The following is a 144,179-nucleotide window of genomic DNA, read 5'->3' as shown; positions in this document are numbered from 1 at the left end:
CTTGAGGAGGACATTTCTGCCTCACTGCTGTGTGTATTCCTCGTTGCTGAAGGCAAAATGAGGTTTTCCTTGAAGATCAAAGGATTTCCTGTAGGGTGATCGGTATCTAAAAAAGATTTCATATGCATGATGAGCTTGCACCTTTCTGATTCATTCCTGCAGCTGGGGAGCTGCACTGCTCACTGCCATATAAACAACATGTGCCACCACTCATTAACTGTTCCACTCTAATTAATGCAAACCTCCCCACCAGCCACAACAGGGCTTGCCTCAAACCTCGAGGGCATCTCATCTTCCTTGCTCCCAGAGTGGTGCTTCCCTCTGGATGCAGTCCCACCATCCTCATCCTCATCAGCAGCCTCTGGCACCTTTGGATCAGCTCAGGAACTGGCTTTTCTGTCTCTGCAAGCCCAGGAGCAGAGTGGAGAAGGAGGAGCACCCGTGCATCCTTGGTTTTGACTTTACAGGCAGGGGAAGGATGCTTCCCCTTGCTCCTCCTCCAAAACCCTGCTTCTGGTCTCACCTAGCAAGGCCATGCTGTGGCACAAAAAGCAGCCTGTTGCACTCCATTGCTAGGCTTTTTTTTTTTTTTTTTTTTTTTCCCCATCTTCAGATGGTCCTTTTCAAAAGATTAGCCTCTTTCTGCCATGCATCTAAACAGAGGGAAAAATAAGTTTCCATCTAGATGTACTTGCACTTTGCTCTTTTATGGAAGAATCGGTCAGTGCATCAGCTCAGAAAGGATTTTAAGGAGGGGAACAATATCCCACGGGGCCTCAGTCAGCTTTCCCTTTGTTTTCCAAGGTAGCAAGTGCCCTTCATGGCTGCAGAGCACAGTGGATCCCCACCCTGCACAGAGCAGAGCATCTTGTCAAGGCTTGTGGCCACGCTAGGAAACGGCCTTATACAGAAAACTGCAAACTACAGCACTGCTTAAAAAGGAAATTGGGCTCATTTGAGATTGCCCTGGCTCATGCAAACACACAAGCATGTGTGTGTGTGAAGGCTGCATGCGTGGGAGCACAGAGAGCTGTGTGAGCAGGGTACCTGCGAGCCCAAACAACCTGTTGGAAAAGGGCAGGAGAGCCACAGGAGCACCACAGACCTCAGCTGGCTTGCTCAGCCCCCACTGGAGATGCTCAGAGACCCAGGTGATGCCCATAACACCAACCCCAAGCAGAGAAGAACAGAAAGCTTCTTCAGCCAGTCAAAGGGAGTTGATTTTGGCTGAGCTACTGTAGAACATTTGATAAAGTCAAAGTTTTGGCAAGCTCCAGGCTCCTCAATCCAGGCTCAATATAGTGAGGATTGTTCTACAGAAATGAAGGGATTGCCTGTTCTATTTTGGCCAAATAGTTTGCAGGGCTGAGTATTAGTAGCGCTGTGACTGTCATCCCCATGATGTTAACTCCCCCAGAGGCCCTCAGATTCCTCTGTGTTTGGAGCTCCCAGGCAGCAGCCTGGTGGATTTTCCTCCTCTTGTTTAGGTGTGTGCTCCATTCCGTTCCCAATTAAACCTGTTTTGGAGGAGGGTTTGTGGAGGTGGTGGCGTCCACGCCTAGCCAGAGGTGAAGATCTGAGCTGAATTAAAAGTGGAAGCCTTGACAAGGTGCTGCTCTCTGACACCCCTTCCAAAATTTTCGGTTTCCAAGCTCTGTTCTGGGGTGCAGCACATCAGGTGTTTTTTGGTGCAGTTACTGGCCCTGTGAGCCAGCTGCTGATCAAGCTATGAGATTGGATTAGAAGCCCCTTCTGGACATGCATGGCACTAAGCACAGGGGCAATTACACAACCAAATTCTCACAGCATGCAGTAATACATCCAGTTCTGCAGAGGCTTACCTTATTATTATTATTATTTTTTTTTTTCAGAAAGTGGAGGGGTATACCAGGAAAAGATCTCTCTGTGGCTGTTCTGACCTTGTACTCCTTCCTCAAGCACCTGCTGTTGGTCATTGTCAGAGATGGGATCAATCTGACCTAACATGACAAACTCTGCATACCTCAGGTAATTGCATATTTTCTTTTTTCTTCTGCTTGACAATGCTGGTGAATAGTCGAGTAGGATGGAGCCTTGATTTTGCCTGATGCTGTTAAATAAATAATATTAGTGAAGAAGAAGGGAATGGATTAAATTCAAGAGTCTTGACACTACAACATCTCTGCAGCATCATTTTCTGCATTAGGAGAACAACAGACAAGCAAAAAAAAATTATGTATATATTAAGGTATACCAGAGTAGGCCTCAATTTTCCACAGAAGTTGCACAGGCTTTCTGATGCCTTACTTTTTATTTAATCAGGAGTGTTTATTTTATTTTATTTTATTTTATTTTATTTTATTTTATTTTATTTTATTTTATTTTATTTTATTTTATTTTAATTATTTTATTTTATTTTTTATTTTATTTTTAATTTTATTTTATTTTTAGCAGTCAGCTAACGAGCCTTTCAGAGGAAGAATCTGATGGAAACACAAACCCACCTGAGCTGGTTGTGGGCACACTGGCAGTGCTGTGGGGAGCAAAAATCTCCATTTTTGTCCCCAAAATCCTTGACCAGGAGGTAACAGTGTGGTGATAATGGTTTCAGTGGAGCTGGGTTGACTTTACCCTGAAGGATTCCAGATGTGTGCAGGCACTCATGCCAGCAATATACAATAATTTGTAATTCCGGAAAATTCCATGTGGTGAAGGCTGTATTTGCATGTCTTCCCTATACATTGGGTGTGGAACTCTGGATGTAAAGGACTGAAGGCTTAACTGCTTTGCTTTCACAAAAAAGTCATGTAATGGACATTTTTCTGGTCCTTCTTCAGTTGATGAATTTATAGCATGAGATATTAACTACTGGACTGCCATTTTCATTTGTGACTTTTTAATAAAAAATGGAAATTCTAAAAGATTAAATTGTTTGCATGAAGTGACCACTGGAGTCTGAACTTGTCAATCTTTGTTTGCTATATTACAAATTTTCTCTATTTTTCATTAAAAGTTACCCTTTTCTGAAAGAAAAGTGGATTACATTGTGTGTGATTTTTTTAATTAGTTAAAATAAAAAAATATTAACAGTTATATTATAGACACATTTAAGATTTGAAATATAAATATTCAGGAAAAAAATAGGCTTCATCTTTTCATTCATGAATACCAGAGAGCTAAACAAGACTATCCACATGCTTTGTTTAATCTCATATTACCCAATTTGACAGTGGGGCATGAAAATGTGAAGCATATATTTTGCATATCTTGTATTAACAGAGGCATCTCGTGTATCATGAAGAAGTTCTGCATGTCTTTAAAAGAACAAATCCTGTGGAGAGGTAGCTGGGTGAGAGGTGTAGTAGAAAAACAAAAAAAAAAATGAAGTGCCAAGGCTGTAAGTGGAGAAATGCTTGGATGGAGTGGTAAAAGTGTATGAGAACAGAAGCCTGAACCAGAGAAAAAGGATTTAAGGCTCCCTTATGCCCTCAAGATAACTCTCTTAATGAAGAAAAAGTCCTCCATGAGTGGCAGAAATAATGAATTTTGGTGTTCAGCATCTCTTTCTTATGTGCTTTTTCCCATCTCTAATAAAGGGTGAGGTTATTAGCCACTCTCAGGGAAAGAAAAAGGAAACATCATACGCTCAATTATACGAGTGGTTTCTCACTGGGAAAAAAAAAAAAAGGGGCTGAAGCTGCTGCCCAAGGAGAACACCCAGGAACCAAATAAAACATCCCAGGTAAAATTGTGCCCTGCTGGTGTGGGTGGCAGAGCTTTCCTTGACTTCACAGTGCTGGGCTTTCACCCCCTGTTTTTAATTGTCTGCTCAAGGTAAACAGGTCTTTTCCTCCTCTGTCAAGGTGAGATAGGAAATTTTTACTAACCCCTTGGTTTTACGTTAGCCAAGATTTCCTGGCTTGCTGGGGATGATAAAATAAACCTAAATTTAAAAAGTGCCCCAGCTCTGAGGCTAGGCGAGGACACCAGCTGTATCTGAGGGTGAAATATCAGAAGACTGCAGTGCTGGAGGAGAGGCTTAGCACATCGACTTTTCTGTTTAAAAAAAAATGAAAAAAAAGAAAAAAAAAATAGTACTTCTGATGATGCAGTGATAAAGCTAACATGGTTATGAAGGCAAGTGACTGCAGACTTTCCAAGCTTAAGGATTAAGGTTTTAGGTTAAGCAGTCCTTCTGGACAGAAAGGGGGAAGGATTAAAAATCAGAAGGAAGATCAGCTGTCTCTGTTCATAATATGGGCGATAGGTAAATTGCAAAAAGCAACGTTGAAATATTTTGCCTTTGGAACTTGAGGGTGGAATGGACATGCAAGGCCACACAGCAAAGGGTGAGTCCTCACAGGTTAAATCCCAGCTGTGTGATAAGGAGTTTTCACATGGCATGGGGCTAATCTGTTCACAGCAGTGATGCAGATGATCCCATGGCCTGTTTGTTTTCTCTTTTGTTTTCCTTTTTTTTTTTCCTTTCCCCTTTGGGATAGTAACTAGCATAATCCACAGATATGAATCTGCAAAACGAAAATTAAAGATCTCCTTCTGCTTCTCAATCAGTCAGGAGTAGTCAGAGTTCCTCTCTGAGCTTCCAGCAAGGAAGGAATGTTCCTTCAGAAGAGAAAGTGGAGGAAATCAGCCTGATTATTTCTGCCACCACATTTTTCAATGGTCAGAAGAGGACAAGTCAGGAATCTCTGTGGTGTGGGTGATTAACCATTCTTCTTTATTCTTCTACACACACAAAGACAGCACCCACCTGTTTTCTCTTAAACTTGGTTTGCAGAAACTTGAAATTTTTACAGAAACTGACTGTGTTTCCTTCCTAGAACTTTAAAAGCACCTGAGGTATGTTTATGTTTCACATGCCTCCTCTGTACAGAAGGTGTTACAGAATGGGTTAGGGGCAAGCTGGGGTGTGTGGGACATCTTTCCTGTCATCTCAAATATTTGCAGGGCTAGAAAAATCTATGTCATTTGCACAGTGTTATAGAGAAAAAAAAAAAGAACAAAAACCTAAAACCGGGACCATTTAAATTTCTCTGTTACAAGGCACAGTGAGCAAACTATGACTTTTGGGAAAAAAAAAACAGAATGCCACAAAAGGCTGAGTTATAATCAGCTCAGCAGAGGTCATAGCAGGTTGATCCAACAGCCATCCTCACCGAGGTCCCAGTTCCACACAGCATTTAAATGCATGCTTAATTTTAATCACAGACATAAGTCCTGCATGACCTTAATGTTAAGCACGTGCTCGAGTGAATTGCTGAAGTGCAGGTGGAGACGTGGTATGGTGAGGGCTGGCAGCAAGAAGAAGAAGAAAGAGCCCCTTGCTGTAGGTTCTCATTTGTGGGACTCGGGCAGGATCAAAGGCTGCAGTGTCAGTTCTGAAGCAGGAAACGTCCTCACAACGCTGTGAAGCAGGCAACAGGGGTAAGCAATTTGTAAGGAAGGTGTGGTGGCAGCTGGGAAACGTGGCCCACAGGTCAGCTGTGCAGCCTCCTTCTCTCTGGGCTGCATCCCTGCGGCCCTTGTGTTCCACAAGGAATTTAGGAAATTATTGTGGTCAGTGTCTGATGACTTCAGTGGGAGAAATTCAACTCATGCTCTGCTTATTTTGCATAATACAAGTCTACACACACTGTTTGTTGATACAAGGTTGAATTTACAAGTCTGGTCCCTTTGCTGTGGTTCTTTTGATTTTAAAGATGTTGTTCTCCTGATGCAAATTCTTCTAATTCATGATAAATGGGGGAGAGAATTTTTCTTTTGAGAACATCAGACCAATACCCCAATGGTTAGGTTCCTCAGTATATTCACTTGCCAGTAGTACTAAACTATCAAAAGTGTCTTGATATTTATGCCTGGATTTTGCAGCTCTGCTGCTTCAAGAAAAACACTGGAATGGTCACGGCCCCTTATTTACTTCTGGAGTTTTGTCAAATAAACTGAACTCAGATGAGGAAGCATCTTAGATGGGATCTAAACATCAGAATTGTACTCACTGGGCCAAATTCTTTTATACTTGTTCATTGCCCTGTCAGGAACACTCTGGTAGATGCATTGATTTAAATGGGCCAACAAATGCATCAAACAGCCCAAGACATCAGTGTATGAGAACAACCATAAACAAAAATGTGGATTCTCCTAGTGCAGTGTCCAGACTGGCAAGTTTGGCCTCTCTGGACTCCTGGATGACTCTCCTGGGCAAACAACTCTGCACCTCCACCCATACCTGGGGGGAAAAAAAGACTCTCTGTGCCTTATTTGTGAAAGCCAGCATGGTAAAGGTTATGGTGAGCCCCATAAAGCAAATATTTTTGCTTGAGGATGAAGGAGGACCAGCATGGTTCACAGCTCACCACTGTTTTGCTGTGATTCTGGCCAATGTGGCTGGCAGCACAGGGACTTCTTTATCAGTCCTGCTGCTTGGCCTCAGACAGAAAGTGTGTTCATGACTTGAGCAGATGTTTCTGCTTTTAGGAATCAGCCGTTTCCTCTTTTCCAGAAGCACATGCCAGCACAGTCAATATCTGGAAACCTGCTGCTTCACAGTAGGTCCAGAGTCTAAACTGGTACTTTACTAGAAAATGGTAATAAAGCAGTTTGAATTGCTTTTCATCCTTCATGCTCTTAATGGCTTTCAGGTTCATATGAGACCAATCAATTAATCCTGGTTCAGACCTAGAGGAATGGGATGTTTCCTATGCTCTGAACAGGAAAGAAACCCATAACAGAGATTACCAATCCACTTATTAAGACTTATGTTAACAGTGTAGTCCAACAGAGCCTCCAGCTGGGGTTGGGACTACAGATTTGCAATCTTGTAAATGCCTAATGTTCACTAGTCATATGCTAATTAATTGCTAAATCACAAAAGGCAAATCATAATTATTGTTTCAGGTTAGCAATTCTCCCTGACCTGATTGCATGCTTGCTGTTTGGAAGAATTAATGAATGAGGCTCATTTAGGAACACTCACCTGTATAACCCACAGTTTTAGCTCTGTTAGTTTTTGTTTTCAGGTGATGAAAAACTCTTTTTGATCTGTATTTAGATCTGAACTGCTCTTGGATGGATTCTCCTACACTTCATCATTCTGCAAAGTCAATCAAGTAGTAAGAGCTCACAGAGTGGAAGTGATAATTGCTCTGGTCTTGCAAACATTTTCATTGGACTAAATGTGTCACACCGTGGCCAACCACACTTGCCTAGATTTGTGCAGTCTGGGGCACTTGAAGTTTCCCATTTCAGGACTTCTTTCTGGAGGCAGCTGGGCCGCTTGTGTATCAAGCCCAAAGTTTTCTAAGTTCTCTTCTTATTTGCCCCATGCAGTGCCAGCACTTGGTAAAAACATTCCTACTGAAGTCGCTGGTGAACAGTGGCACAGGAATTGCTAAGCGCCCTTCCAAAAATCCCATTAAGATGAGAAGCAGAACTCGTGTTGATCTCAGGCACACAGAGTCAAACTTTTATATGCAAAAAAAAAAAGAAAAATAATGTTAATGGCATATTTGAAAACTGATCAAAGAAGGCTTCTCCTGTTCTTTTGTCACATGGTCCTGTGCACCCAAAACTCCCAGAGAAGGGAGTCAAGGGGTTATCAGGAAGCTTTCTGGCTGACAGTCAGGCATATTCACATGTGAGGGCTGGCTGACGTGGCTGAAGTCATGAGGATGCAGAGGATACTGCCTTGGCTCTGAAAGCTCTTACTCAGCTTGCTATCTAAAACTGTCCCAAGCCATCAAGCCTGATGTGTTTAGATACCTTCCAGTCGTTATCTGTTTGTTGTGTGGTGAGAAGGTTGACTTGGCAGCTCTGAAATGACAGTCTAGAAATTGGAGTAATTTCCTTGCTGGGATAAGGTAGTTCTGGCTGTCCTGAGAGCAGCTGTGCAGGAGGGATGAGGCTGCTGCATAAATCCCCAGTCTGAGGTTATCTCACCAACAACCAGGTGCTGATCTGCCCACAGTTTCTAGTCGTATCTGAAAGATTTTGTTGGTTGCCCTGGTAGCCAAAATCCCAGGGCTGTTTCTCCCTGCTGCCCTGTGTTTTCTGGTTCAAACTGGGGCTGCAGGGGAGCAACCCTGGGCAAGGGCAGCTGCACAGGTTCCTGGTGGAAAGAAAGAAAAGCAAGAGGAAAAGAGGGCTATGGCGCTGGGGCAGTACATGACTCAGGAGGGCTGGGAGACTTTTCTAGCAAGCAAGAAGCTGCTGCAGATGGAGAGGCATTCCCTCCACCCTGCTGTAACTCTAGCCAGCCGGCCAAAGAGCACAGCAGACACTGAGTGGCAGTGGCCCCAGCCCAAGTCCCTGTGCCAGGCTCCTGGCACACCTGTTGAACAGATTCCTTTCTCCCAGCTTTCAGCTAATGTTTCAGAGGGGGCTGGTGAGATATGCTTTGGCCTGGGCCAGAGCTGCAGACCTCACTCCTCACACCTCAGTGCCCACCAGGGCACTGGGGTATCCCAGCCAGGCAGAAAGCGCTGTGACCCCAAAATACACGGGGTGATCCAAATATCTGGTGTGACAGAAAAAGCTCAGTTGCCTTGGGTTGGCCAACACTGATGAAAGGAGATAAGAAGATGCCCAGCATGCTGGAATGCAATTTCTTTACACGTCCTGCCTTCTATACGTCGTGCTCCACATATCCATGCATCCATCACCCATCCATCCACCCATCACCCATCCATCCACCCATCATCCATCCATCCATCCATCCATCTGTAGCTATGATATTTTATGAAAAATCATTTCCAAGGATTTTTTCCCTCCTGAGAGCTGAGGGCCTTAGGAAAAAAAAGTAAAAAATAAGTATCTGCTGCTGGGGAATTCCTGAGAGCTGAGGGCCTCAGGAAAAAAAAAGTAAAAAATAACTATCTGCTGCTGGGGAATGCAACAGGTGCATATTCCATTGGTCCATGTGCATTGTTTTCAATGATTGTGCCAAGGCTGTGAGCAGTCAGAGGATTTTGTTATGCGTTCTATTCTATTCTGTTCTTGTTCTTTGTAGCCTTCTAATCACTTTTCTCTATCTGTTCTTTTATTATAGTTTTAAAGTAGCATTTCAATATAATATATAATATAATAAATCAGCCTTCTGAGAAAAATGGAGTCAAGCCTCGTGTCCCCACACTTGGATCATACACTGCAACATCCATCTGTCTCTCCATTCATACAACATCATCCATCCATCCATCCATCCATGCACCCATCATCCCTTCATCGATCCATCCTTTCGTCCATCCATCCATTATCCATCCATCCATCCATCCATGCACCATCCGTCCATCCATCCACTCATTGTTCATCCATCCATCCATCCATCCATCCATCCATCCATGCACCCATCATCCATCCACCCATCAATGCACCATCATCCCTTCATCGAGCCATCCTTTCGTCCATCCATTATCCATCCATGCATCCATGCATCCATCCATCCACTCATTGTTGATCCATCCATCTATCCATCATCCATTATCCATCCATTATATCCACATTCCATCTGTCTCTCCATCAATCCATCATCCATCCATCCATCCATCCATCCATCCATCCATCCCTCCATCTGTCATCCATGCATTACTCATAGATCATCAATTCATCCATCATCTATTCAGCCCATCCATCCATCCATCCATCCATCCATCCATCCATCCATCCATCCTTCCATCCTTTCCTCCTTCCATGCATATATCATCCATTCATCCATCTATCCATCCGTCCAGCCATCATCCATAGTTCCTTCCATGCATCATCCATGTCCCGATTCATTCATCTACCCATCATCCATGTATCCATCATCCTTCTAGCATCCATTCCTCCATCAATTTTCCATTTATCATCCATGCATTACCCATAGATCATCAATCCATCCATCATCCATTCATCCATCCATCCATCATCCCTCCATCCATCCATCCATCCCTCATCCATCATCCATCCATCCATCATCCCTCCATCCATCCATCCATCCCTCATCCATCATCCATCCATCCATCATCCCTCCATCCATCCATCCATCCCTCATCCATCATCCATCCATCCATCATCCCTCCATCCATCCATCCATCCCTCATCCATCATCCATCCATCCATCATCCCTCCATCCATCCATCCATCCCTCATCCATCATCCATCCATCCATCATCCCTCCATCCATCCATCCATCCCTCATCCATCATCCATCCATCCTTTCATCTATTTCCTTCCATGTATATGTCATCCATCCATCCATCCATCCATCTATCCATCCGTCCAGCCATCATCCATAGTTGGTTCTATATATCATCCATCCATTCATCCATCCATCTATGCATCCATCCATCTATGCATCCATCCGTCTATGCATCCATCCATCATCCATCCATCCATCCATCCATCCATCCATCCATCCATCCATCATCCATCCTTCCATCCTTTCCTCCTTCCATCATCCATCCATCCCTCCATCCATCCCTCCATCCATCCATCCACATCTATCCATCCGTTCAACCATCATCCATAGTTCCTTCCATGCATCATCCATGTATTCATCCATCCATGCCCCGATCCATCCATCTACCCATCATCCATGTATCCATTATCCTTCTATCATCCATTCATCCATCAATTTTCCATCCATCCATCTATCCATCCATCCATCCATCCACCCATCCATCCTTCCATGCATCCATCTATCCTTCCATCCATCATCCATTCTTCCTTCCATGTATCATCCACCCATTCATCCATCCATCTATCCTTCCATCCATCATCCATTCTTCCTTCCATGTATCATCCACCCATCCATCCATCCATCCATCTATCCATCCATCCATCCATCCATCATCCCTCCATCCACATCCTTCCTTCCTTCCTTCCTTCCTTCCTTCCATGCATCGTCCATCCATTCATCTATCCATCTATTCATCCATCCATGTATCCGTCTCTCCATCCATCCATCCATCCATCCATCCATCCCTCCATCCATCCATCCATCCATCCATCCATCCATCCATCATCCATCCATCATCCATCCTTCCATCCTTTCCTCCTTCCATCATCCATGCATCCCTCATCCATCCATCTATGCATCCATCCATCCATCCATCCATCCATCCATCCATCCATCCATCCATCCATCCACTGACAGCTCTCTGCCTAATCCCCATGTCCTGCTGTCTGTCCGTCCTGCCTGATGTTGGCACGAGCCCCGTGGCCTGGCTGGGAGCAGCAGGCACGGGTCCTGCTCTTCCCTCCAGGAGGATCGGCAGGGGCACAGTGCTGTCTGCTCTCCTAATGTGCTGCCATGAACTTTTACATTTCCATCCCTCAGAGATGTGAGGGTGGGGAAACGGAGGATGAGGGGCAAGGTTTCCCTGTGAAAGTGCAGCTTGCCTGCCCTCCCTGCTTCTCCTCCCTTAAACTTTGACTCCCTTGAATTTAGTGTCTGGAAATTGGAGTTGGGGTTTATCTTGTGATGAATTTCTTTAAAAAGGAGGGACAAGAAGCTGCAGGGAAAACAGCAGGAGATGTTTGAAACTACAAGCTACAGCTGTCTTTTAGGCCAGGTGTCACATCTCTACAAACATGTTTTGTCACATGATGCGAGATTAAGATTAAGAAAATGATATGCTACTCTTCCCCCTGTTCTTTAACTTGTCTGTTTTTCATATTTATAAATAAATATGGATAGTATGTGCCTTAGTTTTTCATCAGAAATTTTCAGATTTGCCCCATTTAGTTTTAGTCCAATGTAGATGATTAAATTGTCTTCTCAAATAATCTCTGAATAACCTCATCTGGTTGGTTTGCGCAGTTGTAGTGGAAAGTGCTCACAGCAACTAACATTTGCATGTGAACTTCTGGTTGAGAATCAGGTCTTTTGAAAAACCTCAAGAAAAAGTGTAGACAGGGAGGACTCCATATACAAAGGTTGGTTTATTCCACCCCAATATGCAGATAAAACTGTTCCAAGTGCTGTTTTTTGCAGCCAAAGTTGGAGTTGGTTTCTACAAACCCAGAGATAAAGCCACAATTCTTGCAATATGAGACAACTCACACATAGTGATTGGGTGAGGCTCAGCGCTGCTTCACTTCAGGCATCCCCATCTGACAACACACCAGGAGCAGAGAGAGTTTTGGAGGTTCAATCTCTCCCCAAGAACTTTTAGAGTAGTTAAGAAACAGCCTTAAACTTCTCTCCTGATTGAGATCCAGCTGAGTCCTTGGTCCTAAGCCAAGTTAACAGGGGTGGAACTGGCTCTAAAGCATTTGGGTTGACTGTTGTTTTATTGCATCAGGACCCTTTATCTCCTTGTTCAGAGGAGTGGCTGTTCTTTCACGCAGAGAACGCACTGTCTGTGTAGGCTTGGCTGTGGTGGAGCACAGGTCTCACTCTTTTCGTTAGCAAAGTCATGTGTGAGATGTTTACTCTTAGCAGAGCTCAAGGGCAGCACTAATTTATTTTTGTAGCAGTCCTGTTTGGACAGAGGAGTTGGTGACAGCCATAATTTATTCATGGTGCTTTGCAGCCCTGCATAGTATGTCGCACAGGCCAGCAGCAACTGGAAGTAGTTATTTTCTTAGGAAAGTGCAGAGACCAAAACTGATAGCACACAGCCACATGCAGGAATCTGCTTATGCTTAAAGGAAGATAATGCACATCAGCAAGTTGGAGCTGCAGATGGAAGAGACTTCTTGTTTTCCTCGTGGCTTGTCCTCTCTCTCAGCTCTCCTCACGTGGGCGTGTGCTCAGCTTCATGAGATGATGTTTACAGCAGGCAGAAATTATTTTCACCCATCCATGCTGGTGCTCACAGCTAATGCACTCACAGAGAGCTGCATTTAAGTTGCATTTAAGTCTCCACGACTCCTAGGAAAAGATGTGGAGATATAACCAGGTCTGCTCCTCGGGCACCAGAGCTCCACGTCACATCTGCTCTCATTAGGTTCAAATTTGGCTATGCTGAGCACATGCCATCCTCACTGTCATTGCCATGGCAACCCGTGGCAGCATCAGACTATCCCAGCCATGTGGCAGGAGGTCAGGCTGAAAGGAAACCTGGGCTGGGAGAAACGCGGCGCTCGCATCCTGGCTGGAATTAACCAACAAAACAGCCACCAGCAAAGTAAATTTGCTTTTGTGCAGATATTCCCTTCCTCAAGCTTGCCTGAATGGAAAAGCTGCTCTCCAGGGATTTGTCTGCTGCTTTGGTCTGGCCAGGGCTTTAGGCTGCCCATTCTCCAACCTAAGGCTGGAGTGCTGGTTCCCACAGGGTTTTTTTGGGAGGGATCTTCCACCAAATTAAAAAAAAAAAAAAAAAGGAAATCTTTGGGAACCAGGCACCCAGCTTCATGTAATTTGTGAGAGTTATCCTCTCTGTTCTGGTGATGGAATGCCATAAATTGTGTACTTTAATTTTTTTATAAAGTTGCCTGTTCTATTCAAAGTGGGGGGGGGAACAAAGCTTTAATATTGAGGGGACTTATGGATAATTTGAGACCATGTTAACTTTTAAGAACATCTGGATTAAACAAAGGTTAAACAGGAGCATAAGAAATTCAAAATTAGGATTGTAGTTCTTGCTCATGCAGTCTTGAAGTCCTTAAATGTTCTTCCTCTGACTTCAAAGTGTTTTATCAAGACCTCCAACAACCACAATGTCATTATTCTTCCCCATTAGAGACAAGAAAAGCAACAAGATTATCACCATTTGTTACATCCAAAAAATTTCTCAGAGCATGCAAGCCAGGGGTTCATTATGCCACAATCTGCAACAAGTTTTAGAAAACTTACCTAGCAACATTTTCTTATTAGCTTCACCATGAAAGTCCAAAAATATGATTTAATGTTTTGTCATCATAAATACGGGGAGAATCACTTTCAAAGACAATGCTGGGTCAGTTTCTGTTTCAAGAATTAAAGCAGAAGTTAATTAATTAGCATATTTCACATATTTGTAGTATAGGTTACACTAAAATTAACCAGAGACAGCAAAATCAGCAATGACATAAATGAGGAGTTAAGATGGCAAACACATGTTCGGGGTCTTTAAAATCCTGTCATTTATTGGGCAGCCCTTCACTTCTGCTACCATGTCCCACTGAATTGAGAATGCATGAAAAATTATGGAAGAAACAGTAATTACTGTGGCCATATCCACTCTGTATGCATTTTTTTAAAAGCCAAGCAGAAAACCACAAAGATGCCCAACAGTCACTGAGAAAAAACACCAAACATGATTTGATTTGCAAACCACAGATACCAACAAAACGAGTTCCCTTTGATTCTTTCTGCATTTGTAATTGGAAAGAAAAAAAAATAATAAGAAACTGCTGCAGAAGATCTTTCTGATGTACATTTCTCCAAAAGCCACACTTATTCTTTATCAGCCTGCACTTTTTGTAAAATAGAATTAGTGTTGTTCAGCTTTAGATAAAATTTCATTAACGCCAAGGCAGGAGGAAAGTGTGTTTATTTACTCATTAGTGCAGTCTGTTGTCAAAATTTTAATATTGTTGTGTTCTCTAAAAGCCCAGTAGCCTAAATATGTAAGATAATGAGTAGATATAGATTAACAGAATAATTTGGGTTGGAAGGCAGCTCTGGAGGCCATCTGATGGTTCAACATCTTACTCAGTTAGGTCAGTTTGCTCCACATCTTGACAAGTTGGGTTTTAAAACCAAGAGGAAAGGTCCTGTGAGAACACAAGGTCTCCATTCCAGGGTTTAACTACCCACCCTGTGGGGTTTTCTTTTCCTACATGGGTAGGCAAAACTCAGCTTGCTGCTTTGCCTTTCAGGTGTTGCTGTGCAGCTCTAAGAGGAGTCTGGCTCCATCCTCCCTCTGCTTGCTGAAGGGCTGAAATCTGCAATTTCAGATTGCAGATTTCTTCAGTCAGTCCTCTCATACCAAGACTCGAAAAAAGGTAAAACTGAGCCACAGGAGAGCTCTGGCAGAAAAAAAATTTATGCAAAAGACATCTTCTCATCGGAAGTGTTTGCATGTGAGGAGATCCCAGAATCACCAGTTGGAACTGGCCTCTGTGCTGGGCTCTGGGGAGGAACTGCAGCTGTGGGCACAGAAATGTTCTGCAGGGATGGATGGACAATAAATAGAGCAGAGGGGGAAATGAGGAGCTGGGGAGTGGAGCTGTGACCCCATAGCTCATAAAGGAGCAAGAGGGTCCAGGTGATCATGAAAGTAATTTGAGTTTTCCTCCTGGAATGCTGAATTGAGCTGCCAGGGTTATAAATTCCGTATTCAAGGAAAAGGTATATGGGTCCTGCACACACACGAATGTCAGATGACCCTCCCCTCCTGTCTTTATGACAAAGGTATTACTCAAAATGTTTATTGGCATTAATAATATGTCCAATAATATTAATGGCATTAATATGTCTTGGCCTAAGTGTGATTGAACAGCTCTGGGCAATTCTGATCTCAGAGCACTTGTGAGCAAGTCTAGAAGCCTTCTATTGGACTTGGCTGTCTACAGTAAGGAGTCTTGTAATGATCTGCCAGTGCCACTGGAATTAATAAATACCTCTGCTGGGTGGGCACTTTATTTTATTTTTTTTTAATGTTTTTAAGGTATTTAGGGATTTTTTTATTCTCTCAGCTAAGGAAGAGTCGAAGAGAATTTTTGCCCTGTGTCCACAATCAGACCCATCAGTTAAACCTGTGTGGGACGTGGAGGGCAGTGCCTTGAGCTGAGACCAGGAGGGGACAGCCTGTGTCAGACCTTGGGTCCTGCTTGCTGTGACAGCCTTTGCCTCGGTGCAGGAAACATCTCCTGGAGCATCCAAGGAGAACTGCTGTCTGCAGTGCCATGCCTTCAGCAGATATGTGCCTCACTGCTGAGCTACAGAGAGGAATCTGTTTGTTGCTGCCAAATCAGGAGACCTCTGTTTGAACGTTGCAGTTTCTCCCTGCGTGCAAATTTGGTTTCTTTGAAGCAGAGTCCAAATGGTCCAGTAGCTCAAATATATGCATCTAAATAGCAAAATCCTGTTAGCTGAAGGGCAGCCAGTAGGTGAGGAGATGTTCTGTTTCCTCTGGATATGTTTGCACATATTTTTTGCAGCATTAAATGCTAATAGAAGTGCTGAGCCTAAATCCTAATAATCTCTTGCAGGGGTTGTTTTAGTTTTTATATTTATCATCTTCATGGAATTAAGAAAAAGAAAATAAAAGCAGACCTTGCTCTCCTGCCTTCCTTCATCCCCATCCAAAAACATTTTTCCTTTTAGCTCAACTTTTTCTGCAGAACCCATTTGCAATTTATATTTACCTCAGCATTTTGGAGGAATTTTTTTAGAGAATATTTGCTGGAGTGGAGACATTATTTCTCTGTGCACGGAGTTTGCTTCTGCCTACTACAAGGAAAAAAAGTTTCCAAATATACCAAAAGTAGATTATTTCCTGTTTGGTCCTGTTTCTAAACACTGCAAGTGCAAGAAAACCAATCTGCTGGTAGAGCCAGGGCCAGAGTCTACTGAGGTAAGAGACTTCAGAATGAGTGAATAACTTTTTAAATGGGTGGAGGAACAAACAGTGTAAGGCACTGCATGAGTCGAAGCTCACTATGGTGATGCTAATCACAAATGATACAGAGAGAGTATTTAACTGATCAGATGCAGGTGAGTTTATTTCATTATTAAAGATAAAAGTTAAATTTCTGGTCCTTGAAGACACTGATCAATGAAATCCCGTTGCAGTTCCCAGGGCAGGACGCTTCATTAAGCTGCTTGATTAAGATTTAGATATAATTGGTAACGGGACCAACAGGACTTGGGTGTAATTGGAGTTTTGGTTTCATAAAATCACGGTGGCCTAAGTCACACCGTTCTCCTTTGGCCCTCCTTGCTTGGCAGAATGCTCGGAGATCTCCATAAAAATGGGAATTTGACCCAGGCAGCTCAGAGCCCCGGGGCGATGCTGCCCATGCCGACTTCCCAGCGTGGGGCATTGCTCAGAACCGGAGATAAATGCAGGCAGAGAGGTACAGCTCCTTTCTGGGAGCTCTGTGCCACCCTTCCAGCACTTTATCTCCTGGAAGCAAAACAGCTTCAGACCAAATCAAACACTGCTCTTTCTGCCCGGTTGCCTCAGCCTTATTGTTCCTTTCTGGCCTGAGGCATCCACTAAGGAGCTCAGGATGTTCCTTTCCCCACAAAAGCCCTGCTCTGAACCCTGCAGCAGCTCCTCTGCAGCCCAGCCCAGTTTCCTTCTAGCTTGGCTGATCCTGCGAGTAAACAAAAGCCACCTGCCAAGTAAGCACATCCTGCTCGGGGGTCCTCCTCATCCTGGAGCTTTGTCTCCTGAATCTCGTCCCTTGTGCTTCTTTAGATGCCTGCATTGATACCTGGCTCCTTTTGTTCTGGCTCCAGGAAAATTCCACAGCCTGGAGCCTGCCCTCAGCGCGGACCTCATCCTTCCCGTCGAATTACCGATGCTTCCACACCAATGGAAGATGTTTAAGTTAATGATCTCCTATTGTTAACCATGTGTCACCGCCCCTGCGCAATCTCGGTTTAAAACTGTGGCAAAAACACGGCCGAGAGGGATGACTGCCTGCTTTCAGAGCTGGGCTTCCAGTCTGTCAAAGAAAGTCCTGCATTTTCAAACAGAATTAATAAAAACCTCAAGCCACTTCCAGATATGCAACCATGCCAGTAGGCTCTGGTTTACATTTGACTTCAGAGGTTTTCTGATTCGACTAAAGGTCACGCAATTAAGTTAATAGCTAATAATCCATACATGTAGTTTAAAAGAGGCTTTTAACAAATACCCAGATGAAGATGATAAAGCATCTTCAAGAAAGTTAATTAGGTCTCTGTCTTCAAAGCTGATTTTCTAGTATATTGGTGTATCATAGCTGGAAAGTGTCTTGGAAACCCCTTCATATCTTCCATGGTTAAATAAATATTACGGCTTTCAAAAAGCTATTTGAGGCTGAGATAACCAAGATGAATTTGGAGAGCACCTTGGAATTTACTTATTAAATCCCATCAAGTTGCTTCTCTCCACTGAGCTCAGTTCCTTCCTTCATGTCTTTCAAATGTTTAAAATGTTTTCCTTTTTTTCCCCTTTTTTTTTTTTTTTTTTTCTTTCCCCTAAATTAATCTTTTGGACAAACTTTTAGAGAGCAAATGACTCAAACTCCCCACCGTGAGTTTTTCAAAACTGCACGGCGTTGCCCAAATGATGCTTTCATTGAAGTAAGTGGTAAAAAACGTCAAGCAGTTTCAAGAGAAGCCAGCACAAGAGTCCTTACGAAAAATGCCACCTTTATTACTCTAAAAAAGGAGGGGAAGTTTGAAAGGACTAACTGAGGAAATTCAATGCCCAAATCCCATTGTAATTCAATAGGAATGGGGCGCCAAATTCCCTTGGGCTGCTTTGCAAATTCCCTCCCGACAATGGACGGCAATTACGAGCCGCTCAATTCTGCAGTCCCAGAGGGTCAAGGTGATCTTCTGGGTGGTGCTACCTGGCCCACGGCTGAAATAATGTCGTGGAACTTTGGTGCTTTCACCGCTGGAGCAGAGTCATCCGGATGAGGCCAGACCCAGCTGGAGGCTGCAGATGGGTGGCTGAGGTTTGGAGGGTCATCAGGTGTCTCCGGCAGGATTCAGCCTCTCCCTCCAGCATCCTCTGAGCCCTGGAGAAATGGAACACGCAGGCAAGGTCGCAAAGACTTGTTTAAGAGATCACCCCAAAGACCAAGTCCTGTTTTTTATGGTTGTCGTTCCGGATGGAGGAGAGGCAGCGCTGCAGCTCCCTCTGTGCCACCCATCCCTGGGGTACCTGGGCCAAGAGGTGTCAGATCCTCCTCTCCGCTTGCCACGGGCTGGAAAAAGCATTTCTGCAGCAGCAGAGGATTGGGGAGCAGCATCCAGGCGTGGCAGAGCCTCCAGCCCATGCTGAGACCTCCCACACCAGGCAGAGCCCAGCTCTTGGCCCGGGGTGCCTGCAGGGAATCCTCCATCCACAGCCTGGTGCGCCAGCTCCCTCTAATGCTCTGTCTGCAAGTGGGAATACTCACCTGCAATACCAGAGGGGGTAAACAAGTCCTTTGGGCCAAGCGATTTCACCTGGCTTTGAGAATTCTGACACTAAAGTTTTAATTTCTCCAAAGGAAAAGTGCCAACAATGGTTCCCGCACCAGATAAGAAATGCATTTTTGCTCAGGTTTATTAATTCCTCTTTCCTCTTCAAAAGGAGAGCCGTGAAAATTAAAATAAAAACACGCTCTGCCCTTTCAACCATTGTTAATATTGGTCATGGGCTGGACCAAGAGGTTTACAGTGTTTCTTTCATTGTGTGGATTTATTCCATATATTAGACTCTCAGAGGTTTGGGTTTTTTTTAATATACAAGACAGAAGGAGTATTTTGTTTTGATAACTCAACTTTTTAACCAGTTACATAAATTTTTATACTTAGATGAACTCCCTTCTTTTAAGCTCAAAGCTACCTACCAGAGACCAGGGAAAACAACCCAAGAGTGCTGTGAGAGAACATTTATTTCAAGTGGACTCATCCAGTTCCCTTCAGAGCTGTGTTCCTCATGCCTAAATTATATCTTGTGGTGCTGTTTTTAGCAGGCAGGTTCCTAGATTGTGTAGGATTTGGGTTTATTGACGGAGCCAGGCAGTCTGCAGGCAGTTTCTTAAACAGTTTTCAGAGGGGGAAAAAAGAGATTTCCAGTCTGTTGGTATTATCTAGAGCAAAGCAGGCTGCTGTGACATGTGAGGGGTGCACTGTGTGTCACAGGGCTACGGCTTCCCTTAGCAGTGAGAGCTCAGGGGAGGCCCCAGAGAGCACCCAGGAAAACCCACAGAGTTAACAACACCTTGATTGAGGGCACATTTTTGGTTTATGTTTCAATTTTTCTCAGTTCAGGTTTTAGGTTTTTTATTGAAAGTAAATATGCAAGCTCTTATGACACCACAATCATCTCCTCTTCATATATATATGTATAAAAATATATATATGTATTAAAAAAAATATATATATACATGTGTGTGTATGTATATGTGTATATGTGTGTGTACATAAATAAATAAAATATAACAATAACAATAACAAATAATTACAATAACAATAAATAAATATATTTATTTATAAATAAATACATAAGTTTATTTTTATTAATAAATATAACTTATTAATTAATTTATTTTATAAATTTTATATATTTTATAATTTATTGATATATATTTATTATTTAATAAATATATAATTTATTAATATTATGTTATAAATAAATAAATAAATAAAGTACTCATGCTGCACTTGCTGTGGTAACTCTGATGGGGAGCCACTTCTGAAGTCTTAGTCAGGATAAAGTCAATGATGTGTGAAAGATGTGGTGGGTTAGGCTGGGCTTGCTTCTGAGGACAGGCTGTAATTCTGAACACTACAGGTTTTTAGGTGGGCACATCAGAGCTCAGAGAGGATCCCGTGTCTGAGCTAATTTAATGTCACACAAAAGCAGAATCAAGGACAGCCATATGGGGTTTTTTCAGTAAAAACTGCTTGCAAGCAAATATTTGAGGTTCATTCTTCCTTGAGGTGGTGAGGGCTAGCAGTTAGGAGGTGGGCAGAAGTCTTAATTCTTCTCTTTGCTTTTTGTTGCTGAAGGAATATTTTTTCAGAGTGAATAAGACCACCTCCCAGTAGCTGCTTTCCTTTTTGTCCTCAGGCTATTAAGAGCTTCTGTTCGTGCAGCTATTCCAAATCAACTCCGCGCAGGAATGTTTTTCTTAAGAATAAGCACTCATTTTCGTAGGTTACTTTAACCCACTTGGAGACCAGCAAGGCATTCCCGACAGTGAAATCCAGGAAATCAGTGCCTGAGAGGCCAATCCCTCACCCTCTAAACACGGAGAGCAGAGAGTGACTGCCACTGAGCTGCTCATCTTCTAGAGATTCCTTCTGTCCACAACACAGAAGGCCCCAGGTGGTCAAAAAAATAAATAAATAAACAAAAGGGAAAAAAAAAAGAAAAAGAAACAAAAAACCTCAACATATCCCCAACAAAAACCCCTAAAAAACTCCCCAAAACCCCCAAAAACCAAAACCAAAAAGTAAACCAAAACAAAAACCCAACCAAAACAAAACCAAAAACAAACAGAACCCACAAGACCCTCCACCAGAAAAACAAAACAAAAACTGAAACAAACAAACAAACAAGCAAAAACAAAAAAAAAAGCCAACACCACAAGACCCAAACCAGACCAAACAAAAAAAAAAGTCCCTAAACCACTCAAAATTCCCAATCTGGCAATTGTTGTGCATCAAGACCTTGACAAATTACGCCGAGCAACTTTTTCCCCTTTAGGTGGCTAGTAAGGGGTGCATTCTTCTCCAAAGGTGGAGCCACAAGGAGCCACAAAGGAAAGAGGTCTCTCAGTGGGTGAGTGTGGCTTCTCCCACATTTTTATTTGCCAGCTGTCCTGGAAAATCCGTGGTCATTCCTAAAGAGTGGAACAGGCAGGTGTTTAAACAAAATAACCCACATGAACAGGCCTTGCAGTTGGGCTGTCCTTCTACCTGTGCATCCTGCCAGCTCCCACAGAGATGCTGTGGGCATCTTTTATTAACTCCCTCAGTGCTTTGCAGTTAGTGAGCCACAGAGACTTGCTGACATGAGCATGTCAGTGATTAATTAGTGGTAGTCATAAACCATTTTATCCGACATTTTTGATTTTGCCTTACACTGCCAGCTGTATATTGTGCTTTGTATTTATGTTATTCACCAGTAATGCCAAAGAGAATATGAAAATATGCTTCAAGTAATTCAAAACTGAATCTAGGGCTCTCAATTCATCTATTTATGTCATTTGAGGACAAGCAAGCAAACTCCTAGACAAGAGTGAAGTGTAGATTTGTTGATGTATTTTTTTTTTTGTGGGGGGGGATGCAGTTCTTCATAAATGAATCCCTGGTGATGCATAAAGGCAGTTCCTTTTCTTTGTTTTTCCTTTTTAATGCCAAGTAGATTCTAAAAACATTATCCTAGTAAGGCTGCATTCTGGACAAGGACCACTAAAGCTTCCAATCAGCAGCATCACCAGACATTTCCTATCAGCAGGATCACCAGGCTTATTGGAAGTGTCATATGTTTTAAAATATTACTCGCCCACACTGGCCTTGACTTGTTCTGTTTTCTAGTATCAGTAATCTCTGAAGGTCTTTTCAGGGTGCTGCAGTCTGTTAAGTACATACACCAAGCATTTCTCCTCTGAACAGACTGGGTAATTAACCTTTCACAAGTGTCCTCCCAGAAGGCTTCCTTGTCCTTCTCCATGGCCACTCCAAACATCCAGACAAAACAAAAATTCCCTGCTTTCTGAGGGTTCAGCAATATGGTTTTCTGCAGGGTGGCTGAGAGGAGGAGCTGGAGTGCATATGGAAACCTGGATGCCCAAATATCTTGGGTGTAAGCTTGCCTGGGAGTTTCCACTGCCACCATCAAGCAGAAAACCCCTGTGATCAGAGCTTTCAGTGAGAGCATTGGCAGGGCTGGAAGATCCTCTTAATCATCCTCTGTCCTTGGCAATTTGTTTATTTGTGCTTCGCATGGGTATTGCAGCACACAAGGCCAGGCACTGCCACTTGTTTTGTTTCTTTCACCTCAGGTGATTCCAGGAGTCTATCCCAGCAAGTTCTCCTTTAAATCCATAACCCGAATTGCACATTACCTGCTCAGACAGAAGAAACTAGCAAATTGCCTAACCAGTCATTTCACTGATATCCTCCCCCATATTTCTCCTCTAATTTTGTCATGCTTCACATCCCTGACACTCAGTTTTGCTTTTTGCCTGCTCTGTCAAGTAGAAGAAAGTATCAGAAACTGGTGGAAGGTGACAGACTTGCAGGCCTGCCTACCTGCTTTTGCAGCATGATGCCTCTGTGCCCCCTGCTTTCCTTAATACATTTATTTTGCTGCTCATGGCAAATTTCCACCTTCTTTGGGCACAGGGAAGAGGGGAAGGAATCCCAGAGGTTATTCCTTTCCTTCCTCAGAAACAGGAGGCTTCGTTCAAGGGCTGCTTTGCTGCTTTGCCAAGTAAAGCCTTAAATGCACCTCTTTTCTTCTCCTGCTCACCAGCCTGCAAAGTCCTTCCCTCTCTTTTTTTGTCCCCATATGCTGGGAGCTACTTGAAAAAAAACTTAACAGCTCCAACAGGGGGAAAAAAAATAAGAATCAAGGCTGTGATTTGATGTACACTGTCTTCTTCCAAAAAGGACAACTTGTTCATAGTTCGTCCTTTACCTCTCACTCCTGCCCACTCAGCCAAGTTTGTTGCAGCTGAACTGAAAGAGGAAAATTATCTCATTTAAAAACGCCCTTCTTTTGGTTTGGTTTTGGAGGGTGCTTTTGTGTGTTTTGTTTTGTTTGTTTTACCCTTAAGCCTGCAAGCAGTTGTAATAACACAACTGGGCAGGCAGCGAGGAGGGAGAAGAGAGCAGCAGAAAGATGGGTGAGAGTCATGCCAGAGTTGCAAATGAACAAAAAGTCCACTGAACTGTGGCTCTAGACAGCCCCATCTCAAATGGTTCTGGGGAGAGACAACTGTCTCAAAGATTCACAGAAGAAAGTAAAGGCATTAATTAACACATTAATTCCTCCTGAGTCTAAGCCCCCCCACTAAAAAAAACGCCAAATGCTCGAAGTGAAAACAAACTAACAACAACAATCCTTTCTTAGCTTGGTAAAAATATGACAGAAACTCTGAAGTTTCAGATAGCACGTTTTGGATTGAATAGAAAGTTCTGTGCAATCTGGAGAAGTCTATTTTTTTTTTTCTTTCTATTTTTTTTCTCCCCCCTCTGGAGTTTTTGAAAGGCAGCTATGTTATCAAACAGATATGCTACTCTGTGCTCAGCAAGCCTGCATGCCCTGAACTGCTCCAGGTCCCGTCAAATGGAGTGCAGAAGCAGAGTGGAAATTATTGGCTCAATGAACATCACTCGGGTCAGATCTGACATCCACCTGTGTCAGAGAAGTCTAACATTACAAAGCTGGAGCAGAATCCTGGCAGTCTGGGGCTTTGAATTAACCAAAATGCATCCAGAACGACCAGCCCACAGTGCTGACACACAAACATAGCAAAAAAATTTTTTTTTTTTGCCTTCCAAAGGAACACAGCTGTGATTAGAAGGAAATGTCATTTCACGAGCTATTCACTTGAATCAGTGGGCATTCCCTGCACTGCTTCCCAAAGCAGGAACACCCCCCTAGCAGGATCAATGCTTTGTAGTTTTATCCCAAATTCTGACAGTCAGTAAGGAAACTGTCCTTTCACTAGATGTGCAAAAAGGTGTTTTGGTCGTGTTGGGTCATTCCTTACTTCTTGTAGAGTTGTTTAGCTCAGAAGTGGTTTTTTGTGGTTTTTTAATTTGTTTTGTTTGCATTTGGTTTTGGCTTGGCTTTTTTTTTTGTTGTTGTTGTTTTGGTTGTTTGGGTTCGGTTTTTATTTGTTTCAGTTTTTTTTAATCACCAAAGAGATGATCCTTAGTAATCCGGAATCCTCCCTGTTTTTCTCTACAAAAACCCTAAATCACATACCCCAAGCACCGCTCTGTTCCAGGCTTTCCAAGGACTTTGCAAACACCTTATCTGCAGAAGCCTTTGGCACCGTGCCCGAATGGGAGGCAGAGTGGAGTTTTTAACACAGTTTTGGCTCCTCAGTGAAAACAGGATACTGCTTCTCTCCGTCAGTGTTTTCAACGTCTTTCCTGGTGCTGCTGGCAGTGTGAAGTACAGGTCATTCCCTTTCTCCCTGCCCGGTGGATTCCAGGGACAAAGAGCCCTGCTGCCCTCTACCAAGTGGGCTGCAAAAGCCTCGATCTGGCTTTTGAATAAATGAGTCTGTAGGGGCCACATTCAGACACTAGGCAAGTTTTTATTTTCTTTTTATTTTCTTTTTATTTATTTTCTTTTTATTTATTTTATTTTTATTTTCTTTTTTATTTTATTTTATTTTTCTTTTATCTTTTTTTTTTCTTTTTTCTTTTTTTTTTTTTTTTTTTTCTTTTTCTTTCCCCCCCTTCTTTTGGTGGTTAAGAAATATGTTGCTGGCTGTCTTTCCACTGTGAATTAAGAAACAGTTTAAGGTACTTTGCTCTGTGACACAGGGCACTTGGCAGGGATGATGCCTAGGAAAGAGAAGTGATGGTATAGATCAACATATCAACAGATATATGAATATCTGCTATTACACGTAATAAAATCCCAGGTGATTGGTTGCCTGCTCCCTCTGTGCTATCAGTAGTGCTGGAACACGATCATTAATCATTGCAGAATTGGTGAAATCAAGATGCAAATCCAGGTGAAAACGGAATTTGCCAAGGAGCAGCTTCCCTGATGTGAACTGCTCAGATATTTTTACACAGGGACATCCCAAGCCCAACCATTTGTCTCTCGGCAGATGCTTCCCACATCAAAAGGATCCAGCTCATGTTAGAGGCAGTGAAACCTCCCACCAGCACCCCTCCAAGCTGGCTCAGAGCCCATCATGAGACATTCCTCCTCTTCCACTTGGTTCTTTAATTCAGACTTGACAACCTAGGATGCAGATTTAAATCCAACTACAGGAAAACTATTAATAAGCCCTTCAAATGCTGAGGATGAGAATTCTCAGCGAATTTAAAGCTGAGGGATGATTGCCAAGAAAACTTGGCTTTCACTCCCCTGTTGCTTTGATGCCCCTCGCTTTCAATTCTCACAGCCTAAGAAAACACTTTTTCCTTCCTCTCTGCTTTATCCCTAATCTCCCCAGGTATAAGCAGTGGAAGAGATGAAGCCCTCTTTCAACAGCTGCCCAAGACTGCCTCTCCTCACTTGTCAGCCAATTCTTCCTGCCTTTTAATGATTTTGGCAGCATCTTACTCTCCACAGCTTGCTTCCCACCGCTGCTGCCAGCCTGGAGAGCAGGCTGGACCCGGGCTGGGGACAGGGCTGGCAGGGCAGAGCTGGTCCCAAGGCTGGCAGCCCCGTGGCACAAGCACTGCTGGTGGCTAGCAAGGCAAGGGCAGCCCCCTTCCAAAGGCCACCTCTCCCTGTTGTCCACCCTCCCCAAAAAATCCACACGGCAGGCACAAGGAAAGTGACAGAGGGAAGTGCAGGGTGGAGAGGAGAGCTCTGATCCAGTTGCACATTTGCCCAGGAAATTTCAGGTGTCCACAGATATTTACATCTTGGGTCACAGGAACATAAATTCAATTAATAATTTTGGCCTGGGGAAGGGGATGAAGGAGGATTTGATTTTTTTGGAGTGTTTTGTGTTGGAATATTATGTTCCAGCAATTTGATTACATTTTGTGTGTGTGCATGTGTATATACACACCTATAGTTTTTTTGTTTATTTGTTTTTGTTTTGGTGTCCCCCCCCCATACCAAAAGGCTGAAATAATTTGTTTTGACAGTTTAGGATGGATAAGATGGTGGATATTTTGTTTTGACTACCATTCACAACATTTATCATCAATAACAAGAAGAAGGCAACCAGCCTAAAGATTTCTGAAATCAAAAAAGTTAAGCTAAAGCTTTCCTTCAAATCAAATATTCTGGATCGAAGCAGACTGAAATTTGTTTTTACATTTACTGTCTAGTAGGAAAAAAACAACCTCTCAGAAAAAGCTACTGGATTTGAATCAGAGATTTCCCCCTCCAGTTTTTCACCCATTATATGAAAAGCTTTAGCAGCCAGTGGGGTTCTCCAGTTTGGACATCCTGCTGTGAGCTCGAGACTTTCCAAATTCCTGTGTCTGTACAACCAAGGGTTCAGGGGATGGCAACCACTCTTTTTTTACAGCAGCCAGCCACCATGTAAACACCAGCCCTGGGGTAGCAGGAGGCTCTGCATCTAGAGGACTCTTCCACAAAACTAAATTATGGCTATGTCTTTTCCTATGAAGAGATCATTATCTTCTCCCCCCCATGCCTATGGCAAAACTTTCCTCATTCTCAATGGGAACAGGATCACCCTGCCAACACTTCAGTAATCAACAGGGCCAGCTTGAAGTCGATTTTCTGGCACTGGTGGGGCAGTTTCATAACCCTGGGTTGCTGTGAGCTGCACTGAGGAGTGTCCTCCTCCCTGCCTTCCTCTCTGTCTGTTTCCTCAAGCAACAGAGCTGCTGACGGGCACACCAGGGACAGGGCTGGCAAACGGTGGGAGATGCTGTTTCACTGGCAATTAGTGCCTAGACGAGTGTGTATTTGTTTCTGCCTGCTTCCCATGAAACACCATGGATCCAAGTGTGCCATCGGAGTTGGAACCGTCAGCTGCGAAATCAGAAAACACGCTGCAGGAATTGCAGGGCCACTGGAAGGATTCTCCTTCTCTGTCCCCGTGAAATGGGACACCGGGCCAGTTGTGCAGCAGGACGGATCCGTCCTCCCTCACTCCGAGGGAGGCTGGCTCCTTGGCAGGAGTTCTGCTGGCACTGCTGGAAGCTTCAGCTTGACTGGGGCAAGCCTTCCCGTCTGCTGCTCTCCTGCAGCTGATCCCTGATCCTGCTGAATCTCCCTCTGCTTCCCGCTGGAGAGTAATTCCTTCAGACACCTCCCTCTGCACGGACCAGACTGCTTTTTTGAGCTGAGGAGATAACAATACTTAGCTCGCCTGGAAAAGTTCAGGGCTAACCTGCTCCTGCACTAAAAACACGTCCTACCATCTTCAGGATCCAGCTATCCTATTATGTGCAAAGATCCTGCTCCAGCAAAGCACTTTAGCTCCTGAGTACTTGCCTCCTCCCAAGCTTTGAGTCATTTACCATGTCTTAAGAGTGCTTCTGGATCAGGGCCTGCTTTTCCTTAGCTAGCCCCTATCTCAGAGCCTTTACTTATTTATTAGATATTAGACATTAGATGAGTTTCCTTTGTAGTATCTTTTTTTTTTCCCTGCCTTGACTTCTTCATTACTTAATTCCAACTGTTTCTTTAGGCCTTAATTGCTTCCAGGGCAGGTGGTGGGGTGGCTGTGCACATCCATTTCACCAGGTGCTGCATCTGCTGGTGCTGAAGGACAGAGTGGAGCAATGCCTGCAATGTCCCTTTTCTGACTGGTCTGAGATTATTTCTGAAAGGTCATTTGACACCTTGTGCCAGATGCCTGTGCATAAAAGGAGAATGTGGGATGCTTCTTGGCCTTAGCCTTCCCTTCCTCCCTCTCTTTTCTCTTCTGACCTCTCACAGAATCACTTCTTGGTTCTGGTTACCCACCAACTACTTTTCTGTTCCTTTTTTACTCCTCTTCTTATTTGTGCTTCACAACCATTGCAAAGCACAGGAAGGCCACAAATCCCATGATGTGGAGCACAAAGAAATGAGATTTCATTCAACACTACTCATGACAGCCAAATGCTGCTCTTGATCTGCTCCAGAGGGTGTTTGTGGCCAGTGAGGAGGCCTGGATGACAATCTGAGGGACTTAAAACATACAAAAGAGGGGAAAAATAGAGGGCGGGGGGGAAAGAAAAAGAAAGGTAAAGTCCTTGTCTGGTTTTTGTCCCAAGTCAATCTTTGTTTTCTTGCTCTGGTAGCTCAGCTTTACAGTAGAGCCCTGGAACTTGTAATTGTGGAACTTGCATTTGTTGGATCAAAATGTCACCAACACATTCACTATAAATAAAACCTAGGAAGGAAAATACACCAAAACATTAAAAAAAAAAAGTTAAATGTCCATATCTCTTTATATTTGGAAGCCCTGAATACATCCTACTATTGTACAGCTCTATGAATTATCACACATACCTTATCATCTCACAGAGGAAATATATTCAGCTTTATGACTTTCCTCGCACCATATCTATGGTTATACTAACAACTTGAAAGCAGATTCAAATTGTCATTTGTTTCCTATTTTTTTCCCTCTAAGTTTGGAAAGTCCTCTGAAAGTAGCTCTCAATCAATTTGAATATTTCTCAGGATCCAACACAAGGCCAGTAATGCTTTAAATATGAGAGCATGCACAGTACAGTTCTACATATATTCAAACTCTAAAATTATGCTCTTTTTTTATGACATCGTGTTTTTTGCATATATAGAGGCTGAGAGTTGTGAATGTTATAAACCAGTAATGCTTTAAATATGAGAGCATGCACAGTACAGTTCTACATATATTTAAACTTTAAAATTATGCTCTTTTTTCATGACATGGTGTTTTTTGCATAGAGGCTGAGAGTTGTGAATGTTATAAGCTTGTTATTCATTCAATTGTGGTCCCCAAATAGGCTTAGAATTTTCTGAAAAGAATCTTTCTGAAAATATTCTTTGAGATTCTTTCCAAATTCCTTAAGATTTCCACTTTTTCTTTCTAAACCATGATGACAATATTAAAAAATATTAATTTAAAATTTATTTTTCATTTTTATGGAAGCACCATAATTTGAAACTTAAGCATTAAAAACTTCATAAAAATGTGGTCTTTGGAATTATTTTAAAAGAAAATTTTAAGGAAGCTCTTTATTCACTGAGAATGATCTTTAAAATTATATATGACACCATTCCAACTACCTGCACAAAAACCCGAGGAAATACATCTCTGCAAATTTTGGGGTTTTTTTGCTGATTATTTCCTGATCTGCTTTTACTTTTATGTGATGAAGCATTTCATAATTAGGAGTTGGGACTTTTGTGCATGGATGGTGCAGGAAAGTTCCCAGGATCACATTCCAGCTGTTTTGGAAGGAACCTTGAAATTGGTGTCATCTTCTAATAGAATTAATTAATACCCTTTATTGTGGCCTGATATCATTAACAGCACAGCAGCACACAACCCTACAGCTGATGCCAATTTTCACCACAAGGGAGATCATTTATGTAACACAGTGCCTCTCCCATTACACTTCTGTTTAGGAGCAATACGTCCAATTTTAGGAACAAAATTTCCAATATTTGCTTTCACCTGTGGTCCCCATTCCCAGTGAGGCAATCCAAATGCCTGATTAGATACAAAGGAACAAGCAGGAGTGGGGTTGTCCTTTTCACATCCTGTCCCTGGTGGAAAATAAAGCTGGCTGAAAAGGATGCTAAGGGATCATTCAAGACTTTTTCCAACATGATACTGTATCAGTAATGTATTCGGGGCTTTTTTTGTTATTTTATATGTTCATCTTGAGGGTTGAGATGATATTTTAAAAACATGAAAGTGTAGCAAATATAATATTCTACCATGCTTGCATTCCTTCCTAGCCTTAGGTCCTCCACGAAAATGAGCTGTGACATTTCATGATACATGTCTTAATTTTAGCTTGGGAAAGGAAAAAATGTTTCTGAACAAATAAGTAAATAAATACAAAATCATCTCATAAATATTTTTCGAGGCCTGATGGAAAGTCATATCCTTCTGCTGGAGTAATGTTGCCTTTTCAGAGGTTTTTCTGGGAACTGTTTGAAGTATTACAGTGTTCAGAGGGAAATATTTAGGGGGGGAAAAAAAGGGAACTAGTAACCCACAACTTCAGGTGCTGTCTTTAGGATGGTCAGATCCTTGGCTGATAGAGATTTCATCAGTCAGTGGCCCTTGCTGAGGATTTCTGGGGTGAAGATTTTTATGTGCATTATTGTGGGTTTCTCCATATGAAGGGAAGGACCTGAGAAAACTATTCCAATTTATCTCTGCTCCAGTAAAAGGGGCCAATTATCAGCTGCAATACTTTGGAGAATTTCCTGTCTGGTAGTTCAGAAACTGCCAAAAGCAGGGCACAGAAGCCAGAAAGTACGCTCTTGTCATTGGCCCAAACAAACAAACAAAGATCCCCAACAGAAAATAACTCTCCCCGAAATAAAAATAGTTCTAAAAGATCAACAGAAACAAAAACGGACCAGATTTTAAATGAGAGCCTGTGTTTTGCATATCATGTGGCTAGACATAGTTTCTGGAAGCTGTCCAGCTCAACCCACTTTTCCCCACCATCTGTCAGCAGTGGGTTTGCTGACTGCAAGAGCTTGGAGGCAACGGCGCGAGAGGCGAGTGTTAGACAATCGAGTTTAAACATGACAAGAGCAGGGAGATTCAAAGGCTTGATGATGTAATGTGCTAACACTTGGCTGTTGTGAGAAAAGGAGGAGGAGCAGGATAGCACAGAGAAATTGGTCAACCTTTAGCCTGGATTCTCTGGCTCTCATCGGCGTGCGCTGGGACCCCGGCGTGATTAAACTTGCAGTGGGGAAGTGTTTAATTTACGTGGGCCAAGGAGATTTGGGGTGGTGGTTTAGATGTTGTGGTGCCAGCTTTGGGCCTGCTGACAAAACAAGTGGCATTCTAGAGGAACTGGAAACTTCTGGGCTCATGAGGTGAGTCACAAAAGCGAGGGACCACCAGAAGGTGAGCTGGCAGTGAGTTTTATACCCTTTGTCCTTTGCAAGAGGAGCTGAGACCTCCAGCACCCTTCCACTGGTCCTATTTGTAGACAAGAATCTCTACCAAATGCCTTTTCCTCCCACTTTTGCTGTGGGTCTACAGCAAAGTAACAAACCACTTGCCACGGTCTTAAAGGGTTTTGAAATGATGAGGAAAGGACGTTCACTGTGGCGTCAGACCCATTTCCCATGAATGTAACCCAAAATATGGGGTGTGCCAGCACGCTGCTGAGGCTGGACAATGAGCAGCAGTGAGTCTGGATCAGGTTGGAGTGGGGTGGAAGTGGGGTGGATGGATCTGCCTGCCCCAGGCTGGGCTACAGCCACAATAATCTGCTCACCTCTAGATTCCCTTGACTTGAGTGGGTGTGCCAGCTCACCAGGACAAAGCTGGGGACAGTCTGGGACACAGGGGGATGTTCTCAGACATTTAATTTTAAACCAAGACTGAGCAGTGCTCAGAAGATTCTGGTGTACTCCAAACAGGCCTTGAGGAAACAGATCCACTCTCCAGGCAAAACAGGATTATGGTGCAATAAATTGACCCTTGCAAAGTGGGAAAATATGTGTATCCCATAGTCCAGCCTTGGATGAAATCGTATTTATTTCCCAAAAATTCCCTCCTGAAAGGAACGTGATCAGAACAGAAGTTAAAACTGCTGTATGGATGATATAAGAGCGTATTCGGATACAACAGACTGTGAGGTGGGGAAAATTCATGCCACCAACAGAAGGATACACGCAGTGCTTGAGGTGGTAATTGCAGTATTGGGTCTCATTTTTGTCACTGTAAAAGCTTCCTTGAGAAATGTGCTTCTCATCTGGCCTTGGGCAGGCAAAGGGATTTCTCCAGCTTTCTTTGAACAGGGCTGTGTTGGAAAAAGCTCAGTCCAGCCTAGTTAAACTGCCTGCTAAAATTACAGCCAGTTGGGGAGCTGGCTATAAAAAAACTCTTGAATGAGCTGCGTTTCCTCCTGATGCTCATTGCCTGTCTGCTGGGAGAGCCTGTGCTTGGTCCAGCAGGCAGCTCTCCATTTCCCCCCCTCTCTCACCCAGGCTGCTCTGGCTCCATCCCAAACTTGCCAGTGCCTCACATGCATCTGATGCTCATCTCTGGATCCATCACATCTGCCAGCTTCACTTCTGGCTCTCAGTGGGTGAAAGCCCTGCTTTCAAAGGCTGTTTTCTGTCTTTTACGGGGAAGAGATGCAGCACATGGGGCTCCCTGTGTCCCACAGTGCCACCAGAGCCCAACCCACTGAGGGACAGCATCTGAGGGCAAGCAGGGATGGCGGCTTGGGGTGGTTTTGTTTCTTGGCAGAAGAATCCATCTGTAGGTTTTAATTGAACTGTCTGTGGATTTGCACCATTGGGCACGACAGCAGAGTCCAGCCCTGGAAGCCACAGACTACCAGTGGTCTTCTGAGTGAAGTATGAGTAAGGGAATGGATCAGCACCTGTGGACTGATTATAGATTTTGATGTGGTGCCACGGCTAGGATCCATGCCAGTAAAAATCCTTATAAAATGTGTGGACAAAATTTACTGCATACCTGCCGTAATCAGTTTTAAAATCACAACGTTTTTCTCGGTTTTCATTGATTTTTTCCCCTCTTTTTTTGTCTTAAGAAAATGGTAGGAGGGCAATTTAATTTTTAGATCAAAGTTATAAACCCTCAAGAATCCATCTGAAACTTATAAACGCTGAGTTTTGTTTTACATTCAGATAATTAAAAAATACCAAACTATATATGTATTTTAATTGGGATTTGAAGAATGACTCCCAGTCATATACCTTGTAAACTAAGTTTCATTGAGCAATAAAGCTTGGGTAAAACAACTTTTGAAAAAGGTTTTTTTTATTAAATGAAATACTTACAAACTGGTGAATATTGTAATCAGGTAGAAATTGCTGCCTGAGGAGGAAAAAAACCCCTATATTTGAGAAAAGAGTGAAAGTTCTTTGTTTCCATTAATATATGTTCCTATTTTGTCATAACCTACAAAAGTCACCATGACAAGTGACTAAAACAGAGAAAAGTGGTTTCACTGTTGAATTCTAACAGTTCTAAATCCCAAAATAACTGCGCTGGGTTGCCTCTAGGCATGTTCATACAGCAGGTAGGATGGCTCTTCTGAGGAAACCTTGTTCTGGAAGCCTCCCTCAGCATTTTGAGGGACTCGTAATCACTCTGTCTCTGCTGTCACCCAGCAGCAAACCACTTGCCACGGTCTTAAAGGGTTTTGAAATGATGAGGAAAGGACGTTCACTGTGGCGTCAGACCCATTTCCCATGAATGTAACCCAAAATATGGGGTGTGCCAGCATGCTGCTGAGGTTGGACAATGAGCAGCAGTGAGTGTGGATAGGGTTGGAGTGGGGTGGAAGTGGGGTGGATGGATCTGCCTGCCCCAGGCTGGGCTACAGCCACACCTGAGCAGCACCCGAGCCTCCCCCTGCAGAGCTGGAGCTGCGCAGAACTGACCCTGGACACAGCTCCTGCTGCCCACTGCAGATTCCCCAGGGCTCTCAGCCTTTTTCGTGGTGCAGTTCCTCCCAGTGAACAATTCCCTTTGACAAAGCACCCCATAAATTCAGTCAGCTGGCTGGGACAAAGTTGTGCTCCTCTACCCCGGCGTTGCGTACATCTGCGCTGTGCTTTACAATTCAAGAGAGGCTCAAACAACTGTTGCCTCCTCTCCTATGGAGCTTCCAGCCTCCACCAAATTTCCCTTAACTTGACATGTCCTGCACAAAACTGCTGAGCTCCCCGAGACCTGGAATATGGCCAAGTATCATTTCATTGTAAAGCCAAAGACAGGGACGTGGAAGATTCATGTGCAGATTTCTAAACTGTGCCCTGCTTAAGTGGCAGAAGGAAAACCTTGGTGCTTGCTGTAAGTCAAGCCAGAACACTCATCATTTTTACTATTTATTTCCAGGATTTTCAACATTTTGAATTTTAATTCCTTCCATTTATTTTTTAAAAGCATAATCACAGCTTGCGTATATGATCATAAAACCCAATAAATCTGGGGAAATGCCCAAGAAGCCAACTGAGGAATATCAGCTTGTATCTCTCAGGAATCCTTAATTGCAAGTCTTATGAGGTTTGCAAGGCCTGCTGTTTCATTGTAATCATTATGAGGCCAGCTGAGGCTTGCTTAAACTACCTTGAGTGGTGGATTAATCTAGACTAATAAAGAGTTTTCACAGAATCACTAATGTCTGTTGTGAAAAAAATAATCTTTTTTTCCCTGGTTGTGAAAAACTAAGTACATAAAAAGGCTTATATTTTGCTCCAAAAGAGTGGGCAAAAGGGCAGTAAGGTACAAGGGTTAGCAAATATTAAAAAATAAAGAAAGGATTGCTCAAAAATTAATGCAAATTCTGTTGTAGTGAAGGATAAAAGTAAGTTGGTCCTTCTAGAACCTTCAGATGTTCTAGAGTGGTGAGCCAGTGACAAACAAAGAGGAACTTCACCAGTCATCACCATAAAGACAAATGTTTCTGATGGGTGTTATATGTGTAATTTAGAAATGCTGCTAACTGGACACTCTGTGCCTTTTCCCAGCTGGATGTTTGGAGCTCTAGCCCAACTCTGACCACAGGGATTTGATTCACTGAGAATTCCTTGAGGCTACAGATCCTGTTGTCACTTCTGAGCACAGACAGCAAGAGGAAGAGTTATCCTGTTAGTCTGGTTAAATCACACCTTCAAAGGATGAGGGGTAAACCAAAAAAAGCTGTTCAGTGTCAGCATGGCTGTATCCATTTGGGAGTTTTTCTGGGGCAGTGGTAGGAATGAAAGAGAGTAACTTTATCTGCTGGAGCACTGCAGAGGAGATGAGGTGTTGGTAGAGAAGTGGTGAAAGAGAATAAGGCAGGTTAGGGGCAAGCTTCAGATGAAAGAGGTTAAATGAGAATTGTTGGGTCGCTTTTACACAACTTGCACCAGAAGTTTGGAATCCTGAGCAATGTTCCAGTCTCTCTCTACGTCAAGAAAATTTATAGTAATCTGCACATCCCTTACTTTCTTCACTAGCAGTATCCTCAGTAAAATGTTGACCTCAGTTGAGTCACTGCACTTCTTCCAGTGCATCTTCTGGAATCAGAACTCACTCGTGCTCTCTGGATCTGGCTGGGGAAAGACCAAATGAACACCTTGCAAACCAGCCACTGAACTGTGTCATATTCCCTTTCAGATTACTGCATCCCAAGATTTTTTTATTTTGCTGCTGGTAGATACAGAAGGCCCTGCTCCAGTTGCTCTGCACTGTTTTAATCCCAGAACTTGCTGTGCTTTGGGGAAGTGCTCCTGTGGCTGCATTAATTAGTGACTTAAAAATCTTCTCAGAAGGCTCAGAGAGACTGAGATGAAGCAAGACAGCTGCTCCAGCACACACACAAAAAAAAAACCCAACAAAACAACAACAAAAAAACCCCCAACAAACAAAAAAACCCAAACAACAAAACAAACAAACAAACAAACAAACAAAAACCCACAAAAAACCAAACCAAACAAAAAAATGATGGAAATTAAAGGTCCAAGGAAAACACTTAGAAATGGAAAGCTCTGTCACCTCAATGCTCAGGAGGAGGTCTGTGGCCAGCATTAAATGCAGAGCCAGGCACATCTCTGCAGCTTTCCCATCTCTGTCCTTAGACGAAGGCCTTGGTGCTGGATTGTCTCATGATAAATCCAGGGATGAACTCAGTGGGAATCAGCTGTGGTTGGGGTCTGCTGGTGATGCTGCTGATATAAATAACATCAAAAAGATGCATTGGCAGGCCACAGCACATGTCAAGAGATTTAGGCAATTGTGAGTGTCTTTTAAAACACCAGAGGTTGAAATTTTCACTGATCCCTACTCTCCTGGCTGCATAAACACACACAAATGCCACAGTGGCTGGTATTTACTATGAGCAAACATGACAAATGCTGGGGAAAAGTTGCAAATAATTTAGGGCCAATCCAAAAACACTTGCAGATCCGTGCTGTTGACCTACCTGTTCTTCCAGGTGTGGTGGTTTCGTGTGTTTCCCTGGCTTCCTGTGCAGTGCAAACTCAAACTCAGCTGCATGAACACCTCCTGGACATCCTGCTGAGGAGATGGAGCCTTGGAGACTTCTTAGGCTGATTTGCCACAGCAGCAGGGATTTGGTTTTCAGGTGGTTGTTACAATCTGAATGGGATTACAGTCTTCTGCTCTCTCATATGGGTTTATGCTGTCACTGACATATATAAAATATGTCAACACATAACACCAAATATATCCAATATACAGTGTGTCACATTAATTCACTACCATGCATATTCACTGCAAGATTAATGATCTTGAAAGAGATTAAGATCTTATTTCTTTCTTCTGGTTTGAGTGTATCAATAAATCCACTTCTGGTCAGTGAAAGCCACTGTGCAGTGGTGGTGTGGGACACCAGTAGAGGAGACCAGGTGGAAAAGCCACAGCAGGAACATGGCCTTGTCCTGGGTTGCAAGATGTGGGTGTCCACCATCTGTTGTCTTCTGTTAATTGGGCAGTTTTCTTTATCTTTCCATGACCAATCCTCCATTCAGAAGATCTCCTTTGCTAATTGAGTGCCACAGCATGAATGACAAAACTACATCATCCCTCATTGTGAGAAGCTCTGCCCAGAGGGAGGAGCCAAGCATTCCTAACTGGATATCATCTGAGATTTTGGACACCAGGACAGCCTTTTCCACTGGATTCCCAGAGGAGTAGCTGCCTTTTCCACTGGATTCCCAGAGGAAGACCAGGCCCATCTACACCACCACTGGATCTTCAGAGGATGACTACACCTTTCTACAGGATCACTGCTTCAACAGAACCACACCTGACACTCCAGGAGGACGGCAGCCACCATTCCAATTGGACTGCTACCAAACCCCTGACCAACAGGTGTCTGTTGGAATGTTGGAGGACACAAGGCAGAGGATGGACTTTGGACCTGGTTAACATAAGAGATTTGATAACAGGATGCCTTGGCAAAAGCAAATGGAACTTTGAAAGTAAGACTCAGATTGCAAGAAGTTTAAATCAAAGAGGTTTACCAGAAAAAGAAAATTCCATTAAACTCTGCAAGTGAGAGATGTTGTTATATGCATGTTTGTCTCTGTGATTTTAACCTAATCATTGTAGTACACATTACTAGCCTCCTTATATCTTTGCCTGAGAGCCTCTAAATTTCAAAACTATAATAATTTGGAAGGAGGGGTTTTACATTTTGCATTTCAAGGCAGGCTCCTGCCTTCCTTAGCAGACACCTGTCTTTCCAAACCAGGACAGGCCTCCATCACTCACCTGACATGTCCCATCCTCTGGCCACATCCCAGCCACATCCCTTCTTGCTCTGTGGGTGAGATTGGTGCCCTCTTGGCTATCTCAACAACTTTGAGGTTTCCACCATGTTAAACAACAGCACGAGAGGAATTTTGAAGCCTTGGGGGGAAGTGTGTGCTGTGGTGCTCAGTGGGAGGTGTGTGGCTACCAAAGCTGTGTGCTTTTGTGATCCTTGTCTGGAAAAAGACATCACTTTGGCCATATCCACTGAGAACACTGCAAACAGCCACAGGCTTGCACTGCCCAAACTTTATGAAGCCTGTGAGACATCAAGAAAGAATGTACACAGCACCATGCCTGAGATAATAATGCAGTGCAGGGCACAAATGACCATGGGATGGCTGCAATGACTGATTTCCAGTTTAGGCAAGGGGAGCTGAGGTCTGGTCAGCCATGCACTGTGCATGTGGTTGTCATCTCCTGTGCTTTGGAGCAGCCTCAATAAACCATCAGGGGCTGAAGGAGCAGAAGGGAGAGAGCTACAGAGGCTGTGCAGAGCCTTGATGAGGTATCTTGTCCTGTTTACAGCCCTGCTCCTGTTTCTATCAGCATAAAGGGGAAGAGAGTCATGACTTTCCTTCCAGAGTTTTTAAAACCTGATAAAAAAATAAGCAGAAAAGATAAGCAGAAGAGTGGAAAGAAGGAAGGTTTTGGATAAAGAAGGGAGTGGGAGAGAAGCTAAAAGAACCTGGGTTGCATGCAGAGGAACCAGGAGAGGAGTGGTGGGGCACTCGGAGAGAAAGCTGGCAGCACAGCTCCTGTGGAAGAGGAGGAGAGGGCAGCCCAGCAGCACTCCCCGCTCCATTTAAATGTCAGCAAGGTAGCTTCCACCAAAAGAATGCCTCCTGAGGGGGGAGAAAACAAGCAGAGTGTCAGGACCAGCTGGCAGCTTGAGAAAAAACAACCGTGCAGCTGAACAGCACCACTGGGAGCACTGGACGGCTGCCCCGGCCTCCTCATCGTCACTATTCAGGGCCTGTCAAAAGAATAATAAAAGGTGCTATAAAGAGAAGACAAATCTCAGGCAGTCAGAGCAGCAGTGGGACTGGGCAGAAGGGAGAGCGGGCAGAGCTGGGCTCCAGCAGCTGTGTGAGCATTTAGGGCCTTGCAGAGGTGGCTGGCTGTGGAGACATGCTTTCTGTCTCCAGAGGTGACAGGGCAGAGGGAGGGCCTGCCCATGACCTCGCACCACGCGGGGGTCAGGCCCTTCTGCTGATCAAAAATGCATGAGGGTTGGCCTGTCCCTTTGTTTCCTGGTGGTTTTCATCTGCCAGAGTGCTAAAGAAATGCTGGAGGATGGGACCGGGCCTGTCAAGACCCTGGTCTGGAAAGCTTCACTTGGCAGCCTCAGCCTGGTCCCAATCTTCATCCACCTCCACGCCTTCCTGCTGGTGCTGCTGCTGCCCCAGTGTCCTGGAGAGCCAGCATGTGCCACCACCAGAGGCCCCTCACCAGTGTCACTCACCACAGCCCTTCATTTTGAGTGACCTGATCCATAAAAGTTACCTGCTCGGTCCTGAGAAGAGCCGGAGATGAAATTTCACCCAGGCAGGGAGATAATTTTCCCTGTCTCCAAAACAGGAATGCTCGAGAAGGACAGATTCCTCCAGGCAATAAAGGCTAGGAAGGAAATTGTTTTTGAAGGCCAAAAGCCTATTCTTTCCAGATTTAGGCACAGTGATAAACATCAAAAGGAAACAATGGATACCCACTTCTGCAGGTGTTTCCTTCATACTTAACTGCTCCCCTCCAGCCTGTTGGGAATACTGCTCTTGCCTATTGTTTGGTAAATTCCAAGAATCATATTTATATCCATTATGTGAAGGACTACTTTGCTGGGTACTAATTCCCCTGTGTGTGACTACAATGCTGTGCCAGCTGGGACATTGGGGAAGCCAAACCCCAGCCAGCTTCCCCAGACCAAAGCCCAAGGACTCCAAGTCCCTGCACAGTTCAAGATATTCTCATCTTCCTCTGCTCAGAACATGGAAAACAGCTTTTCATTCTGTGGACATTCTGTTTCCCAGTGTTGGAAAACATTTCTTCACCCTCATCTCCACCACACCAACAGCAGGACCTGCTCTAGATTGCTGCAGCTGACCTGAAGTAACATGCCAGGAACAAAAGCCAAACATTTGAGAAGGCTACCCAAGGAGAGGGAGTTGGCCTTCTTAAGCACAGCTCAGAAATTTTCCTAACCAAAAAGAAACATTGGATAAACACCTTAGGAAGATGACCTCATCCTCGTGATGAGCCCTCCTCCTGGAATTTTCTGTCTCCTCCTTGACGTGGTTGAGTGAGACAAGTAACAGAAGACAATTTCTGGAAACAAAAGCCAGAGGAGGGAAAGTTTTAGAGATATCCAACTCAGCATGTTGGTGTGTACATGTCAGTAGATTAAGCAATGTCTTTGGGAGGTGTCACTAATTTTTTCTTTGTTTGTTTATATGTGGTATATACATAAAATAATTATTCCATAGCTTTTCCATGGCATCACTTCAAACTTCCTACAGTAGGAGATTGGTATAAACATTGAAATTTTCAGGTAGGGAAACTGAGACTCTGTTTCCTAAGTAACATGGCATACTAGCAGCACAGTTGGAGGAATAGTCTTCAAGCCTCTCAGTGAAATGTTTTCTCCCCACATGTGCCCCAAGAGGTGTATGAAAACTCGTGTGCTTACCTGGACACCCTGCAGCCCTACAAAAAGGATTGACTTCCCAATGCAGTAAGAGTTTGTTAAGACACCACAGAATCGAAACCAAACCTTGAGATTCCCAGTTTCCACCTTTGGAGATCTGCAGTGCACAGCTCAGGTCAGCCACTGTGTTTTAAAATGGCAAAAGGCCCTTCCATCAGCAGGGAGGAAATGAAATTATAACAACAGAATTCCAAACACAGATGTTAATTCACTCTCCCAATAGATCCTCTCTATTAAAAAAAATCAAAAACCAAAAAAAACCCAACCCTAAACCAACAACAACAAAAAAATAAAACAAAGCACAAACTTTTCTTTTTTGACTGTGTGGGAAATGAAGGCATTCAGCTCTATTCAGACAGAAGGTCTGTCTGGCAGAGGAGTTGCTCTCCACGATACAATCTCTGATGGCCCATCTGTGACAGACATCAGTAAATATTTCATAGATGCCCCTCCAGAAAAAAGTTAAATGAAAACTCACCATCCCCACTACCTGCCACTTGTTCTGGGAGCTATTCTCTACAGAAAAACAAACAAAACAACAATTTTGCCTTGAAATTAACCCCCAACTGAAGAAAAAATAAAATTTTTCATGAAGAAAACCAGCTAGCTATGTAAAATATGGTTTTGTTGCAAGCAATGATGAAGCAGAAATGAGTTTCCATCTCAGAAAAACTCTTCAGTGCACAGGTCCCTTTTTTCCCAGCTCCCTGTTTACAACCTATCATTTTCCAAATCTATGTGAAACCCAAATTTTTACCTCAGTGTTTTCGTGTAGTGGTTAAACTGTGCATTTGTAAAAGATAGAGGACAACATGTCTCCTGAAGGAGACTTTTAAAATTTACTATTTCTAGCTTTTTTTTTTTTTTAAACAGTGCTCCTCAGCCTTTGTCTCTGAGCACTTCCCAGAGGTCAGTCACGAGTAATGTCCTCACTGCTGAGACACTGAGCAGAGGCCACAGGGCCAAACCTCAGATGGGAAATGGGAACTGATCCCCAGACCTTTGGAACTCCTCTCCTTTGTACCATGCAGATGACTGCTCTCCTTTACCCTCCCACCCCCCACCCTCGCTTCTCCAAGCGTTTCACATGTCAATCCCACAAAAAACTGACAACAGTCCTTAATTTTAACAAGCATGTGCCACCAAGCACAATAAGATCATTCAGAGCGCTCGGAGTGAAGCAGGTGGGGTGAGCCCTTTTCCGGGTTGACTATGTCATTTTGGCATGAGCTCTCTGTTGCTTCATAGAGCTGAAACAAGATGTGTGAGGAAGGGTGACTTGTTTACAGCATCTCAATAATTAATAACCATTGCTGGAAAATGTTTCTAGATGTACACGCACCGAGTCCCGAAGCATGACATGCACTTTGATTCATGTGCGACACGCGCTCCCTGATACATAAAATTCTCAGTGGCCTGGAGTTTGTCAGCCTGTTGATTCTGCTGAAACATATGTTGGTCTATTGAGGGAGCTGCGTGATGAGCAATTTCAAAAATGTCCCAATTTGGAAATGTAGCTGCAGACAGTGTTTTAGAGGAAGTGCTGTGTGATTGAAAGCTGAAGCTGCACCATGCAGTTCAAATTAGATTTGGACATTGTGTGCACTGTCAGTTTGGAGAACTCTTCACATGCTTGCCAGAGGTTTATAGGACATATGGGTATGAGCCACAGACAACATCTAGTCCTCCAGTTTCTATTTAGTTTTAATCAGACACAAAGATCCTTCCCTTTAAACACAAGGAGAAGGAACCTTATTTTTCAACCAGGAAAACAGAAAAGAGCAGGGGTGGAAGGAGTGAGAGAACAGCTTATTCCTGCATAATCTTTGCTCTTCACATGATCCTCAGCCTGCTGATCTCAGTTAGTTTTGGGGAGAGCAGAAACCAGAGCTAGCAGCCTGCAGGTTATTTGGAGAAGAGAAATAAAACAATCGGTTTGGAACCAGCTCCTTTCTCATAACCTCATTTGTTTCATTCACCAGCTGTTTTTCTGAAAGGTGGTGAAGCAATAAAACACACCCTTGATTACCCTTTCCTTCTCAAATCTTTTCAGTCTTTTTTTGTTTTGTTTGAGGTCGCAGGAGTGTGAGAAAACCCAGTTGCATTCAGGGTCTGGTCCAGCACCCATTGCCCTCAGCAGGCTTTGAACAGCATCCACGAGCCTGGGTTTGCAGAAATCTGGATTCCAAAAAAGCACTTAATCACATTAGCCGAAATCCTGCTGATTTCACTGCAAACTTTTTCCATCACGGTTGTTAAAGATGAGGGTGCTGTGAGCAATTTTCCCTTCACTGCGTACGTTTAAGTTCAGCACAGCAAAGAAAGCTCAAGCTGAGCTGGGGCCCAGTTGATTCCAATGGGATTAAGCATTTATTTACAGGCAGGCATGTGTGTAAGCACCTTCCTGGATTACAGCCTCACACTGACTCAGGTTGAAATGAGTGTGCCTGTGCTGAAACAGGGCTTTATTGTCCTTTGAACTGAAGGCTGTATGTCTTGGTGTCTTGCTCCCTCTGCTTTGATGGTTGCACTGAAGGATGTTGTGGGTTCCTACAGTAAATCTGACTCCACGCAAGTCACAAGGAACTTTTTTTTTTCATGGAGTTAACATTCACTTTCTCCTGCACAGGACACTGGAAGAATTTAAGGTTGGCTGGCATGTTTGTGGCAAATTATATATATATATATATATATATTTTTTTTTTTTTTTAATAGCCCCAAACCACAAATAATTGAGATCCAAATCTCTATTTGATATAAAGGAAGCCAGATTATTTTATGTTTGTTTGGGTTTTTTTTCCTGTGAGCAACTATTATTTGACAAAGGAGTTTTAATCAAAAGTTATATCAACTGTTCTTTCATGACTACACTGGCCTTCTACCAACTATATTTAAATTAAAAAATTATATGTAAATCGCGGAATATAACAGCATGGACCATTTCCCATCATGCAAACTTGTTCCACAGTCTACTCTTCTGGTGGAACAAAATGATGCAAAAGTTAATCAGAAAAAGACAAAAGAAAGGAAAAAAAGTCAAAGATGGCAATAATAACAACAACAACAACAACAACAACAACAACAACAACAATAATAATAATAATAATAATAATAATAATAATAATAATAATAATAATAATAATAATAACAATAATAATAATAATATGACACCAGAATAAGAAGCATTTATTTGCAGCCTGACACAGTGCAGACTGGGTTCAGGGAGATCCCATCTGCTGATTTCAGGGAGAAAAGGATTAGGTTGTTCTTTCCTATGCATGGAAACCAGATAGCTGAGGCTGCCTGCCTTTGTTGTTCTAGGCAATGTAATCTAATATACCAAAACCAAAATCAAAACTGTACCCTTTTTTTTGTAGGTCTCTGACTAGCAGGCACCAAAGAGGTTTAGTCCTTCCTCAAACCCTCAGCCTCAGTTTAGCAGTACCAAACACAAACAGCTGGGATGAAGCAGAAAACTGCATCCCAGAGGAAAAGCCAAGCAAAATAATTACATGTGTTTGTGAACGCATCCTCCTGAGTGGGGAATACCTACATCCAAAAAAACAACATCCACTGAGGAAATCTGGGGGAAGCCAAGACCCTTTGATTGCCTGAGAGTGGGAAGACCCTTGAGAGGTGCAGCCTTAACTAGACACATCTCCTCCAGCATTCCCAATGCAGCCAAAGGAACAGATGTCCCATTTCTTCCTCAGGGCTCTCTGACCCCATCTCTCCGTGGTGAGACCTTTGGGACAGGCATGGGCTCAGCTGACAGCAGCACTGCCTTCTGCAGCAATGTGATATCTCAACCAAGATGAGATGAGCACTGCATGACAGCCTGGACAGAGAGAGCCAGGAGAAAGCAGGCCCACTGCTCAGGGTTTGAGGGAAAATTAAAGGACAAGTGCAAGGCAGGTGGGGACTAGAAGAGCTTGGATTTAGGGCTCTGACTCATGCCTGCAGATGGATTTAGCTGAGGCAGCCTCAGCTGTTTGCCCCAGTCCTCTGCCAAAGGTTATTCTGGGCCATCTGGAGGGACTGGGGACCCACATGTGTCACATATGGGCTGAAGAGACACTGCAGAGGCTGGGGCAGCTCGGGGCAGGTCGATCTCCTGCTCAGCCTCTTGGTCCTCCCCACTACCAGAATCCCAAGCAACAGCAGCACAGGAGGGCTGGTGCCCAGAGCTGCATATGTAAACCCTTGCAAATGCTCTGTCAGGGTCACCATATGTGAAAGATGGTGTTCAGAAAACACCATTCCCTTTTTGAGAGGTGGATAGCAAGGTTTCCCTGAGGATTTTTGAAAGCAATGCCTTTGGGAGATCACAAGTTTTGGTATCCATCTCACAACACCAAAAGTGCTTTCATAAAATAGGGGAGATGCTCAGCATCTTATGAAAATAAGACATTTTAAACTCAAAAAAGAGTATCAATATTTCTCCCAGCAGCAAATTATGCTGCTGAAACTATAGACAGATAACTCCACATAATAACTGAGAGGTCTGTAGAAGAGGGACACCAAAACGTGGCTCTGCCTGCACAGAGCTGGCAGCAATGTTCACCCTGTCTTTACCTAAAGAGGCAAAAGCAATGGATGCCTCTTCGCTGGCCCCCATGAGTTTTGGGGTGATGCAGGAAATCTGGTGACACAGTGAGGAGAGGTGTGCAGCTGGTGTGGAGCAGTCCCAGGGGTACCCAGATGTCCCGTGGAGAAGGGACACTGCAAAAAGCATCCGCTGCTGTGACTTTGGCCTCCCATGGTGGCCAAGGCCTCATGCCCAGGCTCCCATGCTCCAGAACACCCTGCAGGCTCCCCAGCAGACCCTGGGTCAGGTTCTGGGCGTGCAGAGCTAGCAGCCTGCCAGCAGATAGCTTTGGGCACATCTGCACCAGCCTGGAGACAGAGCGGTGGGTGACGGCAGGGTGGACATACCTTGCAGCCAGCCAATTCAAACCCTTCATTATCTGAGCCTTTGGCAAGACTTTTTAGGGCCTCCACTGCATTTTCCCTACCTAATCAAGCTGAAGGCAAGGCATAGACCTCCCTGCCAAGGCAGAGTACCCAGTGTCCCGGACAATGGCTCCTTCTGGGCAGCCCAGCCAGCTTTGCAAACAGGGACAGTCCGTTTTGGAGTGATGAATGCCACGTTATTGGCTGAGACTTGTTAGGCACACTGAATTCTCTCAACATGATCTCCTGACAGAGGAGAACAGAATACAAGAAGGCTTGTATTTTCCTGCTAAAGCATTTAGGAAGAGACACAAAGCCCTAAGAAAGTTCGCCTGCTGGTTCCTCGCCTGTGCTACCCACATTGAGCTCAGTGCTGACAGAATTTGCTGAGATGTTGGGAAATAATGTGTTTTTTGGAACACTAAAACTATCATTGCCTCTGATTAAAACAATCCAGCTCCCAGTTTGGTATAGTCATGATCACACACTGCTCTAAACATATATTCCAGCCTCTCTACTTACCTTCCCAGTTTCATATCTGAAACCCGTGATTTCACAGAGGTCACTCATGCACCTTGAGTGAAGTAACATAAAATTACCTCCAATGTGGGTCTGGAAATAGCCTTCCCCCCTACTCCTTCTCTTTGCATCTTTCGTACAAGTGTGTGTTCACACGTGTGTGTGTTCTTGAGTTGACATCTATTAAAGACTGATCTCATTTGTGTCAAACATGCCACCTACAGGGAGCATTTTGGAGCAGTCAAGTTACAGGAGATAGATAAAAAAGAAGAAGAGGTAATGAATATGGAGTGTAAATGCCTTAGCAAAGTAATGGAGACATGTACTAAGAGCAAGTGAAATTTGACCTTCTGGCTGAAAACCTGATAGCAAACCAATTGGAGAACTTTAGAAAATTGGATCAGCCTCAATGGGCACAGAGTAAACATTGGGAGTGCAATACAGTCTTATTAAACATAATGCACATTTAATGCATAATTTTATTGCAACCAATTTCATGGTACTGCCTTAAATGAGTCCGGGTCTACTTCGACTGTAGCAGTCCACTACCATTAGTGCCTCTTAAAAGAATTGCAAGGCCAGTAAACTATCACCAGTCTGATCTCTCCCTTAGCCCATACTTTCTGCTTCATAAACTCTCCCAGCTCCCACAGCTTGTAGTGAGATCTTGTCTTCGTTCACTACGCAGCTTTTGAAACACTAAACTGTTTTGGCAAGTCTTCACAGATGGGAATGTTACAACATTTCCATTTTATGCTGGTGCAGTAAAGCAGTGAAGCTTTGCAGCTATAGATCAGTCAGTTGAATCCCAGCCTTACAACAGGAGTTCCTGGAGCCTGTACAATCAGACTGGTGCTGAAGATTTCTCAAGCACAGCAGGCAAAATCCTATTTTTCTAAGTGACAGCAGTAGTGTTTGCCCTCTGATAGGAACAAGGAATAGGGAAAACAAATGATGCTGAGCTCTAACAGAGTAGCCCCTCTCACAGACTGATAGGGGATGGCTGGATTAACACATAAGGAACTGCAAAGAAGCAACAAGAACTGTTTAATTTATACCCTCAGAGTACAAAACCCCACACTCTGAGTTTCCAGTCTCCTTGCTGAGCTTTTCACAGCCTGTAGCATTGTTATCTGCACCCTGTAGAAACACCAGCAAGGGAAGAGATGTTTCAACATCAGCCTGGGATTTTCCAGGTGTAAAGAACATCCTGTGAGTAGCTGAGCTTGGATTTCCAACACCCTGGAGCTGCGTTTGAATCCAGAAATGTGATCTGAGCCCATCCCTAGATGCGAGATCAGCCCTTTGTGCTTTTTGTCACAGTGAGCTGCTAATAACATCTGCAGAGCAGTGCTGCTGGAGCTCCCTGCAGGGGTCCTGTTTGCCAGGCACCACACACATGTGTACACAAGAGATATCTCTTGCCCTGACAAGCTTTAGGATTCCAGCTAGTAGCAAAATTCAGCGTGGGGGTGACACACACACACAGAGGAGTGGAAAGAGGCCACCACCATTGTCATCAAGTGGTGCAGTGTCATGAATCAAGCCTCCAGTGATAGTGAAAGAACACACTGGCTGCTTTTGGTTCACATCCTGAGTTTTCAAGCCCTTCCTCCTGTGGTCACAACCAGCAAGGGCTCACTAACTTCATCATCTTTTGCCACACAGCAGCGGACCTGGAAGTTTTCTGAAAAAAATTTTTTTAAAAAGGCTCAAACACTGTGAAATTCCTCATTCGTATTTTGAGTACAATCACTGGGGAAAACCTAGAAATAATGCTGTAGTCCCTGATCTTCTGGGATACACAGGAGAGCACGAGGTCAGCCCCAAACAGTAGCATTCTTCTGTTGATAGACCACAAAAGTGCAACCTCTGCTGTCCTGTTCATTGGGACAGTGAAAGGGTCTTCAAGACAGGCCAGAACTGGACCTGAAGTTTTGCATTCCCACAGTCTAGTCAGTAGTTTTGTGAACTTTATGGACTTTGGTAGACAGAGGAAACATTTTTTAAAACCCTATCTATGTGTGGACCCTGAACTTCTCCTGGCCACCCTAGTGGCACAGCAAACCTATGCAGGCAGGCTTAACAATGGGTGCACATATATATGATTCCAATAAAAGGACAAAAAAACCCATAGGTGATGGCTCCACACATTTATGGAATGATGAATTATGGAAAACTATTCTGCAGATAATTATTTTGTTGCCATTTCCTCTGAATTAAATCATGAAGATATGTTTCTGATGGTGAACATACTTGAAAAATGTTAGTGTTTAAAAAAAGGATTATAAAAAAGTCTCATTCATCTTTAACTCTAAATAGCATTTAATTAGCAATCCAGCAGCATTTACAATGGTAACACATGAATAATTCTGGAGAGGGGGAAAAAGAAAATAAAATCAACATCAGTCTCACCAGGACTTGTAGAATGGGAAGAAAAATAAGTAAGAACAACAGAAAAACCTTTTGATGCTGTCATATCAGGTTTGGGATGGGAGTAGTCTGTAACCTTCTGTCACATGTCCATGCACACATTATTTTCAGGGGAGGGGTAGGCACGAGATGGAAGGTGTAACTCTGGAGTTCCACGGAAGGATGTGCAAAAGGGAAATCCACCAAGAGCAGGAGCAAAAAGTGGCCTCCAGCAAAGGGAGGATTTCCTGTCCCTGCTTGAAGTCAGCTTAAATTTCAAGATGAAATGACCCAGCTAGCCAATAGCTGTCCAATTCACAGTCTGCACAATGGAAATGCATATTCCTTCCCACCTTTACATCCATTTTCCCAGAGAGAGACAGGCAGAGACAAGGGTCTACCTTCAGCAATATTGGGAATAAGGATGCTCAAAAGCTCTCCAAGGCTCCTCACAGGAAGAGAGGGTTCTCTGAAACACAGAGAGTGCTTCAGGCAAGTACCTCTGCCTTGGAGCTGTGGCTACTCACCCACAAGTGAGGCTTGCTCAGGCACCTGCCAAGCCAGAAATGCCTACAACTCTTTAAGGTTGCCAGGGGAAATACAGTGCCCACATCTGAATAAACTTGTCTGTCTGTGTAGAAGACCTGGTGGAAAACTGGGACTTCACATCTGCTAAGAAATGCTGGCAGGTTTGACATCACCCATCTCCAGCTGAAATGGAATCTGGAAATTCCTTAGGAAAAGCAGTCCTTCTGAATAAAGGGTTCCAGAAGTATCAAACTGACCTCGCTGCAGACAACATTTGCCAGTTGTAGTCATCTGTTTAAATAGACAAGCCAGGTGCAGCTGGAAAAAAGCAGAAAATATTTCCACTGTTAGAACTTTCCTTTATGTTTGAAATACTTCAAAGCTAAGAACATATTCTCTGAGCCAAATCAGATATGCATTTGTTAGACCATCTCTGACAGAAGAGTTAATTGGAAACTATAAACTTTCTTTTGCTTATGTCCTGAGACTAGCAAAGCCTCAACAAAGCCCACCCTCCTTATGGAAATGCATCTTACACGTTTGGCCACCACAAAACTAGCTATTATTTTTCAAAAAATTTAATTACAGCTTTCAAGCTGGTCACAGCAACATCTTCCAAATTGAAAACAATTTTAATGTAAAGTCATCAACAGAGATTGAAAGGGCTTCTTTTATAAAGGTTTAAATTATTACATCAGTATTTTATTGATAGGCAGGTATGCTAATAATCCATTGCTTTTAGCTGTGGGTGGTTATACCAGCCTCTACTGGTGTGTCTCATATGTAATTTACTGCATTTGCTGTTACTCCTGTTACAGCTGCACCTGGAGACAAAAGTCTATATTGACCCAAAAAACTAACTAACTAACTAACTAACTAACTAACTAACTAACTAACTAACTAACTAACTAACTAACTGAATAAAAACCCCAAAAGACTTTAAAAAAATAAAAATAAGAAAAACATTTAAAAGGTTTTTGAAGTTTCATATTCTGTAACAAGGAATCACCACAGCTTGCTTCATCCTAAAAATGCAAATCAAGAGAAATAAGAGTGGTGAAACACTAGCACAGCAAACAGTTAAATGGCTAAATTCTGTGCAAAACTTGTGAGGCTTGCTGCCATGGGATGTTACAGAGGGAAGTTTCTTTTTGAGGAAGACCTGCTTTCCATCTTTTTTCAGGACAGCAGAGCGTGGTGAGGGTGACTGCACCCCAGGCTCTCAGCCAGGGCCCAGGTCTCTTTCTTTCCACGTTGTGGTTTCCCATGTGCAGGCAGTGATAATTCAGCATCATGAAAAAACATAAATTGTCAGATAGGCAATGCTGAGATGAAAGGAACATTATCTTTTACGGCTGGCCAAGACTCTGAACTTTTATGGCTTTCTACAAGAAGTAACCAGAGATGACAGAACTATTCTTGCACTTTTCTAATTTCTATTCCAATTTACTATAAGCTTGGTGTGATAAGACCAAAAATGTGTTTTAGCTGTGGGCAGGTTTTAAGACCACATTGTTCTAAACCCCTGAAAAATCAGAATTCTTGATAGAAACTGTGATAAACCCCAAAGTCTGACTGTATTAGTAGGAGAAGCCATCATATAGAAAGTTTAATAAAGATTTCAAATATTCCTTCTGTGTCCTAAAGCCATTATTCACTGCTAAAGGACTGTAAATCTTGAAAAGCCTTGGAAGGCTTTAATTTGAAATATATATATATATATATATATAAATATATATATATAAATTATTTAGTTCTAAACCAATCAAGAAATTTAATACCAAAAAAATAAATTCTGTCTTTAGCCTGTCCCTAGCTTTAAAATATGAAACTCACTTAAATAAGAAAGGTGGATATTTAAATACATCTGCCATACTCCAACAGTACATCACAGTCCTCCATGTGAAGCTAACTAGAGGGGCTGTCCATTAGAGAAGATATGGTCCAGCAACTCAATAAATAGATGCAGGAGGAGTAAGGTCTGTTCCTAGTCTCACAGATAACTCATGTACTGTGCTAGCAAATTAATTTTCCTCTTTTAAAGTCAATTTTGTCCTTTCACTCTGCTGTGTACTCCTTTGGGCGGGGCAATGTCTCTGGGCTGAGGTGTGTAGGGAGAGATTTCCCAGTTCCCTGAAGCTGCTGGAGCAGAAATGGGATGTCTCTGCACTCATCTGCATCAGCCACTTTGAGGCTGCTCTGGCTTTGTGCATTTCCTTCTCCTGCTCTTCTTGAGAGCACTGCAGCAAGCTGGTGATGGCTTGGGTTTGAGGTATATTCACATCTGGCTTGGAGAAATTCCTAACAGAAAGAAAAATAATTAAAAAACCCTGGTGATTGTGATTTCCAGGTTCATACTTAATTTAAGGGATCTGAAGTCTAAGGATTGCCCCTGCTTGGGAAGAAGCCCCACAGCAGAGGACTCACGGGTTTGTGAGTCCTGTGGTGTTTTTGCCAAGCACAAGAGAGGGGAGGATTTCAACCTGGGGGAAACTGTGCTGATGGATTGCAACCACGTCACCAGGAACATGTGTAAAAATAGCCCAGGCACAAAGAAAATCAGGCGATGTTGGCAGTCACTGCTGGGGAGAAGAACTGTCCAAGTCCTCAGACTGTTTTCCTCCTCAGCACAGAGGCTGTGGTGACAGCCTCGCCTGGTGCTCCTCACACTGGAATGCACAAGCAGCATGTGGGAAGGGAAAATGACCTCCAGCAAGGATGAGACCCTCTGGCTCCAAGGAGACAGCACTGATTCCCCACCCCAAGAGGATTTGGCCCACCCTACCCAGCACGGAGGGGGAAACCAAAACACACATCCCTTGGATGGCTGGAGCTCAAGCCACCATTTGCCTGTCTGGAGCAGGATAATTTGTCAGACACCAGCTGCTGCACGCTCTGTCCTCTTGGGCACACTTGTTATTGTGTTGCAGCCTGCCTGAAGAATGTGGGATGTCGTGGAAAGGAAAACGACTGCAACCTTGCTTGCTCAAATAATCTGAGGGCTTTTTTTTAATTTTTTTTTCTTCTTTCTCCCCCCTGTGAGAGCCTCTGCCATGCACGGTGTGTTCGTAAAGCGCCAGCCAGGGCTAGGAAGGGAAAAGGGGGGTGGGGGAAAGAAAAAGCAGAGGGAGAAGAAGGAGAAGAAGAGGGAAAAGCCAGGCTGGCAATGCTGGGGAAGTGCTTTTGTGACCACACAAAGAGATTTAAGACCGGATGGAAGTGGTCCCCCCCGCTCACTCGCTCCCTTGCCGCGTCTCCTCTGTCTCTGAAAGAGTTACTCAGGAGGATTTCAAGGGTAGGTTTCTAGAGCGACACCATGTCTAATTATGTACGAGACGGAATGAAAAGGTGTAGGCCTGTCTTTCCAGCTCAGAAAAAAAATGTGGTGTCCTGCGAATAAGAAATGAACAGACTGACCTTTTCAGAGCTGCTGAAAGAGAAAACCAGATGTATTCCTCAAGAGTCACTATGACTGAAGGGTGATAAAGGCTTGCATTGTGCACTTGAATAAAAGGAAAGCTAACCAGAAAACAGCAGCTGATAATAGTCAGGCCAGGCTGTGCTATTGTCCAAGGCACAAATGTTCAGCATTGGCCTAGACCACACTGCTGGTATATACAGCACAGACTTGGGGGAGAAATTAAAAAGAGAAGGGGGAGGCAGCATTTTTTTTTATTTTTGCTACCTACCAGAGATTGTGTGAAACTGTTAGCAGTTATAAGGCCACAGAGGAAGAAAATTATCTGGGATCCTTTCCCCACCACACACAAGCACAAACATACACACACTCCATTTCTAGCATTATGTTCCTGTAAGATCTGAATCTAACCATCTGCCAAATGAATAGACAAAACCCAGCTTGTCTTCCAGGGTTCAGATGTAAGGGGGTGGATAAAGAGGAAGCATCATGCTGGTGAAGAGGCTGGAGCTTTCTGCAAAACAGGGGTCTCCAGAGCTCAGGTCAACCAGCTAGAAAGAACAACAGCATTAATTAAGGACCTGAGGCTGGGTGGGAAGCACTGGGTAGGTCTGATCATCCCCATAGCACGCAGGTCTCTGGCACCACCATAAAATCCTCAGAAAAGGCAAGGGTTGGGGGGTAGAAATGGAGGTGGAAAGGAGTTATCTGTGAGAGACAAAAAAAAAAAAAAATAAAAGGAAAAGAAAAAGGGAAAAACAGAGAGCAAACCTCAAACTCCATCTCTCCACTTCTCTCAGACTTGGGGGAAAAAACTGGCTTGACCATGGGCAGGAGCCACTTGCTTCAAGCCCTGCTGCCATGACCTCTCTGGATTATTCAGCATCACACACCTGCCAAAGGCTCTCTCAGACACTTTTGAATGTCATGCCACTGTTTGAGAACCAAGGCTGGCTCTGAGTGAGCAGATCTTGCCCATTGGAGATTGTTATTTTTAGAGTGGGCATGATAAGCTTCTGCCAGGCTCCATCCACAGCCAACTATGTCCATGCAGAAGTGTAAATCAACCCCCAGTGCTTGCTGGAAGATCTTGTCTTTTCTTATTTAAATATGCTCTCTGAAGCAACACTTTTGGGGGTTGTAATCTGAGAATTTGGTGGGAGAGGGCAGCCCTGCTCCTCGCTGCCCTCCCAGAAACAACAGACGTGCAAAGGGTCTTTTGTGGTTTTCTTTCCCTCTTTTTTTTTTTTTTTTTTTTTTCCACAGTGTTGGTTTTGTCCTTTACAAAATTAGTTCAAGGAGATTTATTGCTGGCAACAGGCACCGAGGACTGGCCTGGTGCTTTTCTGCAGAAGATGAGACAGGGTGTTCCCAACCTCCGAGTGCCGCAGTTTGGCCATCAGGAGATGAGGTGGAGTTTGCTTCCTGGCTACTGCAGAGTGACCTTGGGATGCATCCCTTCACCTCTCCCTGCCTGTCCCTCCTTGTCTCAGGACAGAGCTCTTGTAGGGAAGTCCTCCAGAGCTGGAGCTGGCTGTCATAGTGCGCAGCACAGCTCCTAGCACAGCAAAATGCATTATTTCAACAGGATGGAGCAGCTGTTTGTATAAGGAATTAATTATACCCATTGCTACCAGATACGAGTCCTCCACACATCAGTGAGGCAAAGAAATGTGGTCTTAAAGGAAAAGCATCTGGGAGAGGACACAGGTATGTGCCAGCTGCAAAGCCAGACAGGAGTGGGGCTCTGTTTCCTTCCACTCTGCCTTCCCGATGCGTTTCAGCCAAAACTTGGGAAAATAACCCCAGGGAGCAGGCTATTTTGAGGCTTCTGGGCCGTGACTTTTCTGCTGTGATTACCCTGGAGGCATCTAATTAGTAGCAGTAGGGCTGCCTTTTCTTTCTGATCTCTGCAAGGAACCGTACTGAGAAGCTACCAACTCATCTCACGCTGTACCCACAAGACCTGTACAAGCTCCCCAGACAGTTAGCTTTATTTCTCCCGTGTCAACAAAAGTAGGAGAGATCTGGGGGGTGGAGTAGATGGACAGGAGGAGAGAGAAAGTGATTCACAGGGAAATAATGTATTCCTGCCATACATTCAGAGAATTAAATAGCACATGCACACGCACACACGCACACACTCATGAGGCTGAGGAAGCAGTCTGAATAACTTTCAAAAGGCTTGCTGCATCTTGCTCCATGAGTGGGTAATGCTTGGCTATTTCTAAGAGACAGACATTAAAATCTGCAGCACAGTCATTTAGAATTTCAAAGGATTCTTCATCAGGGGGTGGAATACAAAAGACACCACAGTTATTCACATAATACAAGCAAGGTTGGGGAAACAGCAGCATGCCATTAGGTAAGACCGAGCAGAAAACCTTTCTGGAGAAGCCTAAGATCTATTCATTCAAAGTAAAGAAATGACTGTAAAAATTTCTCATATCATTTGTCTGTGTAGATATATGTAAAATATATGTGTATACATTTTTAGAAATATCTTTGTGCAGCTATGTTTTATAAACCACTTGGAGAAGAGCTTGAGAGAGGATCTGAAATGTGTACTGTGGTGCAGACAAGAAAAGGAGGGGAAAAAATATATATTCAAAATACATCACACATCATCCACGCATCTACACAAACATGCTCACATTTCTTTCACCGTGAGCTTTGGGTGTCAATCAGCAGAGAACAAACAGCAAAATGAAAACCAGGAGCTCCTTCTGTTGAGGTTTTATGATAGCGTCCTCCAACATTTCTCTGCTTTTGTTTTCAATGTGCTAAACTAACTGCATGGCTGGAGCGGGGAGGAATGCAGAGCTCACACATGTAAAGCATTGTGTCCTCTGACATACTATTACACAGAAGGCTCACAGTTCCCCCCTCTCCCTCCCCTTCCTGGTGTTGATGAATTACATGAGATGAATATCACAGATCTAGGTTTTTTAAAACCGTGAGCTTAGGCAGCAACAACGACTGCAAAGCAGACACCGTTGTCTGAACCTCTATTGTTTCTATTTCGGGAGCACATTGAGTGATTAGTTTGGGTAACAGTAACATCACATTACCTTCTACAGGCTGGAAATGTCTTTTAAAACTGAGGCAACGCTGAAGCCATGTGATACAATACTGTAGACAGAGCCAAGTGGAATACATCAAAGAGTGCCTTGATGCAGATGTTTCATGCAGAAGAAAATTAGGTCAGAGACCACTTCAATTTCAGCTTCTGCCAGGCTTGTTTGAGAGCTTCCAGTGAATTCCTAATGAATAGCTTCTAGGGCACTTTTCTCTCATTCAGTCACAAACTGCCACAGCCAGATGAGCTTTCCATGTGGAATTTTTTCTCATTATTTAAAATACTAATACTTTGTGTTCACAGATTCCAGAATCTTCCTTGCAACAATAGCAACAACTCCCCCTCCTTCATCACCCCCCTGCCCACAATAAAATATGAGGGAAAAGAAAAAGGTGAGAAGAATAACCAATTGATACACAATGTCTGCTGCAGGGAGAGGGTAGGGGGGGTGGGCAAAAAAAAAAAAAGGCAAAAAAAGCAGCCTTTTGCCAATTTTACATTGTAAATAAATACTTGGTGAGGATCCTTCACAAATGGATGATTTTTTGCATCTTGAATTTTTATTTTTCTTTTTCTTTTTTTTTTTTTTTGGTAATGGCAAGGAGTGAGATGCTTTGAAGATGATTTTGCAGCCTGTGCACATCTCAGCTGGCACTGCCTGCTGCAGCCACTGGCCCATTGGAGGGAAAGCCACTGGCTCTCTGAAGAGAGAGCAGAGGCTGCCTTGGAGCTGCTCACAGAGAGCCTACACAAAGCCTTCTGAACTTCTGCTGAGCCCCAGAGCCCACCCACCTCTCTGCTGAGCTCATCCCCCTCTCCTGAGCAGCTCTCTGGGCCTCTTGTGAATGTGTCAACCAAAAAAAAAAAAAAAAGGCAAATGTGTTCACTAAGCAGTTGAGATCCATCTCTTCTTTAAAGCTGACCATGAGCTGAGCAGAGCATTTTGTGGTCCCATGTGTGTGCTGTGCCACCAGGGACAGCAAGGTTGTGGCACTTGAAAATATAAACAATGGCCTAGAATGTTCCTCAGTGGGAAGAACTCTCCAAAACTTGTTATATGGGTTTTTTACAGCATGATTCACCTTCACAGTGGAATACAAAAGTAGTTCAGTAAGCTGTGAGCTAGAGTCCAAGACTCCAATCCAGGCCCAAGCCCTGCCAAATGTGACTTTCTGGGTCTCACATGTCATTCAACACATGCTATGCCTGACATTATTTTTTGCCTTCCTGTGGTGGTCAGGGGCCAAATCTGAAGCTGGATTGAAACCTGTAAGCACAGGGTCTATCTAGAGGATATATTGATAGAGTAAAGACATAAATTTGATTGCTGAGGTGAGGAAAACCTTCTCACTCTTTACCACCCAGGCATGCAGGGAGGAAAGGCTTCACAAAACAGAGAGGTCCCCTGAGACACAGGACCAGGACCATCCATGATCAGTTTTACCTTGGAGTCCTGAGTGTCCTGTACTCCACCCAGAGGGTGCACAGGATCATTTTGAGAGCAGTGACTCAGGCTGCCAAAGGAGACGATCCAGAAGCTGACATCAGCCTCAACACGTCCAGCTGTTGTTGTTCACTGGGTCGCAGACTCCTGACAGAACAGTGTAAACTCCCTTGTGCTCCCAGGGGCTTAGGTGGAACGAAAGCATGATGTGAATCTGCAGCAGAATTCTGTTCTTCATCTCCATTTTCCTGTGCAGAACTCAGAGTCCTACAGAAGTTCACAAACGTTCTTTTGTCCGAGCAGAACAACTGAGGTCTTTACCCAGCAAAGCCATCATTTCCGAGATGACTTGATGTTTAGGATGCTTCCAAATTCACACCACCATATTAGAGCACTGTGACCTGGGGTTTTTTTCAGATGTAGAGCCCTCAGCTGAATGACTTGTGGCATGAACAGGACATTCATGTGCACATCCACCAGTGTGGACAGGGCATGTCAGTTTTGTGCTCCAGCAGTCACACCCCAACCTAGTCCAGAAATCTCTTTTGATGAACCACTTACAAGGTCATAGCTAATCACACCTCTCCAGAGGAACCTCCTGTCCACAAAATACTCCACCTGGATGCTCCCCTGCTCTGTTTGCTGTCCCTAGAGTATACCTGTGCTTCTCTTCCAAGGTTTCCATCTCTTCTGCTCTTGACCCTAAGAGATTTTTGGGGGGACTCTTCTACAGTTACATACACCCAAGAGGTTCTCAGATAGAGCAAATAGGAGCATGACTATCTTCCCCTGGATCATAATTTGAATTCCTAGTCCCTCCTACAGCTGCATGATCTCTGTATATCTGGAATATTTGCCCCAATCTCCACTCTCCCTCCGCTCAATTTTTAGGGTCCACTGTAAAGACACAGTGGTTCATCTAAAAGCATTTAAATGCATTTTTCCTCCACCTCAATTCTTAGCCCTTTTAGCTCAACACTTCTCCAAGGCCTAACAGAGCTAATTTCTTTTTCTTAACCTCCAACTTTTCTTAAAGCCCCCCCATCCATTTGAACACCACCACAAAATCTTTCCAGAAGAGAAATTTTTTGTAAAATATACTGGAATTCAATTCACCATGCACACAGTTGAGACACTTTTACTCATTTGTCAGTGGCTGTTCGTGCTCTTGGGATCCTGGGGTGGAAGTCTATTTACAAAATTAAAACACACAAAATAACCCACTTACAGGAATTTAGTTTCTCACCATAAACAATAAAAGCTGCCATATCCACCACCTGTTCCACACAGGGGACCAGAGAAGGTGATCTTTCTGGCAAAAGCAATGAAGCTTTTTTTTGTTTTGGGTCTTTTTTTTTTCCCCTGATCACTAGGCATAGAGATGAAAGCCTCCTTTCACAGCAGAGCAGATGCAACTTGGCAGCAACCATGAGCACTTCTCTTCACCCTGCAGCTCAAGATATGGCTCTCCTTACCCATGCAGACACTGGCATCTCTAGTCCTGCAAAGCAGGACTCTGCTGTGTTCTCTATTTGATCCGTATCTGGCCATCAAATTTATATTTTGCACAGTTAACTGGACAGCCTTGTGCAGGAACAAAAAGTCCTGCTGTCCCATCAGCAGCTGCTTTTCTGTTCCTGGAGGAACTCAGTCTCTTCTCTGTACAAAGCCTCTGTTGTTTTGAGTTTTCCTGGCCACTGACCAGGATCCTGGGAACATCTCTTCCCTTTAATACAAAATAAATGGTCAGACAATCTCTCACTACAGGTCTGGAAGGGTTAGGAGTAAGAGGAAGGGAGAAAAGCTTTTTCCCCTTCAGTGTTTTCTGCGCTGTAAGAGAACTAGAGCAGAAGTTACTGACAAAGCTGTGCTCCTACAGGCATCACTGAATGCCTTGGGGCTTGGCCCTCCATCACTCTGGGTGAAGCCCAGATAGTTTTGAAGCATCCAGTGTTCAACAGGTTTTATTTTGATCCATTTAATTCCCAAACAATCCCCTCTCTTGTCTGGAAGTTTACCTATTCCTGATTCTCAACACTAAAGCTCAGTTGATAAAGAACAATGCCTAATACACCAGTTATTCCAAGAAAGAAAGGGAGAATCTCAAAGACAGGAGACACAACACCTGTCCCACCACCAGCATAAATGGCAAAAGTTGTGGTGAATGAACTAATTCATCTGCACAACCCATCAAATTAGGAGTGTTTTTAAATAGCCTCTTGACTGAGAATTGATGTCTCATTATTCTAAAGTATATCACAGTGAGAGCTCTAGCAATACCAAATAGAATAACTCTCCAAGTTGCAGAGGCTGCAGCAGAGATTTCACAATGAAGCACTTTACATTTCAGACTTTTTAACAACTTCTGCTGTGAGAGTCTGAGGGGCTGGTGAATACAGCAGCTCACCAGGTTTACAAAGGCACGGGCACGCTGTGCAGGACTGGAATGTCCTGCCTCAAGTGGATGCCACAAGGGCCCTGCAGCCGAATTCTTTCAGCCTCAGTGATGAAATGTGGCCAGTGGTGAGAGAGGAAAATGAATGCCTCACCGACCTGGCTCCATATCTGATTGTGGCTGTCCCGTGGTGTGAAACTGGGCTCTTCTGCCCCATTTTCAGCAATGGGATGAAATGGAACAGAGGTAATGCCAGTTCCCCTCCAAATGCAAATGCGTGGAAAATTCAGAAGATCTACTCAGAAAGTCCTAGGTAAAAACTGCTCAAAAAAGCAAGGCAGCCATCACCAGAGGTACACCTAGAGCTTGGCAATAACTACCATTCTTTTTCCTATCTTTCTTTTTAAGAATCATGCTTAGGTGCTTTGCTTCTTCTGAAAACCTACTTCCTCCGCTTTTCTGCACATACACACACACACACATTAACCTTGGTTGCCTGCAGAATTTCATTCAGGATCAGATGTTTTAAGTTAGGGATAAGGTGGAATTTCTGCTTCAGAAAACTCAGATTTAATTACATACCAAAGCAGAACATTGTCCCAAAATGCTTCATTATAAAAAAAAAGTTGAATGCATTTTGTGCCGTAGGGGATGGGGCAACTCTGGGTATATGGACAGGGAATGATAGACTGGACAACATTATACAGAAAGGGAGATGGGGGATCTTGTTGACAGAAGTTTGGACAGGAGCCAGCAGTGTCCTGGAGCCAGGAGGGACATCCCTGTCCTGGGGCACAGGCCCGGCATGGCCGGCCGGGCCAGGGAGGGATTGTCCTGCTCTGTGCTGACCAGGGAATGGCCTGAAGTTGTGTCAGTGGGGTTAGACAGATATTAGGAAAAAAATTTTCACCCAGATGTTGGTTGGGCAACGTAACAGGGTCCCCAAGGATGTGGTCACAGCCTCAAGCCTGTGTTGAGCACAAGAAGCTTTTGGACAATACTCTCAGGAGCATGGTGTGATTTTTGGAGAGTGCAGGGCCAGAAGCTAGACTTGTTAGTCCTTGTGGGCCCGTTCCAACTCAGGCTGTTCTATAATTCTATGATTCTAAGTAATCTCATTCATAGGTAATTCTGTCCTGTTCACTGGCTTTTTTTTTTTTTTTTCTATCAAGTTCCTTGCCACTGAGTTCCTTTACAACTGAGAATAAGAGTAAAATGGAAGCAGGAAGGAATTTTGGCATCTCCCAAAGATGAAAGGTAGAAAGGTGCTCACCATCACAAACTATCTGATGTCATAACTTTTGAGGCAAATTTTTGGAGTGCCAGAGAGGAAGCAGACCTTTTTTCCTTACCAAGCAGCAACTGCTGAACTGATTTCTTGGTCACTGACTACAGAGGAAACCCAGATCTCAGGCTAAAATAAGGAAGAGCAGCAAGAGGGACCAAACCCACATTTTCAGAGGCTAATGAGCTTCATACAAGAGTGTAACACTTCTTCCACAGCAAGCATCTTCATACCCTTCTGTAATTACTGATTGCCCTCTTTTATCTCTACAAACCCCTCATAGAGTGAAGTTTAAAAAGTCTACTCACAGTACATGTGTAAGCCACAAAGGATGCCAGGAATTTCATCACACTGTCACTGCCAAGTACCCAAGGTCTGGCTGCAGTGCAGTCACACTTTTAAAAACTCCCAAGTCAGCTGTTCCAAAGGTAGGACACATTCCCTCCAAGCCTTAACTCGTTGCTAGGTACTGCAAGTTGGCTTCCTGCCTTCCTCTTAAGCAATCTACTATCAAAACATGTCATAATGGAGGAATATCAATTGTTGTCTGGTAAAAGGATTTTTTTTTCCTTAACGTTTCCTGTAGGTCATCTCCTCTGCATCAGTTCCTCACTGTGCTGCTATGAAACGCAGTTGGATGACACTTCATAAGGGGAGGGATGCAAAATGGAAAAGTGGGGCTTAATCACTTTTGAAGAAAGCTGTAAAACTAAAAGAAGCACCCCAGAAATCCCTGCCTGACTTGTTTTTGGAGTAGGCATAACCTGCTGCACATGTGCCCAATGTTGTTCCTTCAGTTATATGTGAAAACAGCAGCAGCTGAAATGTATCACAATTATCATTACTAATTTATGATCGCACTCCTGACAGCACAGAGACACCACAGCAATGTCTTATACATGTGGTACAAGGCTAGTCAGTGCTTCCCCCATGTCACTGGGTCACTGAGAAACAGGACATCATTGCTCTGGAAATTCAGGAACATTTTCACTGGAACTGAGAGAGCAGTTGAGTGGGGGAAGAGATGCAAATTTAGCAATGACCTTTTTTTTCCTAGGCACATGGTATTTGATATACACTAATCCTTGTTTCCAAGTACTAGCAGGTACTTTGGAGGTAGTTTTATCAGCGTCCTTCTTATTTCAAGTAAAACTACGTTGGTTTTTTTAGGGGGGGTTTTTTGGTTTTTTTTGGTTTTTTTTTTTTTTGGCATTTACTTAAAGAAGATGCCAGCTAGGACCAAGTAATAGTTAAGAACTAAGAGGATGCTTCCAATTGGCTTCAGAAGTCTATAAATAATCAGATCCTTCTGACTGTTGAAAATAGTTCAGTCATTATTGATAATCCAAGTCTTACAAAAATGAACAATAGGACCTGTGGGCAGTAATAGCAAGGACTGACCCGACAAAAACTAAGCCGCAGAAATTGATAAAAAGTAACATTACATTCTAGATGATGCTTTATGTCATCTGATTCAACTCCAGGCTCCATTTGTGAGACAGATTTTATTCTGTAGGAGGTAAATTGGTTGAGGGGGCTGGGAAGGAAAGGGAGAAATCAACAGGTTGAGCTCTAGCAGTTTCTGTGAGAACTTCTGCAGAGGTACAGGGAAGTGCAGCAGGACTGGGAAGAGACTGATGGTGTGGTAAAGTGATGCAAATCTCTGCCAAAGACACTAAATGCAGCTACAAACATAGACAGTTTAAGCTCCAGCTCTGTCTCCCATATGTACTGGAGACCACACACAGATGAGATTTTCCCAATGCCCACAGAGAAAGAAGGTGGTTAAGACATTGCAAGTAAAGAGTTTGGTACAAACACCAAATTCTAGTCTCATGAGTACCCTTTTGAACTTCTACAAACTTCTCAAAGGGTTTTAAAATATATATTTACCTGCTGTTTTTTATTTTAATATATCTAATTTTATTTGTCCCTTGAAGTATGAACCTTCTTTAACTGAGGGTTTTAGACCAATTCATGCAGGAAATCTGTCTTTCAGCTAAGTTTGGAAGGGACCAGTCAGTCCCTACCAGACTCTGCCTTGAAGAGACTGATGGTGTGGTAAAGTGATGCAAATCTCTGCCAAAGACACTAAATGCAGCTACAAACATAGACAGTTTAAGCTCCAGCTCTGTCTCCCATATGTACTGGAGACCACACACAGATGAGATTTTCCCAATGCCCACAGAGAAAGAAGGTGGTTAAGACATTGCAAGTAAAGAGTTTGGTACAAACACCAAATTCTAGTCTCATGAGTACCCTTTTGAACTTCTACAAACTTCTCAAAGGGTTTTAAAAATATATTTACTTGCTGTTTTTTATTTTAATAGATCTCGTTTGATTTGTCCCTTAAAGTTTGAACCTTCTTTAACTGAGGGTTTCAGACCAATTCATGCAGGAAATCTGGCTTTCAGCTAAGTTTGAAAGGGACCAGTCAGTCCCTACCAGACTCTGCCTTGATAAAATAAAAATGACAAAGAATTTGGTGAGCCTCCCTGACTACCTGTGTGGATTGACCTTGATAATGTGGGGACAAAATGCCTTCTCACTTTGTGTATTGGCACAGGGTGGTAGCCTCAGTCTCAAAGCACCTCATGAATCCAGGTCAGCAAAGGAGCCCTGGCACTGAAACAAGTCCAGCACAATTCACTAGCTTCAGGGTGTAGTCATGATCAGTGACTGAACAAAGCACAAAATATTTTCCCTATTCTTTGATGACATTGCACCTGTAGAAGAAAAAGGTGTCAAAGGTAGCCTGGAGCATCCTTGGCCCACATGGCTGAAGAAGGTTTTCAAGTCTCACAACCCAAGGGACTGATATTACCCCAGTCATATTTGGCTGTTTTTGTCTCCACAAGTGAAATTAGTGTGCTGGCATTTGCAGCTGAATCAGCTCAGGAATGTTCTCAGCCGGAATCTTTAGCAAGGCTTAGTGTTTGTGCCTCTGGACCCACATGAACATTTTTAGGCCACGCTTATATCTTGAACAGCAAAACCACTTGCTCTTTTTAAGTGTTTAGGTTCTTCCTTGCCATCTTTGCAGCCTGGAAGTCAGAAGGGAGATGAAGATCTTTCCCCTTGAAAAAAGCCAAGCTGACTTGCCAGCTCCCACACCTCACTGCCAGAAGCAGTGAAAATACGAGGCCAGCCTGAGCTTCACCTTGGTGAGATCCCACAGCAAGGAATGGTCAGAGGTCTCATTTCACGGGACACCTTAGAGCATTGCCCTATAACTCAGGACAGCTTGCCTCTGCTCCACTCTAGCCTCCTTCTACTCTTTGAAAACAGTGGCTGCAGGGTGAAAAGCACAGTTCACCCCAACCCGTGTGATCAAAGAGGCACCAGGCTGAAGATCCACGATGTGGTGCTGCAAAGACATTCATCTGTAAGTCCAAATATAGGTTTAAATCACTTCTGCTTTTTGCAAGTGCATTTGAAAGGTGAAATCATATAATTTTTATTATTATTTAGTTAATTTTTTTTTCCAAAGGAGCTTCCCTACATTTAAATTTCCCTTGATATATGTTCACTCCTCAACACAGCTGGTTCTTTTCCTGATACAGCCATTATTCCTCTTGCACCTCAGGCTAGTGAGGATCTCATTTACAGTTTCCCTGACTCTTCCCATGCAGTAATTGGTGGTATCATAAAGGGTTATTACATTATTTGCTCTCACCTCTTTCTTCTCAGCCTCTTAGAGACACACCCTACACTATGCAGTCCTCTCTCAGAGGTAAGCCTACTTTTTCCACTGCCACAGATTGCAGATCCTATTCTTGGCAATCTTCATATTTTAAACCACAGCCTCCACATGGATTATACCCAGATTAACCACACTGATTGCTCTGTTCTCTGAAATCTTAAAATGTGTCTCGGAACATTTCTTGAATATTCACGTACAGTGTAGCCTCTCCCAAACCACCATTGACAATACCCTGCCTTTTCAGGCCATGACAAACATCCATTCTTTGATTCTACTCCTGCCTTACAAACCTACCAATTTCCTTATTGTTTCACAGCTTTCTCCCCAGCAGCCATAAGCATTTTAGCAGTGCTGTGGAACTCATTGCTGTCTTTCCTCTCTTTCTTTCTGCTTTTTCCCTTCATTGGTTGAGTTTTCAAGTGATTCTTTGCAGTTAGGCTTTTCCTTTTGGAGGATCTAAAGATTCTGAAACAGTTTCACTTGTACAAAGATAGTTATGGTTTGCAAAACGTGACTTATTACATAGCCAGACATACCTGAATTCCCTGCACATATTTCAGTGCACCATGAACAGTGCCCTTCTAAAACACACATGGAGGATAAACCCATTCTTGTTATCTGTTCAAAAGCACTTAGGAGTTCAAATTCTTGGGAAAAAGGAACGAGGAACGATCCCCTGCCAAGAGATGGGAAGCACAGGCAAACCTGTGGAGAACAGACCATCCTACTAGCAAGGGAAGTGGAGAGCATGTTTTCCGTAGGGCACCTAAACAGCATCCCTCTGCTGTAGTTGCAATGAAGTTCTATAATCAGGCCTACAGTTAATGAAATTCCTGCAGGAGACTGTCAGAAGATTTAATTTTGCTGTTTACTAAATTATCAGCGCGACAGTGAATCCTGTATGCCAGCACTTTGTGCCAAAGGAGGAAAACTGCCAATCCAGAGAATGGGATCCATCCAGGGGGAGGCCTCCTGCAACGTGTAGGGGTCAGCTGTCATTATACCCACAGCTTGCTGGGGCAAATGCATCCCTGGTGAAACACCTTTAAGTTGCACGAAATCATTTTTCTCCTCTCCAAACTGAGGGAATGATTGAGGCTGGAGGTAATGTGCAGCCACAAATCAAGTGATGCTCTGTGGGCCAGCAGATCAGGCTGCTCAATAAGGAAATGCCACCATGCACAGACAGGTAGCCCACAAGCTGTCTGCAGTGCAAGGGGAATATGGAAAATTAAAATGTAGGCAGTAATGGGGAGACACGAAATAACTGCTCACGTTTAATGAGAGACTGATAAAGCAGCATCCTTCTGGGAGGTGATAATGGCAGCACTGGGATTCATGATAGAGGCAAATTTAATCTAAACATGCATTGTGTTTTATTTTAATGTGTCCACCCAGCCTGATACTCCAGTAAAACATGTGTACATGGAGAAACCATGCCACCACCATTCTCATTTGCTGTGCACCCACTGTTATCTACACCTTTGCAAAGTGAGTGCCAGGGTGTCAGGATGGCAGTTTTCCACTTAATTTGTAAAGGCAGCTGGTGAAAGAACCAAAAGTAATGCAGGATGTATTGCTTAGACTACTGGGTTTTGTTCACCAGCTTGCTTTATCTCATATAAATATGCAGATATCTTGCTTATTTTTATTCTATTGACTAACACTGTGGAAGACCAAATTGATTGTGGATGTGAAATTTTGTTTAGTAGAGAACATATAATTGGCTATGTAAAGAAAAATTTCATATAAAATTGCATATTTAAATTTAATTTGAATGTTTACCCCAAAGGTATGGTGACTGAAATACAGTTCTCTATTCCTTTTTAAAGGCTAGAAAAATGATTTACATACTTTTTCATTATTATTGCACTTAAAAAAAAAATTAGCTGTCAAAGAAAGAGAAATGTTTATCCCAGAAAAAAGCCAAAGGAACTTAAAGGGATAAGTAATCTTTATTTTACCAGAACCTCCTATTTGTAAGCAAAAATACCAAATATCACTAGTTATAGGAACAAAAAAGGAGATCTAGAGTACAGGTCAGCATGCAGAACGCTCAGTTTTCTCCAGTCAACTGTCTCCACTGTTATTTTTAGCAAATACACCTTTGGGGGCCAGTAACAGTTAACACAGACAGAGATGATCCAGGAGCTCAACAAAGGGCAGGGTAGCACAGATGAGAAGTGGGCAGGTCTTTGTGACTAGCTCTGAAGGATGGAAATGCTGTGCTACATCCCCAGGCTTGGGCTGCTCTGCTTAAGGAAGCTCGTGTTGGTTTTTATAGAGCACCGTGAGGCAAGACAAGCTCTCCCATATGGGCTCCAAATGTTTTGTGTCAGCCCTGAAAGCACACGGCTCAGTTGTGATCTCAAATTAGTGATGATAATATCCCATCAGAAGTGACGCAATTCAGGCTTCCGAGGGGTGCAGGGATTGACACAGGGCTTCAGCACGAGCAACAGCGTCAGTGGGGAGAACAGGATCTTCTCTGCTCCTTTCAAAGCAGGAAGGAAAAATTCCTTGTTTTCTGTTTGGTGTAGCAGGAGCTCTGCCACCTGCTTCAATGTATTTTAACCACTGAGCTTTTTGCAACAGGGTATTTAATGTCAATCTGGCACGTCCCCTATCCCAGAGGATGTCTATAAACATCCTTTCAAGAATTCTGTGCAGATAAGGCATATGGAAATTTTCAGTGATAACAATATTAAGGAAAAAAAAAAAAAGAAAAAAAAATAGACTAGCTTCAGAAAGGAGCTCACTATGGACATGCAGTTCAGTTTCATGGTTTAATACCTCTGCAAGACTCTCTAGTGCATGTCAAGAGTAAAATTTAACCTAATTACTTACTACTTACAGGTCTGCAGCTAGCTGTTTTTTCTGTGGGTCTCATTCTCTCTATTTTTCAAGGAAAAATACAAATTAGGAATAAAGTCACATTAGCAAAGAAGCACTGCTTTTAAGTCCAATGTTGCCCAGCTTTCAGACAAAGACGCTACAATGCTTTATAGTTATGGTTTTATTTCATATTTTTCCATTGCATTGATGATTTTTCTCTATTTAGTCCAATGCCTACGTCTCATTTTCCACTATAAAATTATTTGCCCAAAGGTATTAGGATAATGAAAGCAAAGAAATTACAAACAAAAAATACTGAACAAAATTGTGCTGAAACTGACAATCCAGAGGAAACTAGGTTTGGTTAAGGGGTAAAGGAAAGGAGAGCTAGCCTTGCAGCTGTGTGTGATATTCTAGATACTTCAAGTTTCTGGGAAATAAGTCTGTCTTTTGAAATCAAAATATAATGAAATCATTATACAGCACAAATACCAATAAGGTATCACAGTACTTCATAGGAAATTAAATTGTGGAAGTCTTCTGTTCTGCTTTAGAAGGTCTAATTTCACTGCATTCAAAGCTCCTTCAGGGGCTGGGACACTAGACAGAATATGTAGAGCCTGGAAAACTAAATATTTTGATCTCCAGTCTTAAATGTAAACTAATACAATTGGGGTTTTTTTGTTTGGTTTGGTTTGATTTTTGACTCATTATATAGATGATTTGGGGTATACAGCGTGATTAAATAGGTGACCTTTTTCTATACTGGAGATGGACTTGCTGTTGAGTTGCAGTCCCATTTCTAAATGCCCACCTCCTCATCTGACTTAGATAACCTGGTGAAAGGAATACTAAAATTTCATGTCACAATTCTTTTGCTTGAGCAAATCTTATAGTTACAGCTGTGCCTTCCATATCAAAGTGCTGTGCAGAAATCCTTAGAATGTTTTACTCTGTGTAGTTCAGCTAAGTGATTTGTAGAAGCGAAGTGTTTGGAATGGAAAATTACTAATAATTAATCAGAAGAAAAAAAACCTCACGAAAACTGGGCTGAATTCTTTACCCATAGGACTAATTTTTTGAGAGAGAGCTGATTTTGGGACAGCTGAATGTAAGCAGTCACATATGATACTGTAAGAATGTGACTATCACATTCAAAGATCAAATGAGCATAAATGAAAGGGGAGAAACACATTTTATATAGACACAGATGCAAGTCCTTTGATAAACAGGAACCGGAGAAAAAAAATTTCAAATAATGTGAAAGGGGCTAGAAGAGAAAATAGGGCTGGGAAGAATTCCTGAGAAGCTTTTTGATCCTCCTGCCTAACATAAATCTGTGTTTTAATAATACCTAAATAAAATAATGCCCAATTTCCAAGAAGTGTCCATTCAACTTCTGAAAACGTGGTTCTGGGTTGTCTCTCACTGGAAGTTAACACCTGCTCTGGATGATCCCTGTGGTCCCTTTCCAACCAAACCATTGCTATGACTCCGTAAGGAATATGATCAAATCTGGGTCTGCCTGGAACCCTCAGTTCTGAAGAAAGACAGCATTATTTTAAACCTAACAAACCAGTTGGAGAGAAAGCTGCTCAAATGTCAGCTGACATGCCTCAGTATTGACAGGTTAGCTTAGACAGCAAGTTACTTGTGCTGAGCACTTTAAACACCCAGTGGGAAAAATTCAAATTCCACGGCTTAACTCTTGGAATCACAGTCTGCTAGGGAATTGTTTCAGCTGAAAAATGGTGCTTTTTTCAGTCTTAGCAGGTGTCCACAGCATTACAGAGTATGATAATAGAGGCATAGACTCAGCAGGGACATGATCAGAAGCTAGGAGAGGTCAGAAAATGAACATAAGCAGAAAACATCATGTTTAATCAAGAGAGAAAGTGCAACCTAAGGCAAAAAAAAAAAAAAAAGGAAGAAAGAAGAAAAATGAGAAGAAGTAGTTGTGGCACATTCTTTAATATCAACGAATCAGGACAGCCAAGTGTAAGGAACAACAGGACACAGCTTTTTTTTTTTTTTTAAATAGAGAACACAGTGGTTGTTAGGAGCTTCATGGCAGGTCCTAGAAGAGGCAGGGTGGGAACTCACTGATGTCTACTTTGCTACCTAAACCTTTCTGAGAAGCCCAGAGATACTCAAGATGAAATTTACAACAAGGAAGAAATCCTCACAGAGCTCAGCCACACAAACCTCATGTTTTGTCATGTTCTCACAGTCAGATTACCAATCCAGCAAGCAATCACCTGGCAATCAGACGGGCTGATGAGCAGCACACTGGGCCATGCCATGTAAGACAGGATGTCTTCCTGCATTCATAAAGCATGGCTTCACTGTGCTAATAGACTTGAAAAGAGACAATCCTCGCTCTAATGAACTTTCAAGCTCAGCAGAAGCAAAAAACCCATCCGAGAGTAAAATCCAAATTATGTACATATGCCAGGGAAATTCCTTGCTGTCTTAATCAAGGAAGTTTCATCGTGGTCTCCTTGAGTGAGGCATTTGTAAGGAAAAATGATCGTTAGTTCTCCATCTAAATATTTTGGAAGGACAGCTGAAGTAATGCAAAGAAGCCACCTACATTATGGAGTCCAGCTGGAGCAAACCACAATTAATTCAATACACAGTGATAACATGAGCTTCTAAAAGCTCTAAATCATGCAGTGAGTGGCAGGGCAGCTCCACATTAAGTTAATTTGATACTGAATGGCAAAGAACTTTAACAGCGAAATTTCTTTCCAGAAGGCACCATGAGGAAAAATGCCTCAAGTACAGGGTACTCTAACAATGTCTTTTTATATATACACATAAAAATATGATGATGATGATGATGATGATGATGATGATGATGATGATGATGATAACAACAACAACAATAACAGCAACAATAACAACAACAATAACAATACTAAACATATAATAATTAATATAATCTACATATAATTAATATAAAATGCATTATATACAATAGATTTTAGATCTATATATCATGACTGGTCAACTATCATGACAATAGGTGTACTGGAAAATCCTTCAAACTAGATAATTCTGCGAACTTCATAGTTGTGTGTAGAGCACCAAATTGTCTTCTTGTACTTAAAAAAAAGAGGGCTTAAACTCTCTGATCAGGTTTCTAGGGCATCAGAGCTGGAGATTGCACTGGATGACCTTGTGAGATCCCTTCCAGCCTTTGATCACAGAGAGTCCAAACTCCTGTACAACAGGAAGCAATCATTCACTGAGCAGCAAAACCACGAGGCAGATGCTCTCTGTGGCACCTGCATCAGACACCAACAGACCTGCCAGGCTGTTCCCACTGCTCCCTCCAGCCCTTCCCTGATCCAGTCAAGCCACTGCCAAGGGCAAGTAGCTTCAGAGCAGCCTCTGGTCAGCCAGAGATTCTCCTCTGAGAGTCAGAGTCTTTGCCTCATCTTTTAAAAGCTGGGCAGCAGGAGGTTCTCCACAGGTCTGAGAGCTGGGTCAGGCAAATGTCTTTCCTGGGGGCACCAATCCATGCTTGCAGGGGCCTGCTGTGCTCCTGAGAGGAGTCATTTGGGAGGCAGACCATCAAGTAATTCACTCAAGGTCTGGCCAGCTTTAGCTCTCCTCCTTTGGGTTTGTTTCCTGATGAAAGGGTAAATCTGTTAATTTCTTGCTGGTCCTCTCTCGGCACTGTAGATCAGCAGCACTGTAATCAAATAAACAAATAAAAATCCGTGAGCTCGAGTAGGAAAGGCCCTGTAGGTGTTCTGCTGACATCTTCAGTGTATATCTCAGCTAACTGCATCCACTTTCAACCAAACAAAATTGACTCAGTAAATTATCTTTTAGCTACATTGACACCATTTGTCCTCATTCTGGTCACTTCAGTGCACACAGCTCAACTGTTTTTGTATGTCCCTAATGCAATTCCTTGAGTCCCCAGGTTCCAGTGACATTGTCTTGTAGATACATTTCAATCCTTGGCACTGAGGTGATGCAGAAATTATTCATTACTTTGGGGGCATTCTTCCTTTTAGCCTGAGTTTATTGTTTGTTTTCTGTTTTGTTCTGGGGCTGTTTTTACACTGAACCAATGAATTCTCTCAAATTTGGCCCAAAACTAGGACAAGGAAGAAGAATATGAAGCAAAAACTGAAGTTGTGTCATAAGAGCAGTTAAATTGACAACAGCAGCAACACAAGAAGGGAAAAGAAAGTTTCTGTTACTTGGCATGCTTCTGTAATGAGACATTAGAAATCACATCAGTCTGCTCTGCCTATTCCTAAACTTGGAAGAACTAACAAACAAGCAAGGTATAAAAATAATACTGGACATACAGCATTAATTCTTAGCAGGAATATAAGAAATTGTGGTTTTCAGAAGTTGTCACAGAGTTTCAGGCCCAGGTGGTCGACACAGCAAAGGTCCTGTGTCTTCTAACACCAGGTACAAACACACCAGCAAAACATCCTGCAAAAATACAGCTCCACTGATGTGTAGCACATTTAACATGGTATGGCTCCCTCAAAGAAAAATCAGCACCAAGCTACAGCTTCAAATAACCATTACAGCCCCAGAAGTTGTGGTAGTAACACTAAGGTGGTGCAATGGTCCAGGTTTCTCTCATGAAAGTGTGCAAGCTCATGGATATCATCCCCTGCACCACAGATAAGTGTTCCTTCAGCCACAGTGCTTAGGAGAGGAAGCACACTCCGCTGGGTCCCACTGAAGCTCATGAGAATTTAATTTTTGCTCTATAGAAGGAAAATGCAGGTTGGTGATGAGCATTTGGAAGGCTCTGTCTTCTACAAATATCTCCAATCCTCTCCCCTATCTAGAAGTGACACGTAGCAAAATGCAGGGTTTCAAAAACTCACAGAAGGAAATTTAGTTTGTCTAGTAGCTGCTCTCAAGAATAGAAACATTTATTTATATTGTTGAAATACCTAAATAGTAGGTGTTAGACTGATAAAATGTGGAAGAAAAAAGAAATTTTCTTTTTTTCCCAAAAGCACTCACTGTTTTCATACAAGAAGAATGTGTGACCTTTTAAATGACCCGTTCCACATGGATCCCAGTGAACAACCCAAATAAAGCTGGCGATTTAACACCGATGTAATTCCATTGAAAATCAGCAGAATTACATCAGCATGAGGTCAGAAAGGGGACATAGGCCCAGATTCTGCAGACACTCACAGAATGTAGGAAGGGGTATAGAAATGAGATTGTATGGGCAGCCCTGACTTCAGTGGAGGAAACATGCACTCAAACCAGCCAAAGGGAGCATACCAATGTGGTAACTATAGCAGGCATCTATTTAATTATGTCTTTTGCTTAAACCATTCCTTTTTCAATTAAAATCATTGAATTCATCAGTGTAAGGGAAACCAAGGAATCCTCGTGCTTTGAACATGAAGAAATAAATTATAATTTGTTTGTAGGATTAGTGCAGTCTGGTTTGATTTTAGTAAAGATAAGACAGCAAAAACAGAAATGGATCCATGCAACCCCTCATAACGAAGCACATGGCTTTTCTCTACTCAAACAACAGAACAGATGTATTAAACATACAGTACAGATTTAACAAACTATCATTTGTGTTCTTTGTGAGGGTTCTAAAAGGGATTTGGAAATTCACCTTGCCCCAGAATCCATGCTTTACCTGCAAAATTTAAAGCAACTTCTGAATTACCTTTGAAGGATTTTGCTGCATCAGGTTCCAAAGGAGAATCTTTACATATCAGACCATCAGACTTCCCTATCAGTCTGTGGACTACTTGCTTCTTGGGTGATTGTTCAGTGAATCTGCAATTTCCTTCAAATGCAGGGAAGCCTACATCCTCTTAAGTGACAAAAATGTAATTTAAAGAGCAATGATGGATGAATCCATGGTTTTGACACTGCAGCAGGCCACAGGGATTTGGTTCTACTGCTGGCTCTGTTGCTTTTTTCTTGTGAAATGACCAGAAAATATCTGTGCAAACTTCTCACAAATAAAGATTTTTAAAGGTGAAGAAACACCATACTTTCTGCATTTGGCCTACATTTCCCCAGTGAAACTGTGTTTTGAAAGAGATGGAAAATTCTGATCGTGGTAAGAGTTGGTCAGTTTGATGATAAATTAGTCTCACTACTGAAAGCAATGCACTTCATTTTTTGCTGACAGGGAAGAATTGTAATTTTATCCCAGAGAAAAAGTACGGAGAACACCCCCCAAAAAAAAATCCCACAAGAATTAAAGAAGAGAATCATCAGTAAATGCAACAGGTGAGTGATATCCCAGGGGTGACAAGTTGATAGAAAAAAAGGGAGACCAGGCAATACTAACAACACAAGAAATCCTTGCTTCAAAATTGAGGAGGAAGAGAAAATGCAGGAGAGACAAATTCAGTTGCACCACAACTGCTGCATTTTAATGAAGAACATGGGAAAAAACCACGCAGGTGGGAAAAAAAATAGGTCTAATTGCAAAGACAAGCATAAAAGAACATTGTGAACACACAGGACCAAAAAGTATAAAACAATAAAGGGTGATGCTAAAAGGAAAGAAAATTAACTAAAATGACACATTTTCTCCATACAGAAAAGATCCTAACAAAAACCATACAAGACCCCCAAAAAAGGAAGTCTTGGTCTGCTACTCAATGGGCAGAGAAAGATATTGGCACTATTCCATGTATTTTTGCTTCACTCTTTTGTAAAGAGGTCCTCTACAAGCAGGTGGCAAATCCATGGAATCAACATGAAGAGCAAATCATGTCTAAACAACATAATTTCTGTCTCTGACAGAGAAACAGACCTCATGTGGATGGGGATGGTAGGTCTCATCTAAATCAAATCTTGTAAGGCTTTTGAATCTATCTAGGAAGATGTCCTAATAAATAATCTAAAAGCATCTAACTGTACTGTGGGTACAAAGTGGTTTGAAATCACACAGAAACAATAATTATCAACAATTAAATCTAAAAACGTTTCAAAGAGATTCTGCAGGGTTCTGCCTCCACAGGTATCTTGTTGTGCCAGTGAAGTCCTTTAGTCTGTTGTCTCAGTGAAGGCAGGGGATGGAGATCCATGCGGTGTCAAACACACAAGGGTTATTGATGGCTTAAAAGCCAGGGAAACATCTGGAAATGGTCTACACCAATGAATGTAGCCTGGGCAACAAAGAGAAAGAGCTGGAAGACAACAGAGCTGATGATTTGTGCTGAGGAATCAGGGAAAAGGACAACAGGGCAGATGTGGTGGGAATCTGCTGCAGAATGCCCAGCCAGGATGGAGGAGAAGATGAAATCTTCTATGAGCAGTCCCAGTCATTTTCCCTTGATCTCGTGGGGAACTTGCACTGACCACGTCACTGCTGGAAATTCCACACAGCAGAGAGAAACAGTCCAGGAGGCTCCTGGAGCGTGTGGCAGAGAAGTTCCTGACACAGCTGGTGAGAGAGGCAACGAGGGAAGGTGGCCACAGTTGGATCTGTTGTTCAGGAACATAGAAGGGCTGGTGGGTGGTGGAAGAATTGGAGGCCACCTTGGGCAAATTGACCCTTAAATGAGAGAAGTTTTGATTCTCAGAGTAAGGAGGGGTACAGCAGAAGTGCCACCTTGGGCTCCTGGAGGGAAGATGTTGGCCTGGCTAGGGGACTGGCTGAGAGAGTCCTTTCAGAGACCATCCTGAAGGACAAAGGAGTCCAGGAACACTGGATGTTCTCCACAAAGAAAATTCTATAGGCTCGAGAGCAGACTGTCCTCATGTGCCAAAAGAGGAGACAGAGGGGAGGACTGACCTGGCTGAACAGAGAGCTGGGTCTAGAATTCAGGAAAGGAAAGTTTGTCACATTTGGAAGAAGGATCAGGCCACTCAAGAGGACAACAGGGATGTTGTAAGGTTATTACGCAGAGATAAAATTAAAAGGGCCAATGCCCAGCTGGAACTTAATCAGGCTACTGCTGTAAAAGACAATAAAAATGTTTCTAAAAATACACCATCAGCAAAAGGAGGACTAAGGAGAATCTCCATCCTTCTTTGGATGCAGCTGAAAAGAGTGACCAAAAATGAGGAAAAAGCAGGGGCACTTAATGACTTCTTTGTGTTTTTCTTTAAAAGTAAAACCAGTTCTTCAAAAACCCTGAGCTGGAATACAGAGCGTGGAGTGAAAATCCCACGGGATCAGTGCTGGGGCCAGGCCTGGCCTGTGTGGCATCCTCAGCAAAGGATCGAGTCCCCCTCAGTCAGTTCCTGACAGCACCAGGCTGGGTGGGATGTGGATCTGCTGGAGGGCAGCAGGGCTCTGCAGAGGCTCTGGGCAGGCTGGATCCATGGGATGAGGCCAGAGGGGTCAGGGACAACCAGGGGAAGTGCTGGGTCCTGCTCTTGGGTCACAACAACCCCTCCAGCTCCAGGATGGGGGAAAGGGGCTGGAAAAAGCCCTGGGGTGCTGTGACAGCAGCTGGACAGAGCCCAGGGGTGCCCAGGTGGCCAAGAAGGCCAATGGCATCCTGGGCTGTATCAGAAATTATGTGTCTGGCTCTGGACACTGCACTTGAAGAGAGACATAAATCCCCCTGGAGAAATGGTAGCATGATTGAAAATCTTAAAAACATGTCTAAGACAGAAAGACCAAATGAGTTAGGATTGTTCTGAAAAGAGAAATCTGTGGTGAGTCATGAAGGTAATCCTTTCATACAGTTGAGTTGCTGCAGAAAAGAAAGATTCAAATGCTTCTCCACACCCAAGGACTTAAAATGCAGCAAAGAAGATTTAGATCAGGCAGACATCAAGGGGAGCTTTCTGATGGTAAGAATAGTTAAGGACTGGAGAGGATTGTCCGTGGAGGTTGTGGAATCTCCATCTTGCCAGCTTTTAAAAAGCAGATTGATGCAAATAAAGGTAGATACAAAGATAAAAGATTGCTTTTAAAATGTGTCCTTTGGTCTTTCGTATCACTGTGATTCAAATGCAGAATGAGAGCTATATTGCTCCACCAACCTCATGGGGGCTTTCCTAGGATATTAATGAGTATTTACAAGACACTGAGTGCTGCACAGATACATACTCCAATGTAATAGATAAATCACAATCCTCATGTCCAATGGGGAGAGGGGGGAAAAGAGCAATCAATGCTGCGTTCTTTCTAGTTTCACTGTCATGGGTAATTGATTTGAAAACGTTGCATGTTATATGTGGAAACTGAGGCAGGGGACATAGCATGCCCAAAGTCACGTGGCAAACCAGTGGAAGAGCTGGAGCAGACCCCATGTATTTTGTGGTCACTGAACCACAGCAGCAAATGCCTGGAGCATCAGAGGTCCTGCATCATGACCCATAATGTGTGTTCTGGCACAGGGACAAGGCATGGATAGCTGTACAAAATACTGTTGTCCTCTCTGGGGTTTGAATAAGAACTTGCTGCCAGCCATCATTTTAGACTCTTAGAAATTTTAGGACAGCAAGAGCCATTTTAAGACCTTTCTGTCTTAAAATCTCTAAGAAGTTCAGGCATATTATTCAAACTCTACACTTCTACAAGGTAGCCAGATAGGTAGTCAGATTGATACAGCTTTATTATAACTTTTCACTTTATGCCAGTGGGTTTCCCCTGAAGAAATGACTAATAACATCAGTCTGCATTTCCCCAGTTTTCAGCCAAATCACAAGGGCTTGGAGCAATATACATTCACCAGAGCAGTAATTAGAAAGACCCTTGGTTATCCTGGAAATGAGATTCAGATGGCAGAGATAAAACTGGTAGATGCTAAAACACAGACCCCCTCTCTAAAGTTCTGGGAGATGAAATGGCCCTGCTGTATATCACATCTCACTGCAGTAAATTGTGCCTGATGAAGTATTGGACATGGGAACTCTGAACTACTGAGGTGCCTCTAAATGAGCTCCGGACCTCAGAGAGCCGAGCCCCCTCTTGCATGAAGGGTAGGCAAGGAAAATGCATGCAAGCCTTTGTTCTGCCTCTCAGCACGGGGAAAACATGCTCTCCACAGCGAGGAAGTCTGTGAGGAGCACGGCTCCATCCTGCAGGGTGCTGGAGGCTCCCAAGTGCTCTGCCCCTTCCCCTCCACAGATGGCTTTGATTAGGAGGGCAGGACTCGCCACGTTGAGAACTAGCAGCACAGCTCTGCTTTTCAGGCATGGTAAGTGCTTGCAAAGTGATGGCCCCTCAAGGAGAAGGGACATTTCCAGCACAGAAGCTGAAGTTTTCCTTGTGACAGCAGGAGATGCTGTCGAGTCCTTATTTGCTGGATTTACTAGCTTCCATGCAGGCATGCTGCCGGGAGACCGCTTGCTGTTTGATGGGGGCCTGAAGTTTAAAGCTGCTTCCAGAGTTTTGTTGAGACAGACAGAATTCTGTCAACAGCACACCAGACAGAGAATCGTTAATAAGAACACACTTTGGGATGCTGCTGTGTGCATGCTCTCTTCCTGGTGGTTGCAGTTCTAAACTAATTAATTTCTGTGATCTGAACCATTCTCTTTTATTAGTAGTACCAGCATGTGCAGTGCTGCATAGTTGTAGATGATGTGCTCTCTCTGGGGATCCTATCAGCATGCCATTGTAGGTCTTCACAACATGGAGAGAAATGTCTCCTATACTTCCTCAGCAGCATTAATTTTTTTTTTTTCATGTTGTTATTTATTTCCCTTGAACTCATTCCACTTTCCCCCTCCTCGTGAGCTCTGTGTTTGTTCCTTATGGGTTTCAGGAGCTGTTCAGCTCTGTCCTTGACTCTGACTGCTCAGAATGACCTTTCTGATAATTCTTCTTCCCTCCCTGGGGCTGAGGTTTGTGGGTAAGGCAAACTCACAGTTTCCTTGGATAATCTGACTTCATTATTTTCGTTGTCAGGGGAGTGTGAGGTTCTCCTGCTCCTTGGTGCACAGCCTTCAGGATGAGTGATACATGGGTTTCTTCCATCTAATGACAGACGATCTTGACAAGGCTCCTCCTTTCTATTGCTTGTCTCACTAGACACAGCACATAAACACAAACACACACACACAAAACACACACACACACACAGGGTCCTTCTCTGTGCATGGGCCCTTATCAGCTGCACCACTGCAACGTCTTGGGGGATTCTGAGCTCTTTCTTGCAGCTCAGGTAGGAATGTGTCCACCAAGGTACCCAAAAACACCTCTCCATGCATCTTTCAAAGTGTCCTGATTTGCAGAAGCTGAAGGACAATTAGTCAGTAATCACTGGCCTCTTTTGGAAACCTAATATAGGGCATAGCTGCTGCTTCCAGAGAGTGCTCCACTAATCGTTTTTGTCATTTCATTCTTGGTTCGTTTTACTCCCAGTTCACTTTTTTTCTTTTTTTCTCTTTCTTTTTTTTTCTTTCCTTCCATAAATGCACAAAACTCCGTGTTCCACATGCCCTTGGGTAGCAGCTGGATCTGTTTTTCACTGAACACAGAGCAGTTGCTTGGCTGCAGGAGACACAGAGCTGTGCATCAGTATTCGCAATCCCAGATATCACCAGGACCTTCTTGTTTTCAAATAGGCCCTGATGGAGATTTTTTTGCTGTTGCACTTAGAGTCTACTTCTGCTTTGCTTAGCACCTTTGAATCAGGACCTTTTCACCACTGCTGGAGTGAAAAACTTAGCTTGCTGTTGGCCAGTTCTGATCCCCAGACCTGGAGCATATCTGCCTCGCATATCTCCTAACCCTTGTACTGCCTTCCATTGGCATTTGGAATTTTTTTTCTGTATTTTACTTGTTCTTTTCAACAACATTCATCTCTGTCATAACAGACTGCTATATTCTGAGTATAGATTTATCTGTGCAGATCCCATTCCAAATAACTATCTAAATAAAATGTAATATTTCTTCTCCACAGCCATGTCGTTTGTTTTTCGCCTAGAAGCCTGAACATTTATTGATGAATCCATATTTGTACTACAGCAGCCTCTCTAATAATTTCTTTAGTCATGTTCTGTGTGGTTTGTAATAGTGCATGAAAGTGGAAAGGGAAGTTATGCAAATATCAATAATAATTACATTCTCTGTATGCAGATTTCCTCAATATTTCTTGAAATTCATCTTCTAAATTACTTTTGCACAATTTAAGCAAATGTAAACATGCATTTTAATAATTGTGGGACCATTTAGAGTGCAATCTCTTCTCAGTTAATCCTTGCAATTAAGGAAGTATGGTAAATAAAAATAATGTATATACCTAGAAATATGGTTGCCTTGATATTTACATATTTTACAAGTTAGTAGGTAGCTCTTCTAATTCAAAATGACAGTTTCATTGTTAGGGTAGATTTAACTGTTTTAATAAAGTGCAGCAATGCCATAATTGATTTAAGAGTGGTTTCCAGAACTAAAACCTAACACTCTTGAATATGCAGAGCTCTTTAGTCATTGATGTTTATCTGCTGTCACCATGTATTTTATATAACAGTAATAATGGTAATAATAATGCAGCCCTAGATTTCCACCATTAAAAGAAGTATCTCACCAGAGATTCAAGAAAGAGATGTTTTGTGAATGCCAGTTCCTCATTCCATTATTGGTTTTACAGAGGCTTCTGATAGTCTCTCTTGCTTCAAATCTGACCAGTGTGTCTTTTGAGGTCAGCAACAGGACCAGCAGATGCTGTTTGAAATCCTATCACTGCTCTGAAGTTAAAATTCTGTCTGCTCGTGGAGCCAGCTCTCCCAGTCCCTCACCACTGGCTCATCAACACACCAAGGCTTTTTTCCTGCTCCTCCTTCCCCAGTGTTTTAAAGGATCCCAGCTCTCAGGGAACATCTGAGGTTCATCATGCTCCTTCCAGCCATCTGAGGGTGCTACTGGGGCTCCCTTGTTCCAAGATGTTGGAGCCTGGTGTCTTTAAAGTGACTCCCAGCTGCTGCAGGAATCTTCTGCTCAGCATGTGACATCTTTGGAAGCAAATGAAACAATGGGCTGAAGACAAGCCTCCTAAGGGCTGTTGACACATCATCTGTTTCACTGAGATTCAAACAGTCCTCTGCAGGATGAAACAACCAAACTCACACCAGCCAGGCCAGGATGCTTTCATATTTGAGGTGATCCACAAGCTGGGAGGGAAAAGACGGATCTCACCCACCTTGGCCTCCTCCCAAAGCAACCCTACTGGGGATATACCTATAAATCAACCACAAAGCCATCTCCAGAAAGGGTCAATCCTTATTGTAAAACAGCACTTGCACAGAGCTGTAAATTTAAAATGTGCTTTACGGAAACAGACCGGCAAGTTCTCTTCCCCAAAAGAGCTGACAGCTGTCTGTGCCCCATCGAGCTACAGGGACCCTTTTAAAAGCAGTTGCTTACTCAGGAACAAGAAGCTGCCTGTAGCTAGCATCCAATAAATCACCACTTTCAACTTGGGTTGCACATTCTCAGATGTGTAATCAGAACACAGATTCATAGATTTTGAGGCCAGAAGGGACTGCTCTGATCATCCAGTCTGACTTCTTGCATAACACAGGTCAGAGAACATCACCCAGCGACTCCTGCCACGGAGGGAATTGTTGTAGCCTTCTTTTTCAAATGCTGCTGTTGCAGTGGCTGTCAACGAGTGAAACATGCTTATCCCAAAAAGAGCACATCACCTTGTTCTGGAAGCCTTCCAAGACAGTGAGCCAGGCTCAGATTGTATTTGTTTATAAGGAGAAGAAAGAAAGGAAATTAATCCCCCTAGAGAAAATCCGATGTTGCCCACCACCTTGTGGGGAATGTAGTGGTGTTGATGAGAATAAAAAATAGCACATGGCTGGTTTGGTATCCCCCTGGTACTTCCAGCACTCAGGGCAGCAAGGCACTGCACTGAAACAAGAGCAAACCAGAGGAAAATAAAACCTCTGTTACAGAAAAGGGGGAGACACAACATAAGTACTCCCAGGGGACAAGAGATTTTGTATGCCCCATTTTATAGAGAGAGGAAAGGTTTGCAGGAAGAGGCAATATCTTTTATTAGACCACCTGATAGATTTGGGGGATAAAAAGGGCAAGGTATCAGACATGCAAGCCCTTCCTCACATCTGAAATATAATTTTATTGATACTGGCCTTGGGATATCTCGAAGGGCCTTGGAGTTTTTGACCTCATTTCTTACAGAAGAAAACTTGTGTGCTGTCTGTCTGTCAGCCCCACCTAATTGCTTTTGAATCAGTCAATCGATTTCAATCACATTGTCAGGGGGAGGGGTAAAGGTTTTGCAGATATTACATTTTCTCACATTTAAAGAAAATAGGTCACAAGGTAAAAGATATACCCAGATGTGTGCCCCTACAAGGAAAAATTGCAGGTTGATCATGAGACAATTCACATGAATGAGAAAAATAGAGAAGCAGTTTTCATCAGTTTTGCAGAGTGCGGCACTATTTGTTTTAAAAATCAGGTTCCCTCCAAAAGGTCTCAAAAGATAACTCAGGTGTTAAACCTTCTTTGAGCCTTAGTCACCTTTCCCAGTTCACTGTCAAAACTGGCAAAGTTTGCTGGTTTTTATACAGCAATTGCCAGCACTTTTTTTTTTCCTTAACCTGTATTGCAACGATGATAGCTCATGGCTGTGGTTACTGAGAGCCCCAGACAAATTCCCCTTTCCAAACATCTCGCTGCTGACGGGTGAGCTTTGCACTGGAGCACAGATAGGAGCTATGAATCAACATCTGTGCTGTTGCATAAGATGTGGCAATGGCAATCTCTATCTCACGAGACCCTTGCTGTTTACTGAGGAATGGGTTGAGATCTAGGTCTGGAGTTCCCTTGGGTAACAATCTGCAACTGGGGAAGCTCCTCCGGCTGTGATTTGCTCTGAAAAATCTTTTTTTTCACTCTGTCAGCCAAACCTTGACGAGAAGAGAAAAACAGCACAAAAGGTGTTGAAGAGACAGAAGGTGTCAGAAAACAGTGATCTGACAGCTCTTGCCTTGTGGGCAACTGTGCTGACACAGGGCTTTCTTCTCTTATCAAGGTGTTTTGTAGTTTTGTCTCATTCTGTGTGTCCAGTAGCCCTCCCTACTGAACTCCCCTAAAGGCTGATTAAAATGCAACCTCGTTCCACCCCTCCTGTGTCTCCTTTTCTCCCTCCCATCCTTCTCTCCACATACAGCCTGGGATTTCTTATGGCTCTTCACAATTTTCACTGCAGGGCTGCCCCCAGCCTAGATGTCCTTCCTGGTGGGAATGACAACCTCACACTCGCTGCTCCAGGCTGGGAATCACAAAAACTGGTTTCCAACCCCAGCAGAGCACAGGCAGGAGCTCAAGGTGGTGCCACAAATACTGGGGCAGCATGTGGAGCTCTGTGTGGAGCCTGAGGAATCAGACCTGAGGAATAGCTTGGGTGATGCTTTCTGAAGTGCTGCTGTTGCATGTTCCTCCTCCGCAGTCATTGAAACTGGAGCTTCCCCCCACCTCCCCGCAGTCTGACTTCCTCTATATTTAGCTACCCTACCTACTTACTTAACAAGGAACAATAATTTCTCATTTATTAAAATTCAGGCGTGTTAGATACAAGGAAACACATAGTGCAATTAGTCCTTGTAAAGGCAAGGCTGTCTCACAGGGCTCTTTTGCAAAATCATCTCACAACCCAAGTCTTGCCTTCAGCAGGGTCTCCAATGGAGTTGCAAGTGCAAACTTTCTGCATTTGACCCATCAGAAAGCAGGAGCCTGAAGAGATAATCCAGATTATCAACTCCACAAGAAGACAAATTAATACATATAACCAGTACCCAACTACCAACACACAGCTCTCAGGCATGCATGTTAAAACAATCAGCTAATTAGGAAATGGATTTTCTGTCTCATGCACAATCTCAGGCAGCTTCAAAGTGTAGTAATAAAATGTTAGCAACTAAAGAACCTGCAACACTCATTTCAGCAAGCATTTCATAAAACAGAACCTGTATTATAATCAAAAGAAGTGATACACTTATTTCATCTATTTTAAGAACCAAGCTAGCTCAAGGTCAACTGCTGATCAAGAACAATGGAGGAAAACTAGGTGAGATAATTTTAAAGACGCTTGAATTAAGACAGGGATCCAACCTGTTTGAAAGATAATTTGTAAGAAATTATCTCAATTTACATAATTCAAGTGGTTTGTTTTTTTTTTTTTTACAGAGGTACCTCAAAGAGGTTCATCTACATATGAATTAGAAAATACTGTTACAGATGATTCCTCCCCAAAACTGCCCAAATCAGAACTCACACATGGAAAACATGTGCTATGGAAGAATGATCTAGCAGATAGGAAACTTCTGCTTCCAAAGCAGCAGCTTAGAGTTTCAGGCAATGCACAGTGCAGTCTCCAAAATGGCACCGGTTATCCCCAAGCAGCAACTGAAATTCCTTTAGAGAGGAATTAGGGCAGCCCAACACATTCTGGACTAGCTGAGCTCCTCTGGTTAATAACCAAAAGCCACCTGCAGAACCTCAGTAAGCACCCTTTTGTCCTCCTTTAACAAGCACACTCTCTCACATATAGAATAGCAAGTTTCGCTGAAGACAGCCACAGCTGTCTTCCCTTTCCCTGCAAATGAAAGGGTCTGCACTCCTGCTACAAAATGGTTATCAAATGCAGTGTCAAAGCAAGTGTTTCCCCTCCATTGTAAGAGGCAAGCTGAATACTTTCAGCACAGCTTTCAGTGTCTTCAGACCCAACTGCAGCTGCACACACTCCAAACATTCTGCTGGCGGCTTCCTGTTTGCATTCCTGGGCTGGGGAGAAGGAGGACATTTCTTTCCAAGTCTGCTGCCTGCTCCTGGTTTTCCAGCTCTCTCTGTCTTTTCTGCTTCTCTCTTTGTTCTTCCTTTAGGAAATCTTTGAGATTCATGAGCATAACAAGAATCCCTTCCCTCTGAGCTGTGCTCTTAAATTGGCTGGTTGTTTCAGACAGGGGCGGGGGGCAGCAGGCTTGAAGGGGGAGGGGAACCCCAACAAAAAATCCAGCCACTGGGGCTGTGACAGTCTTCATTTGCACTCACTGCTGCTGGGTGAACCCCCTGTGAGAGTGTGTGTCTTGCACTGAGACCAGCAAGCCCGGTCCTGTCCCAAGGGTACAGATGCCAAGGATGCCAAGGAAGGCAGGGATTGCATTCACCGCTGCTGAGCCCACTCTTTCTGGGGCTCTCTGCCCTCACCCCGCCGTTCAGGAGACCACACTCTGCCCTCCAGGAGGGCTCACTGGGAGTCAGACATGCACATCTGAGGTCCAAATTAATGTCTGAATCAGTGCATGTGAATCAAGGATGCGGTATTGGGACTGACAGGCCCTGACCATCATTTCAACTCTCGCTGCAGCTATGAATACTGATGCTTCTTCCGTGTCGTAATTTTCCTTGCCCATTTCTTCAACCAGGAGGGAGCACCTCCTTTTCTCCCATCTCTTGTGCTTTCCTGTTCAGGCAGTCCTTTTATTTTTTGCTGCATCTCCACTAGAATTACTGTTCAATGTTTAAACCTTGTATCTGCTTTAAAATGAGAAAAGAACTTCAATCATTTTGTGAAAAGCTGAAGTTTCATGTTTGCCAATGATGCTGCAGGCCGATCTCAACCTGTGGGTTAATGTTTCTTTTATAAAGTGAAGACACCTGATTTCTGTCAGTCCTTGGCTCAAAAATGCACCATCAGCCACAGCTTCCTAAACAACCATATCGAATAGACAGAGAAAAGCAACCAAAATGGTAATCAGATTCCACTGAAGGGACACCAGCACAACACCTGCTGTCCCTGTCCTGCTTGCAGGAAAAGGACTTCTGCTGTGCAAAGAACTCTCTGGAGTATGTGGGGCAGATAGAATTACAGCAGCTAGAGGATTTTGTTTCAGCTGATGCTTGGGAAAAGGTTTGACCCAGAGAAGCTCTTTCAGAAGGTGTGGAGGCTGCGGGTGGAGGCTGACTTGTGTGACTCTGGCGCTCATTTCAGTGTGCCTTGCAGGATTACACTTCAGCTACAAAAGTGGTGGTATCTGACTGCAGCACAATGGGTGCACAGGCTCTCAGAGGTGGTCCTGCATGCAGAGGAACACGAGCACACAGACTCTGACAGCTCCAAACGCTCTTTGTTGCTGCTCTGTAACAGAAGTTGTTGTGTCCTCTGCACCTTGGGAAAATGGGGGGAAAAATAACATATTTGTGTAGCTGCTGGCAGGCTTTGCCAAAGCAGCTGCCATAGGCTCCATGTCAAAGCGCCAGGGGAGCGCCTAATCCCCTTAGAAATTCAAAGGCATGTGAAACATTCTGTCATTACACTGTCTCTCCTCTGCTCATCTCTCACTCTTTGACTCTTCTGCGTCCAGTTCCAGCTTCAGACAAGGGGAGCGTAGTTCAGTGGCAGAGGGATAAAATCACATTGTCTCAAAAAAAAAAAAAAAAAGAAAAGAAGAGAAAGGCTACTGTCAACAACTGTCTTTAATTGGATGGATGGGTCAAAGAGACAGTCTTTTCCCACTGCAGAAGGCTGGGACATGGGGCAAAGGAGCACAAGGGAAGTCAGGCAGTCCCTACCCCTACCATGAACAAGTAATGCTGCACATGTTTCAAGGGAGATGCTGAGAGTGTTGCAGCAAGATCTTCTTGAAAAGTGCAGCCAGAGCTCTAGGATCTTCATACGCTTGTCCAGCCACCACTAGGTTCAGCAGACACAGGTGCGTCACATTCTGCGGAGTTTTTCGAGACTTCAGTGAGTTTGAAATAACAGAATCCAAATAAACAACAACAACAACAAAAAAACAACAGTTTTTACTCATGGGGAAAGCAAAATCTTCCCATGGTGCCAGACAGACGCATCATCATAATTTTCTCTTTGTTTTGGCAAAGTTGAACCATTGGCAGGACAGATGGCTCCCTTTGGTGGAGAGTTTGGCTTCCATTTAGGGGTGGGTGTCCTGCTAATCCAGAAGCAATGCTGAACCCCAGGCTTTCTTCACCAGCATTGCACATGGACAGTTTTTGATGTGCCAGAAGACAGCTAAACTTGATTCAGTGGGTTGGGAGTAAGGTGCACACTGATCTGCTTCTGCAATCATGGTTCAGAGACAGCAATCTGATTTCCTGATGCTTTTGCATTTTGGAGGCAGTGAAGTGAGGCCCTCTGACAAAAATATCACCCAGTGTGTTTTTATTACCACAAAATCCATGCCTTTGCCACTTGTCCACATACCACTCTTTAATGCAAACCTCATGTCATCCTGCTCCTTTCAGGTCCTGATTAACTCTAAAATGCCCAGATTTACAGAGCCAGTGGAGAAACAGATCCCTTCCAGTCAAGAATGTAGAAGGGGAGGGGAGAGGGGGGAGAGAAATGCAGAGGAAGAAAGACCTCAAATTGCGTGCTGCTTGGAACTGATAAAATTAAAAGCAAAAATATGGAAAGAATTGTGCTTTATTTGATGTCTTCTGTGCGTACAGATGAAACATCATTTGATATTATAAAGTATGTCATATGAAAAGATATGAAGTACAGAATTGGTCTGTCAGTTCCCTATTGTTCTGGGCAGCCAATGGTGTCAGTAGCAAGTTTTAAAAATTTTTTTTCTACTGTCTGGAGAATGGACAATCGAGGTTTCTGCTGCCCCTTGTGTTTACTGCATGAACACTGACAAATGCAGCTGAGTTGTTTTAATTTTAAATCACTTCTCAATCACAAAACCTCTTAGGAAACAGTTTGTGGTTTGTTTTTTTTTTTTTTTTAAGAAACACAGTAATCAAAAAAGACTTTTTTCAGCTTATTCCAAAGCCACACAGGACAAAGTCTTTTCTTAAACAAAAGATCACGAGACTAAGAATTGAGAAAGTTCATTCCATGGAACTTGAATTAATCACATTTTTACCTTGTTTATGGCAGCAATTCATAAAAAGTGATAATTTTTCCCCAAAAATTTGTGCAGACCCATCCACTATCAAATATTTGGCATGATAAAAATCTGGAAGTCTGCCATTAAGTTGCAATAAGTTTAGCAAGTAACGCTGATAGGATTTGAACATTAACTCACCAATGGAGAATGCCAGTGCATTCTTAGGATCATCAGTGTAATGGATTCTGGCATTCCCCTCTTACCATCTTTACAAATGTCAGTTTCATTCTATTGTAAATTAACCCAAATTTCTTCCAAAGCTCCAAAATAAGTCTTGCTTGCAAGCAACCATCCCCATCTACCTTGCTACTGACTATATTACAGCAGTCAGGAAACATGTACAAATAATACCTGTACAAATCATTAAAGATATATATTGGAAACACCCTAATGAATTCACAGACCTGATGAAGTGTTACGTTAAACTTTATTTTCTGCCAGTGAAAAGCACAAAGTGTCCCAAGTGAAAGGCAGCAGAGATCTTCAGTTATTGATCTGGTTAACACAGCATGTTGGATCTCAATCTGATGTGAATCAGAAAAGGGCTCTTAATGTGAAAGATGCAAAACCAGTGCACACCACTCATGGATCTGCCCTTAACCCTGCCCACTTAATATTGGAGGATTTTATTGCTTGCTAGAGTGTAGTCTCCCATCCCTTTATCAATTATTCATTCTGGACAGCAACCTTCTCCATGCAGTAGCAAGAAAATCTGTAGGTTAGATCTAATTTACTCTTTTAACCAGTTTACTCCAGTATCAAGTATTTAAATTGGCCTCACTGTGCCTTCATACGTTACAGCCATATATCAAAGCAATTTGTGCAAATGCCAGCTGAGCAGCCAGCTACATGTATCATGTATTCTGAGATTACACAGTTCGAAATGCCTTTGTAAAGCAAACCTTTCATGAATAAATCAGGAAATACCCTGATGCATGCTTTATGTAGAGCAAGGTATTCTATTTAGGTCACAGGAAGGTTCTGCCAGGTTTGCTAAAATGAACAAATCCCCGGTGTGTACTCTCACTCCAACACATTTCATAACACAAGCAAACATCTCCCACTCAGTCATGCTGTACATTTGTGGCTGCTGATGACCCTGCACTTGCTAAGGATTGCCTTGATCACTCCAAACTCAAAACCACTTGCAAGCCAGAAGGAAAACTGCTCCGGTGGCTGCTGTCTCTCAAGCGAGGATTGACAGTTGTGAAAAGAGAATTTCCAAATGGAAGCCCTGCCTCTTTCCTGCGGGAAGGAGCCTAGAATGTGCACCTTTCCCGGAGGTCTGAGGGAGGAGCAGGCAGCACACAGGTCAGGCAGCACAACTCGTGATGCAAACCTCTCAGAGCAGTTCGTGGTTCCCATCCAAGGACATGACAGAAGTACAGAATCAGATGAGAATCAGCACACTGAGTGCTGAGTGCAACATCAAAACCAAGCTATGCAGTCATCCATTTCCTCTGCCTTGAATTCAAGATGCTATTGTTGGTCTGATCACTCTTCCTGCAGCGGAAATGTCTATGATAAGGTTCCAAGCATAAGGGTTTCCAAATTTCCAGACAGGCTGAAATGATAAGTTATCTAGAGCAGGGGAACAAGAAGCTAAATGCAAGCTTGCTTTCCCTTTGAAAGGTCTGGCAGGACACAGGGAAAACAGTGAAAAAAAAGGAAAAAGAAATAAAAGAAACAAGGAAAACCTTAGCAAAGTTAAGGCGAAATAAATCACATCCTACCAAAAATACCAAACACAGAAGTTTTGTTTCTTCAAAGACATGGTTTGGGAGTAAGAAAACAGACCCCCCCGTCAATAGGTTGAAGGGTTTCCACAGAGCACCAGTGCTTGTTGAAACATTTGCAACCACCAGAGAAACTTGCTCGACTGGATGAGGACAAAGACTTCCTCTCTGCATGACACTGCTCCCACTCTCTCTCCTACCTCAGCCACTTCCCACTTGGCTTGTGAGGCCACCCAGGCACATCCCAACGCGCCTTCTTCCAGCCTCACCCTTTGTGGCTGCTGCCCTTCCCCTCTCTGCCTTTCCCTTCCTTCCCTCTGCTCCCCACCTCAGCCCTGATCACACAGCCACCCAGGAGGCCACCCCACCCTCTGCACTGCTGCTGGCTGGGACTGCAGTGACCTTGAGGGATGCTTCTCCGTGCCTCAGCTTCCCCCCTGCGAAACACGAGCCACGCTCTGCAAAGCACATCAAAGCCTTCTCTGAAAGAGCCCAGGCAGCACCCCAGCATCACCCCCAGCCCCTTTGGACATCTCTGCCCTCTTCAGGTCCCCATCAGGGCTCTCCTCTCCCCTCAGAGAGGATTTAGCACTTTGGCAAGCAGCTGTCTTATTAAGCCAGTTGACCTGATTATTAGAGTCCAGCCCTGAAAGAAGGTACTGGAGTAACACAGGCTGCTTTGTGTGAGTCCAGTACTCTGCTTTCAGCATTATTTGCCAAAGCTCTCTTGGTTGTTTGGAAATTTGTTGGCCTGTCTACGTAAGAAGCATTGAAATAGATTAGTTGCTAAAACAGCACGGTGGCCTGGGGAACATCTCCCTTCCACTAATGGGAAAACTTCAACCAGTGACACTTAGAGCTGAGCATAAATAAGTCCAGGACACTTTTTTTTTAAACTGTTCCAGGCTCATTTTTTGGATCACAGTGGAGAACAGCAACAGAAATCTTCTCTCTGTACCACTAATGTCTGTTCATGCTTTTCCTTGATGTAAATTCAGCCTGTACCAACTCATCAAAACTGAAGGAGAAATGAAAGCACTGGGGAGCAGACATGGTGAAGAAAAAGTAAACCCCATGGATATTAAGAAAGAGGACTCCAAGGGTGAAGACTTGAAATTTGAGGCTCTTAAAAATAACCCAGGACAAAAAGTTTAAGAAAATGGGTGCAATTAGAGGGATGGTGCCAGCCTAGCCATAGCTAGGATATTAAAATCAGTTTACTTAGATCTTTTCTTCCCTCAGACCCAATGGGAGGTTCCTATCCTACTCCAAGACATACAGTTTTGCACAATGCAAGCAATGCAAGACACATAAATCTTGGGGGAGTAAAAAAGTTCTTGCAGAATCCTTGTTTTTCTTTTTAATTAACACATTTTAAGGCCTTTTTATTTGCCTTTCTCTGTCTCCAGAGCATACTTGGGGAACGTTTCCCAGCCTCACTGTTACAGAAGGCACTAAAAACTTGCCTGATTCCAAATGCAAGCCAAGATGCTCAGGTTTCCAGGAAGTGGACCTTGACAAGAAACACCAAATATCAGGAGACTCATGATCAAATCACTGGTGCCAGCAGTGCCGCGCGTTAAGGTTTTTTTTTAAAATTAACATTTCCTCGGGGGATTAGCAAGTGGTCCCAAAGCTGTGCACGCTGAGACTGAAGAACACTCCCAGCACATTAATCTTGTCAGTAATAATTAGCAATCTGTGCTCTGGTGGGGCCTGTAGGGCCCGGGCAGCTCTGAGGTCCTGCTGTCCTAGGGCAGGGTGTGCACACAGTGGGGACACAAACCAGGCAGACCAGGAGTCAGGAGGGAAACCAAGGCACACACACAGAGCCGAGCTCCTTCCCAGGGCTCACACAGCAGGCCTGTGTTCCAGTCTCACGGAGACCAAAAATAAATATATACAGCTCTTCGGGCTGGCTGAGGATTTTAATTACTGTAAAACTAAGCTCAGATGAAAGGGATATAGGCTGAGTGTGTATATTCTTCGCAGATAAGTTGAACACCAGCTGAGATGAGGAACACAATTCCCTCTGGAGTGATTTCTTGTTAATTGTACAACTCCAGGCACTTTCTTGGAAGTCCTTATAAACTGCAGGCTTGGCTTGTTGCAGGAGGGCCACACCTCTTCTGAAGAACCAAGAGCTGCTGCAGGGTGCAACAAGGAGGTATTGTCTATCCCTTGGCACTCCATAAAGATGTCAAAACGCCAGTGGGGAGCTGTGTGGTGCAAGATCTCTCTCCTGCAGCAGGATGTGAGCTGTGTTTGGCTAGCAGGCCCAAGCAGCAGTGCTTCAGATCCTCCTCCTGTTTCACACAGATGTAATCCCCCTTTTGTAGGGACCTACGTGACAGCAGGTGAAGGCTGTGCACATGATGCTAATCAAGGAATAAATGAAATAAATTAGCAGATGATGCCACGTACATTTTAAATAAATATATATCTGAATGTTTAAATAGCACGTGGTCTCACTTTCACATGGAGCTACACCTTTTTAGCAGGGCTGATAACACAGTGCCTTTTCCTAAAAGAAGATAAATTTCAGTGTATTTGAAAACACTGCACTTCATTAATAGTCACTCCTGCTCAAACTTTTGAAAAGTTGCACTAATCATTCCTACATAATTCTGACAGACTTTTAAGAAACTGTTGGGAATTGGCCCTTTCATTTTTTTCAAATCTTTGCAGAGATATCTTCTGCCTGCAGCTCAACTGTGTTGGCCTGTAAATGTAAAAATTCTCCACCAGCTTCTCTGAAGATATTCTGATTCACATCAGTTGAGGGGCATGAGCCATAAACCCCCCCACTTATTCTACCACTAGCAGGTCCAAATTCAGATTAGACCAGGATCACCAGGATGTTTGGTGGTCCAAATTCATACCACTACATTTGAAAAAAGAGTTTGTCCCCAGGTCTGTCAGAAAGAAATTTAAATTATTAAGGATCTTGCCCCTGCATGGTTTGACTTTCAGAGCCAGGGACAACATATTTGGAGCAGGCACCCTCTGCAGAGGAAGAGAGGCAAGTGAACTCCCTGCAGGGCACAAACAAGCAGAAGGACCTTCCATGTGATTTTATGCTTATTTAAAAGCCACTTGTCCTAAAATACATGCCCATTCTCCTCTAGTACACATACAAACTACTTGTTTTTACAAAACTGCTGGATATCCAGTAGGTGCCATGACTTTGCCATGTGTGTGTTTGTCTTTTGATTACTGAAGTGAGTGCAGAGTCTGGAGCTGCATTTGCTCTGTTCCTATCAAACAGGGTGGCACCCTGTTTATAAATGGGATATTTATCAATTGCCAATGTTAGTGTTAGAGAAGCACAAGGATGCTGCAGGAATGACAAACAAGAAGCTTTCTCAGAATCCTCCAGAGCTGCTGCCTGTGAAGGGCCTCCTTCACTTCAGTGTTGATCTGCCACCCTCTATGGACAGGACACAGCTCCTGAGAGCCACAGACAGCAAACAGCCTTTCCTGGCCCCCAGGCTGGCTTTCTGCAGAGCTGAGGGTTGGTTTGCCATGAGAAAATGCTGGACACGGAAATTTTCAGCATCCAAGGCTGGACTGAGCTGTGTGTGAGACTCTGGCTGGGCTCTGGCTCTGCCTGCCCCAGGGTGCGTGTGAGTAAATCCTCACAGCCACTCCTGTCCCTTTCATCTGACACAAAACCACTGGCTCCAGTGGGCACCAATCAGGCCCAGCATGAGCCAGGTGACAGCCTTCCTGCCTTCATTCCTTTCTTCCTTCCTTCATGTGCCACGGGCAGCAGGAGTGAGGAGCAGAGCTCTAAACATCCCTGTGAGGCTCCTGCTGCACCTTTTCCCTTCATAACAGTAGATCTAGATGCTTTGGGCAGATTGTTTCTCTTCAGGTAGGAATAGCAGCAGAAGGGATTTCTGTGGGAAAAAAAAACAAACCTGAAACTTTGGCTTGTTCTAACCAGATTTTATTTCTGCTTTGGCTGACAGTACTTGCAGTGGAAAGTGTCAAATACCCCTAACAAGCGATTAAGATGGGCAATCCTGAGCTCCACAAACAGGCTGCCTAACAAGTCTTTCCCATCAACACAGACTACAGAATCAGCATTCAAATGACCAGGAAAGCTGAATCTATTGACATCTGGCTCCTGTTTCAGCACATTAATTATCCTCTTGGGTTCTCCCATCTTCATCTGCTTCCACACAGGTGCCATCTCATCATTTATCTGCTCCAACATTTTCTCCCCACTCTGAACAACTGAACTCTTTTCTTCTTGCATGGCATTCCTGCTCCAGCAGATGCATTAACACTGCCAAACAACCCTACCCTATCACTGTCTGTATCAGCAATGTCTGGAGTGTGCACCGAGCTGATAATGAAGAATACGCTTTTTCGTTAACACGTGGATTTTCAGGGCACAGCTGCATCACAGTAGGCTCTATCCAAAATGATAAAGGAATCGCTAAGAAATAATGCCCATCATCAGCAACTTCAAAAGAACAATGGGGCATAGCTTACCCTGTTGGATCCTTGTGGTTTCAGGACAGACAGAGGCTGTGGGAAGATTTGCAAATGCACCGTGTCCCTGGTGATGGGTTCAAACCCAGCAGGGCTTAACAGAAAATCTGACATTCACCAGCACAGTGTAGAAGAAACCAGAGGTTCTGCGTGGAAATAACCTCAGAAATCACAAGAAAGTAGGTGAGGTAGGATGGACCATTAGATGTGGGGATGAAATATGGATCAGGGTCCCTGTGTCCTGTGCTGTCTGACCTGTCCTTGCTCTGCTGTCTCATTAGAGCAGGGAGCTGCAGCTCACTCCAAAGAGCAGGATGCTGTGCATTTCACAGTGCTGTTGCTTTGACTTTGGAAAACTAGGTGATGTCTCTTCCAGCAGGACTGAGAGAGAGCTTGTTTGGATTTTGACAGAACAGGGATAATGACTGGAGTATTTTCTGGAGCTCAGGCATTCAAGTTAAGCTGCTTGTGCCAACAAGTTCTCTACACCTCAGGATCAATAAGCCTAGTGAAATTCCTGGGCTTGGCAACAGCTCCATTATAATTGCAAAACCAACAGCTTTCATCAATAAATCAACCTAACAAGTAATATGTCTAGGACATCCCATCAAAGTTGCTTCTGATGATGCAGCAAGCTGCTTTCCTCAGTGCACAGCTATTGGGCACATGGCATAACTCTACTGTTACATTGCATTACCCACATCCAACTCTCTTGGACACTGGAATTTGCAGCATTCACAAGTGCTTAGGCAGTCACAAGTGGTAAATTATTTCTTTCTATCATATTCACAAGACTTTGCATTTTTAGCAGCCTGTAACAGCTTTGCAGTGAAAAATGGTTAGCCACAGACTTCTTGCTCTTTGTGGTGGCTAACAGTGGTGAAATGTTGACATACATCTCTCAATCCCAAGTTAGAATTAAGATGAATTCTGGAAAATGCCTTTTAAGAAAATCAACAAAGAAAAGCTTCAACCTGTGGACACCAAATTTCTGTACATCAACATGATCAAGGGAACAGAGCTCCTCCTGCCTGAATCATTACTGGTGTTTCAGTCAGGCAGCTTAGCACACAGGTTTCATAATCATGGAATAGAGTCTTATTTTGTTGCTGTATTACTTACAGCTTAAATGTGGAATGTTTAGCTTGTTATTTGATGCCGCATTTTCATGATGTTGATTCACACAGTCAAGCTTGGAAAAGAAAGGTAATGAATAACCAAGAGTTAAAATTAGGCTTCTTGTATTATAAGTGGGAGGACATTCAGTTAGAGTGATTTTCAGGACTTCTGTCCATCAGTAGCTATACATCAAAGCCTGCTTAATCTTCCTCTGCTGCTGCTCTGGATATTGCTCTTTTTGGGAGCTATTTTTTAGCCCACACTAGGCTAAAAGTGTGACAACAGCAGGTATTCATTCTTGCCATTTCTTGCTATTAAAATCTGGAAAGTCCTAAACCACTACACAACTGTCTTAAAGGCATTGGAGGAAATATTTTCATTCTTATGAAAAAAAAAGTATCTGCTCCTCCCTTTCACGGGAGGAAAGACATCTGTAATGTCTTTGCTGAAGAAATCTCACTTTAACTACTATACATGATTTTTCCAGTGAGAAACTCTGGAGCAGCCAACTCTTATCCTTAGGGGAAGAGGGTCAGGTTGGAGAACATTTATACAGATGGAACATGGGGGGCCTGATGTGAGAACTGCTGAGGGAGTAGACCAATGGCATTGTGATCCATGAATATATCTGAAATGTCGTGGAGATCAAGAGAAATTCCTGAGGACTGCAAGAAAGCCAATGCCACACCTGTCTTCAAGAAGGGCAGGAAGGAGGATACACGGAATGGCAGATGGAACAGCCTCAGCTCAACCCTGGGAAAGCAACGGAGAAACTTCTCCTGCAAACTGCTTCCAAACACATGAAGCACAAGGAGAACACGAGCAGGCAGCAAGGATTTGTAATGCCTGACCACCCTGCAAAGAAATTACTGGCTCTGCACATGAAGTTTTTTGTCCTGACTTCTACAAGTCTTCCAGCACTGCCTCCCAGAACTTCCTCATGGACAAACTCAAGAAGTACAGGCTGGAAAGGTGGCCAGTGAGGTGGGCTGAATACTGGCTAAGCTTTGGGGCTAGAAGAGCTTTCCCTCTGCTCAACCCAAGGGACACACATCTGGGGTGTGCTGGGCTCCTCAGTGCAAGGTACTGATTTAAGTGCAGCAAGTCTGGTGTGGGGTTCCACCTGCCAAGAAAAACACACACGTGCTGAAGAGAGTCCAGCACTGGAAATTACTGGAGATTACAACACTGGACCATCTGTCAGCGTGGGGAGAGGCTGAGAGAGCTGAAACTGTTCAGCCTGGAGAAGAGAAGGGTCAGTGGGGGCATTATAAACGTGCATAAATCACTGGCCAGAGCCTGTAAAGAAGACAGAGCCAGCCCATTCTCATGGCCCTTCATGAAAGGGCAAGGGGCAAGAGACACAAATTGAAACACAGGAAATTCCATTTAGATGTCACAAAAAACTATTTTACTGGAAGAGCGGTGGAACACTGGAGCCCAGAGAGGTTGCCAGGTTGCCCAGAGAGTCTTCTTCCCTGGAAACATTCAAAACTGAACTGGTGAAGTCCTGAGAAACCTTCTCTGCTCAGCCCTTCTGTGAGAAGGGGGTTGGCTGAACAGTGTCCATAGATGCCTTCAAATCCACCCTCTGATGCTGTGGCTCTGACTCTTTGCTAGACTGTTCTTCCCTGCCTGGTTTTCCAGTTGGGTAGGTGACAGCAGGAAGGGTTTAACACAGCAATTGCCAAATATTCATCTCATTCATTCCAGGGCTTGACTATGCAACAAAAGGAAATTAAATGCATTGTCAAAGGTCTCAAAGGCTCAGCATTAAGACGAAGAAAGTGAGAGGGGAGGAGTGTGCTTTTAGGATATATTATTTCATGCATCTTACCACACAATAAAACGCTACCATAAACATGAGATGGATGCTGGATACCAGCAGCTGTTCTACTCTGCAAAATGCTCAGTGCTGAGAACCCATCCCCATGCAGTTCAAGTTTGAATGTCTCCTTATGGATTTCTGAAGAATGCCAGCGTGAAATCATCATCTGCAGTCACTGCCACAGGTTCCAAAGATGCTGCAGTGTGTGTCATAGTCATCATCCCCCCTAATCTGAGATGTCTGCCCAAGACTCAGATGCTTGCCCTGGTTATCAGAAAAAGGTATTTGTGCATTTGAGTCTTCTTGGAGCTCTGTTCTGTCACATTCTTGAGAGAAAACTCTCACTCCTACACGCCCAGCTCACCTGAGAATGAGGAGTGGGATCTTTCATGGGTCAAACAGTGACAAAGAATCCTTGAGTCAAAGATGAACACGGCTGTTCACTGTGTTCACATCTGTCAGTAAAATTTTTCCAAAGTTATCAGTGCCAGTGATGTTTTAGTGATATGGGTCTGTCTTTTTGACACAAGGGTGCCTAATTCTTGAATGTCCAGTGGCTGATAGATAGGTCCCTCTACCACTGTACATGCTCATGGGAAGTTATCAGTGCCAGTGATGTTTTAGTGATATGGGTCTGTCTTTTTGACATGAGGCTGCCTAATTCTTGAATGTCCAGTGGCTGACAGATAGGTCCCTCTACCACTGTACATGGAAGCCCTTGTTAACCTCAGCAGTTGTCTGCTGGGTGTTCATAATGGGGCATGCACCCCCTTTTATTTTGTAATCTTTACAGATGAAATAAAATGTAAAACTGACCATGCAACAGCTGTTCAAAAATCTCCATATGACTTCATATCTGCAATTGTTCCTTTTTCCCCCGTGTTTTTGTTCCATTTACATGTTCCTTTTGCCTTCATATGTGGACATCCAGATTGCTGAAGATTTATGGAGCTCATCTACCATTATTCTTCCAGCTGAAGCACATTTATTTCGCAGTACATCTGAAGCTGCTGCCATGTATTGATCAGCTCCGAGGCAGTGTCACACATGCAGATATGAAAAAAGCTCACTTGTCATTAGGTAGCTGTTGTTTTCTTCTGGATCTGGAGACAATGAACAAAGTCAGAGCCTAAAAATGCTGAATTGAATTATCCAGCTACCCTCCCATGGCTGCTGCCTGCATTTTTAACAGTGAAATGCTCAGATTCACTTTGCTTTGAACGTGTTGTGATCACGTGGAGGTCTCAGCATTATTCAAAAGAAAGCTGTTACTTTGCAGTATCTACAGTCTATTTTTGGAAGTATTCAGTGAAACAGTGCATCAATGCCTGTTTGCCCTGAATAGCTACAAAGCACTGTATGGAAAGCATGCTTCACACAGAAATGGAGACTCCAGATCACCTATTGCAAACTCTGAAGTGCTACTACATGGAATAGATTCTAGTGGGAATTAAATTGATTATTCTTGGTTGGATTTGCTGCTATAATTGTAGTCTTGAGGTTGAGAAATCAGCTATTTTCATCAGTAGCTCAGCACTGTCTTGTCCTACGCTTTAGAAGGTTACTCTGGAAACAGACTGGATGAAAAATAGGCTGTGCCACCTATATATGTGCATACATGCTTAATTATTTTGAGTTGTAACAGTCAAATCAGCAAGGGCAACATCCCAAGCTGGTGCAAAGTCTAACATGGGGACACTTTGACAGAAGCTTCATGTGTCAAAACAGCAAGCATATGGGAAAAGGAAAAAGGTAACTGCCTGGGGACCTCCAGGACAGGATTCTCCCTGGTAGGGAAGTCTCTCCTTGTTGGCACAGTGAGGGAGCAATTTCAGCTGTGCAATATTTAATGCACTAACGAATTTCTGTTGGAGCACCTGAGGCAGCTGCTCAGCTGGTGAGTTGTCTCCTTGGAGCTCAGAGCCAAATGACCCTGGAGGTTTGTAAAGCAATTTGATGCCTCTGATCCCAGAGCTGTGCATCTGAACTGATGGTTCTCTGCTCTGGACAAAGAAATGCCTTGAACCACATTGTTTTGGAAGTCAGTGGGAAAAAAAAAAGGAGCTGGAAGCTTCTTAGTGAACTTGGGCATTCAAGTGGATGATGGTTAGAGACCCATTGCACCTCCTTGGTTATTTGATGTGAGTCAAGCTCAGGTCATCCTGTCTATCCCTTCCCTTCCCTTCCCTTCCCTTCCCTTCCCTTCCCTTCCCTTCCCGGAACTTCCCTTCCCTTCCCTTCCCTTCCCGGAACTTCCCTTCCCTTCCCTTCCCGGAACTTCCCTTCCCTCTTTTACTAATCAGTCTCCTCCAAATGCTGTGTAAAGACCAATTTAGAAATGCAGGAATATCAAAGTGGCAGATTTGCTCTTCCAGACAGTGGGACCTGTTTTGTTCAGCTGCACATTTATCCAGGCTGGTTTCCTCTACATGCCATCCACTGTCTTCTTCTGAGACTCTTCTGTGGTGGGAACTGCTCTTCTCTACATGTAATTTCTCCCTTCAGCTGGTACTAATTTCACCTTTCTGTTTATTTTGCTTCTTTGCATTTCTGGACAAACACGTGGATCTGTGGATCTGTGATAAAATCATGTAAAACAGTCCCTTGTAAAAGTAAACTTTAATTTTATTTAAGGTTCTGAGCAACATGAAAGCGTTACTTGACCTGGAGTTCAAGATGCCCTGTGTTATTGTCAAATATCCAATTAATTTAAATTACATAAAAAAATGTCAAGCAACAAAAACCAAGAGGACAAGAGATTAAGTGTGCTTTCCAGTCAAGCCACTCACTCACCTAATTTCCTCTCCTGTAAAATAAATGCTTCTGGATATATTTGCAACCTCCAAAGAGAAAAGTCTATGTGCTGTTTCTCCAGCTGCTGTGTGTTTCAGCAGCATGTTGTCGAATTGCATGTCCTTTATCCTGCTCCTTTGGGATGTGTTATGTACATCACAATAAGAAGCCAAGGATGATACAAATAATTATAACATGTGATACAAGCCCACTGTTATAAAGTCAATCTCTCAGCAAATTCATCAACTCGACACATGATGTACAGTACCAATTTTATGTAAATGACTTGCCTAATCCTGCTGGGCAGAATTACTCCCTGATGTAAACTCTGTTAAATGCAGTGGAGTTACACCAGGAAATCATTCTTTTGCTCGTAAGATCTGGAGCCACACTTTGTGTATCTCGTTCATCTGGAAACCATGGTAATAAGAAAATGAGTGAAATCACTTGATTATGAGATTCAGAGGTATTATGCTCTCCTTTGTTTAAAACAAAAGACCACCTTAAATATTACGCATTATTATAATTTATGAATATGAAGAATTAACTTAGAAAATTATATTGATTTCTAAAACTCTTAAAGGCGATGAAATTTCTGTAAGAAAATTGGCTGGTTTCCACTGACTCTGGCAATCTTTGGATCAACAATTAACAGAGGTTTAATACTCAGAACATAAAATTCATTGACATCGTAAACTGCTGCAAAAAGGACATTAAAATGAGACTGAAACAAGCATGTAAGGCAACTAATGGCTTTTGTTGAGGTAATATGTAAAAAAAAAACCTAAATACCAAACCACCCCCCTCCTCCCCCAAAAAAATCCCTAAACAGTTAAAATCCTGCAACTCACAACAAGATTACTGTAAGGTGGTAAAAAATGTGTCAGTTATCCTGAAGTTTAAAACTATACATAAATAGTGCCACCCAGCTTTTATTTGTACAAATGATTTTTTAAAAGAAATTATAATGCTACTATGCATGGTGTCCAAATTAAACCTGGATAAAAAGGAATATTTGGGATGTTTCTGGATATATCCAGGTTTTGTAGCATGGCCTCAGCCAGGATGCTAAAACTGAGCATCCAAGGCTTTGGTTTATGTCAGAGAACCCTGAGATATTGGCAGTGGTGAGTCCTACAAATTCCATGTTTAAGTTTGTGTTGTCAAATCAAAGCTTGTCACTATCTGTTTTCCTTTTATATCATTTGCCAAACAGAAGAAAACTCCACCTTTTTTCTTCAGAAACCTTGCAAAAAAGGATTTCTGTCTATAGGGAGGAAAAATGGCCTGAAAACCCAAACCAGAAATACACAAAATCAAACCAAGCCACACAATTCCTACATAATTTTGAGCATCTGGATTCAGATTTCCTGATGCGACACTGAAGAACCCTTCAAAATTCCAAACTTCTTATCAGAGAACAGATGCCACTGCTTTGGCTCAGCTCACAGAGGCTAGTGGGATGACCAGAATATTTTCAGCAGCTTTCTCAGTCCATTTCCACTAACCAAACTGGTGGTTGGGTGGAATTTCAGAAAATCTCTTCATCTTGGCTACTGCCTGGTCAGCTCGTGCTTTATGCACAACAGTTTTGTGGTACCCTCCTCTCCACTGCTGAGGTCAATGGAATCTAAAGCAACGAAGCCTAATGAAATCTTCATGTGTTTTTTGGAATGGTTATTAATCAAGTTGGAAGGTAGACCACTGCTAGACAAAAGTAGAATCAGGTCAAGTAAAACACGTGTCATGGCTTCTGTTGTTTGTCACTGAAAGAAAACAAAAAAAGGCAGACGTTATACACCCAGGTTTGCTTGGAAAAGTCACCCAAAAGAGACGTGTACGTTGGAAATGTACCTTAATTCCTTTTTTTTTTTTTATTTTTTAATATCGTCTGCCCTCCAGATGGTCTGCTGTGATGACATACACCTGTTCAGCGTCAGCTATTACCCACAGCGACATATGGCAGCTCACATATTGCCTGGGCTGAGGGGATCTGGGATTCAGGTCACCTGGGGTCTGTTTTCAAGTGGTGTGATGGCAGCTGTGGGAAACACGATGACTGACAGAAAATCGCTGCTCGTCTCACCAGCAGAAAAATGTAGATGTCTTTTTTGGGGGTTAAAAAAAAAAAAGAAAAAAAAAAAGCCCAGCAGCTGTATCTTAACTTCACCACGTAGGTGCAGACAATGCAGGGATCAGCCTCTCCAGCAGACAGCACAGTGGAGGTGCAGTGCTGTGGCTTTGCATGTTTTTGGTGGTGGGAGTTGCTCAAGGGGGAGAAAATCTGGCTGTTATGGTAACAAGTCTGGAAGGGTGCTGGCTAAGGAGGGCTGAACTGCCTCGCAGCATAATGACACTGTGGACCTCTGCCCACTGCTAGAACAACACCTGAGATGAAGCCTCTTGAAGGCACAGAAAGGTGCAAGGGATTTATTTGTTCCTCTGCTGCATCTAGTTTGTGTGGGCTGCCACAATACCGGAGGATACAACGAGAGAGAAAAAACATTTGGTGCTCTCTGGAAGCAGGGCTGCTAGCAAGTGGATGATATAGGAAGAGAAAAAAAAATAATTAAAAAAAAGGCATGGTGTTTTTAATCTGCATTTTTCAGCGTTGTCGTTGAAGGAATTTGTCTGAGTCTGGAAAAGAGGCTGTTTTTGTGATCTTTACAGGAGAAATAATGGAGGGAACTCATGGGTGCCACTGCGGTTTTGAGATGTTCTGCTAAATATTGTTGAGTTTGAGCTTCAGATAGGTTTCTGGTGAGTAGCTGAATTTCTTGGAACCTGTCCAAATCAAACAGAAAATGAGAGCTTTTTAGAGGCCCAGCATACCTCCCACATTTCTCAAAGTGACGAGACATGTCTTTTTCTCCCTTGCTGATGTTTTATTCTGTACTTGCCGTTGAGGAGGACAACTGCATTGCAGCTGAAGAAAAATCTGAAACAGAACAAATTACTTTTGTAAAACCTTATTTTGAACATCTCTACCTCTGAATCCAGCCAGCAACTACATTTAATGAACTGTGGAGGAAATGCTTTGAAGTTTGAGTAGAGGAGGTCTGATTTTTTTTTTGTCTTCTAATTTTCAGTGCCTCTTCAGTGTTTCAGATTGAATTTAGTCCTCATACAATAGGACTAACATGGCTGTGGAATACATTTTTAGTGCTGGTTATGGTGGGCAAGATCTTTCTCCTACAGCAACAAAACCTGAAAACCTCTGAGAACAACTTTTACCCACGCTCCTGGTTAATAAGACATTTCCACATCTACCACAGTTTAATACAGAAGTTATGAAGAAAGAAATAGAATTACTCAAACAAAGACATTATTTTGCAACAGGGCACTTCTTTGTTTTGGAAGTCTATGTGTCACAAATCCCAATTTCTTTGTCTTTCTCCTCATATTTCCTACCTAAGGAAAATAATTTAACAACCAGCAGCCCAGACAAATTTTGTAGACATTATTCAAGGGATAACTCCTCGATGCAGTCACTAAGAATAGTAACATAAAATGAATCAATATTACCAATAAAAAAGTTCATTCTAAGTGGCAAATTGTTTGTCCTTTTCAGCGATCATTTTGATAATTTGTAGCTCTCACTGAAAAACATCACCTTGCTGGTCCCAGAAATGTAAAGGTTTCAACAGCAAACTCCCACATGGTCTCCTCATTTCCATTGTTTTTATTTGTACAGATGAATAGTTCTGAAATGAAAAAAACAATGAGGAAGGCAGAGGGTAAAAAAAAAAAAAAAGAAGTTGTGAAAAATTATTCTGAAAAATGTCATTTACCTTCCTTAGAAAGCATGAAATGCATAATACTTAAACATTGGCTCTGCAGCATCACACACAGCTTCCTCTTCCTATCAGTTTCATGTAAGATTGTGGTACTTGCTATATTCAAACTAAATCCATTGACATTTGTGGAATTATTGATGTTTAGCTGCACTATGAATAGTAAAATATGGATCCAAAGATGAGAAAAATGAAGGTCATTTCCTGTCAGAAAATGAATGCATGTTCTTTTTAATGTACTATTTTCTAACTCTCCAGGTATTCCACCTTTTAATGGTGCTGAAAGAATGAAATCAAAGTGGGGAAAGAAAACAATGGAACACCTTCTTAGCACTGAGTGATTTCAGTTCTGGGTCATCCATTCAGGATCTTGAGGAGTACAGATGTTTTATTTTCCATTGCTGGACAATAACCATGTGGTGAACGTCAATCGCTCCATGTTTATGAAATGGTATCTGGGTTTAATTTCTGCTGTCTGTCAATTGGAGCCTTTGATCTTGGCCTGGAATTATTTTTTCCACTTCACTCTAAGTGACTAGAGGCTACTGCTGTCACTGACTCTTCAATTCCTGATTTCACTTTGCCAAGATGTAAAAGACTTATTTACAGGAATTTTTCCAAATATGATCCTTAACTGTGGGTTGTTTTTTTTTCTTTCTTCTACCCTCAAGGTATTTTGTAGTGAGTTGTTGTAGGATTAACCTGAAGTAAAATACCCAGCAGAAAGCAGAATGGAACAGAGTCTATGTGAACAAACAGATGTATTTAAGCAAAAAAGTACAGTTTTAATAACTAATTGCAGCTGGGATTTTAATATACTCTTCTTTTTTGAATCAAACTGAAATTCTTGGTGATATGTGTTAAAAATTATGGTTTAAATTTCTGATGATCAAGTTACATAGATTAAAGTAATGGATACCAGACTCTGCATCAATGCAGTTATAAATATGGATGAAATGAATGTACATTACACACTGTTATAAATCTATGTGTTCAAGGAAAAGCATAAATCTCCATCACCTTTTCCTCCTTGGGATATGAAAGGTATTGCTATTTTTACAGTGTTTTCGATGAAATTACAAGGTGGGGTAATTTGCTTTTTCTGAAAGTCTTCTGCATTTCTACAGGCACTCAAGTAACATTTTATTTACAGCGGCATATCATTTAAACACACAAAGCCTTGTGCACTGGGAGGAGCCACGTGACCTTTCCAGACACGAAGACAAGCAGGGTGATGGTGCACTCAGAGACATTTATAGGTGTCTGTGACATTTGTAGAGGTTTCTGCCCCTGCAGACATTTGCCAGGTGTGGCACCGCCACGTCCCCCTCCACTGCTTCCTTTCAGTGCTTGTCAGAGTGCAGCCAAACAGTGGCAAATAAGAGGATGTGGTGAAGGCTTATGGTTAGAGGGAGAGGTCTGATTCTAATCTGTGACAAACCACTTGCTCCTCGATGTGTTCTGCTGGGGAAAGCCCCAGAGCTTTGGGTGGGTTGTTGGTTTTTTTTTTTTCTTTTTCTTTTTTTTTTTTTGGTTTGGTTTGGTAGAGCCACAGAGACTTCAATGAACTGTCGAGTTCAAAGGCCTTATCTCTGATCTTCATCTGGTTTCTGGTGCACTAGGAGATAGAGGTGTGGGGTTTCTCCTGCAAGGCAGAGCTCTCAGCCCTCACCCAGAAGGAATTTGCTGCCCTTTCCTGCAGGCTTTGAAGCAGCACCTGTGTGGCACACGTGGGGAATCACCAGCCTCCCTGCTCTCTGTGGGGATGGCTCCTTGTCCTCATCCTGCTCTGCTGCCAGTGGCCAGAGGAGTGACTTCCTCAGGAGTGGCCCCAGGAGTGGCAGGAGCAGCATTTCCCTGCTCTGTGTACAGCCAGCCCTTATCGTGGTCTGCTTCTCAGTCCTCGTGAGTGGAGTCCAAATTCCCTGAGACACTCCAGGGAAGGGGCTAACAGGCTGTTTCCATAATATGTCCTAGCTTTTGGATGACCTACTAGTCAATGAGAGAGACAGCAATCCAGGATAATTGGAAACATCGTGGGGATGGGGAGAAAGGAGATGGTTTTGTTTTCTTTGTGAGTGATTTTGATCCTTCTACACAAACAGGACTGCTTAAAGATAACAAGAACTCTCTCTGGTCAGCAGATTCTGTGGAGAGCAATTAAGGAGCTTTTCTGATGCCTGGAGGCTATCATGAAGCTCTCTTTCTCAACAGAGATGTATAAAATCACGCTCCAGCCGTGAAAGCAAGAACTGGCTAAAATCTGACCATGAGCTTGAGCCAAACTCTCTAATATCCTAGGAGGCAGTGAGATCAGACTGTTGCCAGGAAAATACCCATCCATTTAATGACATAAATATTAATGGTGAACATGGTTCAAAGCTACATTGAAAGGTTCCTTTGCTTTATATGTTCACTGAGGGTTTTTTATGCTATTTTAGCTCCATTTCACATTTTTCAGAAAGTTTTTCAGATGGAGATTGATGCTAATTGAATCAAATTTTGCCTAAATTTGATTTCTCATTGATAAACCTTTCTTCTGTGTTTTGGTGCTTCAGAGAAGTGAAGCTGCTGAGCTGAGAAACACCACATTTTCAAATATATGGCCATGTGAGTTTTGAAGCTCAGTGATCCTCTCCATTGAGACTGCTCTGAGTGCAGCTCCTGCAGGAATACCCCAGCTTTCCTGGGAGCCTGAGCTGATGTAGCAGAGGTCTGGATTATGCTAATATCTATTGGGAATTGGCAATACCCACTGAAGTCAGTGGACAGGTGAAGTTAACCAAACACTCAACCTTTAAATATCTTCCTGTAGTTCCAGGAATTAGACACCACAAACCCAGTGGGTGCGTTGCAAAATGTATAAATAAAAACTGAGAAAATATGATAATATGCCATTTTTATACTGGAAAACCTCTGACTTGGCCACAGCTTCATTTCCTGTGCTCTGTCCACTCACCAGGTTCAAGAGAGGCCCACAGCCAGGGGAAACACCAAGAGTCAGAGTGAAGAGAGGCCACCAAGATGAAAATCATGCCCCGTGGTTTGTCCTGGCACCTGCAGCGAACAGAAAGCTGCAAAGTGTTCCTGGAAGGTGATGTACACAGGGCTGGACCTGCCCTGTGTCCTGAGCCTGGGGACAGCTAGAGCAGGGGGCCAAAAATCAGCAATCAGTGTGTCCCTACAGCTCTGCCTGCCACCCATGGCAGGGCCCTTCCAAACCCATCTCCGTGCTGTTCATGCACCACTTTTCTTCTCCATGGGGATCCAAACTTCCCGTGTCTCCTGGGGGATGGAGCAGCTTTGAGACCAGGGTTTGGCCTCTTTGTAATTCCCCGTGTTTACTTGCTAGTGCTTTGCAGGAAATATTCTCCCCTCATGTACACTGAAATCTGCAGCCTCTCCCACACATCCCTGTCCCTAACTAACACTTCCTTTGTCTTTTCCCCCTGCCCATCCCTCACTAAATCAGTGGGCAGCCCTGAATTTATTCCAGCAGGACTGGGTCGGCCCTCAGGCAGTGGGCTGAGCCTCCTGCTGCCATGAGCAGTCGCCTTCCTTGGTCTCCAGCCATCAGGGGCTTGCCTCCATGGCTTGTGTGGCTTTTTGGGGACTGCCAGCCCTCAGTGCCCAGCCACACCAGTGACTGCCTGCAGCCCAGCTCACAGATTCAACCTAGGGTATTAAGGGAGATCAGGGGAGGGTATGTATGCCAGATCAACCAACACACCAAAAAAGTCTGTTTTTTCAGTCCCAGCTCTGGCACTTCTGGTGGCCTCCTCCTGCTTTACACCAGAGCAGAATTGGAGCTCACAGCACAAGTTCCAGTGTTCCTCTGCTGAAAATGGGGTAACCCAATCCTTCAGCAAAGCTTTTCACACCACTGCTGTGAGAAAACAACAGCATGACTCATGTCTGAAGGCCAGCACCCCTCTGGAAACCCAAATTATCCATCAGGACAGATATAGCTGGGCTCTTTGAGCTCTCTGGCTGCACGTCCTGCCCCAGGTGTTTCCAGGCTGCCATGGGATGAGCTGGATGCAGCAAACACAGCCCCAAAGCCACCACCCCATGGGTCTGAGGAGCAAGGCCAGAGGAGAGGGCTGGCAGCACCATGGCCAAGCTCCTCAGGAGCCACCCCAAACTCAGCTCCTCCTGAGCATGGCAAAATGCTTCAGATAAAAGGTCTGCTTGACAGCATTGTTCCCAAAAAGAGCAACTGCAGGGCTCAGGTTGTGCGAGCCAGCAGTTAAAGGTGCAGCTCATACAGCCATGCAGGGATGTGGAGCCAGGCCTCAGAGGAGACCTGGTACCATGCAGCTGCTGGATTTTCAGATATCTCCACTCCGAGAGGCAGAGCACCCAGAATTAGGTTCTGGGAGAAACATCAGGGTTGGTTGCTGACTAAAAGGGGTTTTTGCTGCATTGCTTCAATCCGTTTAAGATGCTGCCATAAGTTGTGGCCGCAGAAGGATGAAACGTTCCCAAAGTGTGTCTCTAGCAGGTACCAGCAGCACAGGCAGCATCTGTGCCACTTCTCCATGGGATGACTTGCACAGCTGAAACACAAAGCAGCAGCTGTCCCTGACATGGATGTCAGAGTCCGATTGGCTGTCTGACTAGTCTTTGGACAAGCAGACTTTTTTCAAATTAGTACAGAGTCAGCCACCAGCCATAAAGAGAATTTTCATCACTTTTATTGCTCTTCTGATGGGTTTCTAGAAAGCAAGTTAGCTTTCCACTCCCTGAGAATTATTGCAAAACACTATGGCTGTGCTGAAAGAAGCTGCACAAAGAGTTTTAGTTGTATAATTTTGAGCTGTTTTCTCGGGAAGATGATTAACACTTTCAGTGAAAGTCCTGTGCTCAGTTTTGTTGAAAAGCTCTTCTGCATCCCCACCAAGTAAAGTCAGGAGGGTACACATAACATCCATGCACTTTGTGACACAGCAGGAAGAAGACAGATGGCCTGGTACATGGCAATGCTCTACTGTGGCCACCTTCCCAGTGGTCTCAGATCAGTTTTTCAGTGAAATAGCCTTGCTCCTCAACTCTATTTCCTCAACTCAAGTTGTATTCACACAACAGCCAACAGGTTTTACGATGTGTCCAGCAGGGCAGCTTGCTTCTTTCATCTCTTGAAGCCTTCATCAGACAAGCATGGTGTTCCACCAAACCCTGAGAAGATCTCCCACTCCTTGCAGAGGCTGCCCCAGCTCTGACAGTGTGGTCTCAGATTTTTGCCACATACCAGCAGGGCAGGAGGAGACACTGCTGACCTTCTGCAGAGCTGCTGGCCAGTGAAATCCCCAAAACCATAAATTAACTGCTCCCTAGCCCTGCCCTTCCAGCCATCCCATCCTTCCCTGTCATGGAGGCCTTGTCTACAAGCTAGAAAATTCTGAGCTAGCAAGTACTGCACCAGAAGCTGGGGCATGGCATGTTATCCATCCCAGCTATCTGCCTGGAGGAATTCAGGTCCATGGAGTCACAATCTAGTTCATTGTCTGCTGCTGGAGCATGGAGAAATTCTGGCAAACCCCCATGGAGATAGAAGACTTTAACATGCAATGGCCCAGAAAAAGTTCAATCCTGTCTGGTTCTGTACATATTATAATTTTCTATTCCTGTTTTCTTATTAAATATGATCTGTTCTGTGTGATTTCTTATGTATTAATAGACACTATAAAATATGCCTGAGTTAAGGGCTATGGGAGAAATCTTGTAACAACATTGCACAAGTGATAATTTTTTTTCCTTCAGTGTTTAAAAATAGTGAATCTAAATTCTTTATGTCAAGGGATATTTAAGTTGGCTGGTAGGATTAATTTATTTTTATTAGTGTCCCAGAATACTTTGCACTGGAGGGACCCTGTGGACAACATTTTGATGTTGCCCAACAACATTTCTGTTTCTCTTCTAGCTGCTTTCAGTCTGCTGCTCTGCAACCAGTCTGAAGCCTAAGTTCTGTCAGAGTTTTTTTTAATAGGTGCTTCCTAATTGAGCTTCCTTTAAAAAAATACTTGGCAATTCTGTCGCTGCACTGCCTTATCTGTGAAGCCAGGCTGCCACCAAAGAGCCATTACCTCACATTCAGCCACCACCCAGCCCCAGCCTGCAAGCTCTGGTGACCATTTGGGTGGCAAATGACACACAGCCCTGCTCAAGGGGGTGTCCCCATGCCAGGGCAGACAAGCAGCTAATTTAGAGGCTGAATATTTTGGCTACCTGAAGGTTGAGGAGAGTTTTCAGGATGTTATAAGAGAATGTTAAGGGCCAGAAATTGGGGGAAAGCCATTTCAGGCTAGATCCCCAGATGGAATTAGCCCTGTCCTGTCCTGGAACCTGGTGGGTACAAATATGACAAATATCACCTCAGCAGTGGGGAGATGCCAAAAAGGACAGCTCAATTCAACCCCTGCTCCTTCACTGTTTGCTGTGCTTGGTTCAAGATATCCTATAAAAACTGCTTTTCAGTAGCTCTCTGAGTATCTCATTCAGATACCTCATCTCAGTCGCCCATCCAGAATATATGTCTCAAAATGGAGAAAATAAGGTTCCCAGCTTTTCTGTGCCTCAGTTTCTCATCTCTGAGCTGCAAATGTCTGTGGACAGCAGTTTTTCACAGTAATCTTATACACTGAAAGCAGTGTACAGTTCCAGAGTAGCTGATATGAGTATACAAAGTCTCCCACACACATTCACATACAGAAAGAGAGAGCTGCTGATAGACAAAAGAGGGGGAGAAATTCACTTCAGACCCACCTTTTTGTTTCAATAGGAGATAAGTTGAGTGTGCTCCATTCCGTAGCAGTAATGAAACATCTTTTCAGCGTGCCTAACAGGGCATACATTTTTGGACATGAAGTCACAGAGATCTGTGCCAGCAGCAAGACTGAACCTATCAGAATGTAAAAGCATTGGTGGTGACCCTGGAGAGAAGAGCACTTACCATTGTAAGTGAACCAACAAAGATATTCTGTCCAATAATGTACACAACGAGCAAAAACTGTACCAAACAAAATGGAAATTTAAACGAGGGTTCCATTCTATGGGCTAAAAATAAAGGCATTAATCAAAGCATACCTGCATAAATGTGAACCCATATGTTCCTCACACATGCAAAGAAAGAAAAGGTTGTCATGAGCACAAGAGACAAGGGCTGTTAGGTAGCACATTACTGTTTGCATGGGGGGGGATTTTATTGTGTCCTTTCAAGTCCTTTACATGGGTCTCTTTTCCACAGAGTATTCATAGTTCCCACGCATCTGAAAATAACAGCAGGTCTGGGAGCCTGCAGCTGGGTCCTGGAGAGCAGTCAAGACTTCCTGCATTTTAAAAGTGAAGTCCACAGCCTGACACCCAACACTTACCCCTCACTATTGGTGGGAGGTAGGTGAGGAACAACGGGGTCCTCTGCCAAGTCAGTCGGCCCAGTCCTTCCTACTGAAATATCCCTCAGCTGCTTTGAATGCTGCAGGAGAACAAACATCACTTAAAAGGCATTTCCATAATCTGACCTCCTGTTGTTTTGCTACCCATGTCATAAACCCAAGTTCATTTCCTCTCCTGGATGCCAGACACTCAGAACAAGATGTTTTTCATCTTCCACTCAAGGGCTCTCAGGTGACTCCCTGAAGGCCAGCCCCACCACTCCCTGCTTGATGACTGGAAGGTTATGGGCTGCTTCTGAGGGCTCTGCTGCCACTCACAGGCAGCCACTTCCACCTCCACAAATGACCTGCTGGCTTCATTTGGTGGCCACACATGAGCAAAGAACACGTTGCATCATCTTCTGGTTGCCAGCAAGGCAGAGTGAGGCGGGAACCCAGGGGGAAAATGTGCTTGAAAACCTGGATGCAGCCTAAGGGGGTGGGGGGTGAACCCACAGCTGTCGTTTCAGGAGGGCTGGCAGAGGTCAGGAATGAGCTGTGACTTTGGCAACGACCCAGAAAAGGGTGTGTCAGGACATATTTTGTAAGTGTCCCCTCTCCTTGCTCCATCAGTTACCAGCAGTCATCAACTCTTAAGGTACCACAGCTAAGGATCCAGGACCTGCAGCCTCCTGGATGGAAGCTGTGTCCTCTGCACCAGTCCTTGATAGTTGTTGATATTCCACGTGTGAAGCTTTCTGTTGCTTTCAGATACCACTTGCAACTAATACACACAGCATTTGGAGTTAAGCCTCTTTCTAAATTCCTTGCTGTTAATTAATGTTCTGCTAATAAGGACAGAAGTAGCTCGAGTAGTTTGGGGTTAGAAAGACCAGTGGTCTCCTGAACCCACGAAAGCAGAGGAATCTCCTCCATTCTGACTCTGGCCAGAAAAGTTCTTTCAAAGACCATAGAAGGCATTTTAGTGGCTTCTAGTAAGTGCTGACTGTCCAAGTCCAGCATCAATAACAGGAAATAGCAGGAAACAGAAGCACCACGTCAGCACTACCAGCTAACCACATTTTGATAGCACATGCAGGAATAAAGGCCTCATGCTGAATTAGATCACAGAGAACTAAATCTTTACCTTCACCTGATTTTTATTTTTTTTTTCCCCTTTGGTGTGTTTAACATCATGAGCATCACACTTGGATTCATTTAGACACACTGATTCATTAGATGGCCCATGACCTTAATAAATTTAAATTACCAGGAAGGGGTAGTTTATCCCAGCGTCTTAGTCATAGAAATGACTCATGATATCCACCCACACTAACCTTTGTTTGGTCTCCCCAAGTATGCCAGGGCTTGTCAGCCTTTCACAAATGGAGCTCTTTGATTCCCTCCATGAGAGAAGGACATCAAGGAAGTCTGATTGCAGGAACCAGCTCCCCGTGCAAAGACACAAAACAATACCAGTGACCTTGAGAAGCTGAGGACTTGTTTTCTCCTAGGACGTGATGTGCTGCTGGAGGGAAGTGTCTCACTTGACCTGAAGTGAGGTAAAAGTGTGGGAGGGGGGTATCAGGGCTTTTTTCTCAGAAGGGCCTCTTTTCCTCTGCCTCCCTGTTTACGTGCTTGTCTGTTGCTTCAGATAATTTATTTCAGATAATTACCATTCTCAATAGCCCTGAATGCAGCCTTGTCAAGGGTTTTCCAGGTAGAAGAGTTTTTGCCTCTACATGTTATTTAGTTTCATGCTTTATCAATTATACCCCCAACCCAGCAAGCAGCCCAGCTCTCGGTTCTTTTTTCAGCTGGGTTGTGGGAGATTATGGGCTTGGGCATCTTGGGCTTGACTTCTGCATTTTTGACTCTGGAATTGGCCAGTGTGAGCAGCTGTCCCCCCAAGACTTCCCAGAATTCTGAAGGCATTGGAAAAGTTGTAATCTGAGCAGGACTGTTGAAAGACGTTCAGTGGGAACATCTGAAAATATGCTAATATATTAATATTTTAATGTACTGATTTTTTTTTTTCAATTAAGTGATTCATGCTAAAAAGTATTTCTCATCAATTGGAAACAATATTCACTTCCTTTCAAATCAGAAGAAATTAAATATAATTTGGTTTCCTTGTTTATCTCCTCAGTCAAGGAGGGGGAAGAGGGAGTGGAAGAAAGGAGGAAAAAACTAACAGAAGTTAACTATTTTCTCTGCAGCTACATTTTGTTTTGAATAAAAAAATATTTTTTAAATGCAAATCATTTCACTAAATATCAGAAAACGGCATGAAATATTCTCATCAAAATGAAAGGCTGACAGTTTGTTCAAAAGTTTTGACAGGCAAGATTTCCTGTTATTTGCATGCTATCCTAATCTTAATTTTGGAGATTTAACATCTCTCAAATTAGGACCTTTGTTAGAGAGGGTCCAGTTTTTAGTTCACACCTGAATCATCGCATTACAAACTTCACCCTCCCTCGCAGCCTCTGGATGAAAAGCTTTTCCAATTCAAAAATAAGGTCTTTTAGTCCTAGTTGTCATGTAGTTCGTGCTACCCTTGTATATTTCAGAGATCACTTTGCTCGAGACAAAATTACATGCTCGGGACTTCAACACTCATTCTGCCACAGCAGACATTTCGTTTCTCAGAAATGATGGTCTATTTCACTGCCCTGAATATCACACATCCTGACGCACACGGCAGAGGCACAAAGCAGAATAACCCAGAATTCCAGGAAGCCTCTCCTGAGAGGTGGGGCAGGGATCAGAAGGAGCTCCTCAGGAATATTACGCTCTCCCAGCCACCTTGGTTAGCTCTGCAGGCTTTGTTAAGGAGCAAAACCTGATCTGTCTTTGTTTTGCTGACAACTCAACAAATTTATTGTCTTTCTGGCCATGTATAGAGCTCTTCTGAAAGCTCTGACTTCTGACATAACAGGAGCACTTTTGTGCATCGGGTTTCATTTGAGAAGGAAGGAGAGAGGGAGAGAGAGGAGGAGAGAAAGACAGAAAAATTAAAAAAAACACAAGAGAGAAAGAAAGAGAATGAAAGAAACAGAGAAGGAAGGAAGGAAGGAAGGAAGGAAGGAAGGAAGGAAGGAAGGAAGGAAGGAAGGAAGGAAGGAAGGAAGGAAGGAAGATAATAGAAAAAGGGAAAAAGGAGGTAAAGGGAGAGCCCCTTGCAAGCTGTCTACAATTCCAGCTGCATGCATGTTCCAGAGCAGGCTCTCCTTATACCTTCTGAATAACTTTTCAGAAGTGTTTAGCTTTCTCTATTGCCAGGGGCTGGGACACAGAAGGGAATTCAGGGCACTTGGAGATGGCCCCGTCCTTTAGGCCTGTAGGCCTGCTAAATGGCTGTAGAGGAAACATCCTCACTTATTTCTGCACATGCACACACACAGAACCAGGTCAAATTATTGTGAAAGCATCCACAGGCTGAGGTTACAGGGATCTTTTTTTTTTTTTTTTTTTTTTTTTAGAGTAGATACAGCTTCAGTAGAGGATTTTTGAACACTACAAGCCAGTAAAGTTCATGCTTTCTTACTGGCTTTTCTAAGACCTATCTGGTCATTGCCTTGACATTTTGACTTACAAAATCACCAGGCTACCAGAGCTTAGAGATGGTCTTGGAAGAGCACAGACCTAGTGTGTGAAAGGAAAATGTCTCTGATGGCCTCTTAGGCAACAAAACTGGTAAGCTAAACATGGTGTTGGCATTAAAAGAAAAAAAAAATTAAGGCAGAACTTCTACAGAATTCAAATTTCAGGATTAAAAAGGAGAACAATAAATAACAGTATGAACTGGAGATGAGATAAGATACAGCAAGATCTCATGAAATAATTAACAGACAAGAAACAGAGACAAAACCAAACTAGTCAGAGTCAGACCCATAGTAATTGCCAAATCAAGCATGTGGCCTTTAGAATGAGTGGGATCATTCATGTGTTACACAAGATTAAATGAATCTAAGAGTGCTATAAAACCATGCACTGCAAGTGAAAGAATTCAGAGCAAGACAAAATTCAAACTCACAAACAGATGCTCAGTGAAATTTACTGTGAGTTCACAGAGAAGCTCTGCTAAATCATTAAATAAAGACCTGGAATTCCTCAGTGAACAATTTAAAGTTGTGCAGAAGCAAGAGATACAATAAACCAGAACAAAGTGGAAGAGAGTACACAAAACCCAGCTTGGTTCTGGGGCTAGACAGAGGTACCAGTTTGAATCTGCTCAAAGTCCCTCAGTGTTTGCATGTATTTGCAGAATAATAGGAAAGGCAACTAACAAAGAGGGAGGGCAGGAGGGGGAAGGAACGTTGTGCCTCAGAGGGAGAAAAGAAGCAAGATGAAGAAGGAAGAAGCTCATCTGAAGGGGACAAAGAGGAAAACAGTAAGGAAAATCGTATTTGGAAGAAACAGGCAGGAGATGCCATGGCAGGCACAAGGGGCAACTCCTCCTCTTGGCACATCACCTCCCCTGGATCCATCCACCTTCCCTTTGCCTCCACCAAGGCAGGTGCCTGACGTGACCAGCAATTTGTGCCGCTTCATCCCCGGGCTGCCCAGCACCAACCCTCCCAGTGAACTTTGAAGTGAAGCAGTGTCCCAGTGATTTGCAAATGTGTGCTGTGTCAGAGCTGCTCCCAGCTCTGTGTCAGTCAGTGTGCCTGCAGGAATGTGGACAGTGGGCTCTCCTGTTGCAGTTTTTAATCCCTTTGTGATCTTCTGACTCCTGCCAGCCTCTCTGAGCACCTTCAGTGGTTTCCTCACTGGTTTAAGCTTCAAAAAAGCTGTATATTTCACCAGGAAGGTGAAATATACACCTTTTTTATACACAGCACAGCCCCTGTGTATAAAACTGGATGCAACCAACTCTTCCCAATAAAACAAAAGTGCTTCAGGTCCTGATGACAGAGGAGAAGCAGCTCATCAGTGAAATGTTGTGGTTCTCCTGCCACTGTCTAAACAAGGTCATGAAGACTGCTCCTTTGCCTTATTAATGCTCCTTTCAGTGTGCCACGTTAGCTCCAGCCAGAGGCTCCAGGATAAAGTTATTCAGAACACAGGACTCCTCTGTGCCTTGTGCACTAAAGCAGCAGCATGGAGTACACGGCTGGCATACACAGCTGCAGGAAGAATGCTGGTCTGAATCACTTGTGCTCACCCCAAGTTTGCTTTATTCTTCACACCCTGAATTGTCTTCTCCTGCCAATGGCCAACAAAAACAAACAAAAAAGAAAAACCAACAAAATGCAACCAAACAAAAAACCCCACCTCACAACAACAACAAAGAAACAACGACAACAAAAAAAGCAAACTTGGCCATTTTTAAAATCTGAATTTTGCTCTCACCAATATTTGCAGAGAACAGGGTTTCATGATGGGATAAGTAAAAAGAGACCTACTACCAACACAATTCACTAAAAATACAAATTTTGTAGGACAGAATGTGGCCTGAAACTTAACTTTTTTAAACTATGTTAAATTCATGACTGTTCATGTCTGCTGGTTCATGCTTCTTTACTTTTCTTGCTGAAGTATAAAAGAATTGTGTTATGTCCACTAGCACAAAACAAAAATGCTGGAAGTTTACCTGTTTTACAAAATTAATTGCAAAATATCTGTGGGATTAAACACTTTGATTTAACCAAGCTGGAAACAACTGAAAATGTTTTAATGTAGTCCTAAGACATCATCACACTGTGTATATTAGAAAATACTATTATCATGATCAAAGTGTTTGGGGTTTAGATCTATTAAGTTATGTGTGCTTATTAACAAGTTCAGCAGTGTAGCACAGCATAGACATCCTAACCTTGACAGTCCTTTCTCAAGTTGAAAGTAGTCAAATTGCTCCCTGCAAAGTCGTAATTTTGAATTTTATTCATCCTGCAGGGTGAGTAAGTGGTTAAACCCTTAACTGGCTACACAAATACCGCATGGCTTAAATTCAGATTGCTACAAAGGGAAAGGTAGAGATGTTCTCAGTGTCAATAGGCCATGACTTCCACAAAGCTGGTGCACAGTAGCTGAGAGAGTGACCACCCACAGTGACACATTTTTACACTGAAGATGCAAGGAGGCCTACACCAATGACCTTTCCTGGAGACCAGGAGAATAAGGCTCAGTAATGCAGGATTTAGCCATTCAGAGAAGGTTTTTGGTCCCAGTTAATAAAGGGTCTCGCTAATCCAAAAGCTACAAACCTAACAAGATCCCTGATCCAGCAGCGACTGTGGCTCGGGGAGGAGTTGGGATTTTGCTTCGTTTGATGAGGAATTTATGCTGCTTTGAGCACTGTTTGCAAAAGCCCTTGGATACCGAGGCTGTGCTCCCTCAGCCTTTGGCACCACACACCCCTGAGCTCACAGGAGCCCTCTGACAGTCCACAGCTGCCAGGAGGGAACAATGCAGCAGAAATTTTTCACCTGGCCAGCATGCAGGTTCTCCTCCTGAGGCTGAAAGGTGCTGCAGCCACGGGCAGGCGTTCACACATGCATCCCTCCTCCAGAGGAGAGCTGCTGCCAGAAACACAGCGTGTTATGCAAACAACTTAGTCACCCAAAGAGCTTTATAAATGCATAATAAGTAGATAGCACGGAGCAATAAAATACACTTTACTGGAGCAGCAAGGAAGCCCTTCCATTCTGCCTTCCAGTGCAGGAGCAGAAGCTGCCTGGCGAAGCAGGTCAGCCAGCCCTACAGAGTTTTGCATAAGAATTTCACACAAGTATGCTATCTAAACCATTTCCTAAGGACATCTTCTATTACTGAGATCACCCAGCCAGAAAGCACAATAATGCAGGGAGGTTCTTCAGGAAAGGGGGCACTGGGGGAGAACAGTTTAAAGTAAAGCAGAGGAGGTTTTCTAATCTTTTGTGGGGACAGAACATTTGGTGAGGGTGCAGCTTGGAGAAATACTGCAGTTGGGTTTTTTGAGCAGGTTTCAGGCCAGGCACCTTTTAATATGCTAAAAAACCAGCACTGGTTGAAAAAAAAAATTAAAAAAAGGAAAAAAAAAAAAAAAAGATCCAGCCTATATGTGTATAATCATAGACTCACAGGATGGTTTGGGTTGGAAGGGGCCTTAGAGAATACCTCACTCCACCCTCCCTGATGGTGTCAGGGACTCCTTCCACTATCCCAGGCTGCTCAGAGTCTCATCCAAACTGGACTTCAACACCTCCAGGGTTTGGGCCATCCACAACTTCTTGGGTCACCCTGTGTCAGGGCCTCCCCACTCTCTGTGCGTATTTTTGCAGGTGAAAATCAAAGCTAATCCTAGTCTTTCTAGGAAGAAATTATCCTGTTTAACCTGTGAAACATGCCTATGTTCCTTCAAGGCTTAATTCAAGATATTACCCACAGTTATAAAGCAATGAGGAAAACCAAGTACCAGGATTATTTGAGCCATCAGGTATGACACAGTCATGGTTATTTAGAAGTAATCACACTTCTGGCAATTTACAGATATTACCCCCTCCTTTTCCCAGTGGTGTAGAGATAATAGTAAGCTGTATATTCTGAGAGAAAAAGAGAGTGCATCTGAGCAGGTACATGTATATTTCTGAATGTCTTTTCTGCTCACCTTCAGTCAAAAAGAGGGTGGGAGTAGGGGCTAACTTGCAATTTTAGAGCAACAGTGTTCCCTCAAACCTTTACAGCATTTACCTTCTTCAGCAGCACATTAAAATTTCTCACATCCTTAACAATTCGATAAAATAACAAGTAGAAAACCAGAGAGAAAAAATGAGGCCAAAACAACCAAAAATCAGCTTTGTCTTGATAAAATGAAAGCAGAACCAAAACTTCTCCAGGGCCAAGATTACAGCTAAATGGGACAAAATTGAAAGCAGTGGTGTCAAACTAACCCCCAGACTTTGTGGGAATCACTTGTGTAACCAGGAAGCAGCTGAGAGAGGAATTCTTGTCCTCAGAGAAGGTGCAGAGAGAGAGGGAAGCAAGGGAGAGAGTTTGTGGCTGCTCGTGGGTGTGTGTACAGGAGCCTGTGCTTGTGTGCTGGAGCACACAAATGAAAAATTAGAGTGACAGCTAAAAATGCCAAGGGCAATCCACGTAGACAAATGGGGAATAAAGAGAATGGAAAAGGAGTAATGGAAAACTCTATCAGTGGTGAAACAGGGAGAGATGGAAACAACTGAGATTTTTCAGCTGGGTGAAACAGAAGATGAAGTAAAGGGCAGAAGCAAAGAAACAGAAAATAGATATTATTTGGCAGAATATTACCACCCATTCTCATTTTATATTTGTCTAATAACTACCACCCTTTCTGAGACAAACCCAGCTATAATGACTCTTTCTTAAAAAACACCTTTTTATTTTTTCCTTCCTGATCCACAAGATTGCCTGCTTGCTATCTTACCAATGCACATGCAGAGGAAACTTCCTGAAGTTGTTTTCCTGTTTCAAGTGAACACCTCATAACCAGGAACAGGATAAAGAGAGGCAAGAGCCTTTCTTCAGAGAACATCATCTTATATAATCCTAATGTCAGTACATCTAAACTCAAACTGTGTGGTCTGAATCACAACTCTAAGCTGCAAAGACAAATCTTTGCCTCCTGAGTGATGGACATGAGAAATTTTGCTGGCATTCTTCAGGCCACCCTTAGAAAGAAATCTGTGATTTTCCTCTTTTCAAGCTGTGGTTGGATACTGCCTTCCCAACCAGAACAACAAGGCACCAGCTGAAAACAAACCAACTGAAATAGTTGAAATTAAGTAAGAAAGTACACAAAGACATGCTTTGAGCAGAAGAACCACTTGGGAAAAGAAAGAAAGAAATGAAAGAAGAAAGAAAGAAAGAAAGAACGAAAGAAAGAAAGAAAGAAAGAACGAAAGAAAGAAAGAAAGAAAGAACGAAAGAAAGAAAGAAAGAAAGAACGAAAGAAAGAAAGAAAGAAAGAACGAAAGAAAGAAAGAAAGAAAGAACGAAAGAAAGAAAGAAAGAAAGAACGAAAGAAAGAAAAAGAAAGAAGCATTCCAGTAAAATCTTCTAGGCTAGGAGGAAGAAAATTTATTCAGTTTGCTAAGTTCAAACACACTTTTTAAAGTATGCTTTCTCTCAAAATGTCATTGGAGAGCAATTAGCTTTTTGAGATTTCTGCCCCAAAAATTGAAGGAACTTCTAAAAAATGTGCACCTTGGGTTCCCCACACCCAATTCCCCCCACAACCAAATCCTCCACCCTCCCTGAAATCTCAGGTGTAAAATACAGCCATAGGCAGCAAGATGGTGGGTGTTGAAAGAAACATGGCTGAGTTCACAGCTGAGCAAACCCAGACTTTTAATCAATTATCTCCTAAGCTTTTTTAAAGTTTCCAAAGACAGTGAATGCTTTGCAGACCTCAGCTCAGCTGTATTAACCTGGCCCAGCTGAGGGAGAACAATCTGTGGGTACACAGAGGTGCTAACAAGAGCATTAGACTGGGTGGAATCTGACTTTTCACCACTGTTGGACAAGAAAACATAGATTTCTCTGGTCTGGTTTACCATTTATTCACCTCAGGTGAAAGAGACACTTTTATATCACTACCTGGTTCCCTGATCACAAGTAGGTAGATATTTCTTCTAGCAAAGTTGGTTATTGTTTTGGGCTTGGAGAAGCATGATATAGCAGAAATCTTTCTGATCAGTGTGGTTAACACAAGGAAATGTTATTGTAATATCTGTTTGGCAAATTGGGAAATACTATACTGACCTGGCAAAGCAGATTATAATATTTTGCTGCAGCAATTTTTTGCTATAATTTCAGCAGAGGTGATATTTGAATATGAAGCAGATGAATACAGAAATGACTGATGCACATATATCTCACCCTAAACACTACCAAGTAACACAGACATTAAACTGCTTTTTGCATAATCTCTCTCCTAGTAAAAGTTTTTGCAAATAGATCATAATAAGAGAAATAAAACCACAAAAATTACATATTTATCATTTACTCTTTGCTTCACTGGCAATTCCCTTTCTCGAAATGAATCCCTTGTACTCAACTTGGTGTTCTCATTTAAACAATGAACAGATTTTCCATTCACCAGTAATATTGGAAACTATACACCCTAATGAACCCTAATGAACACTCAAAAAAATAACACAGGAGATTTTCACTGACTTCTGAATTCAAACCCATAAATCTCTGATGTTCATGTTATCAGTTAATGATGAGAAATTACACTGAAGATTTCAGTTTAGGGCAAATGTAGATGGAAGTAGAGAAAATCTCTTGGTGGAAGGAGCCATGTGATGGGTACACTACAACAAACCTTCTGAACATCTTGGCCTGACAGCTTCAGGAAGGGCTGCCTCTTCTAGAGAGGTGGTCTGAGGTAACCTAGGAGGGTGTTTAGAGATCTGAAGAGAAATCCAGTTTCTCTGAAGGAGGGCCAGTGAATATGGAGATGCCACTTATTTCTGAATTACTTCAGTGTGGAAAGAAGTCACCTGGGCAGTAATCTGGCCTCCAGCCATGCTGAACTCTTTCCTGTTTGCTTCATTATTCTCCTCCCAGTCCTTCAGAGACACAGGATGGCACTCAGGGATCTGGCAGAGTATGTGAAAGGGTTAACAGGACTGTTTTCAGCAGCAGGGTGATGCATAGCCACGTCTATTGAAAGCAGATGAATCCCAGTACCTCCCAGAGGCTCCTGCTTCTGCTCTGTGGGTGAAAGTGCTCTAGTTTGGTAGATGGAAATTCAGAAGGGAGAAGGGTATAAGTAGCCAGGCAGAGTGTTCTACCTGATATGAGCAGTTAGGAGAGGAATGACAGTGGAAGGAGGTAATATATGCATCTTCCTCAGCACTCAGTTGCTTGTTATGGAAACCTTGTTAGCAGATGAAAGTGACAGGTGAGGTTTAGCTCTGTGAAAAACCAGCACAAACATGGTGTGATGACTGCCAAGGCAGGGGAATGGAGCAATCTGTGAACAGGCTTGGAATCCACAAATAAAACAGGTACTATTTTGTTCTTAAAATCCAAAGACAAGCAGAAGCACAGAAATTATCAGAGCAGGAGGAAGAAAAAAGGAGAGGGAAAAAAAAAAGATAAGTACATTTAAGCCCTTGGCCTGTAATATCAAGGGGTACTCACAGGAAAAAAAAAAATAAAAACAAAACAAAACAAAACCAAAAAAAAGAAAAAAAAAAAGAAAAAAAGAGAGAAGGAGCATAACATGTCACCATGCACTGTTTACATCACTTACATTCATAGTAAATGACCTTTCCCACGAATAAAATGCCTTTGAGCCTGCCCATGACTAATTTCTAATGTTGTTGTGATTTTAACTTTGGCAGTACAGGGAAAATGGTCACAGCAGACTCCAGTTCCAAGGGAGCAGAAACAGCTTTGCTTCACCACTGTGACACTCTCACTTTTAAACCAGCCTGCAAATTATCTCAGCTACCAAGTTCATTTAGGAAAGTCCCGTCAACCCGTGGCACGAAGGAATAAAAGTTCTGCAAAAACTGCTAGTATGAGGTCTGTGAATATCTGCTGTTGCTGTTGTGCAGGAGACCCAGATTCATCTGTAAAGATCCCTTGCAGTGGCATAATCTTCACAAGTCAGAGTCATGTGTTTGTCTGACACACAGTGAGAAGAATGCATGGTGTGCGAGACCAAAATTTAGTCCTTTACTTTGGCTCCTCTCAATTCTTAATCCTTTTTTCAAACTTGAAAATTAATTTGCATAATTTTCTGCTCCGATGGCTTTCAAGGATTAATTGTACTTCTGAAAGGGACAGGAGCAGTTTTGACATAAAAGGGAGGCAGGAAGACAATGGGGGAGCCTGTAAATTTCTGATCTCCTCCTCTGACATAAGTGCAAGGGGTATCCAGTGTAATACACCAAGATGGTCAAAATCCACTTCATCCCACTTCCTCTCACCCTGACCCTCTGCAAATCCTCACATTTAAGGCCAATCATGTTCAGTCATTCATTTTTTATTTGTTGCATCTGAGGTTCATTGGCCACTTCTTACTTCTACTCCCAGGAGAGTCTGATTTTTTTATACACCTGATTTTTCTGGCATTGTCCTCAGTAACAGTGGAAGATCACCATTAATATGTGCAGAGAGAAATAACAGAGACTTTCTCAGATGCTCCTTGGTGAAACCTCTCTTTCCATTAAGCCCATGCAGTCTTCTCAAAACCCATCAGAACTGTGCAACGGGGAAATGCACAACCCTCACACTCCCCCACAGCCTGTCTGTTCCTCCTGTCAGAAGATGTCTTTTCACAGATCACTTTGTCTGTCCTTCTCTGAACTCTGCTATTTTTTCCCCTGTGTTTTTGAGAAGAAGCAGGAACAAACACATGCCACAGCAGACACCTAGCTGTGGCTTGGCAGCTGCCCTAACTTAGGTGAAACTATGTTGGTATCTGGCACCTGAGGACCTGGCCTCATATTTTAAGCCTGGAGGTACCTAATCCAAAGCCTTCTAGGTAGCCACCAGGAGATAGTGTCCAGATCCTGGCTCCAAAATGGCACATCAATCAGCAGAATCAAAATAACATAAATTTTCCATGGTTACGTGAGATACAGATAATTGTGGTCAAATCTGCATTGCTTCTCATGGTAATTATAAGGATTAAAATACTATTATGATTACAGTGTAACTGTGTGGATGTTGTATTACCAATATTATAGGTTTCCCCTGAGAGGAAAACTGAAATGGATGACCTCTAATCATCAGGGAGGCCAAGCAGTCTTACTGTGCCAGAAGAAAAAAAAAATAATTGAAATTTGAACTGTTTCAAATACGGGTTCCCCTTCAGACTCTGTAAGACAAAGCAATGGGAATCTCTTCTCTTCTCTTCTCTCCTCTCCTCTCCTCTCCTCTCCTCTCCTCTCCTCTCCTCTCCTCTCCTCTCCTCTCCTCTCCTCTCCTCTCCTCTCCTCTCCTCTCCTCTCCTCTCCTCTCCTCTCCTCTCCTCTCCTCTCCTCTCCTCTCCTCTCCTCTCCTCTCCTCTCCTCTCCTCTCCTCTCCTCTCCTCTCCTCTCCTCTCCTCTCCTCTCCTCTCCTCTCCTCTCCTCTCCTCTCCTCTCCTCTCCTCTCCTCTCCTCTCCTCTCCTCTCCTCTCCTCTCCTCTCCTCTCCTCTCCTCTCCTCTCCTCTCCTCTCCTCTCCTCTCCTCTCCTCTCCTCTCCTCTCCTCTCCTCTCCTCTCCTCTCCTCTCCTCTCCTCTCCTCTCCTCTCCTCTCCTCTCCTCTCCTCTCCTCTCCTCTCCTCTCCTCTCCTCTCCTCTCCTCTCCTCTCCTCTCCTCTCCTCTCCTCTCCTCTCCTCTCCTCTCCTCTCCTCTCCTCTCCTCTCCTCTCCTCTCCTCTCCTCTCCTCTCCTCTCCTCTCCTCTCCTCTCCATCCCATCCCCTATGAAAATTCCATCCATTGTTATTTCTTCCCCTACAATATTCCCAGTTAAAGATATCCCTCACACAAGATATATTTCCCCCAGAAGTGCTGGTCTGCCCTCAACCTGCCGTGCTTCAGCAGGTGGCCTCCCATCTGCTGAGCTAAGGTAAAAGTCTCTTAGTCCACACCAGGAGAAAGCTAGTTCAGCTTAGCACAGTCCACTGTGAGACAAATCCTGCCAAAGTAATTGCCATCCTGACAGAGAAAATCCTGTTTTATCAGTTGTGACTTGTCTCTAACCCCTCACTGGTTGCCAAACTGAGTACTATGAAAACTGCCAAGTAATCAGCCTGCAACTGAGTTGAGCTATGCTTACTCGGTGGGGAACTAGAAAACTAAAATATGTCATCATCTTTGAGGTATCCAAAATTCATGAGCGAGCCCACCCGAAGGCCTGAATAACTTCAAGCACATTTTTTCATTTTTCATTTGCTTTCTGGTGGGAAGGGCTGGAGAGGTCAAATTTTTGAATTTTTACAATCACTAGGACTAGAAACAGAATTTTCTTTTTTCTTTTCACTGGAATCCAGGACAATCCTGTCTCCAATAGCAAAATCACTGGATTTGAAATGCTAAACCTTTCTTCTTCATTGCCTACATGATAACCAGACCCTGAAATATCATTGGAAGACACTTCTTTGTCAGCAGACTTTGCAAAGAACCTTCCAGAAGGACTGGGAACTTATTTTTTTTTCCTTAAGAATAATAATGGCACAAATAAACCTATTCTGATTTCATGCCCAGGAAACACACCACTGTTGCAGGGGAGCCCTAATAGTAGGGTTGGATATAATTTTCATCCTCCTGAATATATAAAGGCTCTTTCAGAAGTGTTATAAGATGCTCATTTGGCATGAGCCTTGGCTTGTTTTTACTAGAAGACCATGCACCCAATGCATCATCCATATGCCATATATTTGCTCAAGCTGCACATCCCTGGGAGGAAGGATGCCTGTGATCAGCAGGGAGTTAGATGGAGTCTGAAAAGGAGAGGAAAAGGTCTGCTTTGGTTAGCAGTAGCAAGCAGGAAATCTATGGGTTTGAAGATGGCAACCTGATGTTTTTCCAGGCGGGCTTTACTGAGAGGAGGCCTGGAGTGTTCACAAGAATTTATCAGTTGCCAGTTACAGAAGTTAATTTTATTCAGAGGAGGAGAGACATGCCAAAAGGAACACATGGCACAATAAACTCCTGGTGGGTGGAATGCATTTTTGGACTAAATGCCAGAAAAAGCCATGATCTGCCTGAGGGCTTGCAAAGCATTTTGGTGGGACCTGCTCTTCATGTTGGCCTTTTCATTTCTCCAGCTACAGCTCTAAAGCTTTCCGTCCACTTTTTTCTCTTTTTTCTTCCCTAAAAAAACCTCTTGATTTGCTCCACTCAAAAGACAAGATGTTTAAGTTGCTCTCTTAGGTTTTTTTGGCAGTGTAAGAACAGACGTGCTAGATTAAACTGCAAATCCCCCCCTGAGTCAGTACTGTGTCCATGGGAGGAAACAGTACCAGTTGCCTAAGGCAAGGTGGAAGAGCAAGGGAAGCATGTGACACTTCTCACATTCCACCTTCCCAGGTCCTTCACAAAGCTTGCTTTGTGTCCCTCAGTAGCATTCCCAAGTTGGATTTCCCTGCATGCACAGATGAGGAGGGGCAGCTCATGAACCAGAGCAACCAACCTGCTTCTGTTTATGTTTCCTACCTGCTTCACCTTCAGCAGCTAAAGGGAAAACTTCTCAACAGGGGTTAAGGGTGGCTTTTGGTTTATACAAACACATGATGTTTTCTGAATTCTTTTGAATTGTTTGTTTTCTGGTCATTCTCCATGGATTTTCTTCTCTCAAGAATTTCCTTTGTCCCACTCTTGGGGACTGTCATTAACTCTGACAGCACTGAGATACTATTGTTCCTCCAAACATTACTTCCAGAAAAAAACTTTTTCCTTGCAGGCAACATGTTGCACAAGTCTAGGGAGAACTAGAGCAGAGAAAGTTGTTTAAAAACTTCTTTTAAGCTTGCAGTGCCAAGCCTTCTTGCTTATATTATTGCCTTAATTTCTGCTGCTTGCTGCAAAGCACTGTAGGCTACAGAACCTCTTAGGCACCAGCTTCCACAATGCAACAAGTAATTTAGACTTTTTCACAGCCCTCAACACATGGTCTCCCAGTTTGATTTGGGTTGAGTAGCACCTCACTGCTTGCATAATCATGCCTGAATTCAAAGGTGGCACAAGAAAAGTCTCAGGGACGCTCACAACTTATCACCCACTTAGATCTTTGCACTTCCATCCTTAATGCCTCATAATGTCATTAAGAGATGCAAGCATTCAAGGGCTCCTGGACCCAATGGCCAAACAGGTGCATTATGTGTTTGGCCCCCTTCAAGGTGTGCATGAGTTGTACTCTGCAATGTCACCCTTTTGCAGACTGCACATAATTGTTCATCCATGTGTTCGTCCCGATTTCTCTGACCTGAACACTGCCAGGGGGTTTCAGGGGACATGAGACAGCACAAAGAGGCCACAAGCTAAGCTGGTACCAGCCCTGCATCTGAGACCAAACCCAGCAGGAGCAGATCCTCAGCTGGCATAAACCACTGTAGCAAGAAACAGCCAGATGGGAATTTCCACTGCTGCTAGACCAGCCTGGAGAACATGAAGAAAATAATTTTTAGCTCACTCTAGTAATGTTGAACCAAAAAAAGGGGTCTGAAACCAGTGAAACCTGTGTCATGGTGTGCAAGGCATGTTAGTTGCACTCTGCTTCAGCTGAGCATTCCTAATATACACCAGTATATGCCCTTCACTGACAATGAAAAGAGAGTGTAGTGGTTAAGACAACATTCCACCAGATGTAACCATTGGAAATGTGTGACAGTGCCTCTGGTCCTGGAGGTATTGATGATCATCCAAAGGAACATCTGCTGCTTCACATCTGGGAGATGTGTGGCCAGGCTCTGCACTAAAATGTACATATTTGTTTCAAAAAACCCAGTTTACTGACCAAGCCAAACCTTCAGGTGGTGCTTGCTGGCAGATATCAGTCAAAGGAGTTGAGTTGCACTGATTTATTAAACCACATGATCTGTTGAGGAGAAATAGAGAAATATGTGCAGAAATCTCCTACTCCAGATCCACGCTGTGGCATTTGCCACCTCTCTCACCATTCAGGTGACTCCAGTGCCATTTCAGCCACTGCATTCCAAGATCTCCAGGCTGGCAGAGACTCACTGACAACCTACAGCAGACTCTAAATGACAGGGCTGCCCATCAGGGCTGCACTCCCAGGAATGTATTCCCTTAAGCCAGGCAGAACCAAGACCTAAGCTCCTGAACACTCTTGAGTGCAGCACTCCAAGACCACAGGCATTCCAAGGCATTTCTGCAGGGCAGCCCCAATCCTGTGAGTATTTCAAGGAAAAGCAGACACAGGTGGATTGCTGAATCTTCAGAGGCTGAAGAAATACCTTCTTCACAGGTCCATACACCAAAAAAAAAAATTAAAAAACCAAACCCCACAAAACAAACAAACAAACAAAAAAAACCAACAAAAAACTCCCCAGACAAAAAATAAACAAAAGAAACAACCAGGAGGAAAAAAAAAAAGAAGAAGAAGAAGAAGAAAAAAAACCCAACCACTTGGAAAAACCACACCAGCACTAAGTCTGGCCTTGGATAAATTGCAAAATGTCTTCTTATTATAATTACCAAGATCCCTGAGGGTACATATAGTTGAATTAAGGGGTGTCTCTACTTGCATACTTAGTGGCTGTGGAGCTGTCTTCAGCTTCAGTCTGTGGTCCCGTAATCAGTGTCCAGAACATGCACAAGACGCCCTTTAATTTGGTTATAAGTAGCCCTTGGGGAACCGTAGAATTAAACAGTATCATAAGGTTCTAAACATGGTCTGCACAAGGGCTAATTCCACGCTCCCGCTCAATAGAAGGATTTTTCAGCCTCATCAAAGTTTTATGCTAAAAATTTTGGCTAATATTTTGAAAGCATGTTACTTCATTTGACCTAAATGACTTTTGCACATGTTCATTTCCATTTTACTCTATCAGCCTGTTTAACATAATAGCATATTAACAGTACATTTGAAAGAAGAGTCAGTGGTTTGGAGTCAGTCCAAAGCAGTCACAGCAGCAGGAGAGAGCAATAAGAGTTCTGAAGAAGGAAAATCAGACTTGAGTCCCCATTATTTCTTTGCAAAATGCAAATATCCTTGTGCACGAGGGATGTTTTGGCACAAGAACATAATGTTATTTGTACCAGATTACCAGATTATTTCCTGAAAGATGGTCCCTGAGAAGACCAGACTGCTGCAAATGGTGCTTCACAACTGGAAAGTGCTGATAAAGCAAATACTTGAAATTATTATGTCTTTTAACATGTGTGCAAGTAGTGCATTTTTATATAGCATCATTCTATACCATTCCAATATATCCATTCCACAGCATGTGCGTGGACAGGCAATAGATGCAATTAGTGGAACCCGAGGCCATTAAACTTTTGTCATTAAATCTTGCTGTTTATAACTTTGCCAAACACAACCCACTTATTCCATAATACTCTTTGGTGGTTATTTTCCTGAATTAGATTGATTTGATTTTTATTCTTTATTGAATGCGAAAGTCACTTCCAAAAGTAAGATTGTTAATCTTTTAATGGTGATTAGATTGAGAGTGTTGACACTCAAAAAGAAGTAGAATATGTGGGCTTATGAGAAAACAAAACTAAAAAAAAAAATTAAAAAAAGAAAAAGAAAAAAAGAAGATAAAATAAGAATGTTTCACTATTTAAAACAGACTAGCATTAGATCATAAAGCAAAACAAAACAAGAGGGACAGTATGCCTGGATGGATCTTGCTGACAATGACTTTGTGGAAAGCCTTTTTTCCAAAAAAGCCATTTCCATATTTCCATAAAAAAAGCCAATCTGAGAAAAGTTTTCCTGCCCAGATTTTACACATCAACTAAAAAGCAACGCTGATGGTGAGGAAAGCCTGACACTTTTATCTAGGCTTGCCACAGTTTGCTCCCTGTTCTCAGCGACTCATGTAAATCCCAAATAACCCAAAAAAAGTTGTGGCTCAGCCAAGTAGCACATCTCTGTTGAAAGATGATGCACGCAGGTGATTTTGTGTGTGTGCTGGCATACCAGAAACCCAACCCTGTCCTGGGCTGCACCCAAAGCAGGGTGACCAGCAGGGCAAGGAAGGCACGGGGGATTCTGCCTTCATGTAAATCCCAAATAACCCAAAAAAAGTTGTGGCTCAGCCAAGTAGCACATCTCTGTTGAAAGATGATGCATGCAGGTGATTTTTTGTGTGTGCTGGCAGACCAGAAACCCAACCCTGTCCTGGGCCTGCACCCAAAGCAGGGTGACCAGCAGGGCAAGGGGGATTCTGCCCTGCTCAGGTCAGACCCCACAGAGCTGCCCCAGCCCTGGGCCAGCCCAGCAAGGAGCTGGAGCTGCTGCAGCCAGGCCGGAGGAGGCTCCAGGCTGGGCAGAGCACGGAGCAGCTCTGCTGGCAGCAAAGGCTGCCACAGCTGCCACTGGGGACAAGGATGGAGGGACAGGACACAGGGAATGGCTCCACTGCCAGAGGGCAGGGCTGGATGGGAGATTGGGAATTGGGAATTGTTCCCTGGCAGGGTGGGCAGGGCTGGCACAGGGTGCCCAGAGCAGCTGGGGCTGCCCCTGGATCCCTGGCAGTGCCCAAGGCCAGGCTGGACACTGGGGCTGGAGCAGCCTGGCACAGGGGAAGGTGTCCCTCACAGGTGGCACTGGATGTGCTTTAAAGTCTCTTCCAAGCCAAGCCTTTCTGTGATTCTGTGATTCCATGATTCTGTGATTCTGTGGTTCTGTGATTCTGTGATTCTGTGATTCTGTGGCAGCTCAAGAGCAGCACCAGTGCAGCAAAGGGCACCAACAGGCCTCTGAATCCCTCTGAAGCCCCTGTGTGTACCCGAGGGCTCAACCAGGCTTGTTCTCTTCTGAACCAGCCCAGGAGGAACATGGCCAGGCACTACGAAGCTCATAAAGTCCAGCCCAGGGCTTACTGCTAAATCAGAGGATTTCTGCTCCAGGCTGCTCTGTGAATCACACAACAACCCAGGACAGTGACAAACCCTAAACCACCAGAACCTACTTGCTGGCACAGGGAGAGGAAAGGGCAGAAAAGGGAACTTGCCACTATTTTAGGTACAAATACAAGCGGGGAATTTATCAAGCATGAGCCTCTCTCTGGACACAAGAAGCAGTCCAAACTGTATACTGTGGAAGAAGGAAAATATTTTTCTGTCAAGGGTGAAAGATAATTACCATGTACAGATATAAATCAGCAAACAGCACAACATATATCAAAACAAGAGAGACAAGAAGCAGAACTTTTTTGAAGCAGAATTTTTTTTTTCTATTTGCAAGAACATCAACATGGCCATATCAGTAAAATACAATGGGAGGTATTTTGTGGGTAGAAAATAGGTGTCCTGTAATTCTCACCTAATTATGCAGAGTTGCAAACATCCTTACCATGTTAAAAGAACCATTTTTTAAAATCAGATTTTTATTCTCAGCCTTAGTTCAGGCCTTAGAACAGGCTTAGTAGATAACACCTGTGTGAATGAGAACCACGGGTAAGTCCTTGAAGCCCTGCAGAAAACCCTGTATGCAAGGTCCCTCAGCCTAAATGCTCTGCTTATCAGCTCTCTAACCCATTTCTTTGTGCAGGATTCAGAGTGGTTCATGGGAACATTGCAGATGGTCCCTCCCAAGGGAACAACTAATTGCAAAAGAGGAATTCTTTCCCTGTCAGCTTTATGACTTGAAATAATATGGGCAAACACACCAACCATCTTCCTTTGGTTGCTAAGAGATCTTAAATTCCAGGCAGTGAAATGGCACGGTGAGGTGTGTGGCTCTGTGGTGTGCTGTGAGTGGTCCCCTGTGTGATGATGTTACACTGACTAAGCTCTAGAGCTGCTCAGACTTTTTCTTTTGACACAACAAATTTTTTTTTCCCCAGGAAATTCCAAATTGTTGGCACAGAACCTGCCCAGAGATTGCACTGACATCAGCACGGGATATTCAAGAAATGCTCATTTTAACTTACAAAATAAGGTTTTGAAGGAAACTCCAATCTCCAATCCTCCTCTCTGTCCCTGTGTCCCTCTTTACCCTGCAGCTTCTCCATCCACAAATCAGCTGTGTAACGTGGTCAGTTTTGAAATGCCTTCTCCCAGCCACCAAAACTCAAGCTCTTGAATACTTCCATTTCCATTCTGGGGGGGGATTTTTTGTGTCTGTGTGCTGCTCTGCTCACTCCAACCTCCTGCCCCAAACTACTGTAGGTTAAATAGTAAAGGTGTGGGGAAAACTGGGGGAGCTGCTGGTTCAGGGATTTTTTTTTTTTTTCTGAGGCATTGCTGGAAATCAGAAGCAGCAGAGGCAGGAAAAAAATGTGTCAGAAAGGCCTGTGTCAACATCAACAGATTCCAATGTGCCAACATTCCGAAAGATTCCAAGGCTGTATTATTTTTGAAAACATATTGTCCTTGACAAATATACACACAACTGCACTTAAACTATTGAAAATTAGGAAAAAAATTAAGATCTGTAGAGACAACTGTCACGATTAGGTAAGCACAAGGGAGTTGTGCTGGCCTTCAGCACAGGGTGAAGGAGCTAACATTGAAACACAGAAAAAACCCTGCAGGAGATCTGCAGGTGCACCTCTGCCTGACAGAACCAAAAAGTTTGAAGCATGCTTTTTAGATGTAGAAGGCTCCTTTGTTGCAAAGGCCACCAAGAACTACTGGAGCATGAGCGCGAGAAGGTTGTGCTTGCTCTTGGTGTCACATTTTATAGACAGTGGTCTATAGCAATATATATTGGGATAGCACACAAGAGCGTGGAGAAATTGAGGCCCACTTCTCCTAAAGTATCATTTACGTGGTAGAGATTATTCACTTCCATAAAATACAGCAGAGCTGTTTAATTTTGCATCACTCGTTAATTCAGAACAAAATCCCCAAACTAAAAAGACAGCAGAAGAGTCATGTTGCTTTTTAGAAGTCTTCCTTCACCTGACGTTCTTACCATTCCATCAGGAAGCCTAACAGGGTAAAGCCATAATTTCATAACTTTATTGGGATGTGTTTTGTGAAACATGCTCCAGCTTTCCCTGGGATTTCAACACACCCGTTGTTTAAAAAGCAACACAAAAATAAATCGTCTGCTCCCTTACACCCATTCAGCAGCACTAAGGTCACAGGTTGCAGGGGCTGAACCAAGCCCAGAATTTGGCCAAAAGGCTGTCCAAATAAACTGGTGGATTGCTGTGTGCTGTGCAAATGACAAATTATCCTTGGGCAGGCGGGCACATGCACTGGGGCTCTGGCTGGGGAATCCTGGAGGCACAATTTGGCTTCCACATGCTCCTGAGTGCTGCAGGCCTGCTGCCTTAAACACATCTGCACATCCTGAAAAGGCAGCCCTTGCCTTTCCAGCCCTGCCTCCTGTAACCTTGCCCAGTCTGGATGGCTCCATTAGTCAATTGTCATGGATTAATGTACAACCATGGTTTGGATCCCCCTCTCTCAAGCTGCTGCTGCACATTTGCCACTGTTTCTCCACATCACAACAAAGCCTCTGTAGGGTCTGGAGTGGCCTCCATGTGTGTGCCATACGAAAGCCATAATGAAGTTACTGTTCTAACTCAGAAGAAAACTGAGATGACAGCTGAGAAGAAGTGTCCAGTGTTTTCAGTGAAACCTCTTTGCAGCCGTCATTAGGGATCTCCCCCAGGTTTTTCCAGTGGAAGGAATTTTTTGGTGTGCGCTGACTCCAGATTTCATTCCACACCTAACCTGAAGATGTGGAAATAACTCCTCCAGCAGAGAAGGACACTGTGCAATTTGCTTTAATTCACTTGTAAAAAATATTAAAAAAAACATAAATATCAAAGCAGCCAGCTGGTGCCATAGCAGTAGGCAGAATTTGACCATTATTCAGGGAGCACAACAGGAATGTGCACACACATTCACTTTTCCTGCCCATGGGTGAGAGATCCTGACCCCACAGTCACAAAGTCACAGAAATCTCACACCTCACTCTCAGCATGTTATTAGGACTATCAGGAGTAAAAATTATCATTACTTGAGGAACACAGCTGAAAAGTGTAGTAGATACAATTTCTCATGTGCTGGTTCATGACTCCCTTAGTTTGCTCTTACAGTGGTTTTCTTCTTTGCAGTGATTGCAGTCTCATTAATTATATCTAATTTATATTTTTAAAAAACAAATTTCTCTATCACATACATTTCATTAGCAGATCTTAGGAGAAATGTATTAAGGCATCTGAAATTTAATACATAACTGTAAATTGTTTTTTAAAACCCTAAAATAATCTTTACCAAAGAATTTTTAGTGAGAATAGAGTAATCCAGATCACACTGGGTAGCACTGATCATAAGATAAAGGACAAGGGATCTTCAACAGCATTTTTAACATCAAGAAGTGAAACTTTCACAAGTCACAAGATGTTCTTAGGAATCTTTGATTTTTACTTGAATTGCAATCCAGGAATTAAATAAAGTTTTTGTAAAATGCCCTTGATCTTAACCCTGGGCATATATATAAGTAGACTGACAGGGACAGTAACAGCATAACCAAAAGATTACACTATTTCATGGAGCTGCTAAGCCCTTTACCTGTCAAAAACTTTCAAACTTTAAATGAACACCTTGAAAAATTAATTTCTTCTCAGCTCCTTATGAAATTATATATTTTTTTTCTTTAACAGAGCATTTTTTTTCCTCTTCCACAGAGAACATTTTTGACATCTATCACACCCAAGCTCCTTTCATCCCTCCCAGAGCAGCTGTGGCTGCCCCATCTCTGGAGGTGTCCAAGGCCAGGCTGGATGGGGCTTGGAGCAACCTGGGATGGCAGAAGGTGTTCCCATGGCAGGGGGTGGGACTGGATGGGCTTTCAGGTCCCTTCCAACCCAAACCAGCCTAAGATTCTCTGGCATGGGGTCTAGAGGGGTATTTGCAACTCAGGTAGAAAGCACAGGTGATATTCAGCATCTCCTCACTTACCTGTTTATCAATGGTAAATGCAAAATCCTGTCTCTGCTGGGGCAGCAGTTTAAAAAAAAAATCCAGTCCAATGAAGCTCCACTGATGGCAAGATCATTATTCCTGAATCAAACCAGAAAGGGAAGAAAAATTAGGATCCAATAGGATGAAATATACTCTCTTGATTCCTGATTTCTTTAACTTTAAAGCTATCTATCTATTTTCTTTATCACATTTATGGTGAACCAGCCACAAGACTGTATTACTCCAAACTGGGTTTTTGCATGAAATCAGTAAGAAAATGTAGTAGCTGGATTTGTCTATAAGGTTTGATCTGCAGACACTTGGTCACGCATGAAAAGCATCCAAGAGGGAATGGCAGAGCATAATGACATCATCTAACCAACTAAACCCAGCTTGAAAATATTATTAATGTTTCATGCTTTCAATTTTCCCCCCATAAATCCGTGCTTTAAATATTCAATTTAAAGTTAACTTGCGAAGAAAACCCAGGGCAAAATTGTGGCCTGGTTGATTTCTTGCACAAATGCTCAAAATCTGATTGTAGGAAGTGAATGGGAACATTCCACGAGCATCATTGAATTAAAACTGACTTCTGAATTTCAATGAATGCTCACAGACCTTTTTTTCCATTTGCTGTGGTATGCACATACCACTCATTCTTGGCTCAGAGCTGCAGAGCTGAGCACATTAGACATGGTGACTACTAAACATGGCTGGTCTTTGAATCCCTCCAAATTATAGATCAGGACATGAATAACCAAAAATTACTGTAATTACAGAAATGTTGAACTGCACCTATTTGAGTGTTTATACCTTTCAAAAAGATCTGCTGAGAAATACCCTGCATGCACCTAGAGGGACAAACTGCCTACCTTAGAATTTGACTTAGGTACATTTTAAAAACATTAAACCCCATCATTCTCAAACCAAAACACACTTTCAGTGGCTTTCAGTCTAACTAGTCGTTTTCTGCACTAGTTGAAAAAACAGTTCCACAAAGTTTTTGATGTCAGTGCCATGCATGCTGCTCCTCTGCATGAAAATAGTGATTACACTCCTCCAAGAACCCCTTGTGTAATGCTTAATTCTGTCAGCTATACCAAAATATTTCAGTCTGCAGGGGACATGGCTGTTCAAGGTAAGTCCTGAAGCAGAATTGCTCTGCCATGCACATGCATACACAAACTTCTGAAGCCTTCCTCTGAGTAAACAGATTTTAGAATAATTTTCTCCCTCTCCCAGTAGCCCAGGAAGAAGTTTGTGTTTATTTGTCAACATATTTTCCTTGGTTCTTTAAGGGGGTTTCCACACAAAGTTGGAGCACAAGTAGAAATCTAGAAGTGGAGAGACATCTGCTTCTATCTTTATTCTGTCCAGAACAGTGATGTGATACTGTAAAATTTTAATAATAAAATAAAAAAAACCCCAAAACCAACAAAGCAACCCAAAACAAAACAAAAAAACAGGTCAGCATATCAAAAAACATGTAATGAAAAAACTCCTCACAGTTTTTGTTTGAAGAGCTAGGAGGACTCAGTATGATAGTATAATCATACTGATTATCTGATTTTCATTGTATAATGTAAAATCTCACCTGTTGTTTTAATTCCAATATTTAAATTCAGGAAAAGCAGCTTGTTAGCTGGAAATGCAATGTAGTCTGTCTTTGACTAAGGTTTGATTATAATGAATTTCAGGGATTATTTCAAGACTACGTCAAAGCACTGGATACTTTCCAAAGAGAAAGTTTTTCTAAGTAATTTCTCTGTAATTTCAAAAAAAACTCAAAAAATTACTGTTCGGTAAATTGGCGTGCAATTGACATATAAATCAAACCTTCATTGATATGCACAGAGGTGTGAAAGAAAATGGGAGATAAGACAAGATGCTGCTGCCCCACCACAAGGACAAAACCCTTTCTAGGTCAGAATTGTCCACTAAAGAGCAGAGCTGCTGCCCACAGAAATCAAAACATCAATGCTCTTTTCCTGATAAGATAATTTGCCCACCAGAGCAGCCCTGATATCAGGGTGTGTTGGATTTCTAAAATGTGTTTTGCACTGAGCTTTAGGAGTTCTGCAGCTCCAGAATTGTTGGAGCCTACAGGTTTTTACAAATGTCCAGTAAGGTCTTAATTTTTTGGAGACTAGGATGCAAGGCCATTATCTGTCCTGTTCCATTACCCTGAAAATGGGTCAGGAAAACCAAACCTATTCCTGTGAAAGGTTCATTAAATCCTTTTTATAAGACCTTACAGTGATGGGGACCCTCCAATAGCTACAATCCATTTCTAGTTGTCTTCAGCAGCAGTAAGGGGCTGTAAGGATCTTCAGGCATCCAAGTATAATACTAAAAAAATTAAAATTAATGTGCAGAGTTGCAACCACACCATGTGAGTTCAACTTACCCTAACTTCATAACTTGGGTGTCTGTGTCTTCTGCTCTGTGCATTAAAGTACACTGAGGCTGACTGAAAATGAAAGGGGTTTTCTACAAAAGTGTTTAAAGCTGCTTTAATTTCAAACAGCTCTAAAATTATGACTTTAAAACAAGCAAGCAAATAAATTATTTTATGTATATCTGAATTTTTTCGTCGAAAAAACCCACCAGAAAACTTCAAAACAGGTTTTCAAAATTTACAAGATAATTATATATGCAGGAAAATCCCAAGGTTTTGGCAAATTGAAATAATAAGCAATTTCTTGATTTCGATGACAGCAGAAAATTGAGAGATGCAAACTTTTCCAATAAAAAAAATTGCCAATATTTTTTTCCAAGTCATTTAAATCACATTTACTAACACAGACGCACACAAAAAAGATGCAACAATAGCTCTTTTCATGAAGAACAGCCACCATCTGGTTTGTATATTGAAAGGGGATGACTCAAATGAAGAAGCAACTGGTCACAGCAACAGTTCAGCAGGTTTTATGCAAAAATGAGAAATATGTGGGTAGGATCCAAAAAGCTTTAAGGAAGAAACTGGCCTTGGTTTCTACCTCATCTAGACATGTGTGAGATGTACTTTTGCCAGTGCTGCTTTCTACATCAGTGGTCTATTGTGAAACTTCATTATGGACATGTCTCCCTCTATATTTTCTTTACCCCCTTGGAGACAAAAACTGTCAATACTATATCAACAGGACTTGCCAAGAAGATGCTTGAAAGGCTCCATTTCTTTTTAAGTTTTTTATTCCAGCATGAAAAGCTGTGACAGACTTTGGAGAAAATTTCTGCTGTAAGGTCTTGTTTAAATTCTTTTTTTTTGGAATCTTTTTATTTTATGTGCTTTCATTTACATCTCTCTGTGGTTTTTTGCTCTTCTCGCTGATTTTCTTGCTGGCTCAGGATGAGCTCAGCATGTGTCTCTGAACCAAGCCCATCACTGTCTCTCCATCCCTGCCCACGCCTCCTGCTCTGGGAGGAATCCATGAAGAAGTTTCTGCTTCAAACTGCTGCCATCACAGACACACACTTCAGGTGAAAGCTTCCCATTTGATCCAAGAGGACATCCCTCATGTAAATTCAGCAGTGAGTTACCACCTTTCCACCAAAAACCAGAGCAACAAGAAAGGAAAAGCTGATCCAGGAATTTTTATGAAGGAGTTCGTCAAGAAAAAGAATCATGGTGTTTAATCCTCTGATCCTCTTCAACAGTAAAGCAATAAGGATATTTTCCCCCCTCTTTTCTGGATCTGAAAATGAATTTATGCACAGGTTTGGGAATCAGTTTTGGTTTTGAGCTTTGCACAGGTACATGCACATACCATGCATACCACCAGCTCAAGCAGAACTGCCAGAAAGCTGCAAGAACTGGAGGATCAGGCTCCATATTGCTAAGATCATATCAAGATATTGTTGGGAGTCTGCTGGAATTTTTGTGAGGTTAGCAGTTTGAAGACTTAGGATCTGTCAGGTTAAACTGATTAATCACCTTCTTATAGCTGCAAGGAGCATTATGAGCCACTGTTGGGAAAAGAGCAGAGCTCACCAGAGAGAACATCAGCTTTGCAAAAACCTGAGGAGTTTTCTCAATGGAAAAATTGACAGAACACTTGAAAGATAAATTATACGCTGAATTATATGCTGTATACAATTTATCTAAAAGCACTTTTTCAAATGCATCGCTAAGAATGTTGCCTGTTTTCCAGAGCCAAGAGGTTTGTAACTGATGTTTCCCTCCTGATCACCAACACTGGAAGTAGCACATGGAAAGGAAATAAAAGCAACTGTTGTCCTGTGGTTCTGTGTTGTCTATTATGACCATGGGACAGGATGCATCAGGTGCATAATTTATGCTTAAAATGATACTCTGAGTTCTGTCTGCATGATTCTCATTGATTTTCACAAAATCATTGACGATTTAAACTATTTGTGTCTTAGGAACAAATTGGACTTTTAAAGAGATGCAGAAAATATAGTTCCTGATAGTGCAGTTTGAGCAACTCAATTGCACAATTCAAAGTTCATTTGTTCGTCTTACTAAATCTTCATTGATTCATTGCTGAGTAAGGCTGGTTTTTCTTTGGGAAAAACACAATAAAATTTTTAAGTTGTCCACACAAGAGAGAATATTCTGCTCTTCTTCCCACCACATTCATTTTCTCCTGTACCATTTTTTTTGTCAGAGAAGGCCTGAATTCTTTCCAAACACAGGGGAAGTCCCAGGCAAAGAGTGATGGCTATGTGGAGCACAGCTCCTCTGCAGAAAAGGCTGCCCTGCTTTTGCTGGCTGGAACAAAACACACTTCAAAGCCCTAAAAAAGGTTCAAGCCTGCCCTTAGTCAGAGGTCATTTCCATGGGCCCTGGATTACCAAGGTAGAGGCAGAGTTCTGGAAACCCCTGACTGACTCTGCATGTAGGCAGCTGACCAAGGCCTGATGAATAATGAATTGAAATCTAACCAGACAACTGCTTTGGGAAAGGAGAAACATTTAAACAAGGAGAACAGGCTCACTTGCTCTTCCTACAGTCCCACCTTGCCAGCTGACAGCAAATATTTCTCCTACAGCAGAGAGACAATTCAGAGTGCTCAGTTAAAGGAGGGACCACCAGCTCCATGCAGGTACACAACACATTTCCAACCACAGCAGTGGCACACGTGGCACACTGGGGGTACATTTCCAGGGATCTGGTCCAGCTTTTCATCAGCAAGTGGAGGGAGGAAGGATGTTGCACCTGCACCTGACATTTCCAGGGATCTGGTCCAGCTTTTCATCAGCAAGTGGAGGGAGGAAAGATGTTGCACCTGCACTCTCTTTTAAGGCCCATCTACACTGTCAAAGCAGAATGACTGAGCCATCATGTATGGGAGAATTGGAGATGGTATGACAAATACCAGGTGTGCAAGACACACTTTACAGGGCCATTATTATCCAACCTGGCTCTTAGGAGCAAAAAAAAAAAAAAAACCATAAGGGCAGTGAGGAAAATATCACTGAGTCAGATACAGGGAGCAATGCCAAAAACAAGTGAACAAATTTAGTTCTTGCAGCAATACTGTAAAGTAGCTGTTTTGCTGAGGTATCTGTTGCTTCTTTTCACACTTTCTTAGCACACTTCATATTCCAGGTTAGCAGCTTTGGTGTGCCTTTGATCTCAGTAGCAACAGGGGAATTGCCAGTTAAATTGTCACTTTCTCAAACTCCCTGTCAAAGACACATCTTCTCTCACATGCAAAATCAACAGTGCTTAGTCAGATTAAGTGTAGGATTAGTAACAGGCTATGGATGTTTGTATTCATTGATTTTCTTTTTTCTTGTTTATAAAAAAAAAATAATTTCCACAACTGTGATTATTAGGCTTAAGGAACTCTCCCTCTCATGAAAGATAGCAACCTAAATTCTTGGTGGTATCCACATTTTCACAAGTATTTGAAACCTACTTTTTCTAAGGTGAAAAATAGACTAAAAATCAGAGTGTGCTTTTTAAAAATCTGCTGCTGGGGAAGTGATGCTCCACTCCCACCTGACTGTCTGTAAAAACAAATCTCTAAGAGATTATTAAACATGGGTCACATTCTGCATTCACATACAAGCACTGTGATTCTGCTTGCAGGTGATCTCATGGAAAAGAAAGAGTAAAAGCCTTGATGAAATTTTATTTGGGAACTGTGAAAGGGTCTGGGTTCATTCATGGGGTTGAAATGTCTGGTCAGAGCTCTGTTACTAGTTGCTCTCTGTCATCATGAAGGCAGTGATTGTGTTGAGCCATTTGTTTCCTCGTTTCCACACAGTCAGGAATTGGTGGAATTGCAGAAATGGAAGGATGGAAGCTTAAAAAGCAGAAGAGTAGACACAACCATGCTGAGCAGCCCTTGACAGTGACTGAGTCCTTCCTGAAATAAAATGGATTATCTTCAGTTAAGCTACATTTCAAACTTTTGAAGCTTCCAGAGAACAGACCCAGGTGTTGTCTAGGTGCTAGCCACAACCAACAAAAGCTTGGAAAACCAGGTGTCTCCATGGCTTTCATACCATGCCACTTTCCACACAGCATGTCCCACTGAATGCTCAATGAATGCAAAAGACCTGTACAGGGGAGAAAGAGAGCATTTCTCAATAGACTCCACATCTTCAAGGGCTGTACAATGACCCAGAAATCTCACCTTGAGCAGAAATTGTATGTTACAGGCTTGCTGTCATTAGCAGTTCTGATGGAAAGAACGGATGACATTGAAAAAAAAAATAAAATCAGGCTAAATATGGCAGAGCTGGAGAATTTTCTTCTCCCAATTTCTGCAAATCTGGCCCAGCACTGTCTGCACAAAGGAATGAGGTAAAGACTAGTAGGAAGCAAGAACTACTTCCATTTAACTGTCCAAAGCAGTAAGAAACAAACCAGTCATAATCAATGTGACACATGAAGCAGGAAATTTTTTGAATGCACTTCTTCTAAATACTCACTTGGGTAAAGAAGACAGCTAAATGTTAAAGAAGTCTCCCTTTAAAAAAAAAAAGGACAACTTTAGATGCCTCAGACAAATGTGCTTGATACTGTATGTAAGAGGAGTGGTGGGACACTGAATGGTAACATGGAGCTGGATTATGGCTTTATTTTAAGCAGAAGGAATTCCAAGCTGCAACCAACAATTTTGTGCTTAGTGACTCTTACTATCTCCCTACATTTCTAACTCTGGTCTGATATTACTAAGCGTGGAAAAGCACAGCAGGACTTGCTTTAGGCTGCTGGAGAGCTGCATTTGTTCTTTTGTCACCAAGCTGGAGATGAAAGTTGTGTATCACACCTCCTTGCAGAGACATACACAAACCTGAGGGATCACTCAGGGTGGCACACCTGGAGGATGACAGCTTTGAGTGGAGGTACAGTAACAGTGCAAAACCTCAGGAGAGAGAAGGAAATAGCAACGTTTTTCGTGATGGTCTCCAGAATGATGGAGAAAAAGAGCAGCAGTCTGTCTCCCACCCCATTAAAAGCTCACCCACTGATACTCTGCTTTCTTCCTTGCTTCACATACCTCTGAAGCAGCTAAAAGCAGATTTAGTAGCATGCTGTCACACAGCTCAGCATTGGCAAGAGCAGGCACACTTCTTTCAGCTTGACAAAGGAGACCCATGAATTCCCTCTAAGAGATTCAAAGACTTTTCCAGGTAGTTACCTGTTCAAAGTCTGTGGGGAGATAGCAGGGGAGGAGTTTTGCCTTCCCCCATTATCTCGTCTCAGACAGTGAACAATGATGAGTTCTCCTTCCTAATAGAGCTTTGGGAAGGGAATCCATTGAAGGCTACAGCCCTGTACACAGCACACACAACATGAGAGACCTCCTGGTGCCCAGCACTTACCAGGACTAAACCAGATACCCCAAAGTTTCTAGTTTCTCCCTCTCTGAGTGTGGGAGCAGCTGATACTGATGCCACAACACATCAGCTTCTGAAACTGCTGGCATTTCAAGTGGTGGCTGCTTTTTGTGCTGACGCTTCCTCAGTCCCAGATGTTCAGTGATGTTTTCACTGACTGTAGGGAGTCTAGTGAGTTTTGCTCCCCATCCACCTCCACCAAGAGAAAACAACTTTACAAGCCAGAGAGGACTTGGAAGCTCTCTCTAAACTCAGATATGTGTTAGATTATGAGGTGAGGGACAGAAGGTAGGCTTTCCTCTGGGAATACTGAGCTGGATGAGCTGCAAGGGCTGAAGTCTCTGTAGGAATGAATTAATGTCCTGAGCAGGGTTGGGGTTTTTTGCAACTTTGCCTGTCCCCAGCATTTCCAAGGCCAGGTTGACAGTCATTCACTTCATATTTTGAAGCCACAGCCACAGAGCAGCCAAAGTTGCAGACTGGGATTTGACTGGCAGGTGGAAGGCCACCCTCACCAAGGCATGGAGCTGTTCCCACATGGAACCCACAGCCAGGCTTTTAATCATTGTTGCTGAATGACTTCTTCTCTGGTTGCTGATCAAGGGTGAAATCACATTTCAGTGACCAGGCACTCTGGCATCTCACCTGGCCTTCTCCTGGAGATGTGTTTACAGAGCTCTCCAACCACAGGCAATGGTTGGATCAGCCTGACTCACCACTGTCTCTGGCATCTCACCTGGCCTTCTCCTGGAGAAGGCAATTGTTGGATCAGCCTGACTCACCACTGCTGAGATTCCTCCTCTGTGGATGGTATCCTTGTGCACATCTGCCAGCAACTCATTCCTCAGGTGGTTTCACCAGTTCAGATGAGATGTAAATGGGGAATTCACCAAAATTCATCAAGGTGGAATAAGGTTTTGCATATGCATAACACAGGCATGCTTATGTCAGCACACTATTTATCCTTGATGCCAGATTTTTGGAAAAAGATAGTCAAGAAGAGTGAGAAACTGTGCACAAACCCTGTAAGACCTTATTGAGCATCTCTTGATCACTATTTGGTTTTTTCAACAGAACTTTTATGTTATGTTATGTCTCAATTCTCTTCTTTTAGACATATGAGATTTTTCTAATTATGCCCATTCAAACTCAAAGGAGTTTTACAGATTAAAACTGTTTAATTTTATTTATTAGTGCTTCATTTTGTTTATTTAATCATCCAAAACCATGCCTATATGAGGTGATACAGGTATAAAGCCAGTTTAAAGGAAGTAAATGAGTAATCAGTTTCTGTCTTTTGAGTAATTCTTGAACATTACCTAAACAATCTGAAATTTGCTTCACACCAGCTGGCTAAAACAGCAACTTAGAAAGATGCCATTTAAAAACAAATATTGAAAATGTTTAGTAAAGTGGCCTAAGAAGTCTTTGAATTAGTAAGAGTGGAGTACATTTCCATGTTTTTGTTCACAAAGGAGAAAGGATTCTGAGAACTAAAAAAGTGTTTGGGTGCAAAACTTCCTTGTTTGAGGCATCTGCAAAAATTAACTGAATCATGTGTGACTTTGTGTTATATGTTAAGACATGTTATGAGAAGAGAGGTAAAATGACAGGCTAACTCATATCTATTACAGATTAATTAAAAAAAAAAAGCCAAATGTAAACTATTGGTCTTAACTTCCATTGGTCACCACAAAGACTTTAACATAATAGGAATTTCTGCCTTGTGGGATAGACACAGATTTCACTATTTTTCAGTAAAATGCAGAAAGGGACTCTCTGATGATGAAATAATTTAGTACAGCTGTGCTGTGTATATATTATAAGCAGCCCTTTCTTCCATCTCTAAAGAGTTAAAGAACTTAATTTCTGAATCTGTATTATACTGCACTATAAAAGGCTTTGTATATCAGTAAATTTCATTGTTCAATACAAGAATTTTTAGTTTAATAACCCACAGTTCTCTAAAACTTCCAAAAAACTCCCAAAGTTTCAAGTATCACCATGTGTTAAATGTTGAATTTTTTTCCCTAACAGAAATCACTAATACTGATCTGGAGTAATGTTGGTGTGGTCATGATATAGTCTTGTACATTCCAATGTGTAAATAGGTCCACATTTTCCTGCAATTGTTTTAATCTGTCAAGACTACTGTAATCCAATATTTCTAATAAGATTCATCTGTATCTTACATAAACAGAGCTACAGCAAATTGGACTTCACAAAGAAGAAAATGAGCTTAGTTAAGCAAAGATTTATTTTTGCATTAAGTATGCTTGGACCACCATATTCTGAGAACATGTAAATAGTAACCACGAGTCTGGGATCTTGGATTGGTTCAACATTCTGTTCCTAGAGGAGACAATCTCTCTTGGGAGCAGTTTTTGGAAATAAACTACAGTTTATAGTTACAGTTTACAGTAAATAGTTAAGATGTTGGGCGAGGCTGACCTAATAAAGTCACCTGAAAACTGCCCTCTTCCTGCCCTCCTCTTGGCTGCAGAATGACCTGGCCAGGCTGATTTCTGAGCTGTACACAAGTGATTTGTGGAATCAGACAGCCATGGGAAGGTGTGGGTTGGAAGGGACCTCAGAGACCATCACATTCCAGCCCCTGTTCCATGGGCAGGGACACCTTCCAGTAGACCAGGTTGCTCAGCCTGGCCTTGGAAACTTCCAGAGATGGGAAGCCACAACCCTGAGTAACCTGTTCCAGTCTCTCACCATCCTCACAGTGAAGAATTTCTTCCTAATGTTTGATTCAAACTTGCTGTCTTTCAATTTAAAGTCATTACCCCCTTGTCCTGTGTGTATGTGCCCTCGTAAAAAGGCTCTCTGG

Source organism: Passer montanus, unplaced genomic scaffold (genome assembly GCF_014805655.1).
Source record: "Passer montanus isolate IOZ18808 unplaced genomic scaffold, ASM1480565v1 scaffold130, whole genome shotgun sequence".
Classification (NCBI taxonomy): domain Eukaryota; kingdom Metazoa; phylum Chordata; class Aves; order Passeriformes; family Passeridae; genus Passer; species Passer montanus.
The sequence above is the reverse complement of the archived record's forward strand: the minus strand, read 5'-3'. Positions refer to the sequence as shown.